Source organism: Budorcas taxicolor, chromosome 6, assembly GCF_023091745.1.
Source record: "Budorcas taxicolor isolate Tak-1 chromosome 6, Takin1.1, whole genome shotgun sequence".
In the NCBI taxonomy this organism is placed as follows: Eukaryota; Metazoa; Chordata; class Mammalia; order Artiodactyla; family Bovidae; genus Budorcas; species Budorcas taxicolor.
The window spans coordinates 49,745,575-49,889,753 of record NC_068915.1 but is presented as its reverse complement, the minus strand read 5'-3'; positions in this window follow the sequence as shown (position 1 = coordinate 49,889,753).

The window sequence follows — 144,179 nt, the reverse complement described above, 5'->3', positions numbered from 1 at the left end:
TCCTTGAAACTTGTATTCATAATTGCTAACTATCACCCAAGATAGATTTGGGTTTGCTTGCTTCTCTCTCTCTTCGTTCTTTCTCCCTGCTCTCTAATCTATACATCGTTCATCCATTCATCCATCTGAGTCTTTGGTATAATATTTAATTGTTGTTTTCAAAAAAAAAAAAAAAATTGTTGTTTTCATGAATCCTGACGACCAGTCTCCCTAACATTTACCATGTTTTTCCAGCATTTGTTTGCTCATGAATCCCTGAATCAACCCTTGCTCTTTTCTTTGCTGTTTGTTATGGAGTGTCTGGTGTCGTATTTCCCAAGGATTTTAGTCAGTTGACATCCAGCTAAGTATGACCCTTGGAAGGCATTTTTTGGGAGACTTTTAGTCAGGGGTAGGGAACGAATAAATGGACTCTATCCTTCTCTCTCTCTGACTTGGATTACATGGGAGTGGTTCTGTTTCCTCTTTGGATGCAACTCTTCCCAGAGAAACCCATTGTGCATTCTTCCTCCTCTTATCTATCCTGTGTCTAGATCCCACTTCCTTCTCCCTACGAAAATATTTTCCCTTTATGTCTCCAGCCTGTAGGTTATAGTAGCTACACAATATCGCTGATCTCTGGGCTGTTCCTATCTCCTAATTTTGGATTCTTATCTTTTCTGTCATTTGAATAATCAATTCTCTACATTACTATATTCATATATTCTGATGATTTCTATTAAATGTTTAGACCCTGATTAATACAGCAATCTAAACATTTACCTCTTCACTATAAAATACTTTTTTATGCAGTGCGAATAAAGTAAGCAATGTTTGAGTTTATTTTATTTTATTTTATTTTTTCTTTTTGTATGGAATAAAGGGGCTTCTGGCTCAGCCAATTGGATTTCCACCACTCCACTGCCCTCTAGCTTCCCTTGTGGCTCAGCTGGTAAAGAATCTGCCTGCAATGAGGGAGATCTTGGTTCAACCTCTGGGTTGGGAAGACCCCCTGGAGAAGAGAAAGGTTTCCCACTCCAGTATTCTGGCCTGGAGAATTCCATGGACTGCCTAGTCCATGGGGTTCCAAAGAGTTGGACACGACTGAGTGACTTTCAGTTTCATTTACCTGCCCTCTATGGGATTTGTTTATTACCAGATAATTTCCCATCATGATAAAAATAGGACTAGAACTGTTAAGTTGTGTAACTAAGGATGTTATGAGATCATTTTTGAAGAAAGAAGTGTGTGTGTAGCTGGTGAATGTATGGAAATTGATGACAAAGGGAAGAAACAAGATGAGTTTTAAGAAATCTTACTCTGTGCTACATTTATGGGGTAAAATAAGCAGAATACTTATTTTAAAAGTATTGTTTATGGCACTGTGTCTATTGGAATATATGTATCATAAGGAGGTTTCTAGAGGAAACAAGAGCTGTTGCTCAAAATGGAAATAATGATGATTCATTATAAAACCCTTTCTCATTATCTTCCATCTATTTTGCCTTCCTTCTGTTGGTTTCATTTATTTTCTCTTTGTTCATTTTGTTTTTCCCAGACAGAAATTCTAAAACTGAAATTGTCATTGGTTCTGAAAATATATTTAACAACAACATTAATATTTTATATGTATTTTCTGCTGATTATATGATAAGCACAGTACACATGCCTCATCAGTATTACCTTATTGAAACCTGACCAGAATTCTGTGAGTTCAGCATCAGTATTATCTGAATTTCATAGCAGAAAATACCATGTTTTGAAGTCAAATTGAAACTGTGCATTCTCAGTTTGGATATTAAACGTTTAACTCTTATGCTAAACAGAAAATAGAGGCTTAATTGAATGTTATGAAAATATAGTGCAATTTGGGAATGATAAATTTGCAAATGCCTGGTTAATAACAAATAGAAGTAAATAAATCCTTAACTCCCATGTTTAATTGTGGGAGCAAATTTCATCGGTGAAAAATATTTAGAGTTTTCCAGAGATAAACATTTAAAGAAAAAAAAAAAATGAGGGATGTATAGAATTCACAGAATTAAAATCATTTCAAAAATTATAGTTGATTGTTTTCTGGGAGGTTTCTTTTCAGAAACAAAAGGTATATACTTATTTGATTTTTTAAGGAGTATAAATGAAATCACAAAAATAATCTTATTGTATATTGCTTCCTTTGTATTCTAAACATTGATCAAGGTTTACACATAAAATCTTAAACAATTAGTTATTTCTTTTATTTTGAATTTGTTTGCTCCCATGATTTTTTAAATATATCTTTTATTGATAAAAATGAAACTCATTAGAAAATCATTTATTGACTTCAATAAGACAGCAAATTTACCTAAATTCTTGATATCCTTTGGGGATTATATTTCATGCTGAGCTATTGGCCTAAGAATTCAAAGTGATATTTTCATAATTGGGCAATTAAATACCTGATTATCTGAGATACAATTTGTGCTCTGTGAAAAGAATCTATGAATTCATTGTTGCAGTTAAAAATTAGAATCATATTTAGTTCTTATCTAAATGTCCACTTTTATGTCTGCCTCTGATCCTTTTATTCTGCTTAGAGTTCTTTTTTTTTTTTTGGTTAAGATACATATTCCTCTTCTGTTTTCACCTGTGTCCATCCCTCCTTTTCTGCCTAATTACAACCTCGGCCTTTATGAATAATCTGAAGCTCTTTTTTTACAAGTTAATTAAATGTGTACTCATCCTTCATTCTTATGTCATAGTGAAATATGTGTTATTCCCACTTAACTCTTATGCTAAACAGAAAATACAGGCTTCACTGAATGTTAATTGAATAATTAAACCAATAATAAAAAAACTAGGACAACATCAAAATGCAAAATAAAAATGAGCTACCAAAGTTTTCATTCAGATATCTACCATATCAGGAATCTAGGCGTCATGAGTACCATAGTATCCAAACACCTTTCAAACATTTTATGTTGTAATTCCTCCTCCAAAACCCTTCCTCAAGAATCACTCATTTGGAATCGAGTCCACCTTAAGAATATTTCTTCTCAGTTTTCCTTGGTACTTGTCTATCTCTCCATTCATGAGTTGAATCGTGTTCTCCAATAAGATCCACTGAAGTCCTAATGTCCGTATTTGTGCATGTGACCTTATTTGAAACTAATCTGTTTGCAGATGTAATCAAGTTAAGATGTGGCCATCAGGGAGGGTCCTAATCCAGTATGGCAAGTGTCCTTATTAGAACAGCCGTATTTGGGCACAGATATATACACAGAGAAGAATGTCATGTGAAAACACGCACAAAGGGAAGATAGGTTATACTGTCACAAGATATGGAACAACTGGGGCTAGGGGAAGTTGGAAGAGGCAAGGAAGAGTTAACTTTACAGGTTTCAGAGGAACCATAGCCAGCTGACACCTTGATACTGGACTTCTTGCCTGCAGAACTGTGATACAATATATTTCTGTTGCTTTAAGTTATCGAGTTTTTGGTACTTTGTTATGGTAGCCTTAAGAAACTAAACAATCCTTGACTTCAGTCATGCAGTGTGCACAGTTTTTATTAATATACCCTCTATCTTGAGCTTGACAATTATCTCAGTCCGTTTGAACTGCTATTAAAAAAACATTGCAGAAACTAGGTGGCTTAAGCAACAAACATCTATTTCTCTTAGTCCAGATAAAGGAGCTGGCTATCTTTTGTCTCCTGAGGGCAGTCATCCTGATTTTCAGATGACTATCTTGTGTCTTCACATGGCAGAGAGCAGAGAGAAAGAAGGCAAGCTCTTATAAATGAAGTTGCTCAGTCGTGTCCAACTCTTTGCAACCCTGTGGACTGTAGCCTACCAGGCTTATCCATCCATGGCATTCTCCAGGCAAGAATACTGGAGTGGGTTACCAGTTCTTTCGCCAGGGGTCTTCCCGACCCAGGGATCGAACCCAGGTCTCCTGCATGGAGGCAGATGCTTTAACCTGCCAGAGAAGCCCTTCTTCTTATGAGAGCACTAATTCCATTCATGGAGGCTTCCATTCTCATGATCTAAATATATTCCAAATGCTCCACATCCTAGTCATCACATTGAAAGTTATGATTTCAATATATGAATTTCACGGGGATATAAACATAAAGTCAATAACACTACATATTTAGCTATTCAATAGGTTTGTCTCTGCCAGTACAGGCACACTACTAATAGATCAGTAGTGCGTCTAAGTCTAAAGACTGGCATAGTCCTTACATCATGAATATGGATATAAAAAGTTCATCCACTGAAGCTCATGAATTTCATTCTTAGATTGACCTTCATGTCCTCATTATCACTTTACTCTATTTTCATATCCAACTCTAAGAAAATTAGTTCTTTTGATTCCCCTGTTCCATAGATGATTAGAAGCAGCAAATTGAGTAGGAAGGAAGGGATTCAAGAAATACTGTCAGAATGGGAATTATTACAGAGCCATGAAGTGGTAAGTTTAAAACCTGCCTTAGAATGCAAACTCTATCACTAATAACCTTCTAGAGATTGGGAATTTGCCTTAATGTTTCAAGACTTACTTCCCACATTTGTTTAATGGAAAATCATAACATCCATCATTACAGCTAATGATGTAGCCTTTAGCAAGTACCCAGTCCAGATGTAGAGTAGGAGCTACTGTCAATGTTTTTCCTTTTTTAAAAAATTTCATAGATATCTAGCATCACCAATTGTAAGGGAAAAAGCCAGTTCTTAAACTTTTGCTTAGTGTTGTCATTACTAAGCATGGGGATGACTTTGATCTTTGATAAAATGATTAAATGATGATCAATAATTAGCAAGAATTTATGCAATCCATGTTGGAATTTATATTAGATTTCTCTTGTAGCTGTAACAAAGTATCACAAATTAAGTAGCTTAGAAGAACACACATTTATTACTTGACTATTTGGTTATCAGAGGTCTGACACAGATATTTCGAGACCAAGATCAAAATGTCAGCAGTTTTGTGTTCCTTTCTGGAGAATCTAGGATACAATTTGTTTCCTTGTCTTTTCCAGTTTCTACTGGCAGCCTGCATTCCTTGGCTTGTGGTATCCATCTTACATCTTCAATACCTGCAACACTGTAACCCTTGACCTTTCTTGTATAGTGACATGTTTTTCTTTGACTATATCCAGAAATTAGTTCTCTCTTAAGAACCCATGTGATTACATTAGTTCCTCCTGGATAATACAGGATAATCTCCTTGTTTCAATGTCCTTAAATTTAATTACATCCTGAAAGTCCCTTCTGCGTTATGAAAGGTGACAAATTCACAGAACCATGAATTAGGATGCTGACTTTGGAGCTGCTGGGGTAGGGTGGGAGTATCATTCTGCCTATGACAGAACTGGGCTTTCCTGGTGGCTCAGTCAGTATAAAATCTACCTGCAATGCAGGAGACCTGTGTTTGATCCCTGCCTCAAGAAGATCCTTTGGAGAAGGAGAAGGCAACCTAGTCCAGTATTTGTGCCTAGAGAATTCCATGGACAGAGAAGCCTGGTGGACTACAGTCTATGGAGTCTCAAAGAGTTGGACATGACTGAGCGAGTAACACACACCACAGAACTATTTTCTTTTCACCTTACATGAGTTTCTTTATTTATCTTGAATATTAATTATATGGAATAATTAATTTTCAGAAATTCTTAATAAGATTGAATACCTTTTTGACATTTAGTCTACTCATAACAATTAGCAGAATCTCTGATACTCATTTATATTAATGAGAGTACACTGGACCCATCACATACCTAATTATTCATGTTAGTGAAGCCTTCTTAAATACTATACTCATGAAATAAATGTTAATTGCCTCTATTATTTGAACTATTTTCTGTTTGGGGTATCTATTCCCGATGCTATTTTCCAGAGTGGGTAAGTTTATTTGATCCTTGCACCAATTCTAAATCCTTGTTCATTAAATGGCTTCCCAGGTGGTGTAGTGGTAACGGATCTGCCCAACAGTGCAGGAGACTCAAGAGATGCGGGTTCAATCCCTAGGTCAGGAAAATTCCCTAAAGTACGAAATGGCAACCTACTCCAGTATTCTTGTCTGAAGAATCCCATGGACCAAGAAATCTTGTGGTCTACAGTCCATTGGGTCACAAAGAGTCAGACAAGACTGAGCATGCAAGCACTGAATACTCATTAAAAGTAAAATTGTGAAATGTATTACTATAAATATCATAGCCTCAAAAAGGAGAGCAAAAATAAGAAAAAGCTTTCTGAACCAATATATTTTTTTCAACATTATTGTTACTTATTTTAAAAAATGGGAATAGCATTGTCTAATCCTAAAGTTGTAAATAGATTAACCAAAAAGTAAATCCACTATGAATTTTTTACAGTGCCTATAAATGTCATGTATTTGAGCTGTAAGTGATTTACAAATATAAACAGAAGCACTAGTATCTAAATGTAGCTATACAGTCTTTGTGAATCAAAGATCGTGACTCTTAAGAGTTAGTCTTAAAGCAACTGAGTTCTCGAATTATTCATTTACTTCAAAGTAATCATAAAGCTAGATGATAAACTAAATTTAATTCCACTTTAAACTCACTAAAAAACTTAGGAGAAGAAATATACTGAGACTGGTCTGATGACTGAATATGTATGAATTCACTTATAATTTACACGACAAATATTTATTTGATGGCAGACATTGTACTAGTTGTTACAAACAGAGAATAAGCAAGATCATCTAATGTCCTTTAGAGTCTGTAACTGAACTAATGCAAATTCATCATAGAAATGTATTTTCTTCCCTTTTTGAAAACTTTCTACTATTTTGAGTTTCACTGATAACCCTTTTCCCTGCTCAACTTTGCTCTCCTTAAATGACAATAATTCACCCAATTTAAGGGTTAATTTTAGCAATTATTATCACAAATATCTTTGGTGAAATGCTACTAAAATAGAAAAATTTAGAAAATAAGATAAGCTTAAAAAGTTTAATGAAACATTCAGAAATGTATTATTTCCAGCAAGATGGAAGATAGTTGGGATAAAGTGGCCTATAAGTATGTTCAAAAAGACCCTCTCTAATTAGAGTCAATATTAATTAAATTTAGAACTTAGAAATGTGCTTATTAAAATATGCAATAAATTTGCTGTTATGAAATGAGAATTATGAGTAAAGAAAATAAATATTCAAGATTTAACTTAAGTTTTCAAATCTTCTAGATTTCTTTGAGAATCAGTGTCTCACTAAAATGAAAGACAAGAAAGTCATATGTTCTTTTATGAGTCTTGACTTTGCCAAACTGGGGCAACCCTTTCACTGTCACCACCACTGCCATCAAAGAAATAATTGTGAACAACTCGTTTTGTAAAAGTAAAGAGAGTTGAGAGTCAAATATTTTATTTCTAAATCAAATCAGCTATTAATTGCTGATTCATTCTGTGAATTAAAAACAAATCACTCACTGATAATTTGTATTTACATGCCACTTTTCTTCTGTGAGGCTAAAAAAATTTAATTGCTTTCTACTTCAATTTTTTCCCAAAAGGTTAAAGAAAAAAGAATTATAATGCCAACTGTTTCCCCACAGTGTTATTAATAGCCTTTAAACCACCTTGATCATTTATGATAAATATGCCAAGTATGAAATGCTATTATTAACTATACATTGATTACTAGATGCCCATCATTAAAGAATAACTTTATTTTTAATTTTTAATTTTTATTTTTACTTTATTTTACTTTACAATACTGTATTAGTTTTGCCATACATTGACATGAATCCGCCACAGGTGTACATGAGTTCCCAATCATGAACCCCCCTCCTACTTTAAAACTTTGAAATTGTCATTGCTGTTTTGAAAAGAAACAGCATTTGGTTAGAAAGAAGGCATGCATTTTGAAACTCAAATGTGGGAGAGTCACTGCATTTAGTTGGTACATAAATGCAAGAAGAGAAAATGTGCATTCCACTTATCACTACTTAGTACTTCCTCCTCACTGCCTATTCTAATTTTTAATGTATTAAAATTACTCTTTGGGTAAAGTGCCCATTTAAATGATTGCTATGTTTTGAACAATTATTAAAATGTAATGGGATGGCCATTCCTCATGCTACCCTGGTGTTCTGGGATAATTCTGATGGCTTAAGTGCCCTCAGTGGCAGGAAAAGAGACCACTGCTAATCACAGGAGACCACAAAGCCTAAATTAAATGCTTTTTTGTTGTTTTTCCTTTTCTTCAATTAAATTTTTTTTTCTATAACCAGATGTAAAGATATGAAGAATTTTCATTCAAGAAAGGTACACAGAGATACCCATGAAGTTGTCTTTTTACGTCTACATATGAGTGGGTGATAGTCACTCAGTTGTGTCTGACTCTTAGCAACTCCTTAGACTATATGTAGCCTGCCAGGCTCCTCTGTCTATGGAATTCTCCAGGCAAGAATACTGGAGTGGATTGCCATTATGTCTACAAATAAATCATAAGTTGGTTATGCTGCTGCTGCTAAGTTGCGTCAGTCGTGTCCAACTCTGTGGGACCCTATAGATGGCAGCTCAACAGGCTCCTCTGTCCCTGGGATTCTCCAGGTAAGAAAACTGGAGTGGGTTGCCATTTCCTTCTCCAATGTATGAAAGTGAAAAGTGAAAGTGAAGTCGCTCAGTTGTGTCCGACTCTTAGCGACCCCATGGACTTCAGCCTGCCAGGCTCCTCCATCCATGGGATTTTCCAGGCAAGAGTACTAGAGTGGGGTGCCATTGCCTTCAACCAATGTTTCAGACTATGATTTTAGATCTAATTTTTAAAGACAAAGAAAAAAATGCAAGTAGCTATTATATTACTGAGAGAGATGGTATCTAAACAATATGTTGATCTCATAACTATAGTATTGAGCTCATTAACTTGTAAATATTGAGGGTCTATTTCTTCTAATAGCCATCAGTATTAGAAGTATACTTGATAAAACAACACATAGTGGCTTGATAGTGACATGTGAATGGTTTTCATGTTTTTGAGCCACACAGCTCTTAGTATGATAATTAAAACCCATTCCACTTCTTTTAGTTAGTGTTGTTTTTTAAATTCAATCTCAGTCTCTAAACTTTATTTCCTTCTCTCCCCTAACTAAATATTAAAGTGGAGGTCCTGGCTGTTTGGAATGGAGGAAAGACAGGATCCTTTGGCTATAAAACAATCTTTACTCCCTCTTCTGATAACTAGCTCTTCCATTTATTGAGATAATGAGAAGGAAGGGTAGAAAAGAAAAACATTTCTTTACTAAATAAGTTCATGGAACAGACTTCTCTCTGTGTTAATCATCCTATTTCTCTTGCTAACAATGCCTGGTACTCAGTGTCTTTTCTGGCAGAAGTATCCAAATGGTACTCTTTGACGGTACTTGCAAGAGATGTTCAGAGAGATTCAATAGACACCCTCACATTTTATTTTCCTAATTTTTTAAACTTAGTACTACTAAGCTAAATTCCCACCTTTACCCACAATTTCCCAGGCAGTGTTCATGGCCAGTCATCTTCCCCATGGTCTTTTACTTCTGAGTTTCCTTCCTGAAGAGGGACATTCTGTTATGTGAGATACGGGTCAAATGGCTCCAGCCCAAAGAAGTACTTCAGTGTAGACTCATTCAGCCTATGCAGATCAATAACAGGAGCACAGGCAGTTCCACTCTACCGCCCTGTCAGCCCCAGGTTGTGTCCCCACTTACCTAAGATTCTGCAGATTGTACAGAGAGGTAGCAGTAGGACAGATGACAAAACAAAAAACTTAGAAGCCAAGTATCAGTCTTAAATTCTTGGAGGTACACCTAATCTTTGCAGGTGATTTCCTGAAAGATTCTCCTCTGTTGTCTTTGAGAAATCAAAGGAACCACAGATTCCCTCCTCTTTCCAGGGATACTATACCCCCTAAGCAACTTTCACATGATTCTCTCCACTTCCTTTTTGAATAAAAGGAAGCCATTGTAATTAGCAGTGTTGATTCTATCGAATGTTTAATATGAGCATGATCTTCTCATAGCAAGCCTTCAGACAGTCAGTCAGTCAGTCAGTTCAGTCGCTCAGTCATGTCCGACTCTTTGCGACCCCATGAATCGCATCATGTCAGGCCTCCCTGTCCATCACAAACTCCCGGAGTTCACTCAGACTCACATCCATCGAGTCAGTGATGCCATCCAGACATCTCATCCTCTGTCGTCCCCTTTTCCTCCTGCCTCCAATCCCTCCCAGCATCAGAGTCTTTTCCAATGAGTCAACTCTTCACATGAGGCAGCCAAAGTACTGGAGTTTCAGCTTTAGCATCATTCCTTCCAAAGAAATCCCAGGGCTGATCTCCTTCAGAATGGACTGGTTGGATCTCCCTGCAGTCCAAGGGACTCTCAAGAGTCTTCTCCAACACCACAGTTTAAAAGCATCAATTCTTTGGTGCTCAGCCTTCTTCACAGTCCAATTCTCACATCCATACATGACCACTGGAAAAATCATAGCTTTGACTAGACGGACCTTAGTCAGCAAAGTAATGTCTCTGCTTTTGAATATGCTATCTAGGTTGGTCATAACTTCTCTTCCAAGGAGTAAGCGTCTTTTAATTTCATGGTTTCAGTCCCCATCTGCAGTGATTTTGGAGCCCAGAAAAATAAAGTCTGACACTGTTCCCACTGTTTCCCCATCTATTTCCCATGAAGTGATGGGACCAGATGCCATGATCTTCATTTTCTGAATGTTGAGCTTTAAGCCAACTTTTTCACTCTCCACTTTCACTTTCATCAAGAGGCTTTTTAGTTCCTCTTCACTTTCTGCCATAAGGGTGGTGTCATCTGCATATCTGAGGTTATTGATATTTCTCCTGGCAATCTTGATTCCAGCTTGTGTTTCTTCCAGTCCAGCGTTTCTCATGATGTACTCTGCATATAAGTTAAATAAGCAGAGTTAAGACCACACTATTCTTACAATTCAAAATTGATTCCACAAATACTTATTGAGCACCAGTACCATGGAAGGTGAACTTCCCTGGTGGCTCAGATGGTAAAGCATCTGCCTACAATCCAGGAGACCTGAGTTCAATCCCTGAGTTGGGAAGATCTTTTGGAGAAGGAAATGGCAACCCATTGCAGTATTCTTGCCTTGAAAATCCCATGGATGGAGCAATCTGGTAACCTATAGTCCATGGGATCGCAAAGAGTCAGACATAGCTGAGCGACTTCACTTCACTTCACTGTGGAAGGAATTCTTCTAGGTACTAGTGAAATAGCATAAAGTATTTTTTAAAAATATTTTTCCCTATGGAATAAACATTCCTATGAAAACAACTGAAGCAGACAAAGATAAAGGACTTCGGAATGGTAGGTTTGGAAACTTTAATGGTGGTGGTTTTGTTTAAAATAAACAGTAAAAGCAATGCTAGAAAGGGATTATTTGAATAGAGGCACAGGAAGCAAGTGAAAATCAAGACTTGGAACATAGGGTGGAGAAGCAGGAAGGGAGGGTTCCAGACAGATGGAAAAATAGGTATAGGAGCCCTAAGACATGAACATGGCAACTTGTCCAAGAAACCTAACATAATGTGGAATTATTTCCTGCATTCATTTTCAGCTCTTTCTTCTAGTCAAAATGCAGGTGCTTGATACTTAGAATCACTCTGGTCTGAATTAAGACCATGCAAGGTTTAAGCTGTCATGACCATGGCAAAACTATCTGAGCAGAACCCCACTGTCATTAATATCAAACCACACTCTCTAATACATTGTGAATTCCTTTTATATAGAAACTTAGGCTTAAAAGTATATATATTGGCAATGAGTGCCAATAAATGCCTGCTATGTGAGTGAATGAAAACTATCAGGCCTAGATAATGTGTTTTATGAATATGAACAATGTGACCATTTTTTAGAATCAAGTCTCCACAATTGAATTTTCTACGAATTTTCCAGCTATCATTGTCTACCTATGAGCGTCTTAAAGGATGGAACCACACTATATACCCAGTAACCTGTCATAGCAAGTATGCTAAAATTGATGCCTTTTGTAAAGAGCTTACCAATTTTCTGTCACTATGGAAAACTGTATGTAGAAATTTGTAGAATTTTATCCTACGATTTGTATGTAGAAATTTATCCTAATTTTAGTTTGATTTTAATAGCTTCTAAAGACAGAAAAATGAGGTTTTGAGAAATTATCTTGATGTAAGTCATAATAATATTGGAAAGGAGTAGAGTATTTAAACAGGGTATTGTATTACATCATATAACAATTAATCACGTGCTTAAGTTCAGAAAGAGAGTAAGGGAAAATAATTTGATGTTCCAAAAAAGTGGGACCTTGTACCATAATATTTTTGTGTGCTTTGTTGTTCTAATTTTTTTGATCTCTCCTTGGTTAAGTCTTAGGATGTGTACATGTGTGAGTGCTCAGTTATGTCTGATTTTTTGTGATTCCATGGACTGTAGCCTGCCAGGCTCCTCTTTACATGAACTTTTCCAGACAAGAGTATTGGAATGGGTTGCCTTTTCCTGTTCCAGGGGTTATTCCCAACTCAGAGATCAAACCCTTGTCTCTTGCATCACCTGCATTGGCATTTGAATTCTTTACCACCCTACTACCTGGGAAGCCCTAAGTTTTGGGAAGGGAAAGGTAACAGCTTGTCTTTAACCTGGACTTTCCACTAACTAGTTCTGTGACATTAAGCAACCTCTCTGAGGCTCGTTCAGATTTGTCATCTGTAAAACAGCAGTAAAAATACCGATAGTATAAGTGAGTGTGTGGATAAAGGAGAAAATGCAAAGACTTTAGCAAGAACACATTAAAAACTGCATCAAAAAAGCAGATAACACTATTCTTGGTTAGCAAAAACAAATCTAGAATTCAAAATTAGACGTGTCTAATTCTAAAGCCTAGACATTAAACCACAGCATACAATGCCACCTACGTTATTTTCCAGGAAGTTCACAGTGATTTCCTGCTGTCATACACATATGTCTATTTTTGTACTGCTCCTACTCTTCATTTCCCTGTGTCTTTTATAGAAAAGCAAGGGATAACAACTGCAAATAGGTGTTCCATTAGGAGACCAAGACTGTTTACCACTGGGTCATGAAAGCACTCCCTCTTTTTGTTTTTAATATCTTGTGAAGAAAACATTCAATAATCCATCCCCTTTGGGCAGTTTCAATTTATTCAATTCTTAAGGGACATTTTAAGCTGAAATCTTCACTAGAGTGTATTTCCCTTGAAAGAAAGTAGTAAAGAGCAAGGTGTAGATTTCACCATCCGTACTCGCTAAGACACCTGCAGAAAAATAATTCTCACCATCCTTGGCTAAAGGATATAGTTTCTATGAACCTAACATCTGACAATGGTTTATGCTGGCATCTATTTACAATGGAGAGTTAAGTTCTGGAGACACAATCAGTATTTACAGGTTCTGGCAAAGAGCATTGAAATAGTGCAAATAACAACCTAAGTTACTTACCCATCTTATAGAGGACTAGTCATACTGCAACACTCACAACTGTGGATTGGAAAAAAATGAGATATCTGAATTCTTTAACATGTTTTATTAACACCAATGTAAAATTTCAGAAAAATGGCTTGATAATTATTTTAACAACATAGTTACAAAATCTTAGGAAAAAAGTTATTTTCCTTCAAGTGTCTTTCACAATTTATAAATTGGCACAGATTAATAGAAATTTAGAACTGTTGTAGCTTAAAGGTGTGAATTTCAAATAGTTTTAAAAGTAGAAACTTTTTTTTCATATTGAACTTAACTGTGCTGTGTGTGCTCAGTCATTCAGTCATGCCTGACTCTCTGTGATCCTGTGGACTATAGCTTGCCAGACTCCTCTATCCATGGATTTTTTCCAGGCTTCCAGGCAAGAATACTGGAGTGAGATGCCGTTTCCTACTCCAGGGGATCTTTCTGACCCAGGGATCAAACCTGCATCTCTTGTCTCCAGACTCTACCACTGTGCCACCTAGGAAGCCCTAAAACTTAACTAGCCCTTGAATATTAAAAATGAGAGACAGCAAAAGAGACAGGGATGTATAGAACAGTCTTTTGGACTCTGTGGGAGAGGGAGAGGGTGGGATGATTTGGGAGAATGGCTTTGAAACATGTATAATATCATATAAGAAACGAATCGCCAGTCTAGGTTCAATGCAAGATACAGGATGCTTGGGGCTGGTGCACTGGGATGACCCAGAGGGATGGTATGGGGAGGGAGGTGGGAGGGGGGTTCAGGACGGGGAACACGTGTACACCCACGGCAGATTCATGTTGATGTATGGCAAGACCAATACAATACTGTAAATTAATTAGCCTCCAATTAAAAAAATTAGATTAAATGCATGCTTTATCAGCATGAGTTTATTGTATAAGTTAAGGTTAAACTATGTACATATGAAAAGTCAATCCATTTTGATAAATATATGTCAACATTGGCTGTTATGGGAGAAAATTAAAGTTTTTTATTAATTTCACTATCCAGTTGATTTCTTCTTTTTCTTTTTTCTTCTGATTACATACTAGTGAAAAATAAGAATTCAGACAGACAAATCAAAGTATGTACAAATAATTATCGTAGGACTTTTGGCACTCTCAAAGGACCATAGATTTAAAAAATGGAGATGTTTGGAATAGAAGTTGGAGATTCTTGTATTCAGTGTTTAGTAACTCTTCTCACTCCTGGTCAATAAAAGCAGAGATTACTGAAAGATGCCATATTAGCACAAAAATTATATTTTGATGCTATCAATTGAAAAAGGGTAAAGAAAAAATTTTGTTAATTTCAACTAAGAATTATGTGGTAGAGAGCACAGATTCCTGAGAATTGATTGCAATCAATTTAGCAGGCTCTGCAGGCATTGGAGAAGGAAATGGCACCCCATTCCAGTGTTCTTGCCTGGAGAATCCCAGGGATGGGGGAGCCTGGTAGGCTTCCGTTTATGGGGTTGCACAGAATCGGACACAACTGAAGTGACTTAGCAGCAGCAGCAGATTAACAAGCTTTCCTGTGCTTCACATGGAGCTTATCAGTGTAAGTTTAGAAGACCGGGCTTGCACACACCTAATTTCATAAAGAAAGTCAAATAAAGAATGCCACTCTTTATTCTCCATTATAAATATTTGTAGTTGTGTCATATGAACAGAGATATTAAGAGAAGAAGCCTAATTTCTGTAGTCAGCACAAAAAAGTCACAGAAGTGTTTATTAAATATTTATATTTGGTACATATCAGAGTTGACTAGAGGCTTTTCTGAACTTTTCACTTTTACACTTTCAATGTTACTAAAGTAATATTAATTTTGTTTTAATTTTTATTTTTACTCTATTTTGCTTTACAATACTGTATTGGTTTTGCCATACATTGACATGAATCAGCCACGGGTGTACATGAGTTCCCAATCCTGAACCCCCCTCCCACCTCCCACCCCATATCATCTCTCTGGATCATCCCCGTGCACCAGCCCCAAGCATCCTGTATCGTGTATCAAACATAGACTGGTGATTCATTTCTTATCTGATAGTATACATGTTTCAATGCCATTCTCCCAAATCATCCCACCCTCTCCCTCTCCCACAGAGTCTAAAAGTCCGTTCTATACATCTCTGTCTCTTTTGCTGTCTCGCATAGAGGGTTATCATTACCATCTTTCTAAATTCCATATATATGCGTTAGTATACTGTATTGGTGTTTTTCTTTCTGGCTTACTTCACTCTGTATAATAGGCTCCAGTTTCATCCACCTCATTAGAACTGATTCAAATGTATTCTTTATAATGGCTGAGTAATACTCCATTGTGTATATGAACCACAGTAATATTAATTTTAAAGGTACATCAATTATTTAAACAGTGTTTAAATTTACTGGGCCTTCCTTGTGACTCAGGTGGCAAAGAATCCATCTGCAATGTAGGAGCCCTGGGTTTGATTCCTGGGTTGGGAAGATCCCCTGGAGAAGGGAAAACTCCATTTATTACTAAATATTGACTATTTATTTGTGTTGTACAATACATTCTTGTAGCCTATCTTATGCCCAGTACTTTGTACCTCACACTTTCTCCACCCCCTGTAATACACCTCACCTGAACTGGTAACCACTAATTTGTCCTCTGTATCCTTGAGTCTGCTTCCTTTTTGTTATATTCACTAGTTTATGTATGTTTTAGATTCTACATATAAGTGATATCATACAGTATTTGTCTGACATATCACTTAGCATAATGCCCTCTACTTTCACCTATGTTGCTGCAAATGGCAGAATTTCATTCTTTTTGCAGTTGAGTGATATTCATTGTATGTCTATGTGTATATGAGTGTGTGTGTACACATATCTCATACCTGATGAATACTTAGATTGCTTCCACATCTTGGCGATTGTAAATAATACTGCTATGAACATTGAGGTGTAGATATCTTTTTAAATTTGTCTGTTTTTTTTTTCTTTGCTCTAGTCCATTGATATGATCTTCTCAGTGAAGCAACAAAAAGAGAGAAAAGAGAGATCATATGCAAAGATATTTTGACAGTAATTGATTCCCTTACATTTATTTCAGCTTAAAAAGTTATCCCATATTGCTTTATTCCAGTGGTTCTCACCTAACAAGGTTTTTTGACCCTCAGTAGAACATTTGGCAATGTCTCAACACAATTTTTGTTGTCTGGAAGGGAGCAGCACTACTGGTCTCAGTAAATAAATTCCTGGGGTACCACTAAATATTGCAAAGCACAGTACATGCTCCCCCAACAAGAAAGAATTATGCAGCACAAAATGTCCAAGAGTCCAAAGGTTAAGAAACACAGAATTAGGCCACTAATGTTCAATTAAACTCTCATATATCACTATGGTTCTCTACTGAGAACTCTATGGAAAAAGTCTTATTTCCCTTCATTTTCACATTATGTAAATAGGAGTTCAGAATAATCCTAAAAACTATATAATATTTGATACTTAAATATCTTAAAATGACAGAAATTACACATACCACAGATGTTTCAAAGTTTCTAGGAGTGTTCAGAGTAATTTCCATGTAACCACAGAATCTAATGATAATGCTGTGGTTTGACAGAACAATAACACATAATCATTGTCTTTACATAATATTTGCCATTTTGCATGACTACTGTCATACCGTTTCTAGCCACTCTACTCTGAAGCAAGGTTGTGAACTTCCATATACTCTGATATCTTATTTATACAAAGATTTTGACATAAATGTATTGTATCAGTAACATAAATTTACTCTGATTGTTCCCAACTTCAAAAATTGTCTAGAGTATTTGACAACAGTCTTCTTTGACATGGGGTTTTTAGTTCATTTCTTGCAAGATGTGTTTCTGCCCTGAAATATATGTCTAAAAATAATCTCTGTTTTATGGTTTATAGGTCCCTTGATTTTTTTTAAAGGAAAACAAGCCACCACAAACATCCCATAAGTGTAGTTTTTGTAGGACGAAGGTTTGTATCATGCATAATTATGAAGCTTCATAAATGCATATGTCATGTTTCTCTTAATAGTAATTCATACAAGAGGCTTTTTAGCCATCACTGAGGTATGGAATATGAGAAGTTGAAATTTGAAAGTTAATGGCTTGCCCTTTTCTGACAACACACTACATTTTCACACCGTAACTAACACTTTGCCTTATTCAACAACTGAACTGTTGACAAGGTCGCTTAAGCTAGTCAGAAGAGTAAAATATACCAGTGCATCAGAAGCAAGTGAATATGAAAGGAAAATAATAAAATTAAAGAAAACAATGAGGAAAGAACTCTAGGGTTTCCAAAATGCTGTGTCAAACTCCCCAGTGGAGTTTTCTTATATCCATTATATTGTATACTAAATACTGTGTAAGTTTTCCTATCAAAGAGTATATTTTAAGCTAGTTAAGTGGAAAATTGATACTTAAGACCAAAATAATTTTAAAGGAAATTCTAAAGTCCATGCTCATTATTTAATCTTGTATTTACTAATTTTTGTCATTACAATATTATCAATGAAGCTATTAATTTGTATGAAAACAATAAGGAAGTATTTTCAATAAACATTAAAGATACTTCTAGCAATTTTTCCAGAGCTGATCTCAGAAATGGGTCAGTGTTCTAGCTGGATTAGTAAATGTGCATTAGCTAATAACTTCTGTTTTAAAACCAAGCAGTCATTTCACTCACCTCAGTGCAGATTCTGTGTTCCAAGCCAAGGCCCATTTGTAATCTAGAATCACTTGTTCACAATCTGTCTAGCACATTAAAAAATAAATCAAAAACTAAAAATAAATAAACACTGTCACATAGGTATATACTTTGGTTTATGCATTTAGGTCTTCTGTCTTGGCTGTGTGGAATCACCATACCAAAACCATCATTGTTAAGAATCTATATAAGTGGACATTTAAAAAATGTTTTAGTACAAATAGAATATTTTAATGTAGTATGATGATTCAAGAAGAATAAGGGATCTTTGAAGTTAATGATATGAAGAAGGTAAGGAATATCCATATATTATCATAATTTATAAAGAACATAATATATTTAGTTCTTCTTTTATAAATCATTCTATAAAAATTACTTGGAAAATGTAAACTGAATATATGGCTTTGAGTGCTTCAAACTCTTGTGAATTGTATTCTATTTTCAGTTATAGAATGTAGATTTAAAAGACACCACAAGATTGATAATATAAGGAACAGGGATGATTTTTTGAGAATTAATTCCTTTCAATGCATATTTAGAGCTTCTAATCATTAGGGCCCCTCTTATTCTTTCTGCATGACCCTAATTTTTCTTATCCAAAGCAAGGGTTCTTTATACTTTAGAAATGAATGCATTTGTAAATGTATTTTATTTTGCACAATTAATATTTTTCATTAATTTTCCTTTAATTTTGAGATGGCATAGTACAATGATTAAAATACTGAGCATATATGGATTTTATTTCCACTGTGTCATTGCACTGGGAGTTTCTTCATCAGTAGCATTATGTTATTAATAGTATCTAACACACAATTTGTTGGCAAACAAGATATTGTTGAAAGCAGTACTTTGCTTCCACAGAAAAGGTTAAACAAACAATAGTTATTACTGTGTTTATTTGAAATTGTCAGTAAAAATATAATTAGTGAATTAATGGTATCAAATAAGAGCTCATAAATTAAATACAACAAATTAAGTGAATAAATAGTACACTAATGATAATAAATAAGAATTATAATAAATCTGGAGAAATGGAAAATCCATTATTTTATGGGTCTCTCAATGGGAAGGAGTGAGTCTTTCCCCACCCCCCAATCCACCGACACAAAGTAATCCATAATCATACCACCAAATTTACATTAAAACCTCAGAGCTCACAAAGAACGAAGCTGATTTTTCTGAAAGTATATGAATACATCCAACATTATTTAGAAAGAAATGAAGTCTTATATAACCTCTAAGGGCTCAATAAAAAATAAAGACATAGAATTATATATAATTATTAGCAATGGCTATAAATTAACAAGAAATGTTTCCCTAACATATCAATCAATGTATCATGAAGTAAAATTGAGATGTTAGAAGCTCTAGAGCCAATGATTTTGAGACCAGATCTTAACTTATTAAGCAATGTTCCTTTTCTATTTTTTTTAATGAGAGGGACTATATATTGATACTAGATGATGGCATAGTCTTTATTTTTTTGTCATGGAAAATCTACATCCTATACTATAGTTTAGTCTCTATATTTTGGATATAGTTAATCGCAAGCATTCTTTTAGTTATCGTCTAGTCAATAGATATTCACTGAGGCTTTAGTCTGTACCATCTCATGCTAAAAGGCACCACATAAAATGGTAAAGGAGATAGAGAAGTTCTGCAATATAAATAAGAAAGCAAATGTTGTTCTAGTAATTATAATTCTTCTTCAGTATTAACAAATAAAGATTCTTTAAAGCTCAGAGATAAGGGGAACAAGGAGATTGAAGAGCATGCTATACATAAAAAAAAGTTGCATGTGGAAAAGCCTGGAGTCAAGAGTGAATGCAGCTTTGTGAAAGACCTGAAATAATAACAGTGTATCTGCATATAGATATGCAGTAAAGTTGTAGTGAGGTAAGAGAGTTTGGTAACATACCACAGAAACAGATTAATTGTGAATCCAAAATCCAGTACTTGGATGCAATCTCAAAAAAACCAGAATGATCTCTGTTCATTTCCAAGGCAAACCATTCAAAATCAGAGTAATCCAAGTCTATGCCCTGACCAGTAATGCTGAAGTTGAATGGTTCTATGAAAACCTACAAGACCTTCCAAAACTAACACCCAAAAAAGATGCTCTTTTCATTATATGGGACTGGAATGCAAAAGTAGGAAGTCAGGAAACACCTGGAGTAACAAGGCAAATTTGGCCTTGGAGTACGGAATGAAGCAGGGCAAAGGCTAATAGAGTTTCGCCAAGAAAATGCACTGGTCATAGCAAACACCCTCTTCCAACAATACAAGGTAAGATTCTACACATGGACATCAGCATATAGTCAATACTGAAATCAGATTGATTATATTCTTTGCAACCAAAGATGGAGAAGCTCAAACAGTCAGCAAAAACAAGACTGGGAGTTGACTGTGGCTCAGATCATGAATACCTTATTGCCAAATTCAGACTGAAATTGAAGAAAGTAGGGAAAACCACTGGACCATTAAGGTATGACCTAAATCAAATCCCTTAAGATTATACAGTGGAAGTGAGAAACAGGTTTAAGGGACTAGAGCTGATAGAAAGACAGGCCAGTGAACTATGGATGGAGGTTCCTGATATTGCACAAGAGACAGTATCAAGACCATCCCCAAGATAAAGAAATACAAAAAAGTTAAGTGATTGTCTGAGGAGGTCTTACAAATAGCCATGAAAAGAAGAGAAGTGAAAGTCAAAAGAGAAAAGTAAAAGTATACCTATTTGAATGCAGAGTTCCAAAGAATAGCAAAGAGAGACAAGAAAGCCTTCCTCAGTGATCAGTGCAAAGAAATAAAGAAAAGAAATAGAATGGGAAAGACTAGAAATCTCTTCAAGAAAATTAGAGATACCAAGGGAATATTTCATGAAAAGATGGGCTCAATAAAGGACAGAAATGGTATGGAGCTAACTGAAACAGAAAATATTAACAAGAGGTGGCAAGAATACACAGAAGATCTATACAAAAAAGATCTTCACAACACAGATAATCAGGATGGTGTGATCACTCACCTAGAGCCAGATATCCTGGAATGTGAAGTCAAGTGGGCATTAGGAAGCATCACTACGAATGGAATTCCAGTTGAGCTATTTCAAATCCTAAAAGACAGTGATCTTTCACTCGAGAACTGTAGGGTGTCCAATCAATAAATAGTGTCTCTTTCTAAAATAAAAAATCTACATCCATATGTTGAGACTAATGAAATATTATAGTTTGTTAATGTTGGCCTTCACAGAGTAGTACAAATTCATGGGATAGCAGTCATCAAAACTGTTCCTAAGTATGTATAAAACACAACCACAATAAACTTTAATTTGCACTGGTTTTTAACTAAAAATCCAATGTTTATAGCAGATTAATGTATGTCTGCTATGAATCAGTCATATAGGATCTGTAGATTATCTGCTATGACAACAAGTCTGAGCTGTTCAATCTACATGTTTAAACAAATTATTGGATTTGTTGCTGCCTTTGCATAGGCAGGTGGAAAGAATTTCTAGCTAGGTACTCACTAAGATGAGACCCAAGTTGTCATAATATACTTTACGATACTATTTTAAATTAAAGAAAAATGAAACTGGATTACTTCATTTTTAAAAAATATTAATGTTCTTTATACACAGATCACTAATGTTGACAATAAAACAGGCAAAATAATGTTTGAAAGTTGTGAGCAGGACTAAACATTAAAAAATAAAAAGTGCTTCACTCAATATGCCAACTAATTTGGAAAACTCAGCAGTGGTTACAGGACTGGAAAAGGTCAGTTTTCATTCCAATCCCAAAGAAAGGCAACGCAAAGAATGCTCAAAGTACCACACAATTGCACTCATCTCACACGCTAGTAATGCTCAAAATTCTCCAAGCCAGGCCTCAACAATACGTGAACTGTGAACTTCCAGATGTTCAAATTGGATTTAGAAAAGGCAGAGGAACCTGAGATCAATATGCCAACGTCTGCTGGATCATCAAAATAGCAAGTGAGTTCCAGAAAAACATCTATTTCTGCTTTATTGACTATGCCAAAGCCTTTGACTGTGTGGATCACAATAAACTGTGGAAAGTTATGAAAGAGATGGGAATACCAGACCACCTGACCTGCCTCCTGAGAAACCTGTATGCAGGTCGAGAAGCAACAGTTAGAACTGGACATGTAACAACAGACTGGTTCCAAATAGGAAAAGGAGTACATTAAGGCTGAATATTGTCACCCTGCTTATTTAACTTCTATGCAGAGTACATCATGAGAAATGCTGGGCTGGAAGAAGTACAAGTTGGAATCAAGATGGCCGGGAGAAATATCAATAACCTCAGATATGCAGATCAGTTCAGTTCAGTTCAGTCGCTCAGTCGTGTCCGACTCTTTGCGACCCCATGAACCACAGCACACCAGGCTTCCCTGTCCGTCACCAACTCCTGGAGTCCACCCAAACCCATGTCCATTGAGTCGGTGATGCCATCCAACCATCTTATCCTCTGTCGTCCTCTTCTCTTCCTGCCCTCAATCTTTCCCAGCATCGTGTTTTTGTTTTTGTTTTTTTTTTTTTTCCAACGAGTCAGCTCTTTGCATCAGGTGGCCAAAGTATTGGAGTTTCAGCTTCAACATCAGTCCTTCCAATGAACACCCAAGACTGATCTCCTTTAGGATAGACTAGTTGGTTCTTCTTGCTATCCAAGGTACTCTCAAGAGTCTTCTCCAACATCACAGTTCAAAAGCATCAGTTCTTTGGTGCTCAGCTTTCTTCACAGTCCATCTCTCACATCCATACATGACCACTGGAAAAACCATAGCCTTGACTAGATGAACCTTTGTTGGCAAAGTAATGTCTCTGCTTTTGAATATGCTATCTAGGTTGGCCATAACTTTCCTTCTAAGGAGTAAGCATCTTTTAATTTCATGGCTGCAATCACCATCTGCACTGATTTTGGAGCCTGAAAAATTAAAGTTAGCCACTGTTTCCACTGTTTCCTCATCTATTTGCCACGAAGTGATGGGAACAGATGCCATGATCTTAGTTTTCTGAATGTTGAGCTTTGAGCCAGCTTTTTCACTTTCCTCTTTCACTTTCATCAAGAGGCTCTTAAGTCTTCTTATGGCAGAAAGTGAAGAAGAACTAAAGAGCCTCTTGATAAAAGTAAAAGAGGAGAGTGAAAGAGTTGTCTTAAAGTTCAACATTCAGAAAACTAAGATCATGGCATCTGATCCCATCACTTCGTGGCAAATAGATGGGGGAACAGTGAAAACAGCGGCTGACTTTATTTTGGCAGAGGCGGGGGAGGGGCTCCAAAATTACTACAGATGGTGACTACAACCATAAAATTAAAAGACACTTACCTCTTGGAAGGATAGTTATGACCTACCTAGACAGCATATTAAAAAGCAGAGACAACTTTGCCAACAGAAGTTTGTCTAGTCAAGACTGTGGTTTTTTCAGTGGTCATGTATGGATGTGAGAGTTGAACTACTAAAACATCTGAATGCTGAAGAATTGATGCCTTTGAACTGTGTGTTAGAGAAGACTCTTGAGAGTCCTGTGGACTGCAAGGAGGTCCAACTAGTCCATCCTAAGGAAATCAGTCCTGAATATTCTTTGGCAGGACTGATGTTGAAGCTGAAATTCCAATACTTTGTCCATCTGATGTGAAAAATGGACTATTTTGAAAAGACCCTGATGCTGGGAAAGATTGAAGGCAGGAGGAGAAGGGGATGACAAAGGATGAGATGGTTGGATAGTGTCACCAACTCTGGGAGTTGGTGATGGACAGGAAGGCCTGGCTTGCTTAGTCCATGGGGTTAGAAAGAGTTGGCCATGACTGAGTGACTGAACTGAACTGAACTGAACTGGTGAACAACGTATAAAAGCCCAGGTATAGGAGATCTTTAATGATCATGATTAGTTTGAAGAGAAAGAGCTTGACATCATTCAAATACCAAAAATAGTATATTACTTAAAGGGAGGTTTGAAGAAGAATGAGACAGAGTGGTAGGTAAGTGTCAAAAGGATTTGTGTTCCAATTTATGCAGTTGATATAAAATCTTAGAGGCAATGGAGAGAGAGTGAAGTGCTTTCAGAAGATTGGAGATACACTCTAAAATTTTATTTTAGAAAGGATTGCCTAGTTGCTGTGTGGAGAGTGGAGTGCAGGGGAGCAAGTGCTGAAGCAGAAGATCTGAAAAAGTTTTCTGGAGCAAGACAGCCAAGGAGGCTTAGTCTGGTGTATGGTGGTGGCTAAGTAGAAATGTGAGAAATTTAGAAGGTAAATGAGACCTACACTAGAATTTGGAGACTGATAAAAGATTGTACAAGAGGAAAAGGAAAAAAAAATCTAATATTCAGTGTTTGTACAATAACTTAGGCATTTCCACCTCCTTGCTTCTCTTTAAATAAAACATGTATATCTAAATAAAATGTGTTTACTCATATAAATATATTCAACAATTTATGCCTGTAATTTGAAGTTCTAGGGATGGAAAAAAGTACATGACTTTTAAAACATGGTATATCATACTATACTTACAATATGACATTCTTAACACTCTAATCACCTGGAGTACCCACTCTAGCATTCTTGCCTGGAGAATCCCATGGACAGAGATGGCTGGTGGGCTACATTCCATGGGGTCACAAAGAGTTGGACATGGCTAAAGCGACTTAGCATGCATGCACAAGACCTTAATCACATCTAAAAAAAAAAAAAAGAAAGAAAGAGAAATTGTCATTGTTAAGGAGGAGCATGTGCTGGAGATGTGATATGTAGACTAATGAGTTGCTAAAGGGAGAAGGCACTGGCACCCTACTCCAGTACTCTTGCCTGGAAAATCCCATGGATGGAGGAGCCTGGTGGGCTGCAGTCCATGGGGTCGCTAAGAGTCGGACACGACTGAGCGACTTCACTTTCACTTTTCACTTTCATGCATTGGAGAAGGAAATGGCAACCCACTCCAGTGTTCTTGCCTAGAGAATCCTAGGGACGGAGGGGCCTGGTGGGCTGCTGTCTATGGGGTCGCACAGAGTTGGACATGACTGAAGTGACTTAGCAGTAGCAGAGTTGCTAAAGAGTCAAAATTGCTGAAGAGTCAAATCTAATTATAACGGTAGGTTTTTATTACAATAAATACCAAATATATAGTCTTAGTATATGAAACTTCAGAATCTTATACACTACTTTCAAAATCAAGTCACATTCATTAACTTTGAATTATGGTAAATATACATAAGAACATTTGCCATTTTAACCACTTTTAAGCATGCAATTCAGTGGCATTACTTAAGATACTATACAATCATCTTGTGTGCATGCTTAGTCAGTCAGTCGTGTCTGATTCTTTGTCACCCCATGGACTGTAAACTGCCAGGCTCCTCTGACCATAGGATTTTCCAGACAAGGATACAGGAGTGGGTTGCCATTTCCTTCTCCAGAAGATGGGCGCTTCCCTGGTAGCTCAGTTGGTAAATAATCTGTCTGCAGTGCAGGAGACCCGGGTTGGATTCCTTGGTGGGGAAGACCCTCTGGAGAAGGAAATGCTCTCCTTACCTTTAAAAACATTATATAAAATGTCTGTATTTGTTAGATTTATTGAGTTATGAACTACAGATTCAGTTGTATGACAGAATTTCTTATATATCATAAAATAGAAAAAATTAAATCTTTTTTTCAGTATATTTGGCCAGTTGCCAAACTCAAAAATGACGCATACATGTGTAGCAGTTTACTTAAGGATATAAGATTTATTCTGGCTAAGGTAAAATAACCCTAAATTGATTTCTAGTGAAAAAAAATATGGTTTTAATGCAGTTACTATGTCTTTACACACATATATGCTGCAAGAAGATCCAACCAGTCCATTCTGAAGGAGATCAACCCTGGGATTTCTTTGGAAGGAATAATGCTAAAGCTGAAACTCCAGTACTCTGGCCACCTCATGCGAAGAGTTGATTTATTGGAAAAGACTCTGATGTTGGGAGGGATTGAGGGCAGGAGGAGAAGGGGACGACAGAGGATGAGATGGCTGGATGGCATCACTGACTCGATGGAGGTGAGTCTGAGTGAACTCCGGGAGTTGGTGATGGACAGGGAGGCCTGGCGTGCTGTGATTCATGGGGTCGCAGAGTCGACACAACTGAGCGACTGAACTGAACTGAACTGATGCACACCAGCTATCTGTTCCAGATAGATATGTATATATAAGATATCTAATACAACTTATTTATGCTCTTAGATGTATCGCTGTGTGAAGTTTATGATTAAAAAGTGCTTTTCACATACATTTTCACTACATCAATTCTAACTATAAATACAGATATCTGAAAGCAGGTAAGTTTACAACATAACATATTAGCTAAAAGCACATATGCTAGAGACAGACTGGTTTTAAATCCCAGTCAAATCATTCTACTACACTATAACCTTTAGCAAATAATTTAATTTCTCTATTCCCTAATTTATTCATGTGAAAAATAGTAAAAATCGTAGTATGCAACTATCTTGATTGCTACCAGGATTTAACTCTTTAATCAGATACTTAACAATGTCATATCACTCGGTACATGTTAGTCATGATTAACATCACATTCAAGATCAAAATTTAAAAAAATGAAAGTAAGCATGTAAATTCTTGTCTTTTAAAGACCACTACATTATTTTTTTGGCTAATATAAAAGTAATTAATAAATTATGGCATGTTATTTTGTATTTTTAATAATGACTTCAGTTCAGTCACTCAGTTGTGTCCAACTCTTTGCGACCCCATGCACTGCAGCACGCCAGGCCTCCCTGTCCATTACCAACTCCCAGAGTTTACTCAAACTCATGTCCATTGACTCAGTGATGCCATTTAAACATCTCATCTTCTATCGTCCCCTTTTCTTCCTGCTTTCAATCTCTTCCAGCATTAGGGTATTTTCAAACAAGTTAGTTCTTCGCATCAAGTAGCCAAAGTATTGGAGTTTCAGCTTTAGCATCAGTCCTTCCAATGAAGATTCAGGACTGGTTTCCTTTAGGGTGGACTTCAGTATTATTAAAATATGTTTCTACGTTTTTGTTTTAACTTAGAAATCCATAAGTCTTTTATATCAGAGAGAATGTTCACCACAAATTAATAACTCGAACTTAAGATAGTTTGTGGTCATTTAGTTTAAGGGATTTAGTCCAAATGCAGCATAAAATTGAGAGAATGGAGGATCTGAACAGTGAGTGGCCAAACCTTTAAGCATCTTTCTGAATTAGCTTTGTTATTTAGTTAACATTACAGAGACACAGGGTTTTCAAACTGCATTGATCAAAATAACATCAAAGTTTAAATGGGAAGTGATTTTTGATGATTTCTGAGAAGTAGCCCCTAAATACATATGCCCACATTTTAATCCCTGGAAACTATAAATATAGCTTTATCTGTTAAAAGAGTGAATTTTGTACATCACTTATGCCAAAATACAAGATTAATTTAGGGTCTAGAGAGGGGCAGTTTATTCTGAATGATCTAGTTGGGTTCTAAATATAATCACATATATCTATGTAATAAAAAGGCAGAATGAGTTTTGAACAGAGGCAGTGTGGCCATGGAGGCAGAGATTTGAACGATGTGGTCACAAGAGGATGAACATCTGTAGCCAGCAGCAGCTGGGAGATTAAAGAGTTCCCTTTTAGCACCTATGGAGGGAGCATGGCCCTGTAGACCCCTTGATTCCAGACTTCTGGCTTCCAGAACTATGGAAAAACTGTTGTGTTTTAAGGCAACCAGTTTGTGATAATTTGTTACAGTAGCCTGAGGAAACTGATGCACTGTTCTTCTTCAGTAGTGATTGCTGATCACTCTAGAGCTGTTAAATTAGTGTGATTCCAATAGGAATCCAACTTTACATATTCACGGAGTTACCCTTTGATAGAAAATATGCATGCGACCATTGCCACTTTTGCTGTATTATTTATATGTAAATTCTACCTTTGCAGTAGGATATCATATTCTAAACTGACAACATTTAATAATACATTTGCTATGACATGCATTCTTCTGTTGGACCATTTTGATAGCAAGAAATATTAAGTACTAAAATAACCAAAATTGACAGGGAAATTATTAGAAACATACACATGGATATAGTGAAATGTGGAATGTTTGACGTGAGATAAGGCATCAAGGAAAAAACAAAACAAAACCTGAATAACCAAATCCTCAAGGAAACTGTGACACAGGCTCTAGTACTGCAACTGGAAGAGTGTTCACCAGCAAAGCCAGTTCTAAAGACCTGTTCCGGTGCTAGTTTATTGCTTTCCTTTTGATTCTTTGTCTCCTCTTTGTTTCTGTTTCAAATTCTGCCACCTCAAACTCACAGGCGACTTCTCTCTCTCTTTTTCTTAAATTTCATTTTTTGCTTTACTGCATAGCATATGGGATCTTAGTTCCCTGACTAGGGATCAAACCCATACCCCTTTCACTAGAAACATGGAATCTTAACCACTAGACAGCCAGAGAAGTCCCTTAAATTCTCTTACAAATGTAATTTTGTTAACAGTCAAATTATACTTGATAGTCAAATGATGATTATTTTTACATGTATATACATTACTTAAATAGTCATTACAAATTTTGATCAGCAGTCATTCAGAAAAATTTAATATTATCTTTATCTTGTCAGAAAATTAGCTTATTGCCAGATTATTGAGACCAACTTATTGTATTTGCTTTAAAATAATATTTCCAAAATAAACTGTTGAAAAAGATAGCAATTATATCCTAATTATGTCCAAAACAAAATATGGTGGTAAGTTAAAAACAATATGTGGGGTATCACTTTCTAAAATCTGTTATGATCATTTGAATGAAAAATGAAAAATAAGAAAAAGTATAAGGTATTGTATAGTAAGCATATAATTTTTAAAATCTTGAATTTCTCATTAGTTAATACAGTACCTGGCAACTTCTCAATGGGTGGAATTCATTTGTTGTATGCTTTATCTGAAAGATAGCAGCTGAAATTAGATATGATCAAAGTATATGAAATTAAAAATGATAATATGTACACAATTCTTATAAAAGACTCATTGAAACTAGAGAGTGGAAAGTTCAGGAAGAAGGGGAATAATAACACAGAACTTTGCAGCAAATTAAAACCTATCCTTTTCTTCAGTCATAGAATACCTATATATTTTATCTGAGTTGAGATCAAGGAAAGAATGATTTTTGAACAACCTTTACCTTGGTGACCAAATCAGATAGAAGTCTGTCTAGATCAGATTGCAGACCTCTTTTAGCATGAAAAATTCTAATGAATATGAGCAAAGTCAACAATTCATTTGTTCAAGTACAGTTTACTCATTGAGCAAAAAATGTATTGTGTGATGTTAGTAACTATTCTTATGGAACTTACTATGTAGTGAGAGTGATTGACAAGCATATAAAAGAGTTAAATGTAAATCAAAATGAGACGATGTGAAAGTGACACAAGTTCTAAATTAGCCTGGAAGACAATGGAGTAGAAACGTCATTCACCATTCCTAAAGTACTAGGGTTATCAGCTTGTTGTTCAGTCTGAGTCTGGAGGATGTATAGTGGGTAGTGCAGTACCTAGGTTTAGGGGCCAGATTTCTAGTTTTAAACCCTGGGCTTCGCTAGCTGTATGGCTTGTCCTAGGAGAAGCTGCTTAAATAGCTGGGGATTCTTCTACCTGTAAAGTGAAAATAATAATTGTACCATTTTCTCACTTATCACACTTGTCTATTACTTAGTAGATTAAATGAAACAATGACTATGAAGCACAGTACTGTGTCTGCACATGGTAGGTCCTTGATGGAAGGTGAACACTACTCTGAGACAGAGATTAGCATGCAGGATGTCTATTAGGAAGTGCAATACTATTAGGAGGAACACCTGACAAAGGCTGAAAGAAGGGGTTTTAGTCAGACAAAGTCCGCAGCCTACCACACTTGTAGGGGTTGTTATTTTATACCCCAACATCAGCTAGTCATCATGGGTTAGCTGCTCCTGGGACATAGATATGGTGTTGGGCAAGGAGCGTCTTCAGCACCAGCAATTCTCAGAACAGGTTGATAGCACGGAGGTATTATTATCAACATTCTCAGCAACTGCGGGATAAGTCTTGAAGTCCTAGAAGGAAGATCTTGGAGGCTTCACACACAACCAACTACAGAATTCAGTGAATGTTTATTGTTTAGTCTTAGGCATGGCTGTTTTACTCATAGTTTAAGTGAACTTCAGTTTGGTGAGAGTGAATTAAAATGCTGGTAGAGATGCAGGAGTGATCAAACTTTATTGGCAATGCCAGCAGCTATGAATGTTAAAAAGAAGCCTTGAAAATATTGATTCACTTTGACTTAACGGGCTTCCCTTGTGACTCAGCTGGTAAAGAATCTGCCAGCATTTCGGGAGACCTGGGTTTGATCCCTAGGTTGGGAAGGTGCCCTGGAGAATGAACGGCTACCCATTGCAGTATTCTGGCCTGTAGAATTCCATGTGCTGCATAGTCCAGGAAGTTGCAAAGAGTCAGACAGGACTGAGTGACTTGAACTTTCACTTTGACTCAACAATTACATACTTAGAAGTGTATCTTAAAGAAATAGTAGAGATGAACAAAAATATTTAAGTTTAATATTGTTTCTTAAAGGATTATAGTAGATATAAAAATTGAAGCACATTAAATGTCCAGAAGAATGACTGGTACATCCATTATTGAATATATGATGGTAAATTCATAGAGTACTCTTCAGTCATGAAGATAAGGCTGTTAACAAATGTTTACTGAATAAGAAGAGGTTCAAAGCACAGAAACGGAAAAAAAAAAAGCAGATTGAAAAGTCTACATACTGCATAATTTTGATACCTGCACCCAAATACATATTTCAAAATGTCAACAATATATTTCAAAATCTCTACACCCTGGGGTAATGGGAAATTATGTGTTCTTTGTTTTCCTTGTTTGTATTTTTCTTTTATTAATAACATAATTTTCATATTAAAATGATGTATAATGTGTATGTATAGTCTATACTCAGAATAATCATAACCATATATACTCACCTCCAAGCCAAAATATTAATAATAAAATAAAGTCACATATTCTTTATAGTATATTATGCTAGCATAGTGAGGATTATAACATAAAATAAAATTAATATAATCTTAATATGTTTAAAGGGCTTCCCATGTGGTGCAGTGGTAATGAATCTGTCTGCCAATATAGGAGACTCAGGAGATGCAGGTTTGATCCCTGGGTTAGGAAGGTCCCCTGGAGTAGGAAATGGCAACCCACTCTAGTATTCTTGCCTGGAAAATGTCGTGGACAGATGAGCCTGGCGGGCTACAGTCCATGAAGTCGCAAAGAGTTGGACATGACTGAGCACACGGTGGGTGGGTGTGTGATATGCTTAAAGTACTGATATTTTCTCATCAAAATAAGAAATATGAGTATGGTAGAATGCAAACAGAAATTTTAAGGAAAGCTCCCAAACTGGTCCAGAGGAAATTTGATCAAGGTTATATCTTCAAACTTTACAAAGTTGGACTCTTCGCCCTAAGAAGGCCATATGGTTTGGTAGTTATTGAGAATGCAGGCTCTAGAGTGGCTTCTAATTTCAGATTCAGTTGCTTCCAAACTGCATCAGATATTCTATGTGCCCTAACTCAGGCAAGGTATATGAGCAGGGGAGCATTCTTTATGGTCCAGTCTTTTGGTATTCTATAGTTTTACGGGAGATTGTTTTGTTATGTGTTGAGTCATTAAGCTCTTTCATTTTTGTAATTTAGTTTTACAATCTAAGTATTACATTTTGCATTCACATTTATTGTTATATTACCAGTTTCAGCAGTGAACTATTAAGATAATTGCTTTTTTGTAATATTATCCAGTGTGTCCTGGATTAATTAATTAATTGATCCTCTGAGTTTTGCTGCATCAGAATGTTTTACAAATGAGATTTTGGAAAAAGGACAGGACAGAATCTTGGATGCCAAAATGGATGATATGGAGAGATTGTCTCTTTGATTAGCCCTTTAGGACATAGACACTTACCAAGCCCTATCCTCTCAGCTTGCAGGAGTGTCAGCTACAGACTGAGCTGAATCCCTCTCGAGGACTTATCTTCACCCAAAAGAGCTGCCTGTCCTAAGGTTACAACCTTTCCTCCTGAGCAGCCCATATCCATGACTGGTTGATGTGGGATTTAAAAGATTTGACCCCCCTTGTCTCAATTTAGATCAATTATGAATGACCACTGTAGCTTGAGAGCTCCCTATGGAAGTAGGCTGTAGCCTCGACTGCAGCTGTACCACAGTTCTAATAACCCTTGTGCAACCTCACTCCTTAGAGCCTTGTTCTCCCTAAACACTCACTAGGAAATCACCTGCAGTAAAGCCCTGTCTCAGACTGCCTCCTGGATAACCCAGCATAAAACAACTCTATCACCATCAGTCTACTCAAAGACTGATATTGTTCATTCCTAAAGATAATATTCACAGAGATTTGTTAATGCTTCAGTAAAATTAAGATGTGTGATTCTTATAGCATCTCTCAGAACTTTTACTTTCATAACTCCATGAAGTGAAGTAAGAAGTGAAAGCTCTAGTTGTGGCTATAGCCCGCCAGGCTCCCCTGTACATAGAATTCTCCGGACAAGAATATTGGAGTGGGTTGCCATTCCCTTTCCAGGAGATCTTCTGAATCCAGGGATTGAACCTGGTCTCCCGCATTGCAGGCAGATTCTTTGCCATCTGAGCCTTCAGGGAAGCCCATAACTCCATGACATGGTTTATTTAGATGGCTTCTTCTTGCTCAGTCCTTGCTATTGCCTAGGAATCACAGCCTTCATAAAAAGCCCACAACCCCACTGTGTCATCAACATACGTTTTCTGGGTGTAGTAATAATGGATTCATATTTTTTTTAGTTTTTGTTCTTTTCTGAATATTGAAAGAGTATTTACATAAATGACTTACATCTTTATCATTTTTATGACTCTCCAACCACCCATTATAATTCTGTAACCATATGCTACTAGAACTACTACTCTATAACTGCGTCTTTAAAATTCTAAAATAATACTAAACCTCAAGTATTTTCGGAACATTTCTCTGCCAGACATAGTGTTGAGTGCATGTGTGCGCATTTCTTTTAATGCTCCAACATGTAAGTCACAATCATCACTCCCATTTTGGGACTGAGGAAAACGAAAGCACCAGAAGATCAAATCACATCTCAAGTTCACCCATATACCAGTTGATATAGCTGGGATTTCAGTCTGCAATCTTGATCACTATTACAAATCTGTCACTTAAAAGTTTTTCATGTACATCCATGTTCATCTGGACCTAAGACTTGACACCTTGAGAAACAAATAGGTGTTCTCTTTTTTAGAGACTTGAGTATATTAAATTGCCTGTTCTTTCAAAATTCCAAAATTAGTAGCTTGTGTTAAGAGTATAAGCATTAGCCAGCTGTCATCTTCTACTTCCCCTTTTCACGCAAGTTCAGCCACAGGAATGTTCTGATTGATCCCCGACACACCAAGCATGCTTTTGCCTGAGAGTTTGATATTTTTCTGTCTCTTTGCTTAGAACGCTCCTTGCTAAGATATCATGATGGGTCAGCCTATTCTATTTAGGCACTTATTCAGTGCTCCCCTACTTTTGTAAAATTTTGTCTCACCTTTCAAAAAGCCTGCCATGGAATCTCTTGTTCCGAGAACTTGCTCTCTCTGATTAATTTGCCTTCCTAGATGTATTATCACCATTTTTTTAAATTGGCTTTTTTCTATATTCGTTCAATAGATTTAAAATCCTATGAGATGTTGTCAATTTAGCTATGTGTTGTACCTTTGGTGGTCATAATAGTGCTTTTCGAATTTACTTAAAATGGCTAAGAATGGGGAGAAATCGTCTAAAATGATTTAGCAATAAGATAATTTTTAAAGGAAGATGTATCAAACGGTATTACTCAAACATACATTTGAGTGCCGCTTTTCAAGTAAATTAGAATTCACTAACATTTATTTGGCACTTCGTGTATTTCAGGCAGTATTTTGGACATTAAGGATGCAAGATTGAACAAGCTAGGTAAACTCCATGTTCTGAGAGTGATAACATTTAAATTTCTTTCTAGCACTATGATTATATTATTGTGCTGTCAGAACAGGCTTTGCAACTAATTTTCTTTGAAAATTTATATTCTTAAAATAAGATTTAAAGCAAAGAACTCATACAATTATTTTTGGGATTTAAATCACAATATTTACTGACCATTGAAACTTCACAAATACAAAAGAAAATTATATAATGGATATTTTACTTCTACTTGAAGATGCCTCCAAATCTGAGAACTTTTCCCTTATGTCTCATATGATGAAGTGCAGCATTAAATCAAGTATTTACTACATATCTCAGTCATGTCCAACTCTTTGCGACCCTATGGACTATAACTCTCCAGGCTCCTCTGTTCATTGGTTTCCCCAGGCAAGATACTGGAGTGGGTTCTTATGCCCTCCTCATATATATATATCTCACTACATTTTCTCCAAACAACAATGGTAAATGCTGGATTTTTAGAAGACTGTGCATGCTAATGAAATGAACATTTCAAAGGGAACATTTTAAAAATTATTATTTTAGTTGGCAATATTCGTATTTGCATTAACTTAGCATAATAGCTTAATTTTAAAATGTCTTTCATTGTTCACCCCATTTAACAATTTCTCATATTTTTAAAGGATAGTGTGGAAAATTAATGTGAGAATATTTGCATTATCTTATAAATAACATAAGCATTATTAAACAGAGGAAGGAAGCCAAGTTTTTAAAATTTTTGTACATGTCTATTATTCATTTGATTGTGTCTTTTCATGCTCTTGCTGCCTTGTTTCTTTATACTTGTAGAAAATGATGAATACAGAGATACATAGTGAATTATTACTGCCAAAAATAAAATGTTTCCTTACATAGGATGTTTTTATCAGTATATTTAAATAATACTTTAAAAATTTTAATATGTATTGAGTGCACTCTAATTTTATTGATAATTTGTTTAATATAATATGTGTATGACATATATATGTGCATATGTTTTTATATGCACATACACTTTAGGATTGCTGAGTTGAAATTTGCTATTAAAGACATGTAACAGTATATATGAGATTGAAAAGAAATTTTAGTAGACATAGTAATGAATATAAGAAAAATTTGTATTAAAGATAGCACATGAAGGATGTTTACATGCAATTTTTAAGTAATACACAAAAGATGAAGTTAATTATTAATATTTTGTAATAATATTATATAAAAATATATGTTAAATTGTTGCATATTATCAATAATATGGAGAAAATTGTCACTGGCCTAAGGAAGCTTGCAATATAAGCAGACAAAGCTAAGACTGATGAAATAATTCCAGAAGTTGAGGAGAAAATAAGTCATCTACTGGATCCTGTGCACAGCCACTGAATGTTGTATGGAATTATAAAGCCATTGGTAATCTTCTGTTATCCCATTGAAGATTGCTGCTCATTACCAAAAGTAGTGTACAGTGAACATTGGTAAAATACTGACATTATAGTTGACAAACGGGTCTGAGTTTAAAGTTTGAATGTGAGTTTTAAATTTGAATAGATCCCTCAACACCTGCAAATATTGTGAAATAATACCAACCTCATAAACTTTATGTGATATTGGTAATTCATGTGAGAGTAGCACAGAGCCTAACAAAAGTTAAATATTTAGTAAATTTATCATTATTTTTATTACATCAATTGAATGGATATATATCTCACCTTATCTTCTTCCCTTATATGAAAATACACAAAGAGAAATAGCCTATACTAATCCCCAAAGAGCTCCACATGAATCAATAAACTCCAAATGCACAAGGTAACTAGTTTGATGATGTACACCATATTAACTGCCTTCCATTTGGTCTCTTCAACCTCTCTACTCTTGTTCAGTTCCTAAATATTGCACGTGGATATTTGTTTCAACATCCTTTGCTGAGAATACTAAATAAAAGAAGTTGGGAATATAGTTTAAATCAGTGACATATAACTGAAAATTTGGACTTATTTCAATGCATAAATATAAAATAATTTTGAAAGCAATATAATTTGAATGGCTTTGGGAGGGGATTAATTTAGAGGGAGACTGTTAGAGAGAAAATCTGAAATAGTAGAGAAATGAAGAACATCTAGGAATTTATTGTGTGTGTGTGTGCTAAGTTGTTTCAATCATGTCAGACTCTTTGCCACACCATGGACTGTATCCCATCAGGCTCTTCTGTCCATGGGGTTCTCCAGACAAGAATACTGGAATGGGCTGTCATGCCCTCCTTCAGGGGTCCCAAACCAGGGATAGAACCTAATCTCTTATGTATCTTGCATTGAAAGGCAGGTTCTTTACCACTGGCATCGTCTGAAATTATAATATAAGGATTTGATTCAGACTTAAAGAACCAAAAATTAAAACAAGAAAAAAAATTAGAAAAAAAAAAAAAACTCATAGGAAATAGTCAATACACCAGGCAGCAAGTTGATAAGGACTGTAGTTAGGCAACAACAATGATCATTAATACATTGAATAAACTAATATATGTATTTTAAGTGATGTAAAAGAATAGAGGAATCATCTTTTGATGATGAACATGTATAAATTATTTCTAAGAAAGTAGTAAAATAATTTTCTACTTATAAAAAATGAAAGTAAAGAAAAAAGTGTACAAGCATACAGCTTTTCATAAATACAGAAAAGAGCAGGAAATCAATGGTTGTGGAGTTTGTCAGTCACATGTAGTCACAAGGAATTATTTTGCCTTTGTTCTGAGACAGGATTTGAGTTTTAAAAATCTTCCTTTACTCATTAACTGCCTGTCTGCTCTTCTGTTCAAACATTTTGTTGTTACTGTTATTTCTAAATCAGTATGTTAGGTATGCTGCTGCTGCTAGGGTCACTTCAGTGGTGTCTGACTCTGTGCGACCCCATAGACGGCAGCCCACCAGGCTCTGCTGTCTTTGGGATTCTCCAGGCAAGAACACTGGAGTGGGTTACCATTTCCTTCTCCAAATGTTAGGTATGAGGTGCTCTAAAAGGCACAGATAAGTTGCTAGGTGTAATTATATCAGATGAATAAGAAAGAGAAAAAGAAATGCTATTATAGGTAAAAACTGTCCAATGTATCTGATTTGGGCAGAAACAATTTGGAAACAAAGATGTACAAATTTACTATCCAGCATGATTTCAGGGATACAATGTATGCTCTCAAAATATCTCTGAGAATTAGTGATAATGATTAAAATTTTAAAACTCAATGATTAACAGTGAAATTCTTTGAGTTTTTATTTTCTACCTTATTGTTTTAAAATTGAATGCTATTATAACTGCACATGTCATCAATTGCTTGGCCTTAAACAGGTGCAAAAATGTGCTATAAATTTCATTCTAGATAAACTAAAATAGGAAGAGAATCTGAAACGACTTGAAAGGTTCCATAAAGTTAAACAGCTCTACAGTTACAGAAATGTTCAGGGGAAGAGCCTACATTCATGGCAGGGACCTAAGATTGCCAGAGCTTTTTGGAGCAAAAAGCAGGTAGCAGATGAAAAGAAAGCAGTGCAGGTGTCCCCTGCCATCAGAGAGTGTTTCTGTAAAACATTCTTGAGGTGAAAGAATGTAAGGTACACAGAATATCAAGTTAGGACACATAGTGTTAGTGGCCACAACAAATAAATCCAGATAAAGCACAGACACTCAGAGACATAGTTTAGAGATATGATGACGTGATGCTGAGCTGCTGCATGTGGTTCCCAGAGAAGGAAACTGGTGGTGCCCCTCTCTGCTGTAGTGCACACTTCCTCTATAACAGCTCTCTGCAAAACAAATAATGAACACTATTTTTTTTTTTTTGCCTTTTTGTGATAAAAGCAAAAATCCTCTTCATATTATTTTTAGGTTAGTGAAACAGGTACTGACGTAGATCTTTCTTGAAAGTAAAAGTGGCATAAATAAAACTTTTGAAAATTGTAAGTGTACCTATATTTCAAAACCTCTGTGTATCTCAGAACTAATAGCCTTTCCTTTTTCTTTATTAATTTATTTATTTAAATTGGAGGCTAATTACTTTACAATATTTTGGCGGTTTTTGCCATGAATTATGCATGGGTGTATATGTGTCCCCCCATCGTGAACCCTCTTCCACCTCCTTCCCCACCCCATCCCTCTGGGTAGTTCCAGAGCACCAGGTTTGAATGCCCTGTTTCAAGCATCGAACTTGCACTGGTCATCTATTGCACATATGGTAATATACAAGTTTCAAAGTTATTCTCTTAAATCATCCCACCCTTGCTTTCTCCCACACAGTCCAAATGTCTGTTCTTTATATCTGTGTCTATTTTGCTGTCTTGCATATAAGGTCATCCTTACCGTCTTTCTAAATTCCATATATATGTGTTAAGATACTGTATTGGTGTTTCTCTTTCTGACTTGCTTTACTCTGTAATAGGCTCCAGCTTCATCCACCTCGTTAGAACTGATTCAAATGTGTTCTTTTTTATAGCTGAGTAATGTTCCATTGTGTATATGTACCACAACTTCCTTATCTATTTATCTGTCAATGGACTTCTAGGTTGCTTCCATGTCCTAGGTATTGTAAACAGTGCTGCAGTGAACACTGGGGCACATGTGTCTCTTTCAATTCTGGTTTCCTTGGTGTGTATGTCCAATAGTGGGATTGCTGGGTGGCATAACAGTTCTATTTCTAGGTTTTTAAGGAATCTCCACACTATTCTCCATAGTGGCCATACTAGTTTGCATTCCCACCAACACTGTAAGAGGGTTCCCTTTTCTACATACCCTCTCCAGCATTTATTGTTTGTAAATTTTTTGATGGCAGGCATTCTGACTGATGTGAGATGGTATCTCATTGTGGTTTTGATTTGCATTTCTCTGATAATAAGTGATGTTGAGCATCATTTCATGTTTTTGTTGACCATCTGTGTGTCTTCTGGGAGAAATGTCTGTTTAGTTCTTTGGCCCACTTTTTGATTGGGCTATTTATTTTTCTGGTATTTAGCTGAATGAGCTGCTCTTATATTTTGGAGATCAATCATTTGTCAGTTGTTTCGTTTGCTATTATTTTCTCCCATTCTGAAGGCTGCCTTTTCACCTTGCTTGTACTTTCCTTCATTGTACAAAGACTTTTCAGTTTAATTGGGTCCTATTTGTTTATTTTTGTCTGTATTTCCATTACTCTGGGAGATAGGTCACAGAGGATCTTGCTAAGATTTATGTCAGAGAGTGTTCTGCCTATGTTTCCCTCTAGGAGTTTTATAGTTTCTGGCCTTACACTTAGATCTTTAATCCATTTTGAGTTTACTTTTGTCTATGATATTAGAAAGTGTTCTAGTTTCATTCTTTTACAAGCAGTTGACCAGTTTTCTCGGCACCACTTGTTAAAGAGATTGGCTTCTCTCCATTGTGTGTATTTGCCTCCTTTGTCAAATATAAGGTGTCCATAAGTGATTGGATTTATCTCTGGGCTTTCTATTTTGTTCCACTGATCTATATTTCTGTCTTTGTGCCAGTACCATACTGTCTTGATGACTGTAGCCTTGTAGTATAGTTTGAAGTCATAGCCTTTCCTTTTTTGTGTTAAGTGTTTTCTATCTTCTGTGCATTCCCTGCAAGGAAAGGGGTTACGTTTTCCTCATCTGAACCATCTTTTATTTCCTGCTCCTAAGCAAAGATGACTTCATTGTACTTAAACTTTAAGAGATACATTGCTGCTTTCTTTAAGTTAGTAAGAAAGAAAAAGTGGGGGAAGACAAAGATGGAGGTGAAAAGAACTATAAACAAAGGGAAGAGAAGGGGAGGGCAAGGAAAGAAGAAAGAATGATGTGGGGAAATGAAGGCAACAAGGAGAACATTTAGCATTGCTTTGTTGGATAAAATATACAATATAACAAGTGGCAGAGACATTAGAATTCTTTGATATGACCCCTAAATTTCAGATGAGATATTAACTGTCTTGCTTGGTATCCATGTGTTCATTCATTACTGTTTATTTAGTGCTTAATAAAAGTCACACTTTGATTTAGAGGCTAGAACACAGCAGTAAATGAAAGTCTCTATTCTGAGGATCTTCTAAGCAAAAATAAGATCCCAGTTTGGATCTCCCAATTCCCAAGTACTCTGCCTAAATCATTATACCCATGCCTCAGTGAAAATGACATCACTGAGGTTCTAAACCTGTTATATATTTTTGAAAGAAGTTGCTATATATTGCATCTCTTCATGCTAAGAATCTCTAGCCCTAAAAGTAATTGTATAAAACATAGAATTATTAATTAGAAATTGATTCATTATTTTCCTAACATTTATCATATCATATATCATTATTTTTATATCATATATCATAACATAAGGTATGATGTCCTCATTGCAAAAAAAAATAAAGCCCTTGTGGTTGGTAGATAAGAGGAGCAAAGAAGTCATTCTTAGCAAGTTACATTCTTTCATGTTTATTTTTCCAATCTTTTAGAATTTTAGAGTTATTCTCAAAAACAACTCCTTGCATATAGTTGCCGTATAGAAAACATGCTTAGAAAAAAATAAAATCTTCAGTTCAGTTCAGTTGCTCAGTCATATCCAACTCTTTGCGACCCCATGAACTACAGCACACCAGGTTTCCCTGTCCATCATCAACTCCCGGAACTTGCTCAAACTCATGTCCATCAAGTCGGTGATGCCATCCAACCATCTCATTCTCTGCTGTTCCCTTCTCCTCCCACCTTCAATCTTTCCCAGCATTAAGGTCTTTTCCAATGAGTAAGTTCTTCCCATCAGGTGATTCAAGTATTGGAGTTTCAGCTTCCTCATCAGTCCTCTCAATGAATTTTCAGGACTGATTTCCTTTAGGATAGACTGGTTGTGTCTCCTTGCTCTTTAAGGGACTCTCAAGAGTCTTCTCCAACACCAAACCATCCATTCTTCAGCGTTCAGCTTTCTTTATAGTCCAACTCTCACATGCATGGCTATTGGAAAAACCATAGCTTACAGGAAGATAAAGTCTTATGAGAGGATTTTAAAGTACTTGGAAAAACTGCGTATGACAAACAGATGAAAGAGCTGACAATGTGATACATTTTTACTTATCTTTCTTGGCAAATTTAGAGAAAAGTGAACTCCTTTGGGTTCATTCAAATAGGGCATATAATTGAAAGATACTCCATGTGATACTAAACAAGCTAGACATCTTCTCACTATAAACCTCTGTGGGTTGTTGAGTGTGTCTTTGTTTAGAATAATATTGCTGAATTATCACATCTTCTGGTTCATATGTATGTGTTTTGCTCCAGCATGTGTGCTCATGCGTGTTTAGACTGTCCAACTTCTTACACCATGAACTGTAGCCCATCAGGCTCTTCTGTCCATGGGATATTCCAGGGAAGAATACCGGAGTGAGTTGCCATTTCCTACCACAGGGTGCCTTCTCAACCCAAGAAATGAACCTGATTTTCCTGTGTCTACTACATTCCAGGCAGATTTTTTACCCATTGAGCCATCCAGAAATTGGGAAGCCCAGTATGTGTATAGGTGAAAATAAACATTATTCTGCCAAAAAAAAGTGGTTTTTTTTTTTTTTTCCTGAGAAGAGATTTAAAGAAAATGTTCAAGAGTTTTTCCCAAAAAATGTTAACAGCCATATGTCAGGGAGGTCTAGAACCTTCTCTTGTTTTGCCATTCTTTATCTTTTTGGGATGTCTCTGCCTTTTCTCTCCTTTTCTTTTTTCCCCCCTTAGTAAATATCTGTCTCTTCATCATTGTCAAATGTCTGCATACTGTGAGGCTACCCCCACCTCCAACTTTGATTTATGTTGAATTCCTTCCTTTCCTGCCATTCCAAATCCTTTATATTCCTTTATCCTGTTTTAGAAAGATTAAAGTTACAGAAATTTGCATTGTTGATTGGATTAGAGTGATAAAACGGTGGCAGACTTTATTTTTTTGTGCTCCAAAATCACTGCAGATGGTGACTGCAGCCATGAAATTAAAAGACACTTGCTTCTTGGAAGAAAAACTATGACCAACCTAGATGGCTTATAAAAACCAAAGAACATGCTGTGCTGACAAGATCTGTCTAGTCAAAGCGATGGTTTTTTGAGTAGTCATGTGAGGATGTGAGAGCTGGACAATAAAAAAAGACTGACTGCCAAAGATTGATGTTTTCAGACTGTGGTGCTGGAGAAGACTCTTGACAGTCCCTTGGACTGAAAGATCCTATCAGTCAATCCTAAAGAAAATCAACCCTGGATATTCACTGAAAGGACTGATGCTGAAGCTGAAGCTCCAGTACTTTGGCCACTTGATTCGAAGAACTGACTCATTGGAAAAGACCCTGATGCTGCAAAAGATCAGAGGCTGGAGGAGAAAGGGGTGGGCAACAGAGGATAAGATGGTTGGATGGCATCACTGACTCAATGGAGATGAGTTTGAGCAAACTCCAGGAGACGGTGAAGTACAGGGAAGCCTGGCATGCTGCTGTCCGTGGGGTTGCAGAGTCAGACATGACTTAACAACTGAATAACAACAACTAGGGCAGGCTTATACAAACAAGGCATCTGGTGACCCCAAATATGATGGAATTGTTGCAGGAAGGGAGACTCTTTCTAGGGCCTGAAACTAGGCTCTTGTCTAACACTTGGAAATGAATTGTCCAAGGAGACACATATACTGAAAAAGCAAGAGATTTTATTGGGAAAAGGCACCCAGGAGGAGAGCAGTAAGGTAAGGGAACCCAGGAGAACAGCTCTGTCACATGGCTTGCAGTCTAGGGTTTTATGGTGATGTGTTTACTTTCTTGGTTGTCCTTAGCCAATCATTCTGACTCAGAGTCCTTCCTGGTGGTGTATGTCTTGTTCAGCCAAGATGGATGCCGGAGAGAAGGATTCTGGGAGGTGGTCAGATATGTGGTGTCTCCTTTTGACCTTTCGCAAATTATTCTCGTTGGTGGAGGTTTATTTGTTCCCTGTTCCTTACCAGGACCTCCTGTCCTAAAACAACTCATGCAAATGGTTACTATGGTGCCTGGCCAGGGTGGGCAGTTTCAATCAGTGTGCTTCCCCTAACAAAATCATTGGTAAATAATAAATTGAACTGTATATAAATCCCAGTCCCAGGTGGCCCTAGTGGTAAAGAACCCACCTGCAAATGAGACTCAGATTCAAACCCTGGCTCTGGAAGGTTCCCTGAAAGAGGGCATGGAAATCCACTCCAATATTCTTGCCTGGAGCATCCCATGAACAATGGAGACTTGTAAGCTATAATCCATATTGTGAGACACTATTGAAACAACTTACCAAGCACACAGGCACCCCAATCTTAATGTATCATTGCTCATCTGGAAAACTTTTGGGAAATTAGCTAAATAATCTTGAGTTTCAGTTTTTTCTTGTCAATATTAGTCTATATATATTGAAGTTTGTGAGTGAGAAATGCTAAAATCCAAACAATCTAGCTATTTTCTAAGATTGTTTAAAAACAAAGAGGATAGAAGCTGTCCTTCCACACCCATCTTCCAACTCCTGTGCACAAATAAACAAACTAAACCTCATCAAAATGTGGGAATGCTACCCACTCCAGTATTCTGGCCTGGAGAATTCCATGGACTTTATAGTCCATAGGGTTGCAAAGAGTGGAACACGACTGAGAGACTTTCACTTTCACACTCTAAGATTCCATTGTTCACCCACATGGAAATGTTAACTTTATGCTAATCAAATACACTCTTTAATTGGCTGATAGAATTCTAAAACATCACTACTCTACTCTTAAAAATATGGTGCTTTCAAAATTTGTGTTTCCAATCTCAGCCTCTCCAATGAACTCAACATATATTTTATGATCTATTCAATTCAAGTCTTTGAAATCCAGTGAATATTTTACACTTAAAAGACATCTCTATTCAGATGCTAAAATTCTATCAATTACTTGATCTGTATTTCGATGTCATAAAATTTACAGTTCAAAAAGTAGGGTCACAAACCAAGATAATCCAAACACAAAGCAAGTTTTTAAATAACTGAATTGAGTAGCCATTTTAAATTTAAATTCAGTGAATTAAATAAAATGTAAAGGTTGGTTTCTACTAGTCAGATGGTAAAGAATCTGCCTGCAATGCAGGAGACCTGGGTTCAGTCCCTGATTTGGGAAGATCCCCTGGAGAAGGGAATGGCTACCTACTTCAGTTTTCTTGTCTGGAAAATTCCATGAACAGAGGAACTTGGCAGGCTGCATTCCATGGGTTGCAAAAAGTTGGACACAGCTGAGCAACTATCATGGTCACAATTCTGTCTCAAAATTATGGATTCACAAACTGAATCTTTACTCTATCCTCCAATCTACTTCTTTCTTAGGCTTCAAGATTGTAGTACCTGCCACTGTTATTAACCTGTGGGCTAAGGCCAAAAAACTTGAAGCCAGCCTTAACTCCATATTGTCTCCACTCTTCACATCCAGTGTCCAAGAAATTGTGATATATATCTTTTTAAAACTCTGACCACCATTCACCACCTCTGCTGTTAAAGCAGTAGTCATCCTCTCCCAAATCTTTACTCATTCTTCTTCTTTCACTTTTAGTGCTTTTATGCTATTTTCCAGACTGATTCTTTAAGCCTGAATGTGCCACCTCTTCACTCAAAGTTCCTCATTTTTTCTTTTTTTCCCTGTCACTCATAAAAATAACATACTCAAATCCAAAGTCCTGATGTGATCTGGTCACTGTCCATGCTGGTAAATTATCCATCATCTGCCTCTCACTACAAAATGTCCAACGTGTTGTATTAATTTTTGCCAGAATACAGGAAACGTATCGAGACAAGGCTTTATCTCTGCAAGTCCCTTCAAAGTTCTTTCTCATCTAGTTGTCTGGCTAACACTTTCTTCTTTTCATTGAGGTTCTCCTTGACTTCCTTAAAAACACACACACACACACACACACACAAAACAAACAAACAAAAAAAAACCCCACCTTTCCCTCTCACACATTAATTATATTTCCTTTTAACAGCCCCATTGTCAGTTTTTCAGAACTCTTATCACATGGAGAGCTACCATAGCATAGTTGTTGAGAGCACAGATTTTGGAGCCATATTTCCTGGGTTTCACCTTTTACTAGTTGTGTGACCTTGATCAGTTTCACCTTGCTACTCTGTGCCTTGGTTTCCACAACTCTAAAAATGAAGATAATAATAGTATCTTAAGAATATTGATGCTACTTTATCTAAAGGGGTTAAAACAGTGCTTAATATACAGGTAATAACTAAGGTTATCTAGTTTTTTGTTACTATTTGTTTCTCCTATTAGGGCAAAAGGTACATGAGAAAGGACGATTTGTCAGTACATTTACTGCAATCTTCCTAGATCTTAGAAAACACTTGGCTATGTTCTTGCTAAATGAATACACAAATAGAAAGACCAACGTTGAAAAATATACATAAAGATGGAATACGAAGTCAACAAATAATTATAATTAAATAACACTTGTAGGAAATATGTAAACAGGAGAATTGGGAGAAGAGAGGATAAAAAAGAAAAATCTATCGTACTTTTTTGAGTTGTTTATCTATTAGTTTAATTCCTTTTTATGCATCCATCTCTTTATTTATTATTTTACATCATTATGGCTAACTTGCCTTGATTTATCAATGGGGCAAATCAAGTGACATTCAAGATGCTCTATTTGAAAGTATGCCACATAAGGTAATTTAGAGAGGACCAAGAGTTGGACTGTGAAGAAGGCTGAGCACCGAAGAATTGATGCTTTTGAACTGTGGTGTTGGAGAAGACTCTTGAGAGTCCCTTGGACTGCAAGGAGATCCAACCAGTCCATTCTGAAGGAGACCAGCCCTGGGATTTCTTTGGAAGGAATGATGCTAAAGCTGAAACTCCAGCACTTTGGCCACCTCATGCGAAGAGTTGACTCATTGGAAAAGACTCTGATGCTGGGAGGGATTGGGGGCAGGAGGAGAAGGGGACGACCGAGGATGAGATGGCTGGATGGCATCACTGACTCGATGGAAGTGAGCCTGAGTGAACTCCGGGAGTTGGTGATGGACAGGGAGGCCTGGTGTGCTGTGATTCATGGGGTCGCAAAGAGTCGGACACGACTGAGCAACTGAACTGACCTGATGTCAATAATTAGGAAGTTATTCACTTCTTGACTGTACTACTGTCAAGTATTGACATTGCTTTACCTCTCTCATCTTTACTTTTCTTATGAGTGGAATAAAATAATTGTATTAAGTAGTTATTGTTAACCTTCTAGTTTTCTAATTTGTTTCATGTTTTTGGTTATACTTTTGCATTCCTGTGATGTGTTCTATCTGCCTCTGCTGTCTCTCTGTCCTTAATTGGCACCAGTAGAGGGAGCTTAAATAATGTTAATGTTATGGTAAATATAGCATAGTTACAAACATAAACATCAAGTATAATATTATATACTATACATGCATACTCAACAATAGTTGAATTTTATGTTACTTGAATTAGCATTGGTAACAATTTCTAACCTTGATTTTACCATAACAATAGGGTAAAAGGAATTGCTATTAATTGATACCAAAGATAAGAGAGATGAAAATGAGTAGTTAAAAGTAAATGAAACAGAGAAAAGAAGGGCACCAAGTTGGTTGGCCAAAAGGTTCATTCAAGTTTTTCCATAACATCTTATAGAAAAATTCAAGCAAACCTTTTGGCCAAACCAATATTACAAATAGACAAAACAAGGGCAAACAAACTCTATAGCTAGGATTTGCATATTTGTTAGGACTTCAAACTCTTTCTGATTTTACAAATTAATCAAAAGTACTTCCTGGTGGAATAAGGGAATAGAGAGAACAGCAAACATTTACAGTTCCACATCTGATTTCCAGAGTAGACACCTCATTCAGTGAGGATATGCTGTCATCAAGTTGCAAGATACCTGAATAATTTTGACTTCAACTGTGAGCACTTGCGATTTTTTTTTTTTTTCTTTAACAGAATTTCTAGAGGTAAGGACTATCACAAAGAGTACTTCAGTGGTAAAATGAGGTCTTTTCAAGCATTCTGCTGAGTATGCTGGCTGTTTCCCATCTGTTCATCAGATGGTATCGGAGTCTGAATATTATGTCATCAATCAATGATATCTGAAAACAGCAAAAGTGAAGAGAAATGTGCAGAGGAGATCTCTCTTTTTTTAACTATTCTCTGTTTCCATCAAGAAGGAATGTTACTTCTGGAAGCATCTGATATTTTCTCTGATGGTCTGTTCTAAGTCAACCACTAGCAAAACAAGCAAATTAGACTAAATATGGTTCATTCTCTGAGTTTAGGTTATCATTTAAACACATTGACACACCTTATTACAATTTATTGGAGTTTTTTGTTTGTTTGTTTTAGCAGAGAAGTACTGGTGAAGAACAGGCTGTTGGGAGATATTCAAAGGTTTTTTTTTTTTATTTGTTGTTCTTGCTCTCCACTTATCCATTAAGAAATAGTTGTAAACCAGGGCTATATTACCTGTTTCCTTGTATAAGGCTATGCTCTATTTCTTTACCTTTTATTTTAATATGACATTCCCTCTGCCCAATGAAAAAATGGAGCCCTTCTTTTGAATGGTTTTACTTTAGATTTTTGTTTTAAAGCTGATAAACACTCATGAAAACTCATTTCTGGACCTACTATGTAGTGGTGTACTTAATGCTTTTTATGGTTTTTAATTACCACAACTTCTGACTTTTGTTGATCTGCACAAACTGAAAAATAGGAGAAAAAGTGTACAAATCACTTATAAAACATTTTAGGAAAATAAATCCTGCTTTTTAGCTATAGTTGTTTCAACTATTTTCCTTGTGAAAATATTTTGAGAAAACAGGGTTACCAATAGAACAAAGGTCTTTACTGAGAGATTTTTCAACCACAAAAATAACAAAACAAGTGTTGCTTTTATATTAAATAGTGGTTAAGGCTTCAGAGTCAAACTGGTTTAGCTTCTAAAGCCTATTGCATCACACTAATTGTGTGAACTTGGGATAAAACACCTAAACTTCCTGGGCCTAAATTTCTTTTGTTGCCCAATAGTAATTAATACTTGCCTCTCTCTCCAAAAACTATTAGCATCTAATGAGATGATATATATAAAGCAACAAATATAGCTTTGGGCTTGCCTATAATGAATTCTACAATATTGTATATGATATATTATTGTTGTGATGTTTTATCCACGTAAGCTAAACATTTTTGCATTTTAATATCTCAAATAGATAGAGATGCTTCTTTTACTCAATGATCTCTTACAATAGTTCTTTTTATTTAGTAGTTGTTGATGTCATTATCATGGCCTGCACATGGGTAAATCAAAATGTTATTTCTAGTATTAAACCTGGACATCTACAACTGCTAGAAGTTTCAGTTAGCAAACCACTCAAAGACCACTTGATAAAGAAATATGCATCCTAGTTGTTATTATCTGAATATTCTATGTTGGTGTTTCTTGGTAAAATACAGATGTCATCATCAACACTTCAGAATAAATATCATTATAGTGCAAGAAAATTTGGAAACAATAGTGGAGTACTTTCTTGATGGAACTGAGGACTATACTGTAAGAAAATAATAAATCTGAATCACAAAACACGATTTAGTATGGTTGAATTCTGAATGCAAAGAAGATTTAGGAATACCTTAACCAATGTACTTTTCTTCTATTTGCCTTTGTAAATACACATGAATAACAGAGGGCATTACTAAATACATATAAAGAACTCTTTCAATCAATATTTTTAAATATTTTGAAATTTCCAAGTTACAATATTTTAAAATATTTTTAAATTTAAAATGATACCTAGAAAATGACTATTAAATTATTTTGAATACTAATAACTGTCAAAAGTCCTGGAGATACCATGGAGAACAAAATAGAGTCAAGCCCTAGTGGAGCTTACATTGTATTAGGAAACACAGACAACAGACAAATATGTGACAGAGTAATTGGAAATTATAAATGTAATAAAGACAACTAAACAGAACATGTAGACAGATACTGATGATATAATATTGATTTCTCTAATATTTTGCCTTAAATGAAGTAGCTGCTAAAGTCATCCATAATATAATGTATACATAATGATGTATTTCTAGATATGACACTGTCTTTTCAAGAAGGAGCATGTAATATTGCTAAATATATGTTTTATTTATTTGTTAGTGTGTGAGTGTGTCTGTATTTGTGTGTCTTTGAGGGCTAAATCATTAAATACCAAAGGCTATTGTCAACTATTAGAATTAGTTGTATTGTTAGAAATAAAGAAGAATCCTATATGGGTAAAAGATTTACCGTAAAGTGTTCATCTGTGTCTTTTATTATGGCATTTTAATAATGTGTTAAATAATTATACACATATATTTTATTCACTGTATTACTTATTATAATTCCATAAACTATATATAGCTTATTATAATAATGTTATTTGTAATAGAGTTTATTATAAAATTTATTTAAGGTGCTCAGAAGTTTTATTATTTTGATATATAAAACATAAATAAACAAAAATTATCATTAATATAATTTAAAAAGCAAATAAAGATAAAATAAATTCTTAAATACTAGGTAGAATACAAATTGCATGTTGTCATGGTAACCCAAAATATCAGAGATCTTGGAATATCTTACAGAATTGGCAAACACAGCTTCAACACATTCACTTCAGAATCTGCCTCATGTAGTGATATTTTATGCCTTTAGCTACAATTTAATTCATGTCTTATCATCTAATGAGTAATATGAATGACTGTCAATGAACCAAATATGTTATTATAGAAAATATATTTTTAAAAGATATGAAATCAAAGTGAATATTGTATGAGTACCATCGATGCAGACTTCCTTGTCATCACACGTTAATTAAATAGTTATTTTAAAAATTCTGTCAAAGATTTTCAAACAGAACAACTTATGTTCAGTTCTTGTACCTGTATGCTATATCATTGTGGAATTTCCTGTCTCCATTTCTTTCTCTTCTTGCAGTTGTCAATCAGGGGTATATTTAAAATGTACAAGGGTATATAATTAAAATGAACATTGTAAGACTTTTCCAAATAGCCTATTTGAACTAAAACAAAGAAATTATCATGGAATCCTGCTTTTTAAAAAATGGTACAGAATATATAAAATTATTTCATGGTAAATATATTCAAGTATAGTTTTGAGTCTTTAGAGTTAAATAATGGTTCAATTCAGAATTGTTCATATGCCCCTTAAGGCTATTCAATCTATGTGCGTTTTAATCCAAATAGTACTTTTAATAGATAACGAACATTCCTTTTTCTCATAATCATGAGTTTGTGCTTCTACTATTTCAAAAGCAGAATCCGAATAGTCAAAATGAATGCCAAATAAATGCAAAATATTCTCTTTCTTTTTACTATTTTTTTTGTCTCATTAGTCTATGCTTCCTCTGATACCAAAATTCTTTTTTAAATTACTGCATAATTTCAGTATTACTGAAAATTCTCCAGTTGATTCTAGATACATGAAATTTTAAACAAACCTAACCAAGACAGGGCTTTGGGGGAGGAAACTGGGCATATCTCCCGCTCAAAGTCTTGAAGGTTGTAACTGCCAAGAAGCTGAGCTCATTATCCTGGATGAACAGTTCAGTTATTTGCTATATGACAATGCGTTTTCAACAACTTGTTGGGATATTGAGATTGAACGATACTGCATCTTTACATGAATGGAATTTCATTAGCTTTTTTCTCCATCCCCACATTCACAATCAAATAACAGGAAGATATTGAGTCAGTGGTTATAGATTATCTCATTATATTTCATGAGTGCACTTCTCAAAAACATATGGTTCTGATACTCATCACAATTAATTCTTAATAAATACTCTATCCTTGGCCACATTTTGGAAAAAACAAATTACCAAATTATTGTGAGAGAATTCCTTGGCATTTGCTAATAGCAGCTTTACAAATTGTTTCCTACACATCACTCTTTGCATTTTAATGTTAGTTTATTAACTATGTTCTTAGGTAATGTCCTAAGGTTTAAACTTCCTAATGTTCAAAATGACTAATTTTTTGGCTTCAGCCACCAGAATTGTGCTGCTGGATCTTTCACCTTTATCTCCAGATTAGAGAATGGTTGTATCCATCTTAATTTAATATCACTAAAATAAAGAGCAAAGTAAGTTTTTAGGTTTACCAAATTCTCAATAATGCACAGGTTATTAGTTTGGCAGATTATTTGGGGGGAAGAGAAGAGGGAGTTTGTTTTATCTGCATTATCTCCATTCTAGAGAATGTGTTGATAACCCTTTAAAACAATAGCAAAATTATAGTCTTTATGCTTGAGAGCTTGAACTGAATACAGACATAAGAAATAAAGAAACATGATGATAATTAAGTTGTATGTATAAAAGTGAAGAAAATGATCACTTTTAAATTCTAATTTTAATAATGATTTTGATGATAGTAACATACATAAAAGTATATATAAAATACAACATAAAATCTGGACACTATTCTGATAATTTTATACATTTTATTTTATTAAGCTTTCCTGATAATTCCATGATGATGAGTATCATTGTTAATCCAACTTTACAATAAAAGAAAAATATCAAGAATTAGTTACCTGCTCAAGGTCCTGCTGCTTATAAATGTCAAACATAGTATCAGAACCGAGGGAGCCCTGACTTTTTACACTATGTTGACACCTCCTCCTTGTAAATTTCAGTATTCTTTTGGCAACCCAGAACCATAATTCTTTATCTGCTCCTTATTAGTCTATTCATTGCTTTTGCCCTCCCCACCTTTTGAATATTTGTGAACCAGAGTTTAGTTCTAAAATCTTATGATATTCTCCTCTTGCACCTAGTTAACTTGTTAATGTTTTAAAAAGCAATGTACTTCAAAGAGAGATTAAGGTGGATTAAGATGTTTCTACTACATAGTATTTTGTGGTTAATGGAGACAGCTTCTTGTTAATGGGATCAAAACTTAAATGAGATTGAGTTCTGTAGTTATCACTTAAGGAAATCCAGGCCAACACCAATGTTTTCATGTTGTTGAATATAAGTCTATTTTGAACCGTGCAATGGCTGTGCTCTGTTTATTATTAGGTGCTAAGTTGTTTCAGTTGTGTGCACTCTGTGCAACCCTATGGACTATAGCCCACAAGGCTCCTCTGTCCATGGGCTTCTCCAGGCAAGAATACTGGAGTGAGTAGCCATGCCCTCCTTCAAGGGATCTTCCTGACCCAGGGTCTCTAATGTCTCCCTGCATTGGCAGGCAGATATCAACACTAGTGCCACCTGAGAAGCCCCTGCAAAGGCAGTAATTGATAATTATAGAATCTGATTTTTTAAAAAAAGGTCAAACCCTTCTGGATCTTAATCCAAGATAATTTACAAAGGCCTGAAATACAAAGATCTTCCGTTTAGTGTGGGCTTCCCTTGTATCTTAGCTGGTAAAGAACCCACCTGCGATGCAGGAGACCTGGGTTCAATCTCTGGGTTTGGAAGATCCCCTGGAGAAGGGAAAGGCTACCCACTCCAGTATTCTGGCCTGGAGAATTCCATGGACTGTATAGTCCATAGTGTCACAGTCAGACAAGACTGAGTGGCTTTGACTTCACTCCGTTTACCGTATCATAGGTATAAATGTCTTGGGAACATGCCTGACGGCAAGCTGTTTTCCAAGGCAGAAGAAACTTCTTCCATGGGGAAAGATCATTTTCCAAAAGAGCATAAAACAATAAAAAAGTAATTTTATAACATATCAGCTTTATCATACAGATAGAGGACTAACTGCTGCTGCTGCTTAGTCATTTCTGTTGTGTTGGACTCTGTGTGACCCTATGGACGGTAGCCCACCTGGCTCCTGATTCTTCCTAAATATTTTCCTTTGATGAATGTGGTTAAATTGTGTATCACATTTTTAACAACCAAAAAGATACATTTTCATTCTTTGATTTAGAGTAGCTATCATCTACCTTTCCTCTCCAACACATACTCTACTTTCCTTTTCAAAAGACAGTAAGGAATAGAAGTCTGGATCTAAATATATTAGATCATAGAGTGGTATTCCTATTTAAAAATAATCAATAATTTCTTCAACTCACACAGAAGGATATATATAGCATCCTCTTTATTAGGTGCATAATGTGTTTTAAAAAATAGGGTACTACTAGGATAGTTCCCACAGAAAAAATGAAGCTTTTATATAAGTTTATAAATACATATAATGGATGTTTTTGTGTTTGCTTGTGTGTAAGTAGATGTGAAAATAAGTAAATATATTCATATATACACATAGTTATGTACTAAGTGATATTCCAGAAGGTAGATTATTACCTATATTTTTGAGACATATTGTCTGTACAAATACACTAAGAACTATTTTTTCAGACATTGGTTAATGAATAAAGCCTCTAAATATGGAATGACTTGCTTACTTCGACCTCTTATATTATAGAGGGCTGCTTCATGGTGTTAGATATAGATGCAGTATCACCTGTTATATCAGGCCACAGACACATAGATCGTATTTCCATTACTAAATATTCCCAGCAAGCTATCACCTTTCCAGAAAATTATGTTGCCATTATAATCGTCAACTACAAGCAAATATTAAGAGCTTACTTCTTCATGTGCATTGCTAACTGCAGAATAATTAGTTGAAATTAGTTGAAACAATTAGTTGAAAGGTTTTGTGTTTTACATAGAGTCCATGATCTTTACAGTTTCATATATTATAGACACAATCATACAGCAACCTTAGGAAATAAAGGTGGTTAGTTGCTATGACACGTACAACTTTTGCAACCCCATGGACTGTAGTTTACCAGGCTCCTCTGTCTATGGGATTCTCCAGGCAAGAATACCAGAGTGAGTTGCCATTTCCTTCTCCAGGGGATCTTCCTGACACAGGAATCAAACCTGAGTCTCCTGCATTGCAGGCAGATTATTTATGGACTGAGATACAAGAAAATAAAGATAGGAAACATCAACTGAAAGCAAGTATTTAAATATGTGATAAACCAACATAAAACAAATATTCACGTGTGTGTGTGCTAAGTTGCTTCAGTTGTGTCTGACTCTTTGTGACACTAAGGACTATAGCCCACCAGGCTCCTCTGTCTGTAAGGTTCTCCAGGCAAGAATATTGGAGTGGGTTTCCATTCTCTCTGTAGGGGATCTCCCAACCTAGGGACTGAACCTCTCTTATGTCTCCTTGTGTTGGCAGACAGGTTCTTTACCAGTAGTGCCACTTGTGAAACCCCAAAGAGATTTGAAAGATTTGGAAAATTTGGCAAAGTGAGTTGGAATTAGACACTCAAATTAAAAGAAGGAAGGGAGATTGATTTGGAAATGGATCAAGCATCTATTTTGATTATGTGATTTAAAGGATTTTTTAAGCATTGTTTCTTCCATGATTTGATGAAATTACCAACAAAAATAATACCAGTATTCAGTAATTCCTGTTAATCCACTGAAGGACTTCATTCTAGTTCAACCATAATCTCATATATGTGTTTTAAATTTTTATTAGTTACTACTCAGCAACCTAGTCAGTCACTCATAATGGTTATGGTGCATTTTATGTTGATCTGGTAAATAAAGGACATAAGGCAATGCCAATAAAACTTTTTTGAAGGAAAACTATCAGAACAGGAAGTGAGAAATACCTTATTAAAGGAAAATATCAAATGAGAAAATGTACATGGAAAAGAAAAAAGTATATATATATGTATATATTCTTCCTGTGTCAAATGTTTACTCTAAACAAGCTATGTAGATCCTCAGATACTTTTTAAGAATAAAGAAAACAGGCAAAAGTTTTGGTAAATAATGGATCCAAGCCCTGAGAAGACATTAATGAAAATGTGAAATTCAGGAAGAAACTAAAGCACAGAAAATGTCAAATATACTTCCTTAATTCTATTTTTTCCTCCAAATTTTTCTTAAGGGCATATTATGTGCTAACATCAGTATGAAAAAAAATGATAACCTAGGACGAGCTGCTCAAGGAAATCACAGTCTATACTTAATACTAACAGTGGTTAAGTATTATTAATGTTGGTAAATATCATGGAACCCTACAAGAAGGGATAAGACTGCAAAGTGAAGAGCCTTGAAAAGAAGCCTGGCATTGAGATTTGAAAGATACTTAGCAGGTAACTAGGTGAAAATGATAGAGAAAAAGATGGAAAAAAAAATTGATAAAAAGTTTTGAAAGAAAAAAACAAGCGAATGAAATAGTTAAATCATTCAACAAATATTTATTAAAGACCTACCATGTATCAATTATGTTATGTCTGAAAAGAAATCTGGAAAATATTATGTATCTTGGATTGTATTCCCCTAGAAGCCAAACCTAGGACAAAAATCAAGGACAAATACTTGATTTAGGGGAAACACCAGTAGAGGTGGTGCAGTGATTTTGAGAAAGGAGAGCTAATTAAGCTTCTTTACTAGATCAACTATCACAGCAATTTAACTCTGAGAAATGATATAGAACACCTTTCAAAATTTTCCTACTTGAGGTACAAGGAAACTGGAGCATTTATATGCCTGGGATTTGTATTCCAATCATATAAATGCAAAAACGACAATTTTTTTTAAATTTGGTCAGAGCATACTGAGAACTTTAAAGATTATGGATGAGTTACTGAAAGAATCTGCTACAAATTATAAAATAGGAAATGTGTAAAGCAAATCATGTAATTATATATGATATTTACTTATAAAAAATAAAACTGGAAAATATTCAAAAAAATTTATCAGGAATAATAATACATTTGCTGGTGAAGATTTCCTGTTAATATTTTGGATTTTCATTTATGTGAGTGTAGGATTCCTTTAATGGATATGTTTGATTTTCAGTAACTAAACAGGGAAATGTGATACAGAATGACATGAGTGGTCACAAAAAGTCTTCTTGAAAGAGTCAGCATTAACAATATGACCTTTACAGGATTACAGGAAGGAGCAAACCAAGCAAAGCTTTGTTAAAATCTCATCCCGGACAGAGGATGACATTCCCTTGCAATATATATATACATATATTTGTAAATTATCATTTACTGGAGTATAGTTTCTTTTCAGTGTTGTATTAGTTTCTATTCTACAGCAAAGTGAATCAGCTATATATTTATATGTATCCCATCTTTTTTTTTCTTTTTTAATTTCCTTCCCATTTAGGTCACCATAGAGCATTGAGTGGAGTTCCCTGTGCTATACAGTAGGTTCTCATTAGTTATATATTTTATACATAGTAGAGTATATATGACAGGGCTTCCCTGGTGGTTCAGACAGTAAAGAATCTGCTTGCAATATGGGAGACTTAGCTTTGATCCCTGAGTCAGGAAGATCCCCTGGAGAAAGGAATGACTACCCACTCCAGTATTCTTTTTTTTTTTTTTTACTTTATTTTACTTTACAATACTGTATTGGTTTTGCCATACATCAACATGAATCTGCCATAGGTGTACACGTGTTCCCAATCCTGAACCCCCCTCCCACCTCCCCCCACACCTCCATACATCCCTCTGGGTCATCCCAGTGCACCAGCCCCAAGCATCCTGTATCCTGCATCAAATCTAGACTGGTGATTCATTTCACATATGATATTATGCATGTTTCAATGCCATTCTCCAAAATCATCCCACCCTCTCCCTCTCCCACAGAGTCCAAAAGACCTTTCTATACATCTCTGTCTCTTTTGCTGTCTCGCATACAGGGTTATTGTTACCATCTTTCTAAACTCCATATATATGTGTTAGTATACTGTATTGGTGTTTTTCTTTCTGGCCCACTTCACTGTGTATAATTGGCTCCAGTTTCACCCACCTCATTAGAACTGATGTTCATCACAGCACTGTTTATAATAGCCAGGACATGGAAGCAACCTAGATGTCCATCAGCAGATGAACGGATAAGAAAGCTGTGGTACATATACACAATGGAGTATGACTCAGCCATTAAAAAGAATACATTTGAATCAGTTCCAATGAGGCGGATAAAACTCCAGTATTCTTGCCTGGAGAATTCCATGGACAGAGGAGCCTGGCAGGCTACAGTCCATCAGATAGCAAAGAGTTGGACATGACTGAAGCAATGTAGCATGCAAACATGTACATATATGTCAGTCCCAAACCCCAATTCATCCCACTCCCCCTCCCCTAAGTACCCGCCTCACTCATACCTCCATTCTTTATGTCTGTCTCCATGCTGCTTTGCAAGTAAGTTCATCCTGATCATCTTTCTATCTTCCACATATAATCAATATTACATGATTTTATTTTTCTCTATCTGACTTACTTCAGTTTGAATGACAGTCTCTAGATCATTGCATAGTTTCAAATTGCACAGTTTCATTCCATTTTATGGTTGAGTAATATTCCATTGTATATATGTACCACTTCTTCAAACTTTCTTCCATTGATGAACATTTAGGTTGCTTTCATGTCCTGGCTCTTGTAGATGGTGTTGCAATGAATATTGGGGTGCATGTATCTTTGGGAATTATTATTTTCTCTGAGTATATGTCCAAGAGTGGGATTTCTGGGTCATCAATTCAATTCAGTCACTCAGTTGTGTCCAACTGTTTGTGATCCCAGGTATCATAGCACTCCAGGCCTCCCTGTCCATCACCAACTCCCGGAGTTCATTCAAACTGACATCCATCGAGTCGGTGATGCCACCCAGCCATCTCATCCTCTGTCGTCCCCTTTTTCTCCTGCCCCCAATCCCTCCCAGCATTAAAGTCTTTTCCAATGAGTCAACTCTTGGGATGAGGTGGCTAAAGTACTGGAGTTTCAGCTTTAGCATCATTCCTTCCAAAGAAATCCCAGGGCTGATCTCCTTCAGAATGGACTGGTTGGATCTCCCTGCAGTCCAAGGGACTCTCAAGAGTCTTCTCCAACACCACAGTTCAAAAGCATCAGTTCTTCAGTGCTCAGCTGTCTTCACAGTCCAACTCTCACACCCATACATGACCACTGGAAAAAACATAACCTTGACTAGATGGATCTTTGTTGGCAAAGTAATGTCTCTGTTTTTCAATATGCTATTTAGGTTGGTCATAACTTTTCTTCCACGGAGTAAGCATCTTTTAATTTCATGGCTGCAATCACCATCTGCAGTGATTTTGGAGCCCCCAAAAATAAAGTCTGACACTGTTTCCACTGTTTCCCCATCTATTTCCCATGAAGTGATGGGACCAGATGCCATGATCTTCATTTTCTGAATGTTGAGCTTTAAGGCAATCTTTTCAATCTCTTCTTTCACCTTCACCAAGAGGCTTTTTAGTTCCTCTTCACTTTCTGCCATATGGGTGGTGTCATCTGCATATCTGAGGTTAATGATATTTCTCCCAGCAATCTTGATTCCAGCTTGTGCTTCTTCCAGCCCAGCCTTTCTCATGATGTATTCTGCATATAAGTTAAATAATCATAGTTCTATTTTTAGTTTTTTAAGGATCTTCTATGCTGTTCTCCATAGTGGCTGTATCAATTTACCTTCCTATGGACAGTGTAAAAAGGGAGACTCTCTCCACATCTTCTCCAACATTTATTGTTTGTAGATATTTGATTGATGGTCGTTCTGACCAGTCTGAGACCATACCTCATTGTAGTTTTGATTTGCATTTCTTTAATAATTAGTGATGTCGAGCATCTTTTCATGTATTTGTTGGCCATCTATAGTGCCTTTTTTGAGGAAATATTTTTTAGGTCTTCTGTCCATTTTTGATTTTTTTTTTTATTGAGTTGTTTTTATATTTTGACAAGGGATATTAATCCCTTGTCAGTTGCTTCTTTTGCAAATATTTTCTCCTACTCTGAGTGTTTTCTTTTAGTCTTATTTATGGTTTATTTTGCTCTGCAAAAGCTCTTAAGTTTCATTAGGCCCCATTTCTTTACTTTTGTTGTTTTTATTTTCATTACTCTAGGAGGTGGGTCAAAAAAAGATCTTGCATGATTTATGTTAAAGATTGCTCTGCCTCTGTTTTACTCTAAGAGTTTTATAGTGTCTGGCCTTAAATAAAATCTCTTAGGAATTTTTAAAGTAGGGGTCCTTGAATAAGGCCAGTGCCATCTGGAGTACAGGCTAAAGTTCAAACTGCAGAGCTACTGAAACAAAACCTCTAGACATGAAAATTATCTAAAAGTTTCAAGAAGCTTTAAATACAATTTTCACTTATGCTGACCATCTAAAACATGATTGGCTCTTTCAGAAATTATTTTCTAAAAGTATCCCTATCTCATAAAATAGAACATAGCAATTATACAGTTTTAAAATAAGTATTGCACAAGGAAACAAGATATTAATGAACTGATCATAAGTTTACACTATGATTTTTATGAAAAGAGTTAAACTGTGTTCCAGTTTTTGGTACAAGAGGATTTTGGTTCAAATGGTCAAAATTAGATATAATTTTTCATGGAAAATATAAATTTTCTTTTTTGTTAGGTAGTCATAAATGAGCAGGTTTTGTTTTGATTACCCTCCAAAAGGTAAAAAAATGATCACCTGAGCTTCACAGGTGACTCTATATTTTCCTCTGTTGCCCAGATTCCTGGGTATTATGGCACTTCTTTCTGTCACAAGCCACCTTGATTATACTCTGACTTCAGTGAGGTAGTTAGCTTAGAAGTAAAGGCTACACTTTCCTTTTTACTTTGTTCCTAGTCTGGCTGAGGTTATTTTGGCTTCACTTTCAAAATATCTCCATGGTTCTTCTGTAATTTGGGAAGGAAAATGGACACAGTTTGAGATTTTGGAATCTTATTTTAGAGGTTGATCTCATGTCATAGGAGAAATTGGAATATTTATCTGAGTGCATACAAGAAAATGTTAAAGGATTTTTGGACACTGAAAGTTGGTCTAGTGCTTATGTGGGTCTCCTTCTTATTTCATGTTTTTCTTATGAAGAAACATCAATTAGAATACTCTTTTATTCTATCTCTAGCCTCTCAATCACTCCTTACAAGGAAGATGAATTATTATATTGGTTATTTAGGCTCAGGATTTGGATGTGCATGAGTGAAAGTCACTCAGACATGTCCAACTCTTTGCAGCCCCATGGACTATAAAGTCCATGGAATTCTCCAGGCCAGAATACTGGAGTGGGTAGCCTTTTCCTTCTCCAGGGGATCTTCTCAACCCAGAGATTGAACCCAGGTCTCCCTCATGCAGACAGGTTCTTTAACAGCTGAGCCACCAGTGAAGCCCTGGATGTGCATAGTTCAACCTATTTTTTTTTTTTTTTTCTCCTTTCATTCAGTTATGTCTGCCTAGGGATAAGACAATTCTTGGTATTATAGTTAATAAAGAAGTAAATGCCCCACTTCTCTAGATGTGTCTGTCATCATCCATGGTTACCTCTGCTGCTAAGTCGCTTCAGTCATGTCTGACTCTGTGTGACCCCATAGACAGCAGCACACCAGGCTCCCCCGTCCCTGGGATTCTCCAGGCAAGAACACTGGAGTGGGTTGCCACTTCCTTCTCCAATGCATGAAAGTTAAAAGTGAAAGTGAAGTTGCTCAGTCATGTGCGACTCTTAACGACTCCATGGACTGCAGTGCACCAGGCTCTTCAATCCATGGGAATTTCCAGGCAAGAGTACTGGAGTGGGGTGCCATTGCCTTCTCTGCTAACCAGGTACATATATTCTCATTACTGTACAATGAAGCTCACTGATACCATAGTTTAGCAAAACATCCTTTGGTTCTGTGTTTTCCATAATAAAGCTACCATTTGCATTTGCTTTTCTCTGAATCCTAGATATATTTGGAAATTGGTTCCAAATGTGATGGGGAACAGGGATGACATTTATCCAGCTGTCTCCAGCCCCAACTGTAGATGGTATCAGAAAAGACTTTTCGAGTTTCACCTTATAAGAATCTCAGCTGGCCTTGTTCTGATCTGGGAAAATGGTTTAATTGCTAATTTGGTTGAAGTTATGTTAGGAAAGGAGGGGGAAGAACACTAAGACTTCAAAGGATCCTTCTTTGACTCAAGTCAATTGAATTAAGGTATCAAAAAAATGAGTAAAATAGAAATTATTTGCACATCAATTGTCCTAACCCATCAAGTTCAATAAATATAAGCCTTGTCTCTCCCATAGCATACTACCAGCAGTCTCCCTTATTCTAAAATCATGACCAGGAGCTATGGCACCACTATCAACTGATTGGTTGGTTGGACTTGTCTAGAAATCTAGCTTTGTTGTTGTTGTTTGTTTCTTTAATTTGATGTCTGGCATCAAAAAAGCTTTATATTCCACTCATCTGGGAGCCTTTTCCCCTGTTGAATACCCAAAGCCATTTTTTAACATGTAATTTTAGATAGGTGGGAATAAAGGGTGAACACCTTGACAACTTTGGGCACTGTGCTAGGTGCATATTTGAACAGAATGGCTCTGCCTATCTTTTCATTTGGCTTCTTCTTAGTGCTATTTGTATTTCATATTTGAATAGGTGATTTACAGAAGAGTGAAGTTGCTCCATCGTGTCCAACTCTTTGCGACCCTGTGAACAATAGCCAACCAGGCTCCTCCATCCATGGGATTTTCCAGGCAAGAATACTGGAGTGGGTTGCCATTTTCTTCTCCAGGGGATCTTCCCAACCCAGGGATCTAACCCCAGTCTCCCTCATTGTAGGCAGACGCTTTACCATCTGACCCACTAGGGAAGTCAATTTAGAGAATGGGATAGGTAAATCAGCTATAACTAAAGAAGTAATTTTACAACTATTTAGGTGTTGCTACATATAAAATGTTTGAACCTCAAAACACTGTTGTGAGTTAAGGAGGACATGGTCTATTTTATCAGTTTTGCAGATGAGGTTTTGGCATGTTGAATCAAACATACTTGATTTCAAATTTGGTCTTCATAACTTATCAGTAGTATGAATTTCCATGAATTCCTCAGTATTTTTATTTATAAAATGTTTTGAACAGTTAAATTCAATATAAGAGTTAAACCTATTATCCCAGTCTAGCAATTAAGAAATAGTAGTTATTTTATTTTAAATTTAAAGCCAACATTCTCTCACTCTATCAATTTGAACATTAAATCTCAATCATTCAAATATTTTAGAAATTGTATATTGAACAGTGTATTCATAAATATTCATGCAATTTAACTTTTAAACCCTAAGCCATACGTTTTTGGCACAAACTGTCTTCCCTGTGTAATGACAAAGATATACCAGCTCCATTCATTAAATATAGTTAGGTAAGGCAGAAAGGGGAAATGGCACCAATAAATAATTCCATGTAATTTCTGTGAACCACAGATGTTTAAGTCAAGCTATATTAATAACTTAATAATTCATAGTAGATTAATTTATTGTGGGTTACCACCTCTAGCACTTTTATAAATCAAAGTGTTAAAATTGCATTTAATAAATCATTTTAATTCTCTGAGAAAATGTAAAAAATTTAGCTGTCATATTAACCTATATTGCAAATCAACAAAGGAAATTTTATGAAATTTAACTCACTAAATATAATGAGAAATGCCATACATTGAAATACAGACAGCCTTTCAAAATATTTGTACAGTGTTACTAGATAATATATTTAAAACAAATGTCATCTTCTCCACTTTATCAATCTGACTGGGTTTGTCCAGATATTGGTCAAAAGAAGAATCTGGGTCCATAATCTTATCCCAACCTACTGCTCCTGCCAAATTTTAGTTGGTTTCTTTAGAGATCACTGTTGAGTTACATATTTCTTAACAACCTTCTTTCTTTTTTTTCTTTATATTCTCTTCTCTCACATTTTATGATTGCAGTTTTCATATTATTTTTGAGAAAAATAAGAGCAGATTATTCAGAATGAACTTGTAATCAAGTAAGTTAATTATTCATGTTTGACCCTGAGTAAAAGCAAATCTAAAAACTAGAAATGCTGTTAAATAATTGATGTCTTATTTTAAGTGACATTTTCAAACTGTGATTGTTAATTTTGATGGAAATTTCAATTTAATCCCCTCTAAGGTAGTAGCTTCCCCAGCGGCTCAGAGGTAAAGAATGTGCCTGCCAATGCAGGAGATGCAGGAGACACAGTTTCTATCACTGAGTGGGGAATATCCCCTGGAAAAGGAAATGGCAACCCATTCCAGTATTCTTGCTTGGAAGGTCCCATAGGTAGAGGAGCCTTGCCGACTACAGACCATGGTGTCACAGAGTTGGACATGACTGAGCACACACACTCACTAAAATAGTAGGAAGTTATTTCTTATTTCTCCCTCATAAATTTTTAAAATTATTTTTTTAATATATGGCTTACTAGCTTTATCTATCTCACCCCTCATCTCTGCTCTTCTCTTCCTCTGTTACAGACTGAATTGTGTTTTTCCAAACTTCATATGATTTCATATGATGTTGTAACCCCAAAAGTGATTGTATTCCTAGATAAGACTGTTATGAGGTAATTAGTTAAATTAATTCATTAGGGTAGGACCATAATATCACAAAACTCATATCTTTATAAAAAGGAGAAAATATGCCTAGTCTTTCTCTCTATGCCTACACAAAGAAGCCATGTGACAACAGAGAAAAGGTGAGCATCGACAAGGCAGAAAGCAAAGTCTAGCAGAAACCAATCTGTTGGCACTTTAGTACTGGAATTCTAGCCTCCAGAACTGTAAGAAAATAAGTGTCTGTTGTTTAAGTCACACAGGCCATGATATCTTGTTATAGCAGCTTGAACAGGCTAATAAACCACCCTAAACAATTTCTACCACTCTTCCATATTTCTGGGTAAATCTGACAGTATTCAGAAGCCCTTTATATCCCATCCATTTTCATCAATACAACATTAGCAGACTAGGTGCATGTTTATGTGTTCTCCTATCTCATACTGTTTTGGATTTCGGCTGCTTCTGACTAGATTAGGAGCATCTTGTATTTAGAGACTGTTTTCCATCAATTCAACATCCTTAAGACAGTGATTGTAGGATATAGGAAGTATTTGTTGAAGTATGTCATAGTATTGGATTGGTTTATGCCAACCCAATACATGGAAGGAAAACTACCATAAAGTTGTCAAATAATTTTATATGTTTAATTTAATTTGAATTGAAATTCCAAAGTGCTGTTTTATGTGATAAAACTGTGGGTTGTTTTTTTTTTCAGTGAAGAAATAAATATTAATGAGAGCTTAAATTATATAATGATATAGAAACTCAGTGGATATTTAGCAGGCTAAAATAATGATTATGATCTCTATGCAACATTATAGAAAACTATAATAAAATGTGTGTGAATTGTACATAACCTAATGGGAAAATTATAATAAAATATAAAATGGAAAAGATAGGAGATGCATTTACTCAGGTACTATGATTACAAGTGCTTATAGATGGAAACATATGAGAACATTTAGAAAATAATAGTTATAGTTCTGTGAAAAATATGGCTGGTAGCTTGATAGGGATTGCATTGAATTTGTAAATTGCTTTGGGTAGTATACTCATTTTCACTATATTGATTCTTCCGATCCATGAGCATGGTATATTTCTCCATCTATTAGTGTCCTCTTTGATTTCTTTCATCAGTGTTTTATAGTTTTCTATATATAGGTCTTTAGTTTCTTTGGGTAGATATATTCCTAAGTATTTTATTCTTTTCGTTGCAATGGTGAATGGAATTGTTTCCTTAATTGCTTTTTCTACTTTCTCATTATTGGTGTATAGGAATGCAAGGGATTTCTGTGTGTTGATTTTATATCCTGCAACTTTACTATATTCATTGATGAGCTCTAGTAATTTTCTGGTGGAGTCTTTCGGGTTTTCCATGTAGAGGATCATGTCATCTGCAAACAGTGAGAGTTTTACTTCTTCTTTTCCAATTTGGATTCCTTTTATTTCTTTTTCTGCTCTGATTGCTGTGGCCAAAACTTCCAGAACTATGTTGAATAGTAGCGGTGAAAGTGGACACCCTTGTCTTGTTCCTGACTTTAGGGGAAATGCTTTCAATTTTTCACCATTGAGGATAATGTTTGCTGTGGGTTTGTCATATATAGCTTTTATTATGTTGAGGTATGTTCCTTCTATTCCTGCTTTCTGGAGAGTTTTTATCATAAATGAATGTTGAATTTTGTCAAAGGCCTTCTCTGCATCTATTGAGATAATCATATGGTTTTTATTTTTCAATTTGTTAATGTGGTGAATTACATTGATTGATTTGCGGATATTGAAGAATCCTTGCATCCCTGGGATAAAGCCCACTTGGTCATGGTGTATGATCTTTTTAATGTGTTGTTGGATTCTGATTGCTAGAATTTTGTTGAGGATTTCTGCATCTATGTTCATCAGTGATATTGGCCTGTAGTTTTCTTTTTTTGTGACATCTTTGTCAGGTTTTGGTATTAGAGTGATGGTGGCCTCATAGAATGAGTTTGGAAGTTTACCTTCCTCTGCAATTTTCTGGAAGAGTTTGAGTAGGATAGGTGTTAGCTCTTCTCGAAATTTTTGGTAGAATTCAGCTGTGAAGCCGTCTGGACCTGGGCTTTTGTTTGCTGGAAGATTTCTGATTACAGTTTCAATTTCCGTGCTTGTGATGGGTCTGTTAAGATTTTCGAACTAGAACAAATAATTTCAAGATTCGTATGGAAATACAAAAAACCTCGAATTGCCAAAGCAATCTTGAGAAAGAAGAATGGAACTGGAGGAATCAACTTGCCTGACTTCAGGCTCTACTACAAAGCCACAGTCATCAAAACAGTATGGTACTGGCACAAAGACAGACATATAGATCAATGGAACAAAATAGAAAGCCCAGAGATAAATCCACACACATATGGACACCTTATCTTTGACAAAGGAGGCAAGAATATACAATGGAGTAAAGACAATCTCTTTAACAAGTGGTGCTGGGAAAACTGGTCAACCACTTGTAAAAGAATGAAACTAGATCACTTTCTAACACCACACACAAAAATAAATTCAAAATGGATTAAAGATCTAAATGTAAGACCAGAAACTATAAAACTCCTAGAGGAGAACATAGGCAAAACACTCTCAGACATAAATCACAGCAGGATCCTCTATGATCCACCTCCCAGAATTCTGGAAATAAAAGCAAAAATAAACAAATGGGATCTAATTAAAATTAAAAGCTTCTGCACAACAAAGGAAAATATCAGCAAGGTGAAAAGACAGCCTTCTGAATGGGAGAAAATAATAGCAAATGAAGCAACTGACAAACAACTAATCTCAAAAATATACAAGCAACTTATGCAGCTCAATTCCAGAAAAATAAACGACCCAATCAAAAAATGGGCCAAAGAACTAAATAGACATTTCTCCAAAGAAGACATACGGATGGCTAACAAACACATGAAAAGATGCTCAACATCACTCATTATCAGAGAAATGCAAATCAAAACCACAATGAGGTACCACTTCACACCAGTCAGAATGGCTGCGATCCAAAAATCTGCAAGCAATAAATGCTGGAGAGGGTGTGGAGAAAAGGGAACCCTCCTACACTGTTGGTGGGAATGCAAACTAGTACAGCCACTATGGAGAACAGTGTGGAGATTCCTTAAAAAATTGCAAATAGAACTCCCTTATGACCCAGCAATCCCACTGCTGGGCATATACACCGAGGAAACCAGAATTGAAAGAGACACATGTACCCCAATGTTCATCGCAGCACTGATTATAATAGCCAGGACATGGAAACAACCTAGATGTCCATCAGCAGATGAATGGATAAGAAAGCGGTGGTACATATACACAATGGAGTATTACTCAGCCGTTAAAAAGAATTCATTTGAATCAGTTCTGATGAGATGGACGAAACTGGAGCCGATTATACAGAGTGAAGTAAGCCAGAAAGAAAAACACCAATACAGTATACTAACACATATATATGGAATTTAGAAAGATGGCAATGACGACCCTGTATGCAAGACAGGAAAAAAGACGCAGCTGTCTATAACGGACTTTTGGACTCAGAGGGAGAGGGAGAGGGTGGGATGATATGGGAGAATGGCATTCTATCATGTATACTATCATGTAAGAATTGAATCGCTAGTCTATGTCTGACGCAGGATACAGCATGCTTGGGGCTGGTGCATGGGGATGACCCACAGAGATGTTATGGGGAGGGAGGTGGGAGGGGGGTTCATGTTTGGGAACACATGTAAGAATTAAAGATTTTAAAATTAAAAAAAAAAAAAAAGAAAATAATAGTTATAAAAGTTTATGTTAATGAATATTTTATCCATTTTCCAAGCATCCTGTTATTTATTATTTTGACAATTAAAATATAAAGTGTGTTTAAAAACACAAAGAAGCCAAAGGGCTGGTGAACTGAGACAACCCAAAGGGATGGTATGGGGAGGGAGGAAGGAGGGGAGTTCAGGATGGGGAACACATGTATACCTGTGGCGGATTCACGTTGATGTATGGCAAAACCAATACAATATTGTAAAGTAATTAACCTCCAGTTAAAATGAATTTATATTAAAAAAAAAGAAATAAACAAAAACTCCCTTAAAAAAAAATAAAAAGAAGCACATGAATAGCATAGATCTATGCACTGGAAAAGTACGTGTTAAAAGGGAAAAATGGCATGGCAACTCGACACAAAGACATAGTCAGATATACAAGTGTAAATATCATGTTTAACACTTAACTAGCTTGGGTGATCTTGCAAAAGTGCTTTATATGCTCAGAGGCCTAGATTCTTTGTCATTCGAATGAGAAATAATATTAACATAGTGTCTATCAAAGTACTGAGAAGAATGCTGGAATATCATGAGTGCTCTTAACAGCTAACTAATGATTTCCAATAGAAAGTAAGCACTGTGAGACTGAGGAGCTCTTTAATTCACCAATATAAATTAGTGCCTGTCATTTGGTAACTTCATAATAAACATTCAGTTCAGTTCAGTTCAATTCAGTTGCTCAGTCGTGTCCGACTCTTTGCGACCCCATGAATCGCAGCACGTCAGGCCTCCCTGTCCATCACAAACTCCCGGAGTTCACTCAGACTCACGTCCATCAAGTTGGTGATTCCATCCAGCCATCTCATCCTCTGTCATCCCCTTTTCCTCCTGCCCTCAATCCCTCCCATCATCAGAGTCTTTTCCAATGAGTCAACTCTTCGCATGAGGTGGCCAAAGTACTGGAGTTTCAGCTTTAGCATCATTCCTTCCAAAGAAATCCCAGGGCTGGTCTCCTTCAGAATGGACTGGTTGGATCTCCTTGCAGTCCAAGGGACTCTCAAGAGTCTTCTCCAACACCACAGTTCAAAAGCATCAATTCTTCAGTGCTCAGCTTTCTTCACAGTCCAACTCTCACACCCATACATGACCACTGGAAAAAACATAACCTTGACTAGACGGACCTTTGTTGGCAAAGTAATGTCTCTGCTTTTCAATATGCTATTCAGGTTGGTCATAACTTTCTTTCCAAGGAGTAAGTGTCTTTTAATTTCATGGCTGCGATCACCATCTGCAGTGATTTTGCAGCCCCCCAAAATAAAGTCTGACACTGTTTCCACTGTTTCCCCATCTATTTCCCATGAAGTGATGGAACCAAATGCCATGATCTTCATTTTCTGAATGTTGAGCTTTAAGCCAACATTTTCACTCTCCTCTTTCACTTTCATCAAGAGGTTTTTTAGTTCCTCTTCACTTTCTGCCATAAGTGTGGTGTCATCTGCATATTGTTATGGATAAATGAATAAAAGGGAGAATATAGTGAAGACAGTAGAAAAGACTTCATAGGAAGTCTTTTAAAGTTTAAAGAAAAGAAAATCTTTTAAGTTTAAAGAAAAGAAAAACAGTACAATATACATGTGTACACTGTTGTTTAGTCGCTAAGTCATGTTCAACTCTTTTGTGACCCCATGAACTGTAGCCCACCAGGTTCCCCTATCCATGATATTTTCCAGGCAAGAATACTGGAGTGGGTTGCGATTTCCTTCTCCAGGGGATCTTCTCAACTCAAGAGTCAAACCCAAGTCTCCTGCATTGGCAGGCAGATTCTTTATATCTGAGCCACTAAGGAAGCCCCTTATTGTATATATACACATGTATGTGTGTGTGTGCATGTATAAACATATATATATATATAATATTTCATTATTTGGATGATATCTGAAAGGTAACTAAAATAACAGTTAATCCAGTTTTTCTACTATGTAAGTTATTTCCTGAGTAAAATAGATAACTTTTTTCCAGAAACTACTTTGACCCATAGTAGTAGTAGTAGAAGGCAATGGCACCCCACTCCAGTATTCTTGCCTGGAAAATCCCGTGGAAGAAGGAGCCTGGTAGGGTGCAGTCCATGAGGTCACTAGGAGTCGGACACGACTGAGCGACTTCGCTTTCACTTTTCACTTTCAGGCATCGGAGGAGGAAATGGCAATCCACTCCAGTGTTCTTGCCTGGAGAATCCCAGGGACAGTGGAGCCTGGTGGGCTGCTGTCTATGGGGTCGCACAGGGTCAGACATGACTGAAGCGACTTAGCAGCAGTAGTAGTAGTGTTAGTTGCTCAGTCTTGTCTGACTGTTTGCGACCCCACTGACTGTAGCCTGCCAGGCTCCTCTGTCCATGGGATTCTCCAGGTAACAATACTGGGGCGGATTGCCATTCCTTTCTCCAGAGGATCTTCCTTACCCTGGGATCAAACCTAGGTCTCCTGTATTGCAGGCAGATTCCTTACAGTTTGAGCTACACGGGAGACTTTGATCCTGTACCTTGTAGGAATTAACTGTGTCTGTGTTCAAAATTATTTCCTTGTAGTGAGTTAGCTGATCCTCTAGTAGAATCAGCCATGGTACATAAGCAAAATAAAGTTACTGTAAAAATGATGAATAGCATTTAATACGATCATTTAAAAATTTTGAAAGATAGTAAAGCAGAAACTGACTAAAGCTTAGAATGCCCTTACTGAAAATTCTGTATTCCCTACTTGCAGAATTCCTCTTCCTAGATCTGCTTAGTGATGTCACTGAAATTCACTGATGCCTCCCCACACACTTTTTTTTTTTCCCCTAACCTCAGGCCATATTAAATTTGCAGTTTACTGTCTTAAAAACACATTTGGAATGCATCCCAGTGTATTGATTATCTCTCAAATTTAAATTGAAAAAATATAACTGACTTGGAAGGCAATAAACCACAAGGTGGGCAGTTTTCTCTATCACTTTTTCTATCAGTAGAACAGTAGCTCTCTAAACATTTTCAGGATAAAAGGATATTTGAGTGAGCCACTCAGAGAAGTGATGATAAACTTCCTCCCCACCCAGGCAGGGGAGTGTAACACCGATTTAGATGTGTTCCAGGAGATGAACCACTTACTTGTTCTTTGTTTAAGAAATGTGAATGAAATGAGTCAGAGAGTCTCTCTACCCTCACCTTCACCTATATGAATATATTTGTTCATTTATTTATTCAAATGTATATCTGAATATATATTGTAATTCATATATATATGAATATATATATTATGAATTATATATATATATGAACTCATATATATATATATCTATGTAATGCATTCATCAAGCATTTTTTTCTATATCAAAGGGCTGTGGAATTTGCCTGCTAGGAGCTTACATTCTAATTGGCAGAGAGACACCCTTGAAAAAAAATTAAGTAAGGTAATCTCAGAACACACACAAAAGTTAGTAAAGAGGAGCTAATGGAACAGGGGCATAGAGTGAAGAAGTTTTCATGGTTTCGTTGGTATAAGTGTTGTAAATGGCTTCTCTTAGGGTGTGCCTAGTTAACAGTCAGCCATGGCAGGAGATAGGAAGAAGAATTCTTCAAGCTTAATTTTAAATGGGTTAGTGCCTTGAGGTTTCCAGAGAATTGAAGACAAAGGAAAATAAAAGGAAAGAAGAAAGAGAGAGAGGAAGAGAGAGAGAAAGGGAGAAAGAAAGAGAAAAAGAAGAGAAAAATGTTAGTGGGACTGAAGAAAACAATGAACAGCTTTATGGGGTAGGGATGAAGGGATAATGTGGGTTCAAATCAGCCATGAAAAAATACTTTAGGTTTTCTTGTAATTGCAGTTGATAGCCAGTGGAGCATTTTTTCCAATGCAAATATATTATCTCATAGATAATTTTTAAAACATTTTACACACACACTAATACTGCATCTGTGTCTCATGAAAAAGTTTAACCTAGTATCTGAGTAGAGATGGGACACCATCTCTTAGTTATTGTCTCTATAACTGGGATAGAACTATCAGTTACTGACTAGGATTATTTAACATGTTTGGCAGAACAGATTATAGATTGAGTTGAAAAATTAATGTGAGTTGTTTCTTCTTAAAACATTCTATTAAAATGTAATGAATTGATAATGTAATTCATTGGTTTCTGAGTTAGATGCTATTAAAATTAGAGATGTATGTAAAATACAAAGGATTCCTGCTAGTTTTATATATTACACTGCTTGCTTCATTTCCTTCACTATGTTATGAGAGAAATTACTTAAAAATACTATTTTAGTCACAAAAGCATAGTTTGCATTGCTGCCAGTAATTATGGCTAGATTTTTAATCTGTCTTTGATGAATCAACTTTACACCAACATTTTTTAAACTCTTGATTTTGTAAAAAAAAATATGAGCAAAACACAACCGAAATTTATTGGTATTCCCAAAGTATTAAACAATCTAGCCACACTTTGCTTAAGGAAAACATCAAGTGTCTATGTATGTTTTATTTACTACAAATATAAAAATTTCATGTACACCAGAGATGGAATAGAAGATGGCTCTTCAATTTATAGATATATACTAGTGAATATTTGGAAACATATTTATTAATTGGGCTATTGTATTGTTCAGCACATATTTTAATTTTTCAAGAAAATAAAATTTTGCGTCGATACTAATAGGGAGCTCTTGTCATGTTCAATTTCCTGTTGAAGAGAATGAGCATCAGGAAGGCTCACCCAGGTTATCTCAGATGGTAAATAAGGTTAGGTGTAGATCTGAGCTCAAGTCAATCAAATCATGTCTTCATCCTCCCCAGTTTAAACCATGATCTGGTGATTCAGTGGTAAAGAATTCAGTGCAGAAGGTGTGGGTTCAGTCCCTGGGTTATGAAGATCCCCTGGAGAAGGAAATGCAACCCACTCCAGTATTCTTGCTGGGAAATCCCATAGACAGAGGAACCTAGCTGGCTACAGTCCATGGCTACAGTCTAATCCAAAAGATCTGGAGATGACTAAACAGCAACAACTTTCAAATTATAGTTCAGGATTCAGCAATATAATGTGAATTTATTTTATCATGCAGCTTACTCTGGAAAGAATAAAAGCAAATAAAATTATGAGAAAGTGGAAATAAATTATACATATATTGCTTTTTAATGTTTTTTAATACTTTATATCATTCCACTATTCATCCTATTTTCTACTGTTCTTTTTTTCTTAATGGCTTAAGTCTTTCTTATGTCTCTTCTTCATGTCCTGTAGTTTCTACTGTGTTTTACTTCTTTGAGGCATAAGTCTTTTTACTTTGATCTATAATCTTATGGTACTTTGTAAACATATCTTGACTATTCAAGGAAATAGTATGTAGTATACAACCTAGAATACCAAACTTAATGGGACTCCTCAATCTATAATTTTATATAGATATTTTGATCATTTTTAAGCTTATAAGCAAAATTTTCATATTTGCAAACATGCAGATATCAAACACAAAATGTTAAAATTTGGATTATTTTTTAATCTTCAAAGCTATGGAAATAAGCCAGAAGCAAAGTGCTTATAATTGTTGGCATGTCAGAGAGAAAGTTATGCAGTTTACACAGCCTCGGAGCATCTCTGAATATGAACTAAAAACATTTTTTTAAAGATCCTGGACACGTTAATTGAATCATGAATCCTTCTAAAAGGAAATGAATCTATAGATGACTATTACAAGAAACTGTGTAAGAATACATAGTAAAATATTTATTCAATTTCATAAAAGGAAAAATACCGTTTCTGTTCTACCGTAAGAAGGCATTCAAATAGCAATAATTTGGGTAAAAAGAATAAAAGAAGAAAATGAAGTAAGTAGAAAAAAGGCTTGCAGTTTTCCTAGAAGAAGTACCTGGTTTTGCCAATTGTTAAATACAATTGTCCATGCCTGCTCTTCAGAGGGGGGCTTCCCTGGTGGCTCAGGTGGTAAAGAATCTGCCTGCAATGCAGGAGACCTGGGTTCAATCCCTGGATTAAGAAGATACCCTGGAGAAGGAAATGGCAACTCACTCCAGTATTCTTGCCTGGGAAATTTCATGGACAGAGGAGCCTGGCAAGCTACAGCCTATGTGGTCACAAAGAGTCAGACACAACTGAGAGACTATAAACAATGTGCAGTTATATATTGTAAATTTAATAATCTGAAAAACACCTAACTTAACTAAACTGGAATATAAATGAAATTCAGAACACCTGTGAGAAATTATCAAAAACTGACTAAAATATATTATAGCACCTCCTATCAGGAGACGAAATCTATGCCTCAGATCCTTGGATTTGGACTTGTCTGTGACTTGCTTTGACAAAGACAATCTGACAGAAGTACTGTGGATATTCTCAACTCTGAATCAAAGACATCTTGCAGCTGATGTTCTTGCTTGAAAACAAGCATAAGCTAGCTTGTCAAATAAAGAGAAACATGTGGTCCAGTTGCTCCTGTCACCCCACTTCCAACCAGCCAACCCCTAGAAGAGGAGCTGGCTAACCTCGTAAGTGACTGGAAATGCCTGAGAAAGTCCAGGAGCACCAGTAGAACAGTTGTTTAGCTGAGTACAGTCTAGACAGTCAACCTACAGAGCACTCAGCTAAGGAAGTGGTTCTCTCTTTAAGTTGTTAGGTTTCCAAGTGGTTCCTTCACCCAATACAAAATAACCGATACAATAGCAACAAATAGGAATTGCACAAAATTATTTCAATAAGTTTTCCCTAAAAACTTAAATATCAAATAATATCTAGGTACTAATTTCACTAGCCATAGCCTCTGCCAGAATGTTGCTTTCTTCTCTCGTCGAGAAATTATAGACCCAGAGCTGCTGCTGCTTATTTAGTAGTGGGGAGGAGGGGTGAGAGTGTGTTAGTTGGCGCCTTGACCTTGTCCTCTGTCATCCACTTTTGAAGGTGGTTGACTCATCTGAAGGTGGAATTCTATTCTGTTCCTATTGATTATTTCCTCCAGGGAAGAAACTTTGAACCTATGGTGATATGTGATCAGACTTTTCGGACATTATTTGGCCCAGTGAAGGACATGTTACCATGGTCTGTTAATAGATATAAAATGTAAACAAGCCCAGCTTATTAACACACTGTGCTGTGCTATACTAAGTTGCTTCAGTCATGTCTGACTCTGCAACCCCAAGGACTGTAACTCACCAGGTTCCTTTGTCCATGGGATTCTCCAAGCAAGAATACTGGAGTGGGTCGCCATTCTCTTCTCCGAGGGATCTTCCCAACCCAGGGATCAAACGCATGTCTCTCAAGTCTCCTACATTGTCAGATCTGTTCTTTACTGCTAGTGCCACCTGGGAAGCCCCCTTAACACACAGGGATTTTATATAGACAATTAGGTAAAGACTGATCTTTTAACTTCAAAAAGGATTACAAGGAGCTGTTGGAGGTCATGGAGAGGATGTGACTTCATGAGTTGGGCCCACCAGTCAGACGCCCCTCACCTCCTCCCCTGCCCTTTAAATGGGAGGTTTGATCATCTTTCCACAGCTGGAGCCATTTTCAAGGACACAGCCTTGAGAGAGCAATGTGTTGCTGAGACCGTCTGGTCAGTACTAGTGACTGAATCCTGTTAAGGCCTAAATATCAACTTTTAAGGTTCTGGTGGGCAGGTGTAAAGATCTGTTCATCTTGCAACCACCCAAAACATACCTCAGATGTGAGTTACCTTCATGTATGGTGGCCAGTTTGTGAACTGATGAACAAGTTCATTTCTCTAATGTGTCTTATTGACAGAACACTTAGATTGCTACTTCCATGTACCTTAGAAGATGAGGAAAGAAAGTAAAGGATAAAGTTCTCCTGACTTGAATCTGTGGTACTTGTAGAGGAGAGATTGGTCACTGCTTGGTAGTATGTTCATGAGTGCAGAAATTCAGCTTTGCTACTTTAGACAGAGCCAGCAATTTCATTAGGGGTTTTCAGGATGGGTGACTGCTGTGAACCCATTTCCATAAAGTTTCAAGAGACATGGCCTGAAGGCTTATGTTTTTCAGTGGCAAAGTGGGTTGATGAACTTTTTTTTTTTTAATTTTTTCAAGGCAGTGGGTCTCAAAATAGGCTATTTCTCCCTTGGGACATTTGCTAAGATCTGGAAAGATTTTTGTCTTACTAGGGTTGCCGTGCTATTGGTGCCTAGTTCAAGATGCTGCTGGTGGTGGTGGTTTAGTTGCTAAGTTTGACTCTTGCAATCGAAGTGTCTGACTCTTGGCAACCCCATGGACTGTAGCCTACTAGGCTCCTCTGTCCATGGGATTTCTCAAGCAAGAGTACTGGAGTAGGTTGCCATTTTATTCTCCAGATCTTCCTGACCCAGAGCTCAAACCTGTGTCTTTTGTGTCTCCTGCATTGGCAGGCAGACTCTTTATCACTGAGCCACCCAGGATGCCTGAAAGATATGCTAAGTATCCTAAAATGTACAAGTCAGTATTCCCTGACTCCTCCTCCCACCCCCCCTCAGAGACACACACAATCCAGTAAAAAAAAATGGCAATAATGCCAAGGTTCAGAAGCCGTGCTCTAGGTGAGCCAGGCCCTTACAGATCAGGAACGCACATACTTTTTATTCTCAGTCTTTTAAATTTTATCACTAAAACTCAATGACACTTTTATAATTGAAACAGAATGGTTGTGCTTAAATTTAAACTACTATGCTATAACAAAATTATGCTATCCTATTTAAAATTTACAGATTACAAGCTTCAAATGATTTAGGGAAAAAACTGTTATTCAAAGGGAAACAATAAGCTCAGGCCTCCAGTGCGGGATTCCATGAAATGATTGCATATTACATTTACCTTTTAATTCAGTAAACCTTCTCTTATTTTACAGTTTTAGTTTTACAAAGAGACACTAATGAACCTTGTTATAGCCGCAAATTGTTGCTTACAAATCTTGTCTGTTACTCAAGTCAAAAATGAATCATTTCATGGTGATATCAGGGATCTTGGGACCTAAAAGGGAATTTTTCTAAGTTTCGATCATAGTACACCATAAAACACATATTGTTAAGGGTATGAAAAGCTGTTTTGCCTTTGCTTTTTGAGAGGAATTAAAAGAAATTACATATTTTATGAAATCCTCATTGAGCATTGAAGAAGGAAATGGCAACCCACTTAAGCACTCTTGCCAGGAAAAGCCCATGGACAGAGAAGCCTGAAAGTGAAAAGTGAAAGTGAAGGCCCTCAGTCGTGTCCAACTCTTTGCGACCCAACGGGCTGTAGCCTACGAGGCTCCTCCATCCATGGAATTTTCCAGGCAAGAGTACTGGAGTGGGTTGTCATTTCCTTCGCCAGGGGATTTTCCTGACCCAGGGTTTGAAGCCGGGTCTCCCACATTGCGAGTAGATGCTTTTACCATCTGAGCCACCAGGGAAGCCTGCTGGGTTACAATCCGTGGGGTTGCAAAGAGGTGGACACCGCTGAGTGCAGCACTGCACCGAACGTTACACTAAGATATATGTAGCTTAATTAGGATTAAATTTAATTTACCTTTTTAAAAGATTATTACTTAGCTCATGTTTTTGTGTGAATTGTTTCCAAACCTATTTATATTTATTTATGAAACGTAAAGAATTGGAGGGGCACATAATTATATAAAATGTATTCCTTTAATTCTTTCTAAAATATGATCATATTGGGAGTTTTTACTATTTGAAAGCTAAAACCTAGTCTATAGATGATTATTTTGCTTCTCATAATGTTCACTTTTTACCCCCCCCCCCCCCGTTGTAAATTGTCCAAAATGCAGCAGTTATTTTAGAAGTCTTTCTATCATCTCATGGAGGGAGTAGAAAGAAACACGTGGGCTAGAAGTTAGGCTAAAGTATAGACTCTGAGAAAAAATAAATGCCAGAACTATTGTAGTAAAGTTTTATGGTTGGATAAATATTGTATCAAATGATAGAAAACCAATCTGTATAAAAGCTTTACATCATCAAGTGTATACTTTTTAAAAAATTCTTATTTTCCCTTTTGTTACTTACAATCAAAGTTTTAAATATGAGTGCTTTTCTTTACTTTCTTCTCTATGAAAGTCATTATAATGGTTAGTCCATTTATTACTGTGTTCCTTGATTTTTCAGTTATTTTAGGCTTCTTCATTATCTTGATTACATTATCTTATACAGTGACCCCAAAAAAACCCTCTTGTTACCCCTTTTATTCACTGGCTGATAAGGCAGTGAATATACTGAGCAGGAACTTCATTAAAAAAAATGAAGTGTCTCTACTCATGTATATGGAAGAAAAAATAGTTAAATTTTTTTCATCTTGGAAGTAGATCCCAACACTGATGCTGGCATTCAAAATTAAAGTGTTGCCTTCTAAATTCTTCTGCATTAAACAGATATAAAATGTCAAAATGCCCTTAGACAAATGAATATTATGGTAAAAAGCAAAATGTACTTGCCTCCATTGAGGTGGCATTATAGCATCCTCTATAGTTCTGCTTATGGAGTTTCTTTTGATGATTTTTCAGTCAATGTATTCATCTTTTTAACAAATGTTTATGGTGGACATATGTGTTTGGCTTTGTGCTGGGTGTTTGGTACATAATGGTGAGATGATTACTATCTTCATGGTTCTTAAATTATAATGGGGAAATAAATATTATATAATAAAAGCAGACATGAATAAAAACTAATGAGGTTTTAAGTGCTAAGAAGGAGAAAAATACTCTGTAAGGAAACAATTTCTGGGCGAAAGCAGATTCCAACACAAAATAGGTAGCTTAGTACTGTCCTTAGAGAATCAAAATTAACCTGAGAGCTGAATGAAGAGAAGGAATTAGCCCTGTCCAAGAATTTAAATTTGTGCTTTTTTTGATAGAACAGCATCAGGCATAAATAACAAGATGGCTAATAATCACAGTCATGAACACACAAGAGTCCAGTATGATTGAAAGTCAGTGAATAAAAAGAGACAAAGAAGATGCTGGGTGGTGGCCATGATGATAAAGATCAAGCAGATGAATTTTGAAAGTATCATTGTCAGGAATTGGTGATATATTTTATGTGAGATATAAGGAATAGAGAAGAATCAAGGATGACTCCTAGTATCCAAGCTTAAGCAGCAAGAGAAATAAGGGATATAGCTTATGGAAAAACTGAGATGAGTTTATAAAATGTGGCCTTAGAGACCTCTGTATGGCACTTAAGCAGAGATGTCAGTTAGATAGTTGAGTATACATCAAACCTCAGAGAAGGTGGTCAAATTGGAGTCTGTGGGATAAAGAGAGATGTCTTAGACTGCAATTGCAAGTCATAGAACCAGACTCCCCTAGAGAAAGAATGTAGAGAAGATAATTCCTGTCTGGATATAACAGTAGGGTTTGGGTAAGGGAGTAAAATCTGAGAGCATGTCCATTGTAATGAGGATCCAGAATGAATAGGACAAAGCTCGCCTTTTAGGGAATTAAGGCCAAGTTGGAGGGATAGAACTTATCTGAATAGTTACATAATAAAGGAATGTACTAGGTGCTAACTGAGCGCAGTGAAGGAAACATTTAACTTCACTTCTGGGTAGTTCAGAGGAAATTTCCAGAAGGATGACATGGAACTATTCTGAAAAATCTTCAAAATAAGAGACAGTTTAATAGGATATAGGGAAGAACGTTCCAGGCAAAAGAGTTGAGATAAGAAAAAAATTCAAAGCATTTGAACAGTTGTAAGTAGTTCAGCTTAATTACATGCTTATAGCTTGTTTCACAATTCAAGATTTAGGTTAACTTTCACTGATGCACTTTTTCAAATTTATTTTCATTCTTGTACTAATTAACAAATAAGATTGCTTTTGCCCTCTAATTGCCTGCATTAATATTTTTTCTCCTGACTTTCCCTTAATCTAATGAGGAAAAAAAGGAGCTTTAATTCCTTTTTCAAATACAAGCCAAAGATCACACAGTTCTATGCACAGAGCAGATGGTCAATGAATTTACTATTTCATAAACAACTGGATTCTTGTTCCTCTGTCCTTGGTGAAGATGGATAAATATGTTTTAACTAGTGTGAAAAATGTATCCAAATATTATAACATATCATTCCATCCTGGTTGTAATACCCTGATATAAGTAAAAGAATTCAGTGACCTGAAATTAGCCTCTATTAAAGTGTCAAGAATCATTCCAAACAATTTAAGTTTCATTAAATTCTAGCACACACAAAATTGAATCAATTTATTAAAGTTACTTATTTCCAGATATCCAATAGACCCAATAATACCAAAATATAACAATTTCAGGCATATAAATAGTTTCACTACTCTACTTACTGAAGTGAGAATACTACTTCCTAGCTAGAATAAGATACACTCTAAATGCAAATTAAAAACAAATCAAGGCATTCCAAATCAGCGAACTGCTTGCTGTTGGTTAGTGTCTTGAAATATTGTTCTTTATCTCTATGCAAAAGAAGAGGGATGGACCCTTGTTAAAAAGGAATAGAGAGTTCAGTCTAACCAATGTATCTTTTATAGACTGATTATACAAGATAGATTGTATCTTCATTCAATATAAATTTAAAATGAATAAAGTATAAATTTAAAATAAATAAAGCATTTTGACCAGGAATTCAGCAATAAAATCTTAACTCAAAAATAAAAAGAAAACCACCTGAAAGTGATGCCTCCCCAGACACACTCACCCCCAAATTTTAATGAACAGATTCTCTGACCTAGACTTGGAGCAACTCTCCTAGAATCACAGATTGTGAGAATAAATTGTGCATAAAGGTGCTAGCATTCAAAGACCTTAAGTTTCCAAATGATACTCTACAAGACAACATTTAACTAAATACAACCGCTGTATAAATTGAAGGTAGTTGTTGATGTGGACATTTCAATAGAACAGAAGTAGCCATATAGGATTTTTTTGCATTCCATCATTTATTCTATGTTACATGATAACACATAATCTATCAATTATTTGTTAACTACAACAATTAAAATTTGTTAGATTTTCTGGTAACACCACTGCCATAAACAGTAGTGACTTAATGTGCTCTTACAGGGATCAAGCAACCAGTGCAATCTAATCCATGATGCATTAGAGGCCCTCTTTTCAAAAGCCTGCAGAGTTCTTTGACATGAAGAAAAAATGTATATTGTGTACATTATATACCGGGGATCTTACAAATTTTATTTTAATAAATGTCCACAAAACTATTGCATTTCATTGCTAAATATTAATATCAATATTCAATTGAAAAGATCATTGTTGCATATCTCATTTAAGTGTTGGAAAGAATTCACAGTGACACTTAAGAAACAATGAACAATCTGAATTAAATAACTAGTTAACTTAAAGTCCAAATCAAAATAAATTGCATATTTTATATAAAGTGATCTTCTACATATGTGCCCATCACATTAATATAATGTAGAAGGAGACGGCCATAATGGTTCTGCTAGCTAGTAAATTAAATAATCAAAAGCAGGAGGACTAAGAAGAGGCAAGGATGGGAAGAAAGGAAAAAGGGAAGGAAAAGAGGAAAAAGAATGGAGGAAGAAGGATTTGCAGACAAATTGTTATGAGTCTAGAGTAAGTTATTTCTTTTTCTTTCCTTAATTGTTCATCACTAGTGTCCCCATGTTGATTTTAAAAATGCGCAACGTGAGAGTAGTGAGTTAAGTTTTATTTGAGGCAATATGAGGACTGCAGCCCAGGAGGCAGCACCTCAGATAGTTCTGAGAAACTATTCCAAAGTGGTAGTGGGGGAAGGATAATATATATGTGCTTTTGGTAAAGGTGGAGTACATGTAATCGAGCACATATCTTTTGTAGAAAGTTTCTGCTGGTCTTGTGACACTTCTGCTAGTCACCAGAAACAATTGTCACCATGCAGGATTTCAGTGTTTCTCTAGGTATGAGAAGATATAAGAACCGGGCTTATAAAATCAGCTCCAGAGAATATCTGTCTAAAGACCTGTCCTTACACTTTCTCCAGAGCACAGAGGGCGACATTTTTGCTCTCCAATCTGAACTCCTTCAGGGCTTGTTGGAGGTCAGCAGCTGCAGCAGCATGTGATTTAACCCTTAAAGAGGTAGATGGCAAGTGCCCATGGCAAGTACCAATTTGTAGGTCACATCCAGAATCTAGTTTAGTCTTTTTTCCAAGGTCAAGATACCACAATTTAGAAAGATTAAATAAAGTGTCCATGAATGCATAAATAATAAAGGAAGAACCAGAACTTTAAGCCACTGACTTTTGACTAATTATGGACAATATGCTTTACTTAAACATAGACTGACTAAACAAATATGTCAGCTACAAACTGGCACTTGTTGTGGTTGCTTGTCATCTGTCTCTACAAGGATTAAATTATGTGCCACTGCAGCCGCTGACCTCCAACACCCCTTGAAGGAGTTCAAGCTGGAGAGAAGAAATGAGGCACTCTGTACTCTGGGAACCTGGCAGGACAGGTCTTTATGTGGTCAATACTCTCAAGAGCTGATTTTATGAGCCCAGTTTTTATATCTCCTCATATCTAGAAAAGCACTAAAATCCTTTATGGTGACAATTGTTTCTGGTGACTAGCAGAAGCTTCATGAGACCAGCAGAAATTTTCTATAAAATATATATATATATATATATATATATATATATATATATATGTGTTTGATTGCATGTATTTTCCCTTCTCCAAAATCACATAAGTACTGTTCTTTTCCCACTACCTCTTTGGAACAGTCTTTCAGAGTTTACTGAGGTGTTGTCTTCGGGGCTGCAGTCCTTATTTTGCCCCAAATGAAAGTTAACTCCTAACTCTCACATTGTGCATTTTTTTAGTCGACAAATATTTACTTGTTGGGAGCCAGCGTGAGGAACTCCGCCCATGGCAAAGGCCATGAGGAAGGAAGCTTGGCATACGCAAAGGCGTGAGCAAGCCTCAGGAAACCCCCTGTTCCCGAGCATCTACCCCAAAACCAGAGTACTTTACGGGGAGCTCTCCCCCATAACCATTTCTCCCAGAGAAGGAGTTAACTTGCAGCTCCAGTTAATAAAAATTCCTGGGTGTGACAAGAGTGTTTCAACTTACGAACTCTGAAGGTTCTCTGGCCTGCCTGATCAGGCTCGTCTGGTCGCATGTGATTGTTTACAGCCTCCCAACTGTGAGAGGCACGAGATGTTTTAAAACTTTCTAAATACAGACTCTTTTGAGAAGTTAGAAGATCATTAGTATAATATTAGTGGGTTGACTAGGAATTATATTGGTGAAGGGTTTTTTCATTTGTCCTGCCAATAATTACTGCTGATTCCCTGCCCTGGGTGTGACAAGGATGTCTCAGGTCAAACGTCTCTGCTGACAGACTAGCTTGTGTGACAGCCTCTCAGCCATAAACAGCACAGAGAGTTTGGAGTATTAGCATAGGGCTTTTTTCATTGATGAGTAAATGATTGCCATCAGGCCTCCATATCCTTAGGCACCTGGGAATATATTAATCAATGTATTTGGAATATAGAAAAGGAAATATACTAGTTTTTTGATGTTAGCAATACTAGACTTTTTGAGTTAATGAATCTTCTCTTTTGTAATAGATCACTGTACTTTGTTATAAATCACTATAAATCACTGTGTCCTTGCTATGCAAAAATGTAACTTTATCACTATAGATCTTAAGGGGAACTTTGGTAAAGGGTTTACATTTGTTGAGCCAATATTTGCTGCTAAATCTTCATATTCCTGCCCTTATAATGAATATAACTAGCATATAGGAGAAATAAGTATTAACCTTTAAGATTAATCATGTTAAACCTTAGGTTAAGTAAATTCCTTTCTTGATTGTAACTCACTACACCCTCACCCTATAGGAATGCAACTTTATTTGGAGGGTGGCACCTGATTTAAGAAAAAATCACCTCTGGAAAAATAAGTTTTCTGGTTAACTGACCAGTATCAGAAAGGGCCATAAAATGTCAGCAGACCTCATGGCTAAAAGATGATGAAACTCATAAGACCTTTGTATAATTTTATACGAAGCACCTGATTGTGACAAGGGTCAGGTCTGCTGACCCCTGCATGACTCTGTATTCATCCCTATGTATAACAAAAAGGTACATAAACAAACCTGAAAAATAAAGAAATCGGATCAGTTTCTGGAAAGACTGATTCCCCAGTGTCGTTTCTCTCTCGCTCCCCGTTTTCCTGGCTGAATTCCCATCTGAAATGTGGGTACTCACCAAGCCTGCTAATTCTGCCTGGGCTTCTGAGATCGGACCGGGGAGGCCTCAGTGCCTCCTCTCCTTTGGGAAAATGGAAAGACGCCTGTGGCCTACGTAGATGGTGATTGGGATTCCATGTAAACCAGTTATTCAGCCTCTTTTCTCCACTAATTCTCCTACTACACTATCTGTTTCTAATCTCCCTCTATATCTGTAATTAAATAAGTTTTTTCCAGGACGCTGACTCCGTCCCCACCTTTGAATCACCCTGGATCCACCGGGGCTGGACCCCGGCATTTACTGCTATTTATTTTTATCATTTACCTCTTTTCCTAACAAATATTATAATTACAAGCAAAAATTCAGTATGTATTATCTCCTTTACTCTTCTTTTGTAATAGAAGAAAAAAAAAAGTCTATACAAAACATTTATTTTAGGATATTTTCCACCCAGAATGCTGAATAGAAATTCAATTAATGAGGGTTAAAATAATAAGCAATAAATTGAATGGGACAAAGGACCTAATTGTTCCTTAAAATGTTTATTTCAGTCTGTTCTAGACATCATTTTTTTTTTTTACGTCACATCTTTTGGAACATCTCAATAATGAAAATAGTTGCATTTTTAGATATATTTTTGAAAGACTGTGATAATAGAATACAAATGGGATTACGCTGTTTTACTACATTGTATACATGCAAGTGCTGAAACATAAGCATGAGATCAGCTTTGTTTCTCAGTACAAAATTATAAACTATGCTAAATTTGACTATACTAAAGGGAAGTGCTTGGCTAAGGGAGTTTGACCATCTCAGTAAATGACTATGATTTATGCCGTTTGCTCATTTCCCTGCAATGCTTTTGCATGTTCAATAAAAATTGATATGAGTGAAAGGCTATGAAATTTCTACCAACAGAGTAGAAAGAAAAAATAACACACTAATTTAAAATATACTTCAGCTACCTATCGTGAGAAAATTAAGAAAGCCTTTAATGGAAAGAAGTGTAGCACTTGGCAACATTACTAACTTCTATAGATGATTCAGCTTATTCAAGCCTTATTCAAGCCTTAAAAAGGGTTCAGACATTTGTGTATCTCCATATCTGAATGCTATTGTTAGGGGAAGCACACTGATTGAAACCACCCACCCTGGCCAGGTACCATAGTAACCATTTGAATTAGTTGTTTTATGATAGGAGATCCTGATAAGGAATGCGGAACTAATAAGCCACCACCAACCGGAAGAGTTCGGGAAAGGTCTAAAGTAGACACTGCGTGTCCGTCCACTTCTCAGAATCCCTCTCATTAACATCTATCTTGGCTGAGCGATGCGTGCACCACCAGGAAAGACTCTGAATTAGAATGATTGGCCAAAGACCACCTGGAAACTAATCCCATCACCATAAAACCCGAGACTGCTAGCCACACAGCAGAGCAGTTCTCCTGGGTTCCCTTACTCTATTGCTCTCCACCTGGGTGCCCTTTCCCAATAAAATCTCTTGCTTTGTCAGCACATGTGTCTCCTCGGACAATTCATTTCTGAGTGTTAGACAGGAACCCAATTTTGGGCCCTGGAAGGGGTCTGCCTTCCTGCAACACTATGTGATAAACTGAATTGTTTCAGTTCAGTAATTTTAGAAGCAAAGGATAGGATATTCCTATATTAAATTGTAATTTTTTATATAAAAAATGGCAACTTTGCCGTATCCTGACCTCGTTTTTTTTTCTGTTTATTTTGATTTAACTTTGAATCATCATTTGCAGATTTTTGTGTGTGGCTGTTTCTTGTGAATAACTGAAAGAATCAAGCACAGGCTTGATTCCATTTGACTTACTTGGGGCTGAAAACTGAGAAAAAGAAGAAATTCTACCATTTTACCAGGGTTCGCTCTGCAACGCTGACTGCAGGAGACTTTCAATTGCTTACCCATGCAAGATTTTATCAGTAAACTGACAACTCCAACCCCTCTATTTACAGGTTCCTGTTGTTCAACATCAATAAACTCATTGATTGAATCCATGCAATTTTAAAGACTGCCACACAGCCAAGGCCATGGCTACAACTGCAGGGAATGTCTTTGAGAAATTGAGATCAAAGATTGAAAACTTGCACTTTTAAGTGTAGATTCATTTACTTTTTTTATGTCTCTTTAGGCAAGCACAGCAGTCTATGGTCACACAACTGCAATGTTCTTACAATTGGTGTTATTTGTTAAAAAGTATTTACCGATTAGGAGTCCAACAAAAATAATAAACAAAAAGAGAAAAATTGCTTTGGATCGTTTTGAAGTACCCATTTATCTCATCATTTGTAATTCAGCCAATCCTCTATTCAACCTTATAGCAGTTGATTATTTCTCCTGGTGGTCTGTAATCTACTTTCTGTCTTGATTGATTTAGCTATTCTGGACATTTCATATAAAAGGAATAATACTTAGAATGATGTTTTAAAGATTTAACCACATTGTAGTGTGAATCAGTACTTCATTTCAAATAATAGTTTAGTCTGTGGATATGCCATAGGCTTCCCTGGTGACTCAGATGGTAAAGAATCTGCTTGCAAGGCAAGAGACCCTGGGTTGGGAATGTTAGGTTGTTAGAATAGGAAACAGGAGTCCAGAATGGTGGTGGCTTAAAGACAAGAAAGAGAAAAGCCCGCAAAAATAGAACAAAGGAAGGTCCAAGGACTGGAATGAGGACCTCAGGTAGAACAAACAACACTGCTGGCTAGCCAATTTACACAGGGCAGGCCGAGGGGGATTTAAAAAAAAAAAAAAAAACAAACATATAAAAAGAGGAGCCAAAGGTCTTTTTTCTCTCTCACAAGCTGGGGTGCTCTTCTCTTCGGGTCTTTGGGTCGACATGCCCTCATGCCTCAAGGATGGATTTTCCTGCTATTTTCTAAATACAATAAAGCTATAACACGGAGCTGTAACACTGATTTGTCTAAGAGCTATAGCACGGGCTGTTCGAGACCTGAGAGCTATAACACGGTCTGTCCAAGACCCAAGACCTGTGACACGCCGAGGGCTTTAACGTCTGTCACTCCAAATCTTTGTTGTGATGGGACAGATCTGAGGAGCATACACTCGCCTGACAGGAAAATCTCCTGGAGAAGGCAATGGCTATCCACTCCAGTATTCTTGCCTGGAAAATTCTATCGACAGAGGAGCTATCGGGCTACAGTCCACGGGGTCACAAGGAGTTGGACACGACTGAGCAAGTGACACACAAACATGGATATGACATAATTTGTTTATCCATTAATTAGTCGATGAACTTTGGCTTGTTTCCATTTGGGGTCTATGATGAATAATGTTTCTATTTGTACACAAATTTGGGACATATTTTAAAATTTTTTTTCACTATATTCCTAAGAGTGGAGTTGCTGGATCATATGGCAGCACTTAACTTTTTGTGGAACTAACTGACTTACAAAACTGCTTCATCATTTTACACAGTGCTGCCCCCCACCTCAAGGGAAAGTATGAGGATTCTAATTTCTCCACAAACTTTCCAGTACTTGTTGTTGCCCATCTTCTTAATGACAGTCGTCCTAGTAAGTATGAAGTGGTACCTCAACATGAATTAATTTTCTTAGCATTTACAAACTAAGTGATAAATGGGTAGGTATGAAAATAGATTCATGGAGCCATAATTAGATGGATGATAGAAGAAGGTACATAGTATACCTCAGAGATATTGCAGGTTTAATTCCAGATCACCACAATAAAATATCACAATAAACTGAGTCACATGATATTTTTTGGTTTCCAAGTGTTTATAAAAGTTACGTTTACTTTACACTGTAGTGTGTTAAGCTTGCAGTAGCATCATATCTATAAAACAACACACATAGCTTAATTTAAAAATTATTTTAATTAAACAAAATGCTAACCATCTTCTGAGCCTTCAGCAAGTCATAGTTTTTGCCAATGGAGGATCTTGCCTTGTTGGTGGTTGCTGAAGGTTGGGGTGTCTGTGGCAATTTTTTTTAAAATAATCTTTATTTATGTATTATTTTTGACTGTACTGGGTCTTCACTGCAATGCATGGACTCCTCATTACTGCACATAGGCATTCTCTATTTGTGGTGAGTGGGGGCTACTCTCTAGTTGAAATGCATGGACATCTCATTAAGGTGGATTCTCTTGTGGAACATGGGCTCTACAGTGCACAAGCTGTGGTAGTTGTAACACATGGGCTCAGTAGTCATGTTTCACAGGCTTAGTTGGCCCACGGCATATGGGATCTCAGTTCTTGGACAAGGGATCAAACCTGTGTCGCCTGCATTGGCAGGGGGATTCCCAAACACTGGACCACCAGGGAAGTCCTGGTAATTTCTTAAAACTTGGCAACAATGAAGTAAACTACCTTAATTTGCTCTTCCTTTTACTTTAACACATAAAGGCCATTGTAAGGTTATCAAGTGGTTGAATTTCGATATAGTTGTTTCTCAGGGCATAGGGAGGTTCAAGGAAAGGAGAAAGGATGAGGGAACAGCTAGTCGGTGGAGCAGTCAGAACACAGAGAGCGTTTGTCAATCATTTGCATTTTGTCTAGCAGGGTTTATGGCACCCCAAAACTGTTAAGACAGTAGCACCAGAGATCCCTGACCACCATAACAAACACAATAATAAGGAAAAAGTTTGAAGTATCGTGGAAATTACCAAAGTGTGACAGAGAGACACAAAGTGAGCAAATTCTATTGGAAATACTGGTGCCGACAGACTTGCTTCATTCATGGTTGGCCATAAGCCCTCAATTTCTTAGGGAAAAAAAAAAGGAAAGCAGTACCTGAAAAGTGCAATAAAGTGAAGCATAATAAAACAAGGTATGACAGTATATAAAAATCTTCAAAATAAGTTACGGTATTTTTTTTTTCCCTCTGAGAAATAGCATACACACAAGATCAAGTAGTATTTTATAGGAGGGGTGATTCTTCCGGAGTCACTGGCATTAACTAGCTTTCGAAGGATGAACATTATTCACAGAGAGTGAGAAGAGAGAAAACACTTCAAAAAGAATATTTAAAGTAATATTTCTGGAAGTCAAATTGTACAAGTTTTTGTGAAGCATTGAGTAGATCAATTTTGCTTGAGCAGACAGCTTAAAAAGAGAAGATAAGATTGGGAAAACATATAATCATCACAACTGAAATAGAGAAACAGAAATAGAGTGATTACACATATTCAATATTTTGAAACAATGCAAGGTGATAATTGGTTTAAGTGCCATAATGAGTGGAACATAATAATTAATATGACAGTGCACTGAACATTCATAAAATTTTCAGAAAGAGATGGGGTTTGAGTGGACAAGGAAACATGACATGTTGGCGTAACAGCAGGGGAAATTATCTGGAATTAGATAAGAATGGGCAAAATTCTAAATCCTATTTGACTCTCACCACAAGACTCATGCGGTACTGTGGTATCCCACTGGATCCAGGCTTCCTGGGGACCCTAGAGCTCAGATGGTTTCTGGTCTCCCTGTTTTTCTATTCTTTTGAACTCAGAGAGGCTATGTCATTATCAGAAGTAAAAATTATTTTATTGACTGAAACAGAAGGATTCAGGAGTTGCGACACTGCAATTCCCATGCTCCTTATGGAAACAATCACTGCTATTCACTGTGAGAGCAGAGCCCTCACACCCAAATAACTGTTGGCACTGAAGTTATTCATGTCATGCATGTTCCTTGCATACAAGAGATGGGACTAGAAAGTAAGAGAACAGTGAGGATATTACAAGACTAGATAAAATGAGAACAAATGGATAGCGATGCATTCAGAGCAGAATATTTGACATGAAAGATAGTGTGTGCTAAATCGCTTCAGTCATGTCCGACTCTTTGTGACCTTATGGACAGTAGCCAGCCAACTTCCTCTGTCCATGGGATTCTCCAGGCAAGAATGCTGGAGTGTGTTGCTGTGCCCTCCTCCAGGGGTTCTTCCCAACCCAGGGATTGACATCTCTTAAGTTTCCTGCATTGGCAGCCAGGTTCTTTACCACTAGTGCTATCTGAAAGTGACACCTGAAAGATAGTGGACACTTCAAACAGCCCATGTCAGAAAACACAAGTTGGGAGGTGAATGTTTCGCTTTCCAACAATAGATCACTAAAAAGGAGCTCACAAAGCTTGCTTGGCATGTGTGTGTCATCGTGCTGCTGCTGCTGCTGCTGCTGCTAAGTCGCTTCAGTCGTGTCCGACTCTGTGCGACCCCATAGATGGCAGCCCACCAGGCTTCTCTGTCCAGAAGTCTTAAATGAAGTCATGAGGCTTGTTAAGTTCTCTGTAGAGTGGAGGTGATTAAATTGTAATGACAGCTCCTCACATCACAGTATCAGGAACTGAGACTTTCTATCCTGTTGCTTTGCTTTTGAGAGGGACAGAAAGTAAGGGTGGGCTTCCATTTTCACACTCTAACAACACGCTCCTTTCTCAAGGCAATGTGAATGTATCTTGGGCAATTGAAAAGAAGAAGAGAGAAGAGGACTGAGACTCTTTACAATTGTTGTCAAAGAACAAGAGAAAATGCTATTTTATATTTTACTGTCTACAATTTAGTCACCAAATCGTGCCGAAACGCATACTGGGAAATGGTCCAGGTAAATATAAGCATTTGTCCTACCCAGAAAAAGAACTATGAATGTAGAATGATAGATAACTGCCAGAGACTCTTTAGCATATCCTTTGATCAAGAATCAGTGCAAATCCTCTTGTAAATCTGTTGTTTTATGACTCTTTACTTTTGTCTCACAGAAAAGAAAAATAAGTCTCAGAACCAGGAGTAAGCATTTGTGTCCTGCCTTCCACTGCCTCATGTCAATTGCTTCTAGTAAGTCAGATGCTCATGCAGAGGAGAAAATATTTCTCTGATGCCAAAAGCAAAGTTAATCTATTGTGAAAGAGTTGTAGTATGTTCTAAAGAAACTTCCAGCTCAGTCTTAGACCCTGAAGGTCCTCAGGATGTCCTATGATTGTCATAATTAATATTGGTCCCTTTAGGGGCACTATGCTTAGACAAGGAGCTTCACCAAGTGGCACTAGTGATAAAGAACCCTCCTGTCAATGCAGGTAACTTAAGAGATACGAGTTCCATCCCTTGGTTGGGAAAATACCCTAGAGGAGGAAGAGCAACCCAGTCCAGTATTCTTGCCTGGAGAATCCCATGAACACAGTTGCCTAGTGGGCTATATAGTCCATAGGGTTGCAAAGACTCTGACATGACTAAAGTGACTTAACACACACCTACGTGCTTAGACATGGATCATGTAACTATTTTTAATTTTAAGTACATTTGGATAATTTAAATATGTTTGGATCTGTTTACCTTATATTTATTGAGCTTAATGCATGCCAAGAATTGTTAGTCTTGATAATCCTAAAGGGATTATCGAGAGAGAGAGAGAGCAAAGAGAGAACAAAATATAGGTAAAATATGACATGTTTCAAATCCCTGTATGCCTGTAGTACAATGAGTAGATGACAACTTTTTCAAAAATCAGCAAACATTTCAGTGCGAACAGTTTCAGCACACACACATGCATACCAAATATATTATGTTGTATGTTATGTTATATATGCTATGTTATATATTGGGCTGTCCTGGTGTCAGTGGCAAAGAATCCTCCTGACAAAGGAGACTCAGGAAACTAGGGTTTGATCCTTGGGTCAGGAATATCCCTTGGAGAAGGAAACAGCAGTCCATTCCAGTATTCTTGCCTGGAAAATTCCATGGACAGAGAAACCTGGTGGGCTACAGTCCACGGAGTTGCAAAGAGAAACAGCTGAGCAAGTGAACATGAACACATATATTATATATTATATTACATTCTTTAGAGATAAATAAGACATTCTTCCTATTTTCCAGGAGATAAACTCTTAGTAACTTGCATTTGAAGGTAAAATAAAGGAAGAACAGCTTCTACCTGTTTTGGGAAAGAGACTAGATATAAATATAGTCAATCAATAAAATAAATGAGCTGAGATAACTTCCTTTTTAAAGTATTGCTCACTAAGTGTACTTACTTGCAGCAATATACCTGAATATTTTGGTCACTAATGTGTACCTCCAAGGTGGACCTAGTGGTGAAGAACCCACCTGTCAATGCAGGAGATGTAAGAGACAGATTCGATCCCTGGATCAGGAAGATCACTTAGAGAAGGGCATGTAAAACCACTCCAATATTCTTGCCTGGAGAATCCCACAGACAGAGGAGCCTGGTGGTCTGCAGTCCATAGGGTCATAAAGAGTCAGACATGACTGAAGCAGATAGTTAAAACGTATATACATAAAGAAGATGCTGAATGAAGGTGTGTGTTTTCTTTGGAAATTCTACATCACAGTCAACTGGAGAGCTCTGCCACTGACTAGAATGACAAGTATAGGATCAATGTCTAACCACAGGATTAATAAGATTTAAGTTTTGCTTTTGTATGTGAAATATTAAGGTGATATTCTTTACATGCAACGTGCTTGCCAGGTTAATCAGAGCAGGTGATCAGGGTAATGGATACATGTGGATTGCTGAAGGAGATATTGGACATAGAATGCTCTGGAATATGACATGATAGATTATTACTCTTCTTGCTAAAATATGTACCTCAAAGTGAAAACATAAGTTACTTTTTATATAACATAATATGTATCCTTATATATTGAGTTTAATGAAAAAAAACCTTTGGGTAAATTATGAGCATTATAGTCTGTCAGACAACCTGGTGTTATGTGTAAACAGTATAAATGGACACATCTCTGTACATTGTATGGAGACAAATAGAGCATATTAAGATGAAAAAGTGCATAATTTCAATATTAATCTTTAAATGGCATGTGTGAAGTCACTCAGTCGTGTCCAACTCTTTGCGACCCCATGGTCTGTAGCCTACCAGGCTCCTCCGTTCATGGGATTCTCCAGGCAAGAGTATTGGAGTGGGTTGTCATTTCCTTCTCCAGGGGATCTTCCCAACCCAGGGATCAAACCCCGGTCTCCCGCATTCCAGGCAGATGCTTTAACCTCTTGAGGAACTAAATACCTAGGGCTTATGTGATTGAGCACAACTGTGGTTTCCCATTTACTGTATGTTACTCACTCATATCTAATTTAATCAATTGTTCTTATTAGAGTTTTGTTATTTTCAAAAGGATATAAAATTATGTTTTATTGAATTACAAATGTGAGAATAATAGCTATTAATATTTCCTGAGATCTGGTGTCCATTTGCCAGAATGAGATAGTACTATTTTATTAAATTAGAAAATGTTTCTACTTTTACCACCCACTTCATTTTGCACATTCTGTCTTCACTGTTGTTCATAAAGATTTCTTAAGATTTGTTTCTGCCACTGCCATTATACAACAGATTTTTATAGTAATACATTCCTTTAGTATTTCAAAATAAAAAGATGTATTCTGGATAGATGATTATGTTTCTAACAATACTTGCTATACTCTAGCAATCAGAGGAAATCTAATTCTGCATTTTCTAAACATTCACAAATGCTTTATTGCTACCACAAATAATTTTGATAAGGGGGAACATAAGACTTGGAATAAAATGAAGCTGGCATAAAAATATATACCACATAATATTTTGATAGCACTTTTAGCAAACATAAACATATATGCTTATAATATTCTGGGGCAGGAATACTATTATCTATGATTTAGAAGTAAAAGATGAAACTCTGAGAGGTCAATAAACACGTTCAAACTTACACAATTTAAAGATGTCAGATCCAGAACGACACAGTGAACTTGTGATGGCAAATCTCTTGCTCAATTTGCTGTACTGTGTTACACCCAGAAACAGATCCAGGCAGGTCAGGCCTATCTCCACAAGATACTCTCTCAAAAGAAACTTCATGGTAGGTCAAATTAAACAAAAAAATCAAAACATCTCTTTTCTCCATGTTTTATTTTGAGAACAAACTCCCTCTTATAACTGCTGCTTTATATTTGGTCTTTATTTCAAATCCAAATGTCTTTTAAAATAAGAGTTTAAATTCATTTCTAGTTCATCATTTAAACTGGATAAATGATTTTAGGCATCTACCTCTAACACTAGCTGAAATGGGTTAGTAAAAATGACTTCCTTCATGATCTTATTGAATAGATAAAGGTCCATCTAGTCAAGGCTATGGTTTTTACAGTAGTCATGTATGGATGTGAGAGTTGAACTATAAAGAAAGCTGAGGGCTGAAGAATTGATGCTTTTGAAATGTGGTCTTGAAGACTCTTGAGAATCCATTGGACTGCAAGGAGATCCAACCCGTCCATCCTAAAGGAGGTCAGTCCTGGGTGTTCATTGGAAGGACTGATGTTGAAGCTGAAACTCCAATACTTTGGCCACCTGATATGAAGAGCTGACTCATTTGTAAAGACCTTGATGTTGGGAAAGATTGAGGGCAGGAGAAGAAGGGGATTACAGTGGATGAGATGGTTGAATGGCATCACTGACTCAATCAATGGACATGAGTTTGAGTAAACCCCAGGAGTTGGTGATGGACAAGGAGGCATGGAGTGCTGCAGTTCATGGGGTTGCAAAGAGTCAGACATGACTGAGCAACTAAACTGAACTAATAGAATTGTGAAATATATATATATACATATACATATATATATATATATATATATATATATATATATATATATTTTTTTTTTTTTTTACTTGAAAGCTGTCGTTTCAAAAATTCTGTTATGGAATCAACTGTGTCCCTCTAAAATCTATACTTTGAAGTCTTACACTCAGCTCTCAGAATGTGACCTTACATGGAATAGGGTTATTGCAGATGTGATTAGTTAAGATGAGGTCATGTTGGACTAGTGCAGCCCCTAATATAATATGACTGGAGTGTTTCTATAAACGGAACATTTGAACACAGACACCCATGGACACACGGTGAATGTCATGAGAAAATGAAGGTAGAGATGGGGTTGATACTTCTTCACACCAAAGAGTGCTAGACTATCAAAAAAACACTAGAAACTGAGGGAGACACAAGGAGCAAATTCTTCCTTATGACCCTCGGAAGGAACCAGCCCTACTACAGCCTAGATCTCAGAATTTTAACCTCCTGAACAATAAATTGCTGCTGTTTAAGTCATTCAATTGATGGTATTTTTCAGCCTTTATCAAATAATACACTCTGTTTTCTTTTCCTCTAGCAAACTGTTTATTCTTTCCAGGCTCTTCCATCCTTTTTATGATTCTTTAAGAGTCCTTAATAATTTCGGTTTGCCATCCCTTGTGGATGTCTAAAATGTTGGTCTTCCACCATAGTCTGTTCTTATGTATCATTCTTCCTACACATCTGGAATAATATAAAAATCTTGTGGCTTCAACTAGTACCCTTCTACACTGTTGGTGGGACTGTAAATTGGTACAGCCATTGTGGAGAACAGTATGGAAGTTCATTCAGTTCAGTTTAGTCGCTCAGTCATGTCTGACTCTTTGCAGCCCCATGAATCGCAGCATGCCAGGCCTCCCTGTCCATCACCAACTCCAGGAGTTCACTCAGACTCATGTCCATCGAGTCAGTGATGCCATCCAGCCATCTCATCAAAAAAACTGAAAATAGAGCTACCATACAATCCTACTCCTCAGTGTATATAATTCAAAAAGATGTACCCCCAACATTCATTGCAGCACTAGTTACAATAACCAGGACAAGAAATCAACCTCAATGTCCACCAACAGCGGAATGGATAAAGAAGAAATGGCACATATATACAATGGAATATTAGACAGCCATAAAAAACAAAACAATGCCATTTGCAGTGACATGGATGGACCTAGAGACTGTCATACTGAGTGAAGTCAGACAGAGAAAGACAGATATCATGGAATCTAAAAAAAATGGCTACAAATGAACTTATTTACAAAATAGAAATAGAGTTGCAGATGTATAAAACAAACTTATGGTTACCAGGGGGAAAAAGAGAGGGGGAAGATAAATTGGGAGATTGGGATTGACATATATACACTACTATATATAAAATAGGTAACTAACAAGAGCCTGCTGTAGAGCACACAGAACACTACTCAATACTCTGTAATGGCCTATATGAAAAAAGACTTTCAAAAAGTGGATATATGTATAACTAATTCACTTTGCTGTACACCTGAAACTAGCACAACATTGTAAATTAACCTGTTTGTTTAGTTGCTAACTTGTTTCTGACTCTTACAACCTCATGGACTGTAGCCTGCCAAGCTCCTCTATCCATGATGATTCCCAGGCAAGAATATTGGAGTGGGTAGACATTTCCTTCTCCAGGGGATCTTTCTGAGCCAGGGATCGGATCTGTGTCTCCTGCATTGCTGGTGGATTCTTTATCACTGAGTCAGCAAGGAAACCCTTGTAAATCAACTGTACTCCAATAAAAATTGTTTTAAAATCTAGTACCTGTTCATACACCCAAACCACACATATCTTCTAACATCAGGCACAAATTACTTAACATACTCAAAACTGAACTTACTACACTTGATACATTCCTTATCTTTTCATCTCCTCTCTTTTCTTAGTGCAATTGATTCCTTTGACTCAGTTGTACCAGAAAGAAACCCGAATGAAGATCAATCTATATTTCTCACTTAGCTTCATGCCCTAATTTTAGATAGTAAATAAGCTCACTCAATTCTATTTTCTCAATAGTTCTTAAATAAATCCATCTTTATAAACTCATGTTCTCTCTTGTCAACTACAGTAATTTCATGATTAGTCTTTCTGCCTCCTGATTTGTATACTCCCCCAATTCATATTCTTTGCTCGAAGACCATTCTGCTGTAAGATATATCACAGTGTGTTATGACCTTTTAGTTTTATTTGTAAGCTTAATGAGAAAAAACTGACTAATATAACTGAAATTATGATTATTAATACATATTAATAAGAATAAAGGGTTTTCAGTGCAGTTCATTTATGTAACACATCTTTATATTTTAGTGTTTAAGTTTCTTTAACCTTAAAAAGTGATGTATTTCAATTTCTGTTCCTTTGTAATGATGCAACATTACAGATTTAAATAAATTTATATCAGCATTTTGATCATCCCTTAAGCTTAAAACAATCCAAACAAAGAATCTTTGTTCTCTACTTTACCCTCTTACCTCCTGCCTCTCTCAAAACACACAATTACACACACACACACACATACACACACAGAGTCATCTCTCTTTTTTCCTGTTTTTTTTTTTTTTTTTCCCCTCAATTGCTTCATCAACATGACATGGATATAGCAAATATATTTTTTGATTTATCTTTTTGTGATTCTGGATAAGAATCTTATTTATTTGTAGGTGATTAGTTAAAAAGAAAAGTTTCAGTTTTATAGCAAAAAGTTGTAGAATGCTTTTGAAAGTCTTTAAAAATAGCATTTGTAATGCTTGAAGTGGAATTTTGACATTTTGGCTTTTAGCATTTTGCATTTTACCCACTTATTAAGCAAGTTAATGTGCTTTTGTTGCTTGGACTTTTCTCTCTTATTCATGTACGTCCAGATGGTACAAATTTCTTCCATAAAGAAAGTTCATAGTGGCAGACAGTTGCTACATTCTTGATTTTGAGTTCTGTAATTTTTTTCCCCATATAATTCTAATAACATCTTTTATTTTACTGTTTCTGGGGAAATGAGAGATCAAAAAATCATTTGTGTCATAATTCAGATGCTACCTTCCTTTGAATGATATATTGAATATTTTAACATTAGCCTAATCTAACCTATTAACAGTTTCACTTTTTAATTTTTTCTTATTCATTTTCTACCATTACAAACCCTAAATTTTAGTAGAATACACAAAACTTCCTTAGGTGACTGGAAATCAGAAAATTCATGGAAATCAGAAAATACATTTGCTCAGGCAATCAGAGCTTTACCCTATCAATGTATTTCTGCCATGCTCATACAGTTATTAAGCTGGCACCTTTTGTGAAGATTTTGATTAATTACAAAATATCAATTAATTAGCAAATTAAGAAGAGGTAAATATGAAAAAGGCATAGCAATAGAAGAAACACAATTGGGTACCTTCAGTCCATGCTTGATAGGAAGTTGTAATTTCCAAAGCTTGAGAACAAAGGACACTAGACAGAGATGTCTGGTGCCAATTTTGCTAGGATTTGGGCCTGATGCTTTTGAACTGTGGTGTTGGAGAAGACTCTTGAGAGCCCCTTGGACTGCAAGGAGATCCAACCAGTCCATCCTAAAGGAGAAGGACCCACCTAAAGCCCTGGGTGTTCTTTGGAACGAATGATGCTAAAGCTGAAACTCCATTACTTAAGCCACCTCATGCAAAGAGTTGACTCATTGGAAAAGACTCTGATGCTGGGAGGGATTGGGGGCAGGAGGAGAAGGGGACGACAGAGAATGAGATGGCTGGATGGCATCACTGACTCTATGGACGTGAGTCTGAGTGAACTCCGGGAGTTGGTGATGGACAGGGAGGCCTGGTGTGCTGCGATTCATGGGGTTGCAAAGAGTCGGACACGACTGAGCAACTGAATTGAACTGAGCATACACAATTTCAGAACTGATGATCTCTTAGAAACAAATTTATTACTGTATGATATTTGTGCACAGTTATTTTTGTCTTTAGCCTTTCAGTTTCCAGGCAGAACACTATTTTCCAAAGTAACACTGGTTGTTCTTTCTCTACATGTTTCAATAAAGTACATCATTCATACTTTGTCCATGTGGCCTCAGATGTTACATTTAAGGGGAAGACAGACGATGAGATGGCTGGATGACATCACCGACTCAATAGACGTGAGTTTGAGTGAACTCCGGGAGTTGGTGATGAACAGGGAGGCCTGGAGAGCTGCAATTCATGGGGTTGCAAAGAGTTGGACACAACTGAGTGACTGAACTGAACGGAGGTCACTTAATTTGATGGGCATCTGTTTTCCCATAAATTAAAGGAATGAACCAGATTAGGTAATCTCTAAAATCCTTTCCAACTCTAATATTCTGTTTTTGTCGATATCTATCAGCCTTGGTGACACACTTTGTCAAGGGCTAGAGATATAGAGAAGGATGATGTTGATGATGCCCATGGCAATGACCACTATTATCGAGTGCTATATGCTTCCATTTGACTCCCTAACTGTTCTGTTAGGTGAATATTATTGCCTTCCTTTTTATTAATAAGAAAATTGAGGAACAGATTATTTTACTAATGTGCCCAATACCTACCATAAAACCCTATGCCAAAGTCAGTTATTTCAAATACTAGGTTATATGGAAATAACATTACCAGTGTTCACTAGTATCAAATATTTGTGTACAAATAAGACTACATTTTTTATTCACTTGAAGATAATTTATGTCATGTGATTAGTTTTGTCCAATGGCCTGGAGCGGAATTTGCTTACATAAGTTTTGGCACAAAGTGTGGAAAAATCATCAGTAGCCTGGCAGTTGCCTCTTTATCTGAGGTGCCCATAAGATAAAAGAAGCAATATGTTCATGTGATGTTGCTCCAAGATGGTGGCACTTTCCTCCTTCTGAATCACTGAGTTGCTGGTTTTAGAACAGTTCATCTTGCTTCTCATCTGATATAGACTTTGCTTGGATAAATTGTAAATCTTTGTTATTTAATCCACTAAAATGTATGTTTTATATATAAAACAGGATATATATAACACATCCTGTCCAGACAAAATGAGTGTATTTTTCTCTTCAATGAATGTTAGGGATGTGAAGCTTTGAAAGTTAGCAGTTATACCAGTATTTTATGATGTAACCAACCCCATGGTAGTTAGCATTGTCTACCATGAAAAGTCTTTAAGCATGAATCAATTTCTCCTGCTAGATTATCTTCCTTTTCCTCTCTTCAAGCTCTCTTGAAACTTCTTATTCCTTACCTTCAACTTCTTTTTACTAAACATCTATTTTAGCAACCCCACTTTTTAAAAATTTTTTTTTGAAGATTGAGTAATAATAAGAATTATATTTGATTTTTAATACTGACAGTTAGTAGCAGTGTGATCTCATCAAGTGATATCTCAGTCAGATTCAATCTGAAAGCTATACAAGCAGTTATATATATATGATAACACTTCCCCAAATTATATATACTGCTGGAGTTACAAATTTCTAAAAGGGGGAATTGGAGGATCAGAGAACAGTCCATAACCAGCCCTTTGAAACAAGGCAATTTTGTCTGCCAAAGCAGACCTGTAAAGGAGATCTGGTGAAAAGATTATGGAAGGCTACTGTCTACACGTTTGATGGGCCTGAGTTCTTGGTCAGCAAGATTTTCACTTGGGAAGATGAGGTGGGTCTGGAGCCAAAAAGAGCAAGAACTAGCTAGAATCCACCAGTATGTCTTTATTTGTTGCTGACAGCCTATAAAATAACAGCTTTTAGAAATACTGCTTTACTTTCACCTACCAGAACTTATAAAAGATAGTTTCTTGTTTGGACCAATTAACAAAAGATCACATAGTATAGGAGATTCTAGTAAACAATTTTGGCTTAGCAAAGATGACAATTTCAAAAAGTTGTGCAAGTCAATTTTCCTGTACTTTATTTATTCTTCAAATGTTTGATTTTGCTTCAGTAACTTAATGGGACTTATATGTGAATATATACTGAAAATAATAATAATAAAATTATCATTGTTTCCAAAATAATTGTGACAGCATATTTTGAAATGGTACCCCTAAACAAATCAACCTGTGAAAATAAATGTTTCTGTGTGCTTAGTTGCGTCCAACTCTTTGAGACTCCGTGGATGGTAGCCCACCAACCTCCTCTGTCCATGGAATTCTCCAGGTAAGAACACTGGAGTGAATAGCCATTCCCTTCTCCAGGGGATGTTTCCAACCCGGGATCAAACCCAAGTCTCCTGAATTGCAGGAGGATTCTCTACTGTCTGAGTCACCAGCAAAGCCCCAAAATAGAGGTTTCTTACTCTAGTGTGTGCTTAATTTGTGATGTCTCTACCTGCTTGTTCTACAGTCTATGAATATAGATTTCAAATTTATACAGTATACACATATGAAATTTTAAAAATTTAATAATGATCTGTTAACTCAATCTTTACTGGTGACTTCTAAGATATGTTAATTATTTAATATCAGTGACATTTACACACAAAGAGCTAGATAGCTTACAAATTCTGTTACCTTGAATTCTGAAGTGTATATACCACCAAGAAAAGTATGCACATAGCTTTGAATCTTTTGTGATAGCTTCTCTGATAAAATTACTTGAAAGAAAATTCAGCACTGAGATTTTAATTCAGTTTAATTAAATTTTAATTTAATTAAAGACAATTTAGAGTTGATTTTTTAAGTTATTATTTTTAATATTTATTTATTTCAATTTTAGCTATTGAACACTGAAAACCAAAATACATTAAATCCAGTAATTTTGACTTCTGGCCAAAAACACATAGGAAGTGACCATAAAAAATGCTAACATTATTCTTTGTAGATTTTTAAGGTTCTGTGGAAAAAACTTTCTAAATTATATCTCTTGATCTTATCATTCGATAGATTCAAAAAAGAAAAATACCCAAATAAAATAAGGAAAATTATATAGATTATAAGTAAAGTATTTATATAATTTACTAAGCTCTTCACATGCTTATTTTATTTTATTATTGTTTTTTGTAGCACAGCTACTTACCCCAACTACTGTAGTACATGTTTTACCAATTGTGCACACATTTCTATGATTCAGAAGTATACAAATTTGATTATTGTGTGTTCAAAATTCATTTTTGGAAGAGCATGTTTGCAAACCTGATCATAACTAAAGCAACTGAAAAAATTAGAAATTCATTTCCAACAAAAATCAAAGAGATAATTCCAATCAAATCTATGACTCTATTAAAAAAAAAAGAAAAAAGAAGGTTTTAAACAAAACTGGGCTAGGCCTTGGGATGGATGGACATGGCACACAAATGAATATTTAAACCACAGTGCCTAAAATTTGGAGTATGTGGTCTTAAGATAGTTAAATACACATAATCAGTAATTACAGAATACAGTAGGTATTTGATAATGATTGTCTTAAAGGAAAGGCAGTGAAGACATTATTTATGTAGCTTTATCAGATACAAGGAGATCAGAACAATGATATTGGTCTTAAACTTAGGAGATTTTATATTATAGCAAATAGTAGTAAAGAGGGATATGTGGATTTAGTGTGTTTCATGTATGTGTGTGTACACTCACACACATGTATGCGCATTGTGGGAAAGGATGTGTTATTTGCAGAATGAGTTCATTTAGTTAATACTAAATGATTGGAACATAGATCCCAAGTCACCTAGAGTTTTTACTACTAATAGTTATGAGTAAAAACACTGACAAAATAACTACAAATTACACAAATTTTCACATCTCTAAATCAAAATTTTTTTTTAATTTTTTCAAGTTATTTTTACTCTCAATTAAGGGGAATAACAGATCATGTCTTTTACAGTGAAGGAATAAAGAGGATTCATGATGTGACCTTTCATTGAAACATGAAATTTGCCTTCTTTAAGGTCCTCAAAAATGAGTTATTCTACCCTGATCAAAAATGGTCCTCTGGGCATTGACTTATATGAGATAATGTAATAGGATTTCACATTCTGTAATTGAGACTATATATTCATCTAATGATTCCAGATTTATTAAAAAAATTAAAAGACCTCAGTGCTCAAATCTCAGTCTCCTGCGTGATTATTCATACCTCTCATTTGATCAGTGATTCTAAAATGACAACTCAAATCAAAGTGAATTTTCATATTATGTTTACACCATTAGTGAAAATCTAATTAAATATCTAATAATTAAAGCAGCTCCTTCAAGGAAAGTTAATACATTGGAGGATGTCTGTATGCGATTATTCAGTGGGAATCATCTTCATTGTCATTCTTCAATAAGACTGAATTATATATTTATTTATTTTTAAATTTGGGAGAAATAATCCATTTCTTGGTACAAGAATGTCACTTTCTTTTAGTTATACATTATTATATTAATGACAACTATGACTCATGCACTATGTCACCCAGCCAAACTGGGTAAAGCTTTTTAGGAAGTTTTACCAAACTCAGTAAAATTTTTAGAATGCTTAATATGTGTTAGGTTCTGTGCTGAAGTCAGTAATATATAGAGTGTTAATACACAGATCTTTTGGTCCAAAGGTCATTTTTTAAAAAAATTATTAACCATTATAATTTATTTAAGCCTCTAAGTTTTAGTGGAAAGTTTTGAGTGGAATTCAGAAAGGTGATAAGGTGATAACTATGTGTTATTGTATATATTAGAAGACTCTTTGGAATCATATTTCTGTGTAAGATGTGTATTTATCTTCTCCTCATCTTTGGGCTTGAACATATGATGTGGGCCCATTGGCTATCAACAGATGTGATGTGATGCAAGCCTGGGCTTGAAATGTGTGTATGCACTCAGCTTTCTCTCTTGCATTCTGCCTCTACCATGAGGACATGCTGAGCAGCCTGACTGGTCTCAAAAAGCCAGTGAATGGCATTTAGTGTAAACCTCAACTAAACACATGACCATGAACTAAATCTAACTGGGGCCAACGGAGTTCAGCAGAACCAGATGAATGGATCAGCATTTTGAGGTAGAACCCCAGCTGAACAATTGACATGTTAGTAAGAATAAATCCTTATCTTTAACAGATGCATAGTTGATGGACACAAATTAATCTGCTTTGCATTATTAGTGATTGTAAAACAGATCCTTTATTTTTTAGGTCTTGCATTTTGAAATGTGTATTTACAAGAGTGTAAATATGTGTTCTCTGTCTTAAGGAAATATTAATGTAGGGTGTGGGTTTTATTATCATTTAATCATGATGGAAGAACCAGGTGATAAAAGCGGAAATACAGTAAAGATATTAATGGTATAAATATAATAAGATGAATAATTCTATTCATATGAATAATTCTATAATAATTTTATTATATAAATGTAATAATATGAATAATTCTATCCATGACAGTTTCCTAAATGATCATAAAGTGACTGGCAAGTTGTTCTTCTCAGAAGGCTCTAAGGCCCCACTGTGGTTAGTCAGTTTCCATAAACATGGAAGATAGTGATGGAGTTGTTTCTTAATTAAAAAAAAAAAACAAACTATGTCTATATGTATGGGTAATTAGTTAGAGTTTTAATTGTGTTTTTTTTAAGTTGGCTCCAAACATGGCTATTAGGCAACATTAATATAGAAATTCAAGGTGACTAAAAGAGAGAAACATACACTAGAGTTAAATTTAACATACAATTATTAACTCCTAAAAATAAAATACATTTACCTTTTTATATTATATATTTCTAGTGCTTCCAACTGAATGGACATGAATTTGAGCAAACTCTGGGAGATAGTGGAGTAACTAGAGGAGACTGGCATGCTGCAGTCCATGGGGTCACAAAGAGTTGGACATGACTTAGCAACTGAACAACAACAGTGTAATAGCACTGTCTTATATGATGTTGGTACATGATGCATGTTAAGTGATTAAAGCAATGATCCCACATAAATTTACTCCTAATAAAAAAGGTCCTTCTCATCTTACCTGAAGGTCAGTGATGGCACCAGTAGGTACAATAGTAGAATTTGATAAAATATTGGCTTACTCAGTGCCAAATGTGTCCAGTTTTTTTTTTTTTTTTTGTAATTTTTAAATTTCTTTTTACTTCACAATATTGTATTGGTTCTGCCACACATCAACATGAATCCGCCACAGGCGTACACATGTTCCCCATCCTGAATCCCCATCCCACCTTCCTCCGTGTACCATCCCTCCGAGTCATCCCAGTGCACCAGCCCCAGGCATCTTGCATTGAACCTAGACTGGCGATTTGTTTCTTATATGATATTATACATGTTTCAGTGCCATTCCCCCAAATCGTCCCACCCTCTCCCTCTCCCTTTCTAACATTATACACAAAAATAAACTCAAAATGTATTAAAGATCTAAACGTAAGACCAGAAACTATAAAACTCTTAGAGGAGAACATAGGCAAAACACTCTCCATCATAAATCACAGCAGGATCCTCTATGACCCACCTCCAAGAATACTAGAAATAAAAGCAAAAATAAACAAATGGGACCTAATTAAAATTAAAAGCTTCTGCACAACAAAGGAAATTATAAGCAAGGTGAAAAGACAGCCTTCAGAATGGGAGAAAATAATAGCAAATGAAGCAACTGACAAACAACTAATTTCAAAAATATACAAGCAACTCCTGCAGCTCAATTCCAGAAAAATAAACGACTCAATCAAAAAATGGGCCAAAGAACTAAACAGACATTTCTCCAAAGAAGACATACAGATGGCTAACAAACACATGAAAAGATGCTCAACATCACTCATTATCAGAGAAATGCAAATCAAAACCACAATGAGGTACCATTTCACGCCAGTCAGAATGGCTGCGATCCAAAAGTCTACAAGCAATAAATGCTGGAGAGGGTGTGGAGAAAAGGGAAGCCTCTTACACTGTTGGTGGGAATGCAAACTAGCACAGCCACTATGGAGAACAATGTGGAGATTCCTTCATGTTTTATGTTGAGGTTACAGATTCAATTTAAGGATGGCTCAGAGGTTAAAGCATCGGCCCGCAATGCGGGAGACCTGGGTTCGATCCCTGGATTGGAAAGATCCCCTGGAGTAGGAAATGGCAAACCACTCCAGTGTTCTTGCCTGGAGAATCCCATGGATGGGGGAGCCTGGTAGGCTACAGTCCACGGGGTCGCAAAGAGTCAGACACGACTGAGCGACTTCAGTTCACTTCACTTCACTTCATGATCTTGACAAATTTTCAGAGTAAGACAGTTAGAGTAAAGGGAAATAGCTCAATCATATCTCAATGAATATATTGAAAATAATTGTTAGCTAATGCTGTGCTGGGTGAACTGTTAGAGGACACTGTCATTTATGCCTTCATCCAGAAAAATAGAATATCATTGGGAACAGTGTGTATAAAAATTAAATTCCAAGGGAAAAAAAGAAATTGTTGGAGGTTGGAGATGTTCCCAGAAGAAAAGACCACTTTATGTGATTCCTTATTTGAAGTATTAGCCCAGAGTCTGAGCAAACTACAGTAGCTCAGATTTACTGTACCTTCATTTTTATTGGCAGTACAAAGCTGAATGAAGTCTTGTTTTGTTATAGGAAAAAAATTAAAAACTTGTAGCATGGATATTAATGCCCCTAGTTTTCTTTAATTATACTCCAACTTTTACCCCTGAAGGGAAAGCCAGATGGTTTTGTATTGTTTACCTAGGGAAGCCATGATCAAAAAATTCCTATTAATGCCCTGACTGTGGTAAATGGTCTATAAATAATTCAAAGTTTCATCGATTTTACAATATCCACACTGACCAGAAAGTCCATAAATTAATTGATGTATAATATACTTAAGCCAGAATTCCAATCTTCATGAGTATCAATGATTTTCTAAAAGGAGTTTGAACTAGTAGGAAAAGTTTATCTATATTTAGTATCTTTCCTCTAGAAAATTCCAAGTCCACAGGAATAGTATAAAAAGAAATCACAGGAAAGGTGATGTAACTATTTTTCTGGGGTAGAGGTTTTGTGGGACTCCCCTTGAACCACAAGATGTTGAACTTCTGCAGCAGTATGTTCCCAAGTCTTTTTCTGCGAAATCATTTTGAGGGAGTAGCACACGAAAAGAGAAGAATTTTCAAATACATAACTTCTCCCAAATTTTGTGCCATAGTATCTGCAGATTTACCTGAATCCTTATGTATTATTTCTCTCTTTTAACCAGTGCTCTATACTTAGCCCTCCTGGATCTTATTTCTTTAACTCCCTTATTCACCTTTCATCACAGATATACCTTCTTTGCAGAACATCATCATGCCCTCTGCTTTATTATATCATTTGAATCACTATTTTTAGGTGCACACTTCTACCCAAAAACAAGAGATAGAAATAGAAATAAGAATAAGTAGAAAGAGATATTGCTCTCAGTTGTCTCTCTGTTTCTCTTTGTCTCTGTCTTTCTCTCTCTCTCATATATGACACAAATAAATCTCTATATAGATTGATGATAAACTCTTTATTTGTCTATATGCAGTCATCCTTCAGTATCCAAGGGGTACTAATATCAGGAACTCTGTGAACACTCAAATGAATGGATGCTCCAGTCTCATAAAAAATGGCACAGCATTTGCATATATCCTATACATTTCCTCTCATATGCCTTAAATCATCTCTAGGTTAATTAAGATACCTAATACAATGTATATGCTATGCGAATAGTTGCCTAAGCATGGTGCATTCATATTTTGCTTTTTGGAACCTTCTGGAATACTTTTTCAAATATTTTCAATCTGCAGATATAAAACTTCCTGATGGATCAATTGATTGATAGATATTATAGATAGATCTCTAGAGATAAAGAAGAGAGAAAAGAGGGGAGAGAGAGAATGGAAAAGGGAGAAAGAAAGTGAAAGAGAGAAGGAGAGAAGAGAAAGCAGAAAAGAAAACAGGAAAGACATATGTAATGGTCAATGATATATGGTAGTGAGAAAAGAAGGGGCAGACAGGTAGATGCAAGCCTAGATTCAGTTCAGTTCAGTTCAGTCGCTCAGTCGTGTCCGACTCAGCGACCCCATGAACTGCAGCATGCCAGGCCTCCCTGTCCATCACCAACTCCCGGAATTCACTCAGACTCACGTCCATCGAGTCAGGGATGCCATCCAGCCATCTCATCCTCGGTCGTCCCCTTCTCCTCCTGCCCCCAATCCCTCCCAGCATCAGAGTCTTTTCCAATGAGTCAACTCATCGCATGAGGTGGCCAAAGTACTGGAGTTTCAGCTTTAGCATCATTCCTTCCAAAGAAATCCCAGGGCTGGTCTCCTTCAGAATGGACTGGTTGGATCTCCTTGCAGTACATGGGACTCTCAAGAGTCTTCTCCAACACCGCAGTTCAAAAACATCAATTCTTCAGTGCTCAGCCTTCTTCACAGTCCAACTCTCACATCCATACATGACAACTGGAAAAACCATAGCCTTGACTAGATGGACCTTAGTCAGCAAAGTAATGTCTCTGCTTTTGAATATGCTATCTAGGTTGGTCATAACTTTTCTTCCAAGGAGTAAGTGTCTTTTAATTTCATGGCTGTAGTCACCATCTGCAGTGATTTTGGAGCCCAAAAAATAAAGCCTAGATTGTATACATGCAAATAGAAGTCTAGAATTTAGGGCCAATATTAAGGATAGAAATCTGGAAGAAGATGAGGTAAATAGTCTTCAAAAGCAAACTACTGTGACTAATGCCTGAAGTTGAAAACAAAATACAACTTTGTCTGTGTGGGAAGAATATCCCTTCTTTCACATAAAAGCACATGGCTACATTATTAATTTTAGCCCCTACTGTAAATAGAATGCTTCCTGGGATGAACTCAAATGAGAAAAACATGGCAAAAAGATATAAAAATATCTTGGGATAGTTTAAAATAATAATTGATGAAATAGATTTATAACCTTCAAAGACATACCCTCTGATGCACCTGCTACATATGGTAGACGTAGATGGACCTCCTATAACAGGGAGAAAATGGATCAGTACAAATGGACATTGTCAAAGTAAATAGTACATTCAATAAATAGTTACATTCAAAGTAAACAGTTCCATTCAATAATAATAAAATTCAAGAACCAGACTAGACTGTACTGTTCCTATACTCAAAGCCCTTCATTTATCATTGTGTCCTTTTATTAAGTCACTTAACATGTACTTACTGAAGTTCACTGTATGAAAAACACAATGCAATATGTTAGGAATGCAAATATGAATAAAACTTATCCCTGAACTAATGTAACTTACATCGTGGTAAGGAAAACAGACAAGAAAGGGGTGACTACAAAACTTTCATGAATGCAAGAACTGGGTACACACAAAGTATTGTGGAGATGTGAAAGCTAGGAGCATAATTAAGCATGAAAGGTCAAGGAATGTATCTTAGTCAGGATGAGAGTTAAGATGAATTTTAAAGACTCTGTAAGAGTTCACCAAGAAGAAGTGAAGAGGTAATAATAGCATGAATTTAACCTAGAATGATTATGCAACTCACTCATCTCAAATACAACTAAATATTTGAACTTCTGGTCCAGCATTATGTCCTTTATACCACAATTATGTAGCAAATTTAAACAGCATGGGTAATTAATGCAGCTATTGAATTAAATAAATTAATAATAAAACCACCAGTAGGTCAGTATAAATTTTTAGTTTTCTCATTCTGCATGCGAGACACATGATAAACTCTTTTCTCTTTTGTGCAATTCTTTTTCCTCTCTCCCCTCCACCATTCTCCCTGATATTCCAATCCAATTGTTCCTTCACCACTTTGTGCCTCAAGAGACAACCTTGAAAGAAGCTAGCCTCTGAGGAGACAACTTAATAGAGCAAAGAGTAAGTGTTCTCCCCAACTAGGGGAGCAGTGAATGACATTGTGCTATAGGTGTGCACTATTATCTTGACCTAAGCATCTACAAAATGTCAAGGACCCTTTCATGTCCTTGTGTGGATCCATCAAGCCTGTCAGGCCAATAGAGAGCTCTTTGGGCTATTATATTTCAAAAACAAGAAGCCATTATCTGCCATATTTTGACCTGGAAATGTTTGCTTGATATTTAAAGATCCGGGCACCAACTATGTTTCATTCACTGACCCACTCTGCAGTATGGCGTGTCTTTTCACAAATGTGAACACCATTTTCTTTTCTGTAAAATGAAGTTGGATTAGGTAATCTCTACTTTTCCTTCTATGTGCTGACATTTTGTGTTTCTATGATCTTATAATAGTAATATTAAGTTTCTATACATTTTATAATATGTATAATATATTGTTATTATTTTGTAATATATTTAACATAAAATACAAACTTACTTTTAAAGCATTTAAACATTTCTTAATAATCAAGGATTACTAAGTGGAGGTCTATGGATCACACTTCAGTGAGACTTTATAATTATATTGAAAACTGTTGTGAGTATGTTTATGTGTATGTATGTGTGTATATGTATATATATTCATATATAAACAGCTATGAACCCCTTCCACAGCTAATAGAGGGGTCTATAGCTATCCTCAGACTCTGATATTGGATCTGTGATTGCCTCTACTTATATATTTATTCCACTTCCCCTCCCATCTCTCCAGCCCTCCATGCCCACCCCCCACCGACACACACAAATTATGAACCAATATTATAGTGTGTCTACTATGATTTTATTTTTAGAGGTTGTATTTCAAAGTCCAACTAGGAAAGCAGAAAGCAGTCTGTCATTTCAACCTGAGGGAATTCAATGAGGTAAATTCTTCACACAGCTCATAAGAGAGCTGAGAAGCCCACAAGGAAAAGCAAAGCAGTCTGTGGGTTACATACAGGCCATAGAAGCCACTGAAACCACCAGGCTGGAAAGCCAAAGAGAAGAAGCAGTGTAACCAGAGCCCAGGAGATGGAAGCGCCCACCCAAGGCTGGAATCCAAGGGGTCTTTGTAGTGGTAACTGAAGCCACAGAAGAGGTGCAGCTGCAGACAGTGCCTGCAGACCTGAAGACAGCAGTCAGTCCTGTGGTACCACAGAACAAGAAAACAGAACAGGGTGGCTTTAATTGTAAAGAAGGCAGGGAAATTTGAATTAACTCAAAACACAGAAATTACTTTCATATCTAAGCCTCTTGCTCTTTTCCTTAGTTCTCATAATGATATTACAACATTTCTACAATTTATGCAGGCTCCAAAACTTAAGTTTTCCTTGATTTTTTCCCCTTTCCCTTCTCCCCCAAATATAATCATTCATTTTAATTATATATCTCAATATTTTTCAGCAGTTAAAAATTTAAAATGTATCTTCTTTTAATCCATACTTGTATTTGGTGTTTAACTCTAGTTCCTGACACAGAGCTTCCAAATCCCTTGAGATTTCCTGGGTGATAAGAACATCTTTGTTTTAATGAGGTGACTCTAGGTGAGCTTCACCTTCCAGACAGGGGTAAAATGTTGGAAAAAGATTTAATAACTGATTATGTGTGTATGATGGAGTCTTCACTAATATTCCTAAAATACAGAGGTTGGAGAGCTTCAGTTGGTGAATACACCAGTGTACTTAGAGGGTGGCACTCTCCAACCCCTTGGGGACAGAGATCTTGCCCTTGAGACCATTATGGATCTTACCCTAGGTGTCTCTTCATTTGGCTATTCATTTGCATCTTTAAGATATCCTGTGTAATAAACTGAAAATTTTAAGTAAACTATTTTTCCGTGTTCTGTGATATACTCTATAGCAAATTATTGAATGTGAGTAGGGGGTTATAGAAATATGCAATTTTTCTCCAAGCCTGGTAGAACTTGTGGGTAAGATGAGGACTTAACTATTTGTGATTGAAATTTAACTATCTTGTGAGACTGAAATTTTAACCTTTGGAGTCTGCCCTAACATGTCTAAATTCTTATTCATCTTTGAAGATCAGATCAGCTTCAACTCCTTGTCATTGTGTTACCCCTTAGTTGTTTATGCTTAATTATTAATTCTATTTGTCTTCTGAGTGCATGCAAGCCTGAACTTTCTGCCCTTTAATGGCTAGGGAGAGTTCTGTGGGTTATGTCCACAAAGGAGATTGTGTTTTCTGTGTCAGATTGTTTAGTAATGTTTCAACAATTTCCACAGTTTTATTTCTTTTTCTTTTTGGCTATGACAGGCAATGGTGCTAAGAACAGATTAGCACTGTCAACACTGACAGCTTACTGTTGTCAGCCTGGGTCCTGGGGTTGGAATGAAAGCAGGAGAATCCCAGCTGGCCCGCAGGGAGAGTGAGAGTCTTCATTGTTTTATATAACTGAGTTTTTAAGTAGTTTGTTACCATACTACAGCCTAACTTAACAAGATTATTTATTTTATTGTATATCTTTTGAACTGTGGTGTTGGAGAAGACTCTAGAGAGTCCCTTGGACTGCAAGGAGAGCAAACCAGTCCATCCTAAAGGAGATCAGTCCTGGGTGTTCATTGGAAGGACTGATTTGAAGCTGAAACTCCAATACTTTGGGCAACTGATGCGAAGAGCTGACTCATTGGAAAAGACTTTGATGCTGGGAGGGATTGAGGGCAGGAGGAGAAGGGGACAACAGAGGATGAGATGGCTAGATGGCATCACAGACTCGATGGACATGAGTTTGAGTAAACCCTGAGAGTTGGTGATGGACAAGGAGGCCTGGAGTGCTGCAGTTTATGGGGTCGCAGAGTCGGACATGACTGAGTGACTGAACTGAACTGAACTGACATCTCTTACATAACAATTTATAATATAGATTATATTTTTTATGTGTTTATAAGATTTTTCATACTAGACTAGCATGCTTTCATGATAGAATTTATTTTTAAGAATAGGTACTTGTTAGGTATCTTGTTTCTTACTCATGATCACAAAAATGCATAAATGAATTAGTATATGATTGTTGTTGTTATTCAGTCAGATAGCATATTCAAATGCAGAGACATTACTTTGCTGACTAAGGTCCGTCTAGTCAAGGCTATGGTTTTTCCAGTAGTCATGTATGGATATGAGAGTTGGACTGTGAAGAAGGCTGAGCACCGAAGAATTGATGCTTTTGAACTGTGGTGTTGGAGAAGACTCTTGGGAGTCCCTTTGGACTGCAAGGAGATCCAACCAGTCCATTCTGAAGGAGATCAGCCCTGGGATTTCTTTGGAAGGAATGATGCTAAAGCTGAAACTCCAGTACTTTGGCCACCTCATGCGAAGAGTTGACTCATCGGAAAAGACTGATGCTGGGAGGGATTGGGGGCAGGAGGAGAAGGGGATGAGAGAAGATGAGATGGCTGGATGGCATCACTGACTCGATGGACATGAATCTGAGTGAACTCTGGGAGTTGGTGATGGACAGGGAGGCCTGGCATGCTGCGATTCATGAGGTCACAAAGAGTCGGACACGACTGAGGGACTGAACTGAACTGAACTGAACTTGTGTCCGACTGTGGCGCTATTGGTAAAGAACTCACCTGCCAAGGCAGAACACATTAGAGACACAGGTTCGACTCCTGGGTCAGGAAGATCCCTTGGAGGAGGAAATGGCATCCCACTCCAGTGGATTGGATTCTCCAGTGGAGAATCCCAGGGATAAATGAGCCTGCTGCTGCTGCTAAGTCGCTTCAGTCATGTCCGACTCTGTGTGACCCCATAGATGGCAGCCCACCAGGCTCCCCCGTCCCTGGGATTCTCCAGGCAAGAATACTGGAGTGGGTTGCCATTTCCTTCTCCAATGCATGAAAGTGAAAAGTGAAAGGGAAGTCACTCAGTCGTGTCTGACTCTTAGCGACCCCATGGACTGCAGCCTACGAGGCTCCTCCGTCCATGGGATTTTCTAGGCAAGAGTACTGGAGTGGGGTGCCATCGCCTTCTCTGATAGAGGAGCCTGGCAGGCTACAATTCAGAGTCTCAAAGAGTCGGGCATGACTGAAGCAGCTTAGCATGCATGCACTAAAACGGTATAACTAGATGACTGCTTTCTTTTGTTTATATCTTCAACCTAAAATTGTACTTTTCAAATGGGTACTTTGAATTGAATAATCCTGTATGCTTTTACTGAGACAGCTGTACATTTTGCTTCCTAAGAGATTCTTTGTACTGTAAAGAGTACTGGCAAATCATTATCGATATACGCATAAGATTTTTGTACAACATCCGAGATGTGTTGGCTGGTACAGGATTGGCCTTGATTATACTTGGAATGAAAGCACCAATACAGATTTAGAAAGTGCTGACACAGTACCACTGGCTTATATATCTATAACCAGCCTGTTTCCAATTTTACAAGAAGGTCTAGTGGCAATGTTAGCATTTTTCAAAAGTTGAAAGCAATAGGAAATAACCTTAGGTTTAATAGGCTTGTTTTGCTAACAATGAGGTTTTATTCTATGAAAAGTATTGATTCATTTCAACATTCTACCATAGATAGCACTGTCAAAATTATTTACTGTTTGAAAAACAGAACCAACATTCAATAACTAGTATAAAATAGAGGGGACATTGCTATAGATAATTCAAATATGCAGAGAATTATCAAATCAATTACTTATTTGTGAGTATATATTTTTCTTTATAAGTACAAAACCAAACCAACCATGTTTCAATAAAATGACTCACAATAGAACCAGAATATTGTTTTAAAGCTGCAGAAGTTTTAGAAGCTTTGTTTGTTGAAAACAGAAGTTCATTTGAATGATTCCATTACTGAATGGTTACAAAACTTAACTGGTCCTCATGGGAATAAGAGCTGTACTCCAGAAAATGATGAGTGGATGAAGCAACTGTTCTTTAGCTTTTTCTTTGGCATGGAATATACTACTGCATTTTGTGTTTTTTTCCATGCCTCTTTCCTTTTTCTTTCTCTCAGAACATGGTTCAATCTCTATTGTTGAAAATGACTTCTTCAAGCCTTGTATATGTAGCCTCCAATGAATGCAATCACATCTTGCCCACTTTTTTTGTTATGTGTTAACTCTCATTCCCATTTAACAACAAAAAGGCTCTGACTAATGAAAAGGAATATGAAAAAATAGATACCCAGATATATCAAAACTTCCTATTCTTTTCCAGGTGCTCTGGATGGAAGAGATTGAGCTATTTAAGGATATTAAATTGAATCACTTAGTGTATGTGCATGTATTTTAGTTTGGTTCAACTAAAATAACATAAGGATTCATAATTGATTTGAAAGAAGAAAGAATTTCCTATTAATAGCTATTAAAGTTAAACAGAGTTAACTAAAATGCTATGACTATCATCCAGGGAATATAATATGATAATAGAAACCAATTTAATATGAGTAAATATCATAAAAATGGCCCTGCCTATATATTTATAAATGAAAATTGATGCAAAATGTTAAATTAATTTACCTTACCAACAGATGACATTAACAATTGACACCATTATAAACTCATTTTTAAACTCTCCTGAAAAGCGGTTGTAGGTGTTTCTTTTTATATATTTTATATATGTCATCAAATAATAATATTTTATGTATAAATAAATACCAATATTCCCAAAATGAATCATTGAAAAGCATTTATCAAGCACTCATTGTGATGTTTCATTGAACATAAATGTACTATTGTTGGAATTTATTTGAGTGTTAAACTGGGAGCATATTTTATATTTGTTTATAAATGAATACACATTATTGTATATTTCTTTCTGAGGGGGTCTTTCTAAATACTGAGCATTGTAATATGAGTACATTCTGAAGAAACAGTGTATCTTGGAAGTGAGCAATTATTTTTGAAACTCCAAGTAGGTTTATATTTCTAAGACACTAACACAAGAAACACAGTAATAACAATAATGTCTCTAATGTCACAACAGCATGAGGGAATATACATGATACATTCCTATTTTTGCTTTTTACCAGTTTTAATTTATCATGTTTAGCCAGGACCAAAGTCAGTGGCTCCCTGCAAACACAGAAGATCTGAAACAAAGCAAATATATTTGATACTTCAAAGAAGGAATATTTCCACTATGCGAAGAGGCTCAGGGCAATGTCTTGAACTGTATAATTAGTCAATGAATGTTTATTTTGATAGAATAATGACTGTATCAATTCACTGGAACACTTGAAAGCAGTGCTCAGTGAGAAAGCTGTTGAATTTCATTGCAACATGTACTCTATTCTTGATAATGATATCTGAATTAAAACCTCATGAAAAAATCAGTTATTTTTTTTAAGTCTAAGCTTCCCTTGACTTGCAAATTATTACTTTTCTCAGCATAACCATAATGGTTGCTTTCAATTTCTGCTGTGAAACAGCAGTTTCCAATGCCAAATTGACATTTTAGAGCATTGTAGAAACCTGCTACAGATCTTGCAGGAAAAAAAAAAAAAATGTATAGATTTATTTGGTCAGAATTTATAGAGGAATTATAAAGATCCCCTTAGAACATTCAAAATTCCTGACACATCTCCCTTATATTGATGAGTATTGACCCATTACTCTCTTGAATAGCAGGAATGCTGCTCCTGTCATCTTTTTCATTTTTTCAAGTCTATAAACTAGAAACTTACAACCAGGTTCACTAGACTCAGAATAACTGGTTCTTTCACTGAAAAATGCCTGCACAAGTACTGTAGCTAACAAATGCTTCCATTAAATGCAATACAAATATGGCTAAAATCCTTGTCAAACAATTTTAATTATTCTCACTTCTCACAGTATGTAGAGATTTTGCCTCTAATATCTTTTTAAACTACTTTCTGTAGTGCAGTTAAAGTCAGAGATTTTAATGTACTAAACTAGTAGAATCATGTGTGGAAACTTCCCCAAAATTTTCCAGTAGAATGATCTATCATCTTAAAAAAAAAAAATATATATATATATATATATATATATATATACTAAACTAGTAAAATCACATATGGATACTTCCCCCAAAATTTCCCATAGAATAAACTATCATCTTAAAACAACAACAACAACAACAAAAACAATTTGCTATGTCATGTACCACTGATCCAGGGATAGAACCCGCATCTCTTATGTCTCCTGCACTGGCAGGCAGGTTCTTTACCACTAGTTCAATAAGGAAAGCCCAACTCTAATCCTTAGTGACTTAAAATAACTGCTAATCTAAGGGGGTGGTGATTTGAAAGGGAGGTTGTGGGGACAACTAGGTACATCTAATCTTTGCTGGACTGGGTGGACCGGGAGCTGGCTGAACTAGCTTGGTGTATGGTGGAATGTCTCATCTTTGCTTCAAGAGGACTCCCATCTTCCATCATGCTTGCTTAGGCTATTTTCAAGGCTGCTCCTTAGGTTTCCAAGTTACTGAGCAGAAGCACGTAACTTATTTTGAATCTTAGGAAGCAATCTGATATTACTTCCTTTGAATTCTGTTGGCCAAAATAAGTCTCAAGCCCAATCCAGATTCAAATGGAGGAGAGACAGACTCTGCATTAGAGAAACTTTAAAGTCACATTCTAAAGAGGGTAGATACAGCAAAGAATAAAGAATTTGAAGCCATTATGGCAATGTACAACTCTCTTATGACTCCAAAACGATATTCTCAATATGGAAAGCAGCAAACTACTCAGATTCAAATACCAAAACATCAACATTTAAAAGCTGCCCAGAGAGTGGGCTCAGATCTGAAATCATTGAAAATGGTTGCTACAATTCTGACTCCATAAATTTTGTTCTATGACTTTTGTTCTAAACTTTGTTCTATGATAATTCCTCAAAGATTATTTTTTATTCTTAAACAAATGTGTTTAAACAAATGAGAAAGTTCATACTTGATCCAACTTGATTCTGAGTAATTTCTAGGCTTGTGAGAATGGATATTTTATAATAGCTATCATAAAAATGAGAAGTCCATAACAAGGATACTTGTAGTCTACTTGATGGAATATAAGAAGTTAGATTTAGAAAATAAATTATTGATGATAATTAATGTGAACTATAGAAAAGTCAAGCAAAGCAGCTGGCAATGTCCTGATAGACATTATTTTTTAAAGTTAAGATCAAATGCTGAGACCTCCTGTTGTAGCATGTTCCTATTTTGTGCATCCCATTTCAATTATCAAGTCTTCTTAGACAGTGACTAAAAGCTCATTAGATCCTGGTTTACTTCCAGGAATAATCATGACAATGTAAAAATATTTGGTTAGTAATTTAACATCCATTCCATGGAAAATATAATATTGTGAAACTCAAATTTGATTTTTGCAGGAGGGAAATCTTTTAACCTCCATGATATTTTCTTAAAAAGCAAATTTTTAAAAATAAAATGTGGTGCATGCTATGGACACAGCCTGTGAGAATTTCTGAATTTTTTCAAGTGTAAATCATTTCTACATAAAATAGAAAGATTGAAAACTACTTAATGTTTACAGACTCTTTCTTTTGAATGAGGAGGAAATAAAGATTCAAAAGTAACTGATTTAGTCACATATACACAGTTATCATGTTGACAAAGCTGAGCTAGGATTCTAGGTTTTCTAATCTCCAACAAAGCCCCTTCGACTATTCAATTTTGCAAGATACAGTTTTAGACATATGAAATCACATGATCTGCCCTCACGTTCTTATTCCGTGTAATTGAGTGTGTATGTGTACCTGCCTCTGTATGTCTGTATTTGTCAAGTATGAGTCTTTTAAAAGGATAGAAATTAGATTTAAAAATATATATATTTGACTAAACATTACTCCAACATTCTAAGTTTTTTACCTTAAGGAAATAAGAAACCTATGGAACATAAATTCCACAAAAAGTTGAATCCATTCAATGTAGAACTAAACTTATAACCTAATATGCATAGCTCTCAAGACATCAGTGTATCACAATATTTATGTTACAGTACAGTTAGAGCTTCTTGGTGGTATAGTGGTAAAGAATCCTCATGCCAGTACAGGAGATGCAAGAGAGTTAGGTTCCATCTCTGGATCTGGAAAGTCACTGGAAAAGAAAATGGCAACCACTCCATCATTCTCAGGAAAATTCCTTGCCCATAGGAGCCTGGAGGGCTGCAGTCCAAGGGGTTGCAAAGATTCAGACACGACTGAGCATGCACGCACAGGCTTCATTGCTAAAATAGGCCAACAGTTGCTCTGACTTAGTGACTAAATAGCAACAACAGTGGAGAATGAACTCAAGTCTTTGTTTACTGTCAGTTCTTTACTAATTCACGCCAGTGGGAGATGTGAGTGCTAGATAATCTTTGATATACCCATGATTCATCTCCAAAATAGAGACACCATTTCTATCAAAAAATATTATACAGTACCATCTTCCATGTAATTTTGCTTCTTTTTTACATAGATTAATATTTCACTGATTGCAGATTTCACTAGCTGTGTACATTTCCCATTTTTTTCTAATACATTGATGAAAATAAATGCCCTGTGGTTCCAGCACCAGTGGCTTTTTACCAAACAAGAGTTTCCACTGAGAAAAGTTACGGTTATTATCTTGAAACAGATGTGTTATTTTTCTGACAACTGAAGGCTTCCACAAGTCCAAAGTCACATATAATTATATACTACAGAGCAGAATAATAGAACATGCACTAGGATAAATTTTGTGCCCACTTAATTGAAACACTTGCCAAGGAACTGGGTGAGAGGAATGTATTTCAATCACTCTAAACAGTGCATAAATGAGACACATTCCTTTTAAATGACACATTTTAGCTGTCTGGAAGTCTATTCACAGTTGTGCATGGAAACGTAAGTTTCCCGTTCTACTCCTTACAATTGGTCCATTTCAAGCTGTACTTTGAAGCTGTTTATTCCAAGAGACTTCTTAGTATTAAGAAAAAAAAAATATTTTTAGATGTAGCACTAAATGTTTTTAGGTGCAGATCAATATTTTTCAAGAATATATACGTTTGTATATTTGTGTCTTGATCTTTTTCTGTCTCTGTCCATCTGTCTCTCTCTCTCCATATATGCAATATATACTTACATATGCACATATATATATATATACATATGTAATATAAGGTATGAATAAATTGTCTTAATTTTTCACATTGAACCAAGTTGTTCCAAGTTATTTTTATTATAAGCTTTAGCTCAGCATTTATTAAACTGAAATATAATGGTCCTATGCTAATAATTCAAAGAGCAAAGAATATACATTTGCTTCAAAGCAATATTCTCAAATAACTATATTTTTATATTTCTGGAAAAAGAATAACCTGACAAAAGAGAAATAAAGAAAAGATAATTCACTTCTGAAAGAAGTCAAAATTAAAATAATGGAGAATAGAAACAGAGAGCATTTGTTTTAATGAGTTATGGGAAGTATGGCTATATAGTTAATCATCCTAACCATGACATTTTAGAGAATGAGAGAGGGTATTATTAATAACTCAACCAGAATCACTGATATACCTGGAACACTCCCAGGAACACCAGGCCTTATGGTCACCCTAGTTATAGGTAATCAGTCATAGATTTTTATTAAAATAAAATGACTTTGTTCAATCTTTCTTACCTTTGATCTCTAATTTCACAATTATTTTATAAAGCCAAAAGATTCACATTAATATATGATCTAAAGGATGGAAATTTTACCACAAGAAAGCAATATAAAACATATTTTCTCTAACTCCTACAGACTGAAAGCTCCTAAGCAATCTCAGGATCTTAAAATTCCTGATAGATCAATTTAGACTAGGTTTCAGTCTCTAGATATTTAATGAAATCACATAAGAATAAGTCTCTCAGGCATTTTTAAATGTTTTTTCCTGGATTTTGGTTTTAAAAATATGTCTCATTTCTCGTTAATTTGACAGAGTGCAAATAAAGAGTTCCCCTGAACATGGAGGATAGAAAATAGTACCTCTTGATGTCTTTGGAAACCTATTCTCTAAACCTGCTCTCCTCCCCAAATGTGTTAGAGAAAAGTCTTCAGTGTGGGCACACTTATATGTTTGTTTTTAGAAGCTGCATCAATTATATAGGAAGTTTGATCGCTTAATTGGTGTTGTGTTCTTGTCATTTGTTTCTGTGGCCATGTCTTGGGGAGAGGGAATAATAGAAGAAGACCATATCCTCTATGATGCTAGGACAAGAGTGACCCAAACATAAACAAGCATAGCAGTTACATGGCAATGCTTTGGTCAGTTGCCATTTTGTTGCTTGTAGCTATCTTGAACATCAGTTCTGAATCTGGGGATTGAAGACAGAGGTGGTATATACTATCAGAGACTCAGTTCACAATGGAGAGTGGGAAGAGTTGAGGGAGGAGTTTCTGAATAATGACAGAAAGTCTTGGTGGTGAATCTCACTAGACTGGAGAATCTAAGCCCCCAAACCTAATTTATGTCTAGGGATCCTTGGATTTTGAGTGGTTGCACAAATGTATCTAGAAAGGAGATTTTACAAGGAGCTCAAGAAGTAAACTTTTATGATTTGATGTGTTCTTGGACCACCACAACTGTCTTCAGTGTGGGGAGAGTGAGCAGAATTAAGTCACTGACTACCCTCTTGCTTACTAAGTTGTTTCAGTCATGTCCAGCTCCTTCCAACCCACTGGACTAACACCCATCAGGCTCCTATGTCCGTGGGATTCTCCAGGCAAGTATATTGGCATGGTTTGCCATGCCATCCTCCAGGAGATCTTACAGACCAAGAGACAGAACCTACATCTCTTAAGTATCTGTCATTGGAAAGCAAGTAGTTCTTTACTACTAGCACCACCTTGGAAGCCCACCTGTTATCCACCACTTGAGCATCCAAATGACTTCCAGAAGCTGGGGATCTGGAGAATCAGGAAGCTAGCTTCTAGTAACATTCACTGTCTTTCCCCTCAAAATCTAGAGCTGTCCTTGCTTAACTGACTTCTTGAGTGAAAAAATAAACAAAATAGCTCACTGAATCTTTTCTTGCCTTATATGTGGGGACCGTGGTGATGGGACATGAAAGAACAATCAACGGTGTGACACAAACTACATATTGTGTTGTTCTTAACTTTACTACTTACCTCACTAATCTTAACCAGAAATATATTTTTCATTTCTTTAGGATATTGAAATTAAAATGCTAACTACAATATATTCCAAGACAGCCTTTCTGTGGGCAGCATTTTTAAAGAATACACCCAAGTTGTTGTTGTGCAGTTGCTCAGTCATATCCAACCCTTTTTGACCCCATGGACTGCAACATGCCAGGCTTCCTGGTCCTTCACTGTTTCCTGGAGCTTGCCCAAACTCATGTCCTTTAAGTCTATGATGCCATTCAACCATCTCCTTCTCTGTTGTCCCCTTCTCTTTCTGCCTTCAATCTTTTCCAGTGTGAGGGCCTTTTCCAATGAGACAGCACTTCCCATCTGGTGGTCAAAGTATTAGAGCTTCAGCATGAGTCCTTCCAGTGACTATTCAGGGTTGTTTTCCTTTGGGATTGACTGGTTTGATTTCCATGCAGTCCAAAGGACTCTCAGTCTTCTTTAGCACCACAGTTCAAATGCATCAATTCCTCATTGCTCAGCCTTCCTTAATGCCCCACATTTTGATGAAAAAAGGCAGTGAATGTTACTAGAAATGTTTTTTATATAACTTTTACAGATAACATTTCTATGAAAGATCATTACAGTGAATATTAACATTGATTAAATATAATTAGGACTTTTAAGGACAGATACTAAAACAGGTTAATGCAGGATCCACACACATTACTGCTTCATGCATATTATTTAATTTATAGTATATAATTTATAGTATATAGAGTATATACTATAATGTCTATATTATGGACATCATGAAAAACAAAGAGGGTATGAAATTGGCCTAGCTCTTCTGTATTCCCTTGATCTAGATTCGGTTTCCCCTCTATAAAGTACTTGGAATTATGTGAAAAGTTGAACTACTCCATGGTTCTATCAGTTTAAATTTATTATTTAGACTTTCAGCTGTGGTGTTGGAGAAGACTCGTGATTGTCCCTTGGAATGCAAGGAGATCCAACCAGTCCATCCTAAAGGAAATAGGTCCTGAATATTCATTGGAAAGACCAATGCTAAAGCTGAAGCTCCAATACTTTGGCCACCTGATGTGAAGAGTCAACTGGTTAGAAAAGACTTTGATGTTGGAAATGATTGAAAGCAGGAAGAAAAGGGGATGATAGAGGATGAGATAGTTAGATGGCATTATCAACTCAATGGACATGAGTTTGAACAAGCTCTGGGACATGGTGAAGGACAGGGAAGCCTGGCATGCTATAGTCCATGGGGTCACAAGGAGTATAACATGACTGAGTGACTGAAGTGAATAACTGAAACTAAGTCCAAATTTGTAGTCTCTGTCAGGGTGTTTTAGTTCTTAGTTCCTATGGGAAATAGTTCTCAGAAACCTGGAATCAACATTTTAAAAAATTATTTCTGCCAAAATTTGTCTAACCATAGCATATTCCACAAGCATAACTCTAACTTACTGGGGCCGTTATATCTCTCAAGTGATATAGTGAAAAGACAGATAAAACATAGTGTACATATTTTTTTCAGATAGTTCTTTACTAATGATCTACAGACTATGATCAATGGCATAAAAGTGTTTTAACAGGGAGTCTATATGAAAAACTGAAGAAAGAATGAACCTTAATAAGAAATGATTAATTGTGGCAAATCAATTTCAAACTGTGTTATAATGTTTCCCTAATATTTTCTGAAAATTAAAATTTATCTTTTGTGTATCTTTCTATAAATCATCAATTCTCTATGAAGAACAAATAGTTGATAATATGAAATTTCTCCCCAAATTCCCATAGAACTATAATGCTTACCTCTAATAAGGAATTTCCCCTGAACTTATTTTAGAGCTACTTACATTTACCATATTTCTGTATTTTTACATAAGAATTAATAACTATGATAAAAATATTTGTAGGAGAATAGTAATAATAAATGAGATTGCTTCAGTAATTTAGTAGTTATTGTAATAGCTTTTTATCTTTGTACTTGAAAAATGCTATGAAGCTCATCATAAAGCATCTTCCTAGAGCCAGATTAATAAAAGATGAGGAAACTTTGTTATAGTTTCATACTTGCTTTATTCTGAGAGTTTAGATTTAAGAAGCATTGCCCATCTGTTGGCTTTCAAAAACACTAGTGGTCTCAATAATTAACCACATTCTTCCCCAATGTTGTTTTAAAATCTAGAGTTGGGATAATATATTTATTGAAAACTAACATCTATTTAGTGCAGGTTCCTCGATTCTGTGAGTGGGTTGCCATTGCCTTCTCCAATGCATGAATGTGAAAAGTAAAAGTGAAGTCGCTCAGTCCTGTCTGACTCAGTGACCCCGTGGACTCCAGCCTACCAGGCTCTTCCGTCCATGGGATTTTCCAGGCAAGAGTACTGGAGTGGGGTGCCATTGTTTTCTCTGCATCTGACTCTTCAGCAGCACTTAATCTTAGATTCTGTTATTGTAAAGATTTTTGGTAATCATTCTCACTTTATTAAGTTTAAGAAATATTTCCTCCCAACTACTTGTGAGTACACACACACAAACACTGAGATGTGCACACACGGAGAATTTTATTGCACTTCAAAGTAGGGGAATTGAAATGAGAGAGGGAGGCTACATCTGTAACACAATAAAGACAAGCTGCTGCTGCTAAGTCGCTTCAGTCGTGTCCGACTCTGCGACCCCAGAGACGGCAGCACACCAGGCTCGCCCGTCCCTTGGATTCTCCAGGCAAGAACACTTGGAGTGGGTTGCCCTTTCCTTCTCCAATACATGAAAGTGAAAAGTGAAAGTTAAGTTGCTCAGTCGTGTCCAACTCTTAGTGACCCCATGGACTGCAGCCTACCGAGTTCCTCAGTCCATGGGATTTGCCAGGCAAGAGCACTGGTATGGGTTGCCATTGCCTTCTCCACAATAGAGACATAATTAATTATAAATTTTATTGTTTGTTGTACACTCTTGCTGCCCAAGGATGTGGAAAAAAGTGTAATATTTCAGAACTATGGATTTACATGAGTAAATAATGGACATTGAAGAAAATATAGCCAGACCATAATTAACTTAATATTACTAAGTTGCATTTGGGAACTGTAAAAGGGGAAAAACAAGGGCTTCCAAGGTGGCTCAGTGGTAATAAATGTTTCTGCCAATGCAGGAGATGCAGGTTTGATCCCTGGGTGGGGGAAGACCCCTGGAGAAGGCAATGGCAACCCATTCTACTATCCTTGCCTGGGAAATCCCATGGACATAGGAGCCAGGTAGGCTTCAGTCCATGGAGTTTCAGAGTTGGACATGACTAAGCATACATGCAAAAAAAAAAAATGTATCAGTACATTTGCTGTTATACAGAAATATTTAGAACACCAGTATCACTTCACCAGGAAACTCAACTAATAATTGATGGGAGGTGGGAGGAAAGAAGTTGTGGGCTGAACAACTTGATTTCTTCAACATCCTAGAAATAATCTATAATTCTCTGTGCCTTTGAGAAAACAAATATCTGTAAATTTCCAATTATAATCAAAATGGCATATTTTAGGATTAAAAAATAACATATACAAGGTGATATAGTAGTATTCAAAATACCTAAGTAATCAATAATATTGGTTACCACCTCTTTGGTTCCATCTGTTGTTCAGTCACTCAGACATGTCAGACTCTGAGATCTCATGGACTACAACAGGCCAGGCTTCCCTGTCCTTCACCATTTCCCAGGGCTTGTTCAGTCTGAGAGATTTTCTAAATACACTTTGTGTGTATGTGTATGTGTGTGTGTGTGTGTGTGTGTGTGTGGTAATATATTTCTCTCTCTCTCTCTACTAATATGCCTACAAGTTGATAAAATTAGTCCTTGAATAAGATTAGTTTTTGAAAAAATAAATTGAATAAATCCATGAGAAATATTACAAGTAGAACTGTTATTTCTTTAGTAAAAATATTAATGTTGGTATTTACAGTTTGCAAATCAATTTCGCATATGAGATTTAACTTCCATTTCATGATGAATGAGGTGTTTACCATCATTTTCTTAGAAGAATAATTTTTTCTTCGAGCACTTTGTTGTTCAGTTCAGTTCATCACTCAGTCATGTCCAACACTTTGCAACCCCATGGACTGAAGCACACCAGGCCTCCCTGTCCATCACCAACTCTGAGGATCTACTCAAACTCATGTCCATTGAGTCAATGATGCCATCCAACCATCTCATCCTCTGTTGTTCCCTTCTTCTCCCACCTTCAATCGTTCCCAGCATCAGGGTCTTTTCAAATGAGTCAGTTCTTCACATCAGGTGGTCAAAGTATTAGAGTTTTAGCTTCAACATCAGTCCTTCCAATGAATATTCAGGACTGATTTCCTTTAGGATGGACTGGTTGGATCTCCTTGCAGTCCAAGGGACTCTCAAGAGTCTTTTCCAAAAGCACAGTTAAAAGCATCAATTCTTCAGTGCTCAGCTTTCTTTACAGTCCAACTCTCACATCCATACATGACCACTGGAAAACTTTGTTGACAAAGTAATGTCTCTGCTTTTTAATATGTGGTCTAGGTTGGTCATAACTTTTCTTCCAAGAAGTAAGCATATTTTAATTTCATGGGTGCAGTCACCATCTGCAGTGATTTTGGAGCCCCCCAAAATAAAGTCAGCCACTGTTTCCGCATCTATTTGCCATGAAGTGATGGGATAGGCTGCCATGATCTTAGTTTTCTGAATGTTGACCTGTAAGCCAACTTTTTCACTCTCCTCTTTCACTTTCATCAAGAGGCTTTTTATTTCTTCTTTGCTTTCTGCCATAAGTGTGGTGCCACCAGCATATCTGAGGTTATTGATATTTCTCCCAGCAATCTGTATAGAGTACTTTGTAGCAGAGGTCAAACAGCAAATAGATGACAGAGCTTTTACCCAGACTGAATAATTTGCATCCAAATATTATGCCAGATACTCCAAAAGATTTTTTTTTCTTCTTTAACGTTTATGTTGAATATTAAGCCAGAATTAATCATTATATATACAATCCTATTGGAAAATAAATGGGTGATTGTAATAAAATCCTCAGGTCTTTAGAGTTCTGTGCTATGAGTTAATGTTTTGGGTAATTGATACATAACCACAGTTTCTCTTTATGTTTTTTCATACCTTTTTAGAGATAAATTATAACATAAACATTTGGTGTAATTTGCAATGAATGGAGTGAAATATCCATTTTGTTGTTTTTTGGACTTTCCTTTGATTCAAAATAAATTACTTATCTATCATTTCAGTTATGCTGATTTATAATCCTTGTTTTGTTTTGTTTTGTTTCTTGTTGCAGGAGGAATCTCACTTACAAATCCAGGACCTATGGACTTGAAAACACTGACACACGACGTGAGTGTTCTTCTAGGCACTGGAGACACAACAGTGATACAAATACAGCTTCTGCAATCAGGGAGTTTATAGCCTAGAGAGCTCCCTACCCTCTCTAGTAGGTAGAGACAAACAAAATACATTTATGTGTTGGGAGATGATCATGATGTAGAAAAAAGGGAATGCAATTTAGGGAAATAATGGGGATGAGGTAGATGCTACTATGCTCTTATCTGGTGTTGGAAATCTGTGATAGTGCAACATTGTGAAAGAGATCAATGGAAAGGTGAAGGATGTAGTCCAGTGTTTATCTAAGAGCTTTTGAATCAGAAGACACACCATTTGCAAAGTATCTGAAGTAGGAGAACAGTTGGTATGCAAAGGGAATATCCAAGAAGTCGCTGCACTCAGAAGACAGTAGCAAAGCCTCAATGATAGTGCATTAGGCCAGAGAAGGTGTTGGAGTCCAGACAAGATCAGGTCTTTTTAAGATATTTTATCCAATATTATTTGAGAGAAGGTTGAATAATGCCACACCCTTCCTTTAGATATCAAGGTCCTCTCCCCTGGAATCTATGAATGTTACTTTGTATGATGAAATGAACTTTCCAAATGTGACTCAGTTAAGGATCTTGATGAGGAGATTATTATAGATTATCCACATTGATCATAAATGTTTTCACAAGGATCATTATAAGAGGGAGGAAGGTAGAATTTTGACACAGAGGAAGAAACAATGAGACTGCTGAAATAAGATGTTATACTTCTAGCTTTAATGACATAGGAAAGAACTTCAAAACTCAGAAAGTAAGGAATGTGATTCTAGAGCCTAAAAAAGGCTAGAAAATGCTATTGCCCTAGAGCATCTTGTTAACTCCTTGATTTTAGTCTAGTGATTTGATTTTGGACTTCTGATCGGCAGGCAGTATGAAAATAAATGTGTTTTTTAAAGCAACCCATGTTTGGGGTCTCCCCTGGTGGCTCAGAGGTTAAAGTGTCTGCCTGCAATACAGGGGACCTGGGTTTGATCTCTGGGTCCAGAAGATCTCCTGGAGAAGGAAATGGCAACCCACTCCAGTATTCTTACCTGGAGAATCCCATGGACGAAGGAGCCTGGTGGGCTACCGTCCACAGGGTCGCAAAGAGTCAGACACGACTGAGTGACTTCACTTCACTTTGTGTTTGCGGTAACTTGTTTCATAGGCCATAGGAAATGAATATGGATAGGAAACTGTTGTAGAGTTTGAGGAGGGATGTGACATGTTAGAACAAAAATCAGCATGTGTAAAGATAAGTTAGAATTTCAAGATAATGGAAAGAAGCTAATTATTCAGAAGAGAGAGGAGGAGTGCCTGGAGAGATGCTTTAATTAGGCAAGAGGGCATGTGATCCTGGGTACAAACAAAAGAATTGTCCTCCTTATGCAGGACTTGGCAGTTCACTCTTTTCTATTTTTTTGCTTGCTCTGTTGTGGCATGAGGGATTTTAGTTCCATAGTGTTAGTTGCTCAGTCTTTTATGACCCTATTACTGTAGCCCACCAGGCTCCTTTGTTCATGGGATTCTCCAGGCTAGAATACTGGAGTCAGTTGTCATTTCCTTCTCCAGAGGATCTTCCCAACCCAGGAAATGAACTGGGTCTCCTTCAGTGTAGACAAATTCTTTATGGTTTTATCTAACCTCTGGCCCCTTGAAGCATGGAATCTTAATTATTGGACCACCATGGACATCCCGGCAGTTCACTAAATTTTTATTGGAGGGTAAGAAATATCTTACCATAACTAAATCACCAATATCAACATTAAAAAGACGGCAATAATTTATTAAACCTTTAAATTTATCCAAACACATTTTCCCTAACCCTAAAAGAGATCCAGTATTCTCAACTATCTAAGGGTAGGTCCATACTAAAAATGTTAATGCTGCCTTTTTTCTTTGAATCTTAAATAGTTTAGAAATTAAATTATTAGTCATAGAGATCTTGTTGCTTTTATTATAATTAACCAAAAGAGATTTTAATTTAGTTTGACATTAAGAAGGAAAGTATATAAAGATATACATAAAATAAAAACACAGTTTGCAATGCTATTTAGCCAAAATTTAAAAGAAATGATACATTTTCAATGTTGATCATGAAAGCCTTTATAGTCTAGTGTTCTATTCATAAGATCCTGAAATCAGATTATCTAAGCTTGTTCCCAACCTCTCCACTATCAGAGTTATGAACTGGGCAAGTTCTTTAACATCAACTGTGTTCTCATTTTTCAAATGAGCACAATAAAAGCACCTGAGTCATAAAGTAAAAAAACAAAAAAAAAATTAGAAAAATGTCTGGACATAGTAAAGACATCATAAATGTTAGCCATGGTTATATTGTTACTATTACCTAATCAATATTTATTTTCCAAGTACCCATATAAGAGGTTTTGCTGGCAATATGATGAGAGTTATAATTCTTTAAGATGCTTGTCTTCTTTTTGTACTGTACACAGAACTCTTGTTACTAGAAATAAAAGATGCATACAGAGTATACTTTAACAAACCTGTCAATAGCAAATGATAAAATTCATTAAAAATTTAAACCTTGACTTTGAATGATTGTAATAACTTTCAGATACATGGAAAAGGAAAAAAAAAAATCAAGGCACAAAACACAATGAACAATAGAAGTAGAACACACCATTTGCTGGAGTAGAATATATTAATCACAATAGTATGATTTATTTTCCAAATGTGTCTTTTTAATTTGGGCGGTATGATATTCTAGGAACTGGAACTTGTGATAGCATCTGTAATTGTTTGAAAGAACACTGGATGGAATTATAGAAATATTCCATTAGCCATCTATGTGATCCTGGAAAAGTACCTCTATGCTGTAAACTCAATTTATTTTGAGAATTTGAAAGAAGAAAAATAACACGATAATTAACTCAGTCTGCTTCAGCTTTCTGATCGATAAATCAGGACATTTAAAGAGCCCAACTTCTGATCAACTTCTATCACCCATGATTAACAGTATCTTTCCTTTCTTCTTTAGTGTTGCTGACAACATAGTATATTCCCAAAAAATATATCTGAGAAAGATATATCTTTATTAGATATATACAAATAGAGTTCTACATCTGTATTTACACATATTTGTACAAAATTATAACTTAATGTCACTACACATATACATACATACAACTCATTTAAACTTCAGTAGTTGTTTTTGTAGAAATTGCCATGCTGATTGCAAAACTGTAGGGAAATGAGATAATCTTGAGTTGCCAAAATTATCTAGAAAATAAAGACAATAGTTGGAGTACCCACATTAACTGATTTCACAATTGACTATAAAATTACTGTGTTTGAGATAATATGTCATTGGCATAATCATAGATGAATAGTCCAGTGGAAAAGAAGAGGGTATTTAGACACAGATTCACCAAGGACTAAAGAAATGAAATGAGAAATAAAAAATTTTAACAAGTCATATTGACACAAGTAGATAATTACATTGAAAATAAACCCACAAACCTCATCTTATAATATACATCAAAGTCAATTTGAGATATTTCATAGACCTAAAAACATATCTATATAACATATCTACGAATGAAAGGTTAAAAGGAAAATATTTTCTCAGTCATGATAAGAGAAGGCATTTTACAGAGGATGCAAAAATAACTAATCATAAAAGAAAAAATTGTATACCATGAAAATGGAAAACTTCTGCTCATCAAAAGTCACCATAAGAAAATGAAAAGAAGGCTACATATGGAAGTAAATATTCATAATACACATATCTAAAATTATTTCTGTTGAAATAATATAGATAAATCTTACAGTTGAAAAATAAAAGTCAAAGAATTTACTTTTTTCATGAGTGGAAGACTTGAACACAGGTTTATCAAGGGAGATATACAAATGTCAAGTAAGTAAATGGTGGTCAACATGTTCAATCATCAGAGAAATGAAAATGAAAGCTATAATGGATACCATATTACATCCAGTAAAATGATTAAAAATTTAAAGATTAAAAGCTTAAGACAATTTTTAAGAATGAAAATATCAAGTACTGGGAAAGATATGGAACAAATGATACTTACTGAGCAGAAGTGATATATACAAAATGACTACCCTTGCATATTCATAGCAGTTCTACTTACTGTTGCTAGTGATTTCTCCCAAGAACTCTCTCCTTGGTTTGCAGATAGCTACCTTGTCTCTGTACTCTCACAAGCTTTTACCTTTATGTTGTTTGTGTTCTAACAGCCTCTTCTCCTGAGAGAAGTCATATTAAATAAGGGCCCACCCATGTGACGTGACTTTACCTTAATTGCCTTTGTAAAGGCTGTTCAATTCAGTAACTTTCTGAGGTACTTGGTGTGAGGGCTTCAACATATGAATTTGGGGGGAAACAATCCACCACATAACACTGCTGCCGCTGCTGCTAAGTCGCTTCAGTCGTGTCCAACTCCGTGTGACCCCATAGATGGCAGCCCACCAGGCTCTCCTGTCCCTGGGATTCTCCAGGCAAGAACACTGGAGTGGGTTGCCATTTCCTTCTCCAATGCATGAAAGTGAAAAGTGAAAGTGAAGTCGCTCAGTCGCACTCGACTCTTAGCGACCTCATGGACTGCACCCTAGGAGGCTCCTCTGTCCATGGGATTTTCCAGGCAAGAGTACTGGAGTGGGGTGCCAATTGCCACATAACACTAGAGCACCATTATTTCACAACCTTGTTCCAGTGTCTTATGCCTCATCACCCATCTCACATTCCATGACTCAGTCGGCTTCAGGGAGGTGGTAGCTTTCTCCCATAATCCTAGTGCTGACTTGAGCTGTTCTCATATTTCACAACCTTGGTTCCATTTGAGCCTGACCTAAATGAGGTCCCATTAGTCAGCAATTGAAATAATCTCCACAATTTTGGATGACTTAAAATGGAAATGATATGCTGTAATCTTTGTGCCGAATTTTGTTTAGCAGAAATCCAGGTCCTAAGGCTTATTTCTGTCTTTTATATATATATATATATATATATATATATATATATATATATATAGTAGGTTACTTTTAAGGAAAATAAGAAATACACCAAAATTAAATCACACCTGGAATTAATACACGGAGCAACTGAAAACAATAAATGGTGAACATATATTGAAAAGCTGTAGTTGCTATGCTGATTTTCCCTAGTTTTGAATATAAGGAATAATCAATAATCGTTTGTTGAATTGGTTAGAAAAATTATCTTCAGAGCTGAGTCATAGGTGCTGTCATTGTTCTAAATAGGAATATATATATATATATTTTTGTGAATTCATGTATTAAAACAAGATAGTCAAAGAAACATCAAGAAAATATGGTACAGAGTTGAGAGAAAAGAAAGTTGTAAACGTTAAAATGGAGAATAGAAGAAACCCAGTTCTAATTTGTTCTTATTTGATGGTTACCATCATTTTGGTAATCTAATATTTTTCCTAATATTCAAGTTTACATGGTTACTTTTCAGTTCAGTTCAGTTAGCTCACTCAGTCGTGTCCGACTCTTTGTGACCCAATGAATTGCAGCATGCCAGGCCTCCCTGTCTATCACCATCTCCTGGAGTTCACTCAAACTCATGTCCATTGAGTCAGTGATGCCATCCAGCCATCTCATGCTCTGTTGTCCCCTTTTCCTTCTGTCCATAATCCTTGCCAGCATCAGAGTCTTTTCCAATGAGTCAACTCTTCGCATGAGGTGGCCAAAGTACTGGAATTTCAGCTTTAGCATCATTCCTTCCAAAGAACACCCAGGGCTGATCTCCTTTAGAATAGACTGGTTGGATCTCCTTGCAGTCCAAGGGACTCTCAAGAGTCTTCTCCCACACCACAGTTAAAGCATCAATTCTTCAGCACTCAGCTTTCTTCACAGTCCAACTCTCACATCCATACACGACCATTGGAAAAACCATAGCCTTGACTAGACGGACCTTAGTTGGCAAAGTAATGTCTCTGCTTTTGAATATGCTATCTAGGTTGGTCATAACTTTCCTTCCAAGGAGTAAGCGTCTTTTAATTTCATGGCTGCAGTCACCATCTGCAGTGATTTTGGAGCCCCCAAAAATAAAGTCTGATACTGTTTCCCCACCTATTTCCCATGAATTGATGGGACCAGATGTCATGATCTTTGTTTTTCACTCCCTCTTTCACTTTCATCAAGAGGCTTTTTTAATTTCTCTTCACTTTCTGCCATAAAGGTGGTATCATCTACAAAGGAACACAAAATGTGAAATGACTGATCACAAGTTAAATCACCATCAAGTTAGTAGCAAATTAACAACTTGCAGCTTACTAAAATTATTGTTTACTTATACACTAGTTGGGCTTCCCTTGTGGCTCAGCTGGTAAAGAATCTGCCTGCAATGTGGTAGGCCTGGGTTCGATACATGGGTTGGGAACATCCCCTGGAGAAGAGAAAGGCTACCTACTCTATTATTCTGGCATGGAGAATTTCACGGACTGTATAGTCCATGGGGTCACAAAGAGTTGGACATGACTGAGTGACTTTCACTCACTCACACAAAAATTTAATAATACTCAACAAAAAGTAATATTTTTCTTCATATTAACAAATATATTAAAATATTTTGTAGTTTGACAGTGAACACTTTATATATACAGACCTAAAGGCATGATGATTATTTGGAGGGGAAATGTTTAAATAATAATTGAAGATAAAAACAAAGCAATGTCTTAATTTTAGAACTTAAGAACAAATTTAGCAATGAAAATGGCTACTCCACTTTGCTGTAGCTTCTACAGTTAGATTATGCTTTTGTATACAGTGAATTTATCTACCTATGAACAGAAAATTTTAAAAACATGGGCTTATGTAATGTCAATCACAGAGAGACTTTCTTCTCATCTCAGTTAAATGCCTCAGAATATCTTAACAACAAACTAAATATATTCTTGATTGCAGTCACATATGCACTTTTGAGAGTGAGTGAATACATGAGGAAATCCTTACAAAAGTATACTTTCCTTATGTTACATAAAATTTGTGTAATTTAAAAATGTTGATGATTGTCAGGGACATATCAAGGACCTATTTAGAGACATGACCTATTTAGAGATCTGCAAATTGTGATATCGCAAAATTGATCACAGAGTATTAGAACAAGTTACACATTTGGAACTCTTCATATCTGTCTTTTATTTTGTTGAATGAATGTCAGTATTATTATGGGATCATAAAAAATTGTCACGATTTTTAAAAAGTATTACATTTGTGTGTCTATAGACTTATTGTGAAATGTGACTAACTGATGTGGTTTGAACAAGACCCATAGGAAATGGTTTAAAATAAACATCAATCGTTACATTTTTTTCTTGAAAGAAAAGTAGATTAATTTTCTTGAATGAAGTCCTGAGATGCTAAATGTCCTCAGATTCTGAAATGATGAGTCCTGATGCTGGTAACAATATACATTAGGATATTTAAGGATTATGATGCATATCCTCCTATTAGCAAAATATTTGAAATTTCTATTAATAGAATCAGATCAGTTGTGAAGAAATGAATTTTAGAAGGCAGAACATTGAATTAGGCAAAGGGGTCATGTGTACAAATCAGGAGCAGGACACATATTTTGAGAAAACTCATAGGCAGAAAAGTCATTGGGTGGGCACAGTCGCTCACATTCTCAGCCTGCCACAGTTTAGTCTGGGCAAAGAATATTGACAGGTGTGTGCCATGACTAAATTGCAAGTAAAGTTTCTGTATTGATGGTGGATAGAGATCTCTGCTAACTCCAGAAAAACAGATGCCCTCTGGTTGGAAAACTGTCCCTGTAAGAAGGGCATTGTTTAGTTGCTCAGTCATGTCTGACCGTTTGAAACACCATGGACTGCAGCACGCTGGTCTCCACTATCTCCTAAAATTTTCTCAAATTTGTATCTATTGAATCAGTGATGCTATCTAACCATCTCATCCATCTTATTCTCTGCCACCTCTTTCTCCTTCTGCCTTCAATCTTTCCCAGTATCAGGGTCATTTCCAATGAGTCAGCTCTTCACATCAGATGGCCAAAATATTGGAGTTTCAGCTTCAGCATCGGTCCTTCCTATGAATATTTAGGACTGATTTCCTTTAGGATGGACTCGTTGAATCTCCTTGCAATCCAAGGGACTCTCGAGTCTTCTCTGGCATCACAATTCAAAAGCATCAGTTTTTCTGCACTCAGTATTCTTTATGGTCCGATTCTCACACCCATTGTATGAGTGCTAGAAAAAGCATAGGTTTGACTATACAGAACTTTGTTGGCAAAGTGATGTCTCTGCTTTTTAATAAGAAAGTAGAGACTTAAATCAGTGGGTAAAATGAGTCTGTTCTGCTTTTAGGCTCAAATCTGGTGAGCTAGTAATTCTCTGTTAAGCTATTGAAAGAAGGAAGCATTTTATTTCCAGAACAAATTTGTCTTTAATCATCAATAAATATCAATAACAGCAACATCATGTCTGTGTATATACTGAAAACTGTTATTTAAGATGCATTTTTAAAATCCTTCATCCAATGACCCCCTATTGTATATGAAAGTTTTTATGACATTGGTCACCCATAGGGGCTTTTAGTGAATCAAGTCTGTCATCAATGAGAGTAGAATAATCACTATGCAAAATGCCTAGTGTCTTAGCCTGAACTGTTGTAATTAAAGATCATAGACTGAGTAGCTTAAAGAACAGACATCTATTTCTCACACTTCTGGAACCTGGGAAGTGTTTTTGGTGAGTATCTTTTTTCTGGTTTACAGACAGTGATCTTCTCACTGTATCTTCACATGGAAGGGTAGATGAAGCCTTAATACCTCCATCTCTTCTTAGAAGGGTGCTAATCCCCTCATGATGGCTCCATCCTCATGACCTAATCTGAATCGAATTTCCTCCAAAATATAGCCACCTCCTAATACCATCACATTGAAGGTTATATGTACACATTTGAGGAAGACATGGATATTCAGTGCATAACACCTAAGTACAAATGTTTAATATTTCCTCAGGTGTTGTAGAATATTATGAAAGATTCTAATATTAGCAGTGTAAGATTGATAGCACTAATATTTATTTTTACAAATAGTTTCTCTTGATATTATGATGCAGACTCTATCCAAGATACTTTATAAACAAATCCTCTTACATAGCCCAAAATTTGTTATATTGATAAATTTATTAAATAAGAAATGTCATATTACCTTGTAGGTAAATGTGGGAATATATAGAAAGGGGATCTAAGTGAGTAATAAGTCAAAGCCTACGTTTGAAAACTGAGTTTTTGAAAACTCAGATTTACTTGAGAGAACTTGAAACTGAGATCTGAAGAAGCCTTGTGCTGTGCTTAGTAGCTCAGTTGTGTCCAACTCTTTGAGACTACATGCGCTGTAATCCACCAGGCTCCTCTGTCCATGGAATTCTCCAGGCAAGAATACTACAGTGTGTTTATCTGAAACACATAGTCAACATTACTCTTATTGATGATCATAAACCACTGCTTAGTAAGCGAGACTGGGAACCCACAGTATCTCACTCCATTTGTGATCTTTGTGAATGTCCCAGTCAATGCAATTAAGACACAAAAGAAGCATGAATACTAGATGAGAGGCTTTGAATTATGTAAATAAAACTACAAAAATATCATTGATGCAGTATTAGAATTAATGAGGTATTTTTCATTTCTATGTCTTACAAACAAGGTAAAATATAATTTTAAAGTAATAATTTATAAAAAAAAAATCCACAAATTTAAATTACTTAGTTAAAAATTACCTAGGAATAAATTTAACAAAAGTTGTACAAATTCTTATGGAAAATTTTTAACATGCCTGGAAAAAAATCTTACAACTGTCACTATCTTAATAGTATTATTTCTTCAAAAATTGACTCATGAATTTGATAGAATTTTAATCAAAATCCCAGCAGAATATTTGAGGAAATTGACAAAATAATTCTAAATTTCAAATGTAGATAAAGGGACTAATTATAACTAAAATGCTCTTAGAAGAAAAAATTTCCTCCCAGCTATTACAACATTTATGAAACTAGTAATTAAATCTTTTTGGCATTAAGTCAGAGATAGAAACATTGACCAATGGAAAAAAAAATAAGCTTAGAAAAAGACAACATATGGAAACAACATATAGTCCAAATTGCATCATTTTGCACTGGGAAGGAAGTGGTCTATAAAATAAATGGTGGCAGGACAATGGTGGTGGCTATCCACCTGGGAAATTATTTTGAAATTGAATTTTTACATTACCCAATACACAAAATATCAATTCCAGATGGATTAAAGTTTTAAACATAAAAGCAAATCTGAAGCCGGGATTGACTATTTTAATGAGTATATTTTCACAAACTCTACTATCCAAAAACAAAAGACATTGCCTGAGTAAACAGAAATATCAGAAGCTGCTTTTTGAAATAAATCATAAGGAGAAGAAAAAGACAAGCCACAACCCAGAAGAAGACTTTTGAAATATAACCAGAAAAGGAATCACTTTCAAGAATATCTTTACTCAGCAGGAAAAAAATACAAAAATCAAGTACAAAAATAGGAAAAGGAAATTTATAATTATTTTAAAGAAACAGAAATATACATGTCTCTACAAATAAATAAAAACAACAAGCTATTTTTGTTAACATCATGGAAATGAATATTCACACTGTAATATGATACAATTTTATATTTGCTAGACAGGAGTGAGTGAAGAAATCTGACAATTACAATTTTTGGCAAGGGTGCGGATCAACAGAGACTTTGATACACTCTAGTGAGATGGAAAATTGCTAAAATTCACCCTGGGAAAAATATGGCTTTATCTTTAAAAATATGCATGACTAAAATTTAGGAATTGCATTTCCAAGCATACACATATGTGCCAGGAAACTTCTGCTAAAATGTTCATAGCAAGAATCATTTATAATAGCTAACTAAAAAACAACAAAAGTATCTACAGACAGGAGAAGAGAGAACTAAGTTTGGTTGTATTCATGCAATGCAAGAAATGGCAAACTATAGAACATGTCAAAGCAGGCAAGCCTCCTATTGTATTTTATTGGAATACAGCCACACTCATTGGTTTGTATATTGTGTAAGGCTGCTTTTCCTCTATGACATATGAGTGGGTACTTGTGACAGAAAGTATATGCCCTCTAAAACCAAACAATTCATTATCTGAATATTTACAGAAGAAGTTTGCTAATCCCTGGCCCAACAGAATATTACACAGAAGTGAAAATGAGAGAATTATAAACAACATGAATGACTCTCAGAAACATAACTAGAATATTATACTATATTTTAATAAAGCTCTAATTTACTATCAAAATGAGGCAATATATTTTAGGAATATGTGTGTATATTATATATTTATTCCCATGACTAATTATCTGTATAATGGTGAGATGAAACTGAGAAGAGTAGGACTATTGCAATAATAATAATTTATGTTGTGTGAAAAATACAGAAGTATTTGTTTTAGTATTTAAGTTTTATCTTGCGTGTTCATTCTATTTGTTGTTTTGTGTATCAATTATATTACTTCAACACTAATATAGAATAGCCATAAGTAAGAGTAGGGAAAATACATGCACATCTGTGTGTCAATGAATAATCTAAAAATGGGAAGAGAAATGAAGAATCCCTTAGGAAAGAAAGACAGAGATATCTGAAGAAAAATAAGCTATGTGTACAGTTGTATGTATATAGCTAAGTAGTCTTAATGTTGCCATCATTAATAATGAATATATTATGTTTGAATAGTAATATATAAAAATTATTTGAGGGGGTTTTTGGAATAAGAATATGTGAATTTGAATTATAGATCATGACTTCCTAGCCCTTTAAACCTGGAACATTTAACCCATCTATAAAATAAAGCTAAAATTATTTTACCTAACAGATTATTAGGAGGATAAATGGAGATAGGGCTTTCTCAAATGGTAAGAAAAAAAGCATTCAAAGGAGCTTCAAAATAATATCTTTTATTGTTTTATTTCATTTTTTAATATATATTATCTGAAATGTTATATTTGCAACTAGATCAACCTTAAAGTAATTCTAGTTTGAGGAAATAGAAAATTAGGAAGCCAACTCCTAAGTGCACAAAATATATAGTGACTTTCTGGTTGAAACATTTTTGAGGAAAGGGTAAAAATACTCCTGCTAAGATGGGCTTACCCACATGTGTGACTCTTGAGATTTTTTTTCATTAGTTATGCATGCATTTTTTAAAAGACTGAATGGAATTAGTAAGTACATGATAGTTCTCTGAATTCATATGTACTTCAGGCATTCCAAAATGTTCTCCACTCTGCAGTGAAGATGGTCTTGCTGATTTTAAAATCTGAATTGTTTTGCTAATGTTTAATCCTTCCAGCTTTTTTATAGTTTGGGTAGATCTCATGGATACTTTTCCATCATATACTTTCAAGATTGGTTCTATTGGGTCATACACATCACACATCCAAGGTGATAGACTCAAAGAGGTCAGTCTATCAAATTTAAATGGCTAGTAAAAGACATTTTGAATAAATGGACAGAGAGTATTTCTAATTTTAAATTATATATAGTTAAGACACTTATTTCTCTCAAATTAACTTAAAATTCCATCCTGCTTAAAGTCCTAAATATGTTTCACATAAATAAAAAGTCCATACTTAACAGTCAATTTTAAAATATAATATTATGTATTACATAGTTTAATTAAAACTTGTATCATCTTTTTATTTACTCTTTTCTACATGATGGAAAATTTTTCTTGCTTCTTTTTTTCAAATGGTTTATTCCTAAGCTTCACTCTTATATTGTATTTACTGGCATTTAAATGTGTACGTGTGTACATATTTAATAGGGAGTGTGTGCCTTTTCTAGACATTTGATGTTTGAAAAATAAATGAATAAAATACCCTTTATTGTGCAGAATTTGTGTATTGGTGATAAGTTTTAATAGTTTATTATTAGTTTCTGGTGTTCCAAAATTCTATATAGCCAAATATACCATTTTTCAAATTAGAGATTTCTTTCATTTCAGTACAGGTTCAGAAATGCTTTTCTTAGTCTTAAATTGAAGAAATATTACCTTGTCTTTTGCCCCCATTCTTTTATAGTTGATTTCTTAAACTTTAATTGATTTTTATTTTAACATTAAGACTTTTTTCTAGGTTGTACACATTGTTATTGATCTTCTTATACTGGTTACCCCGGGTATAAAAAACAAAACAAAACGAAACAAAAATTCTTTCCTTGGATTTGGAGAAGGAAATGGCAACCCACTTCATTATTCTTGCCTGGAGAATCCGATGGGCAGAGAAGTCTGGTAGGCCATAGTCCATGGGGTCCCAAGAGTTGAACATGATTGAGCAACTAAGCACATATATTGGATTTGTCAATGATGTTGAAACTATGACATTATATCCAATTATATTTTCATTGAATATTTTGGCATGTTATCTATTTTTCCTTCAGTTTTTGTTGTTTGATATTTGGAGTAAAATATAAAAAATAGTGATATTTGTGACTGCTCAAATATAAAGTTACTCATTTAGGTTTTTTTCTTAAAATTTTTAGTTTTTATTTTTAAATTTAAATTTATTTACTTTAATTGGAGGCTAATTACTTTACAATATTGTATTGATTTTGCCATTAACATGAATCCACTACGGGTGTACACGTGTTCCCAGTCCTGAACCCCCATCCCACTTCCCTCTCCGTACCATCCCTCTGGATCATCCCAGTGCACCAGCCCCAAGCATCCTGTATCCTACATCGAACCTAGACTGGCGATTCATTTCACATATGATAGTATACATGTTTCAATTCCATTCTCCCAAACCATCACACCCTCTCCCTCTCCCACAGAGTCCCAAAGACTGTTCTATACATCTGTGTCTCTTTTGCTGTCTCGTGTACAGGGTTATCATTACCATCTTTCTAAATTCCATATATATGTGTTAGTATACTGTATTGGTGTTTTTCTTTCTGGCTTATTTCACTCTGTATAATCGGCTCCAGTTTCATCCACCTCATTAGAACTGATTCAAATGTATTCTTTTTAATGGCTGTGAAATACTCCATTGTATATATGTACCCCAGCTTTCTTATCTGCTGATGGACATCTAGGTTGCTTCTATGTCCTGGCTGTTATAAACAGTGCTGCGATGAACATTGGGGTACACGTGTCTTTCAATTCTGGTTTCCTCGATGTATATGCCCAGCAGTGGGATTGCTGGGTTTTATTATATTGCTAAAACATTGGGACATATTGATAACAGACAATATCAAAACAACAATTCTAGTTTCTAACTCGAGGTAGGATAACTAATACATGCTTCACCGTTAATTATGTGTTTGTATGTATGTATATTCTACAAAATAGAAAACAATTCCAATAGTAACCCATAGAAATGCAAGTTTGAATAAACATTATTTTACGTGAGTTGCTACTGGAAAAAAAATGCTCAATTTTGCTGAATATAAATTTTATGTCATTAATTGTAATTTTATAACCTTCTGAAATGATAACAATTACCTGTTTTATCAATAATTTAGGGTTATTATAACCTTTTAAGGAACCTATAGCTTTTTAGGACCTACCTGGAAAACATGACTCCAGTACACACTTCTCATTTTATAGATAAGTAGACTGAATCTTAAGAAAGTTAAGTAATTTGTCTACAATGAGACAAGATAATTGAAAAACGTGTGCATATGATTTAATTCTACCACCAGTCTCATGCATGATGTGGATAAAATTGTAATTTTTAATTCTCATCTTGTTTACTAAAATAAAACCTAGAGCATTTAACTAACTGACATGCCTGTGTTAGTCAGGGTTCTTCAAATAAATAGAACCAGCAAAACATATCTAAAAGGAGAATTTAGGAGTTGGCTTATGTGTTTATGGAGGCCAAGAATGCCCAAAATCTGCCATATATAATCTGGAAAACCAGAAAAGCAGATGGTCTAATTCAGTCTAAGTCTGAAGGCCTGAGTACCTGGGGCCAAGAGCAGAGCGTAAGTGCAGTTGAAAGGCCCAAGAAATGAGGGGCCAAAGGTGTATGTCCCAGTGTGAGTGTAAAGGGCACAGAAATAAGAAGGCCAGTGACCCCAGGGCAGAGGAAGATGAATGTCTAACCTCAAGGAGAGAGGCCTAATTCACCTTTCCTCTGCCCTTTTGTTTTATCCAAGCCCTCAGTGATTTGAATGATGCCCACCCATACTGAGGAAGGCTATCTTTTTTACTTAGTCTACTGATTAAGATGATAATCTCTTCTAGGAACACTCCCATGGACACATCCAGAGTTAATCTTTCCCCAGCAATCTGGGCATACCTTAGCCCAGTCAAGATGATACATAAAATTAACCCTCATAGAGCCCAAGGACATTCTCTGAGTTTGAATTAAGATTTGACTGAAAGCCATGTATCTAGATTGATGCTTTGTTGGTCTTTCCACTTTACTCTTGTACCATAGTATAAGTAGATTGATGGTGAGGGAGTGCTCTCTCTTATTCCAACACTCAGATTTAGTATGTGAAACTTGCTACTTTTTCCTAATCAAGTCTCTAAAATGAGTAGAAAGCTGTAAGTATAATTTCTTTGAATTGACTATCACCTTCACAACGTGTGATACAAGATCCCTTTGCCCTGTAGGAAAATGTCAAGAATACATAATCATTTTCAAGTTCTTGTCACCTTTGTTATCTAGCAATTGAGGCATTGTCATCTCCTCAGCAATGTCAATCCCTCTTTTATTCTAGCAACACTGCAACTGTAACTTTCCCAACAGACATCTTAGAAAATTCACATACTTGCCAAGTTTTAGACAGAATAACTTGAAATCCTGAGTGTCAGGAATAAGAAACATTCTAAAACATAGGGGTAGACAGAAAGCTCCTGATATGCCTTAATAACATTGTTCTGAATAGCTGTACATCTTAAGAAAATTGTGGAGACTGGCAGAAGCAGGAGTCTAAATTGCTGAACGGAGACTAGCTCCTGATCAGGATCCAGCTCCTTTGAATCAATATCTCCTGCTGATATTGATTCAGCTAAATAGCCAGACACATATTTCAAATCTTCAAAGACTTGGAGGTAGATTACCTAGATTATTTTAACTAATGTTCATTTGACATTCAGTACATCTTAACCATTCTTGCACTTATAACAATAAATCCACACAACAACCATACATTGCTGGAATTTTCTTTCTCCTCCATGTGAATATGGGTCCAGAAGATAACTACATACTCAAAGGAGGGGAATTGATGATTGTTTAATAAGGGAATCACTTTCATAGGTAGGGCTAGGTTTAAGAAAAATCCACAAGAGATAGTGAGAGAACCCAGGTCTTAACACTACTTGGCCTGAAAGTGTTAATGACAGGAATAGTTAAAGCACCCAGCAGGACCTGGAGTTGTAGGAGGGGAAGTCCAGAGAGGAAAATCACCATTCTTCAGTCTTCAGCCTGGCACAGAAAAACCAAGGGCATAAACATTAAACTTCTATTACCCTCCTGTTGGTGTTTCCCATTCACTAAATGTCAGAAGGTCACGATCCTTGATTGGTCCATCCCATAAATATCACCCCCAGAGGCACAGAGCAGGATGGAGAAAGGTCTGCGCAGGCAAGTGAAGAACATCCAGCATGTTCCCATGTCACACAAGAGGTATTATAAATGGACTTGCAGAGGTTAGGTAACTTGCCTCAGATAAAATAGTTGCTGAGATGGGACTTAATTCATGATCCTCCAACCCAAAGCTTAGTGTTTTTGTTCCTATGCCTCCATTATGCCACTTCTCATTAAAAAAGAATTTATTCACTCTGCTTTCCTTTTTTGCAAGACAGATTTTTATTTTAGCTGAAGTCAAAGGAGTACAAAAACACATCTCAGAGTGATAAATGCTTATTTTAGCAATACAACCTACAGTTACTCTCTATCTACTTCAATCAACCAATTTTCTTTCAGAGAACCTTGAATACACTTACACATTCATATGCTTATACTGTGTTATGCTGTGCTTATACTGAAGGTACCTGTAAAATATGTTGATCATGATAAACCTTTAATATCATTTAAAAGTACATTCTTACACTGGTGCTAAAAATTAAATAGAATTTTTCAGTAGCAATCATTTACATGGAAAGAATGTATAAAAGTCCCCTTAAAGAGAATTTTAAAATATTTCCCTATAAATTATCTTTCAAAGGATTATGGTAAATTGTATAAGTTAACCTTCAATCACTCATTTTTACTTTCAACAAGTAGTTGTAAAGTTTTTTTATGAGTCATATTATTTAATACTGCAAACAAAAATTTAAGTCCTATTGGAAGGTGGATCTTGATGTTTTGATGTATTTCTAAGTAGTGAATTGTACCATACTTTTTATAGAACAGTTTTGTAGCAATGCATTTAGCTAAAAAGGAATCAGTAGTAAATTTCCAGAAAGACAAATAGTTTTTACACATGGGTTACCTTCCAAAATCACAATATAAAAATAATGTCTTGCAAAGTGCTATGTATACAAAACTTACCTCTATGTGTACAAAACTTTTAAGATAACCAGACACTTGAAAATTGATGTTGATTCCTAATGTAGATCTTCAATATAAAGAAGAAATACAGAGCAGCAGCCTCCTCATGCATAGATTGCCAAAAAGTTGGTAGCCAACCACCCTGTCATAAAATTGAGGTATTAACCTGGTAAATGAGCCATT